Source organism: Neoarius graeffei, chromosome 3, assembly GCF_027579695.1.
Source record: "Neoarius graeffei isolate fNeoGra1 chromosome 3, fNeoGra1.pri, whole genome shotgun sequence".
Classification (NCBI taxonomy): domain Eukaryota; kingdom Metazoa; phylum Chordata; class Actinopteri; order Siluriformes; family Ariidae; genus Neoarius; species Neoarius graeffei.
Genome location: NC_083571.1, coordinates 52,672,495 through 52,790,828, shown reverse-complemented (window position 1 = coordinate 52,790,828; position 118,334 = coordinate 52,672,495). Strand labels below are relative to the sequence as shown.

The following is a 118,334-nucleotide window of genomic DNA, read 5'->3' as shown; positions in this document are numbered from 1 at the left end:
TACCCCGTCCACACTAGGGATTTTGTACCGATACGAAACTACTTTCGTACCGCAACACCTGTCCACACTAGCAACTATACCGGTACTGTAGCGGTATAACTGTATCGGTACGAAACCCACAAATGTATGGGTTTCGTACCGGTACAGTATCGATACTGTAGCGCTTCGCTGTAGTGTGGACAGATGAAGCGGCTCTGTATCGATACAAATATAATGCGCATGTGCAATGAACCATTCCTACGTCTTCCGGGTTATTCATACAATACAATACGCCCGCGCTTTCCAGCTGTAAATAAAACGCCAAAATGGCTCAAAACGACTGTGGAGCTACATGGAGCAAAGAAAGGGAGGGGGAAAGAAGGAGGAAAAGGGAGAGAAAGGGAGGGGAAGAGAAGGAAAAAGTGAGGGAGGAGAAAGGGAGATTCGTTTTCTTTGTTTCTTTCTCAACTGCCTCGCGCGTTTTATCCGATTCGACTGAATAAATGACCACCAGAAATACAGACTGTACATTGACAACAAAAAGCACACACACGTTCTTTCATCCGCCATATTCTCGGAAGGAAGTTACTCGGTAACCACGGAAACATTTCGCGCACGCGCATTTCAACTACCGTGAAAGAAAACCGCAAACATTTCTCGCTAGTGTGGACAGATGCACTAAACTGTACCGGTATACTTTGTATCGATACAGTTATACCACTTTCGTACCGGTATAAGTGTGAACGCAGCATAATAGGGAGTATCAGGTATTTGTCCTCTCATGGATGAAAAGCAATCCTAAGGTGTCGCTGAGGCCCTGTCCACACGGCAACGGATTCAGGTGAATCCGATAAAATTGTTTATCGTTTCGGCCTGGCATCCACACGGCACTGGCGTTTTGGGTGCCCCAAAACGCAATCTTTTGAGAACGGGTTCCAGAGTGGAAAGATCTGGCAACAGCGCCGTTGCGAAGTCGTCTGGATGACTAGAACGGATTTGTTTACGATGACGTCACAACCACATGACTGTGAGTGCTTCATGCCGGGTAGAAGTGTAACGAACTCGATGCGAGTTGTCAACAAATCCTATAACTTGGTTCATGAAACGCGCTTACAAAATATTTTCACTGTGAATATTTATTGTGTAATGGTGCAAAGTGAGAGAGAGAGTTAGGGCAGAGTCAATCCCGCCAGCAAAAATAGGGAAAAAAAAGGAGCGATCTCACCTCTTCAGATGTTGGTTTAAGTCCTACAATACATTCCTCAAAAAGGGCGTAGAAGAGCAAATTAATCCATCAACGTGTAGCATTCAATTTATTCCGGACCATTAAAGACACCACCTTCCGCGTAGAATCGTACGTCATCCTCGCCGCCATATTGGATGGGTCAAAGCGGAGAATAAAGATGCCTCATTCATGTGCTGCGTTTAACTGTACCAACAGGTTTACCGTCCAAACGAGATCACATGGGATTACCTTTCACAGGTGAGACTGGAAAAATACTTTTCATTGTATTTGGTCATTATAATGTAATTTTCCGAACAGATTTTTCTGACTTTGTGGCTAATATGAAGTCTCGCGCATAATAGTTTATGCACATGCGTCCTTACTACTTCTATTGTTCTGGTGTCTCCGAAGGGACCGTCTTACAGCGCCCCTAGAGGTGTGGCATGTGTATTGCATCGTTTTCAGCAAGCGTTGCGTTGCCATATGGACCTGATATTTTACTGATCCGTTGCCCATGTGGATGCGATATTTTTTTAAATAACATCTCGTTGCCGTTGTCGTGTGGATGTAGCCTTAGACCACCACCTCTGTTCAGTGATGGCTGTTCCAGGTTGACAAAAATGGCTTCTTTAACTCCTCGCTCATACCAACGATCCTCTCTGGCTACAATGCGTACGTTGCAATCCTGAACTGAGTGTCCTTTGTTGTTAAGATGAAGGTAGACAGCAGAGTCCTGGCCTGAGGAACTGGCTCTCCTGTGTTTAGCCATGCGCCTGTGAAGCGGTTGTTTTGTTTCCCCAATATATGAGTCCGTGCATTCCTCACTGCACTGAATTGCATACACTGCATTGTCCTGTTTGTGTCTGGCTATTCTGTCCTTAGGGTGGACCAGTTTCTGCTTCAGAGTGTTACTGGGTCTGAAATGTACCGGAATGTTGTGTTTGTAGAAGATCCTCCTGAGTTTCTCAGATAGACCAGAAATGTCGTGAATGACAATGTTCTTGTGTTTGTTCCTGTTATCCTCCTTGTCCGTTCTGTTCCTTTTTCTGCTCTTGAAAACTGGCACACTTCCCAGACAACTGAATGCACACCAGCTGTTTTCAGTCACTACGTTTACATGCACATAGAGAGAATCGAATTTCTGCCGTTGCTCGACTGAAATCGAAGTTCAAAATGCCATGTATACACCTTAATTCGGCTGAAATTGAACCGAACTTGATTTCTCGGAATCGAGCTACACGACCTAGTTTATGCGATTTCTGCCGAGCTACTTTGTGCATGTAAACCCTATTGAGCTAGTTGTCGAGCTACTTCCGGAAGTGACGAGTGACGAGACCACAAGCGGGAAACACAACAGCCTCGGTCGGCATGACAACAGTAGTAGCGAGCAGCAGAAGAGGTCAGGAGGAACAAACGAAGAAGAGAAAATGGCGATGTAGAGCTCTCTGAAGTGTGGGTGGAGCACAGAGGACGGCAGGACAAAGCTTCTGGTACTAATAGGCTTTTTATTTTCAGACTTTTCAGTTTAACAGCCTACTTTTATTCTTGAGAGAGAAAAAAAACACACACGCGCGCGCTGTGTTCTAGTCCCGGGATGAGCTGTCCCCTTTGCTCTCCCTCTGCCTCCTTAAATAGGGCGCGGTTACTGGGAAGACACACAAACACAGGTTAATTACCGTCAGGTGAAGTGATTCTGCCACTCACCTTCCCTGGCTCCGCCCTCCTGTCACAGACCGGCGCTTGACCACGCCCCCACTGCCACAGGCAAGCAGAAACGTGCACTTCTGGAGCAATGAGGAGACAGACTTCATGCTCATTCAGCTTAAGGAGTTGAATATATTAAAATTCATGGACGGGAGAAAAACGCGCAATGGAGAACACGGAACTGATAACTTTGTTTACACTCTTGAATAGCTCTTCTTCATGATGACAACCGGAAGTGTACCAACACGATGGGGCGTGTTGCGCCACCTGTGGCTCGGGTGCACAATGCACCTCACACGATAGCCCGATTTCAGTTGTGTGCATGTACGATTGGATTTCTCTGGCACCCTGCTGGGACCTTCAGCTCGATTTGGATGTGCATGTAAACGTAGTCACTGACTCACAGGAGGACAGACAGAACCAACAATCCATTGATCACCCCAACGACTCTCGATGCCGTTCACACCCAGCCCCCAGTGACCCACACCAACAGGATGACTCAACGACACATGATACTCCCTATTAGTCAGACAGAACTGAAGAAGCCTTTCGGATGAGAGGTGAAACGTCTTCAAGAATCTTCAAGCAAGTCCAGTTGCTCCTTTTACCACCCAGTTTACCATGACCTGGATGACTGAGAATCTTCACAGACAGGTAGCCAAAAATAAAACGTAAATAATATTTGTAAAATCAAGACTAGCAGACAAGAAAATATGACCAAAAAAAGTGTGTAGAGATATAAGAGTAAAACAATGCATTAAAATTGTTACATTAACACATTCCCACCTTTTTTTTTTTCTTTTTTTTGGGGGTGCCTTGGGATACAGGGGGAGTAACATGGAAGGATATGTGACGGATGATGAAATAGAAAGACAGAAGACAGGCATCAGCAGTGGGTTTAACAAAAACTGCTTTACCCCCGTTTCCCCTGTGTATTGCAACATAGGAGATAAGTACAGTGGTGCTTGAAAGTTTGTGAACCCTTTAGAATTTTCTATATTTCTGCATAAATGTGACCTAAAACATCATCAGATTTTCACCCAAGTCCTAAAAGTAGATAAAGAGAACCCAGTTAAACAAATGAGATAAAACTATTATACTTGGTCATTTATTTATTGAGGAAAATGATCCAATATTACATATCTGTGAGTGGCAAAAGTATGTGAACCTTTGCTTTGAGTATCTGGTGTGACCCCCTTGTGCAGCAATAACTGCAACTAAACGTTTGCGGTAACTGTTGATCAGTCCTGCACACCGGCTTGGAGGAATTTTAGCCCATTCCTCCGTACAGAACAGCTTCAACTCTGGGATGTTGGTGTGTCTCCTCACATGAACTGCTCGCTTCAGGTCCTTCCACAACATTTCGATTGGATTAAGGTCAGGACTTTGACTTGGCCATTCCAAAACATTAACTTTATTCTTCTTTAACCATTCTTTGGTAGAACGACTTGTGTGCTTAGGGTCGTTGTCTTGCTGCATGACCCACCTTCTCTTGAGATTCAGTTCATGGACAGATGTCCTGACATTTTCCTTTAGAATTCGCTGGTATCATTCAGAATTCATTGTTCCATCAATGATGGCAAGCCGTCCTGGCCCAGATGCAGCAAAACAGGCCCAAACCATGATACTACCACCACCATGTTTCACAGATGGGATAAGCTTCTTATACTGGTATGCAGTATTTTCCTTTCTCCAAACATAACGCTTCTCATTTAAACCAAAAAGTTCTATTTTGGTCTCATCTGTCCACAAAACATTTTTCCAATAGCCTTCTGGCTTGTCCATGTGATCTTTAGCAAACTGCAGATGAGCAGTAATGTTCTTTTTGGAGAGCAGTGGCTTTCTCCTTGCAACCCTGCCATGCACACCATTGTTGTTCAGTGTTCTCCTGATGGTGGACTCATGAACATTAACATTAGCCAATGTGAGAGAGGCCTTCAGTTGCTTAGAAGTTACCCTGGGGTCCTTTGTGACCTCGCTGACTATCACACACCTTGCTCTTGGAGTGATCTTTGTTGGTGGACCACTCCTGGGGAGGGTAACAATGGTCTTGAATTTCCTCCATTTGTACACAATCTGTCTGACTGTGGATTGGTGGAGTCCAAACTCTTTAGAGATGGTTTTGTAACCTTTTCCAGCCTGATGAGCATCAACAATGCTTTTTCTGAGGTCCTCAGAAATCTCCTTTGTTCGTGCCATGATACACTTCCACAAACATGTGTTGTGAAGATCAGACTTTGATAGATCCCTGTTCTTTAAATAAAACAGGGTGCCCACTCGCACCTGATTGTCATCCCATTGATTGAAAACACCTGACTCTAATTTCACCTTCAAATTAACTGCTAATCCTAGAGGTTCTTTTGCCACTCACAGATATGTAATACTGGATCATTTTCCTCAATAAATAAATGACCAAGTATAATATTTTTGTCTCATTTGTTTAACTGGGTTCTCTTTATCTACTTTTAGGACTTGTGTGAAAATCTGATGATGTTTTAGGTCATATTTATGCAGAAATATAGAAAATTCTAAAGGGTTCACAAACTTTCAAGCACCACTGTACAATGGGTACATGGCGCAAAACAATGTATGGAGTTGTTTCTATCAAGGGATGGAGAACTGAAGTCTAAGCGAGGAAAACCTTAGTACGTTAATAATACACATATTCAGGACAGAACTAGTTTGAAAATATTGTTTAAACCCAAAACTAGCAGCAAAGGTGGACTACGGACAGGACCAAAGAAAAGAAGAAAAAATAATAGCAACCCAACCCAGAATGACAGTAGGTGGCCCTCGCCCCGAACCCAATGTGTCTGTACAGAATCAACCTATTGAGGGAAATGTACAGGTGCGTCCACATAGAGGAGGGTGAGAGCCAGAAACTTGGCAGCTTGAAAACAGCAACAAGTTAACAGCAGCAAAGAGAAGCCGAAACAAACGTACGGTAACCACAGAGCCACGCCCTCTCTGACGTGTCCCAGAGGGCTCCCTCAAAGACCTGCCTCTCATCTGAAAACCACAATTCCCATTCATGGACCAGGGAGCAGCAACTACAGGCCATGCCCCAATGATTGGTCAAATCACCACCGACAGAGAGAGAGAGAGCAAAAAGAAAACAAGTGCCTCTCTGGCACAGACAAAAATCATGCCAGAAATTCAGGCAAATAATATTCATCCAGCCATTACCTGTAGCCGCTTCATCCTGTCCTACAGGGTCGCAGGCAAGCTGGAGCCTATCCCAGCTGACTACGGGCGAAAGGCGGGGTACACCCTGGACAAGTCGCCAGGTCATCACAGGGCTGACACATAGACACAGACAACCATTCACACTCACATTCACACCTACGGTCAATTTAGAGTCACCAGTTAACCTAACCTGCATGTCTTTGGACTGTGGGGGAAACCGGAGCACCCGGAGGAAACCCACGCAGACATGGGGAGAACATGCAAACTCCGCACAGAAAGGCCCTCGCCGGCCACGGGGCTCGAACCCGGACCTTCTTGCTGTGAGGCGACAGCGCTAACCACTACACCACCATGTCGCCCTAGGCAAATAATAAATAATCTTAAAGTGAAAAAATATCATATTTACACAAGCACAGTGAAATTTCTCCTCTGCATTTAACAGGCTTGTAGTCCTCAAGTCCAGGACTCGGACTCAAGTCTGACTCATGCCCTAATTTTAAGGATTGATGACTCGGACTTGGACTCGTGCATTAACTGCATTCGGACTCGTAAATTGGAGACGAGGACTGAGATTTTTTCTTTATTTTTTGTAACATGCCATAATAATTTGGCAAAAGATATTTATATCTACATTAATTTATATACTAATTTTGCGCAAGAGAATGCACATTCACCTGTTCACATGTCATGTTCAGGAACAAACTAACGGTAACGGCGCTAAAATACCTGGAGAGAAGCCCCTAGGATTGTCCTCTTTGCTTCTACAGACTTCTTGTGCAGTGGGAAAAAATGCACTGCTACTGTATGTGTTCCATATGTAGAAGAACTATCGAGGAGACAACGGGGACGACCTCGAACTTCAATCGTTATTTGGCAAGACTCCACCCAGAGAAGGAAGTGACACGCTATGTTCATTGCCCTGTTGATAGCGGGGCTTGCTGACTGATGAACTAGCGAGTGTTAACCCTCTCTCATGTTATTTGCCCTGTTGATAGTGGGCGGGGCTTGCTGAGCGATGAACAAGCTTTTTATCTGTAGCCTATTAACTAAAACGGGGCAGTCAAGCAGGAACGTTAGTCCAACACAGTAGCAGAGACGCTTTCACATAAAGGCAGCAACAGCCACTGTCAAATGGTGCAGTTGGAGTCTTGTTCTCAGGCCAAGTTTACATTAGACCGTATCTGTCTCGTTTTCTTCGCGGATGCACTGTCCGTTTACATTAAAACGCCGGGAAACGGGAATCCGCCAGGGTCCACGTATTCAATCCAGATCGTGTCTGGTCCGGTGCTGTGTAAACATTGAAAATACGCGGATACGCTGTGCTGAGCTCTAGCTGGCGTCGTCATTGGACAACGTCACTATGACATCCGCCTTCCTGATTCGCTGGCGTTGGTCATGTGACGCGACTGCTGAAAAACGGCGCGGACTTCCGCCTTGTATCACCTTTCATTAAAGAGTATAAAAGTATGAAAATACTGCAAATACTGATGCAAATACTGCCCATTGTGTAGTTATGATTGTCTTTAGGCTTGCCATCCTTCCACTTGCAAGTGGTGAGTGACTTGCGCACAGCGGCTCAGTCCCGAATCACTGCTCGTGCGCTTCACTCGCGCGCTCTGTGAGCTGCACAGGCCCGGAGTGCGCACCCTCCAGAGGGCACTCACTGTTCAGGGCGGAGTGATTTGGAGCGCAGCCGCTGAGGAGGAAGCGATGAGCCGCACTGACACATTTCAACTTACGTGCCGAATTAGTCATGTGATTAGCGTATCCGTGTATTGGCGTTGCTGTGTGCACGCAAATCGTTTTTAAAAACGTTAATCTGATGATCTGCTGATACGGTCTAATGTAAACCCCACCTCAGACTCAACTTGAAATTTTCTTTCATGATGTGGACTTGACTTGGACTTGAACACTGGCGACTTGAGCCTGGACTCGGACTTGAGGTTTAGTGACTCGACTACGACACAGACATTTAACCCATCTGAAGCAGTGAACACACGCATGCACACACATACCCAGAGCAGTGGGCAGCTATGTTATAGCGCCTGAGGAGCAGTCGGGGGTTCGGTGCCTTGCTCAAGGGCACTTCAGCCATGATACAGAGGGAGGGGAAAGTGCTGTTCATTTACTCATCTCCCCTCACATTTTTCCTGCTGGTCCCAGGAACTGAACCGACGACCCTTTGGGCCCAAGGCTGCTTCTCTAACCTTCAGGCCATGCCTGCCCCCATTATAAAATAAATAAATCCAAACTTTAGGGGTTTTTTTGAATATATATTTTGTATAATTTGTCTATGCATAAAATATTTAAATTGTATCACCTACTTTCAAAAAATTCCTTTTGTTAATGGTTGGTCAAAATAGACCACGTCCTAGATCCTCACTACATAGTGCATGTTTCACTGGAGTCTACACACTTTATATCCTACATGCATTTGGAATTGACCGGCTGTACTGCCTCCATGATCAAGTGGGAAATAGGAAATTTCCGACCTCCCAGTAGCTTGAATGGTTCTCTAACTCGTAACTCCTACCTGTAAAAGTCAAAGTTTTCTGAGAACTCATCTCTCTCATTATCTCTAGCCGCTTTATCCTGTCCTACAGGGTTGCAGGCGAGCTGGAGCCTATCCCAGCTGACTACGGGCGAAAGGCGGGGTACACCCTGGACAAGTCGCCAGGTCATCACAGGGCTGACACATAGACACAGACAACCATTCACACTCACATTCACACCTACGCTCAATTTAGTCACCAGTTAACCTAACCTGCATGTCTTTGGACTGTGGGGGAAACCGGAGCACCCGGAGGAAACCCACGCGGACACGGGGAGAACATGCAAACTCCACACAGAAAGGCCCTCGCCGGCCACGGGGCTCGAACCCAGAACCTTCTTGCTGTGAGGCAACAGTGCTAACCACTACACCACCGTGCCGCCCCATACAGTGGACAATAATGCACTATTGCCTTACAATGTCTTTCGCGCACACACAAAGTTTACATTTATTTATTCCCATTCATATACTACCTCAATATGCACACTCAACTCTGCACCTTATGTTGCTTGTGTCTGCACTTTGTTGTGTCATTTATTGTCTGTTTATTGTTTGTCTATTGTGTCATTTACTCTCTGCAGTGTTGCACTTTATGTTGTTATATGTAGACTTGTAGTCCTGTGATGTTTAATGTAGCACCATTGTCCTGGAGAAACGTAGTTTTGTTTTAACTGTGTACTGTACCAACTGTATGTGGTTGAAATGTTAAATAAAAAGACCTTGACCATTTCTCATTCATTCTTCTTCTTTTGGCTGCTCCCGGTTAGGGGTCGCCACAGCGGATCTTTCGTCTCCATCGCTCCCTGTCTTCCGCGTCCTTCTCTCCCACACCTGCCACTTTCATGTCCTCTCTCACCACATCCATGTATCTCCTCTTTGGCCTTCCTTGTTTTCGTTTGCCTGGCAGCTCCATCCTCAACATTCTCCTCCCAACATGCTCTGCATCTCTTCTCAGGATGTGCCCAAACCATCTCAGTCTCATCTCTCTTAGCTTAATTCCCAAGCTCTCCACATGTGCTGTCCTTCTGATGTGCTCGTTCCTTATCCTGTCCAACCTCCCATCGCAAACCTTAACATCCTCAACTCCGCCACCTCCAACTTTGCCTCCTGTCTCTTCGTTAAGGGTACGGTCTCCAATCCATACATCACAGCTGGTCTCACTACTGTCTTATTCATCTTGCCTTTCACTTTTGCTGGGACTTTCCTATCACAAACGACTCCCAAAATCCTTCTCCAACTGCTCCATCCTGCCTGCACACTCTTTCTCACCTCACTATCGCAGCCCCCATTTTCCTGCACAGTTGACCCCAGGTACTTGAATTCACCAACTTTCTTTACACCTGCTCCTTGCAGCTTCACTACACTCTCATCCCCGTTCTCATTGATGCACATGCAAATTCATTCTCAGTGTCCATCCATCCATTATCTGTAGCCACTTATCCTGTTCTACAGGGTCAGAGGCAAGCTATGTACGAGAGGCGGGGTACACCCTGAACAAGTCGCCAGGTCATCACAGGGCTGACACATCGAGACAAACAACCATTCACACTCGCATTCACACCTACGCTCAATTTAGAGTCACCAGTTAACCTAACCTGCATGTCTTTGGACTGTGAGAGAAACCGGAGCACCCGGAGGAAACCCACGCGGACACGGGGAGAACATGCAAACTCCACACAGAAAGGCCCTCGCCGGCTGCTGGATTTGAACCCAGAACCTTCTTGCTGAAGAAGAAACCTTTGTCACATGCACACTTCAAGCACAGTGAAATTCATCCTCTGCATTTAACCCATCTGAAGCAGTGAACACACACACACACACACACACCCAGAGCAGTGGGCAGCCACACCAGAGCGCCCGGGGAGCAGTCAGGGGTTCGGTACCTTGCTCAAGGGCACCTCAGCCCAAGGCCACCCCACGTTAACCTAACTGCATGTCTTTGGACTGTGGGGGAAACCGGAGCAGGCAGACACGGGGAGAACATGCAAACTCCACACAGAAAGGCCCTCGCTGGCCGCTGGGTTCGAACCCGTAACCTTCTTGCTAACCACTACACCACCATCATTCTCAGTGTATTCAAGTATATTCCAGTGTGTTTGGGTTGATGTTTTGAACATACTTATTTTCATATTAACATGAGAGAAAATAAGTGGGGCGGCACGGTGGTGTAGTGGTTAGCGCTGTCGCCTCACAGCAAGAAGGTCCTGGGTTCGAGCTCCGGGGCCGGCGAGGGCCTTTCTGTGTGGAGTTTGCATGTTGTCCGCGTGGGTTTCCTCCGGGTGCTCCGGTTTCCCCCACAGTCCAAAGACATGCAGGTTAGGTTAACTGGTGACTCTAAATTGAGCGTAGGTGTGAATGTGAGTGTGAATGGTTGTCTGTGTCTATGTGTCAGCCCTGTGATGACCTGGCGACTTGTCCAGGGTGTACCCCGCCTTTCGCCCGTAGTCAGTTGGGATAGGCTCCAGCTTGCCTGCGACCCTGTAGAAGGATAAAGCGGCTAGAGATAATGAGAATGAGATGAGAAAATAAGTGCAGTCAACAATTTACATTCAGTATCAGCTACACTGCAAAAAATAAAAATCTTAAAGTTTATTTGTCTATTTTCAAGTCAAAACATCTAGCCACCCTTATTATAAGACATAATTGCCCAACAAGCAAAACCTCATTTAGCTAGAAAGGCTAGTTTTTCGACAGTCCGTCTTGAAAATCTTGTATAGAAAAAATGTCTTGAAAAAGTCTTATTTGGAGCACCTTTGAAAATAAAACAAGTTTTTTTTAAAACAAGTAAGTACATTTTGGACATTTGTCAAATGCGGTTCATCTTGTTTCAAGAAAAAAAAAACAAAGTATGCTTGTTTTGGGAATAAATGAACTTTACTGAAATCTTTGAATCTTGCCCCCAAAATGCACTGTTGCTTTGGCGTTGTGTCAGCACTGTAAGTCAAAATGCGTAGACTTTTATTTTTATTTATTTTTATTTTTTGGTGCCTGAGGTCCTGGGGAAGTGGAATCTTAAGAGATGTTTTAATGTTTGAATGTTGAAATGGCAGGGCAGGGCAGCACAGTGGTGTAGTGGTTAGCGCTGTCGCCTCACAGCAAGAAGGTCCGGGTTCGAGCCCCGTGGCCGGCGAGGGCCTTTCTGTGCGGAGTTTGCATGTTCTCCCCGTGTCTGCGTGGGTTTCCTCCGGGTGCTCCGGTTTCCCCCACAGTCCAAAGACATGCAGGTTAGGTTAACTGGTGACTCTAAATTGAGCGTAGGTGTGAATGTGAGTGTGAATGGTTGTCTGTGTCTATGTGTCAGCCCTGTGATGACCTGGCGACTTGTCCAGGGTGTACCCCGCCTTTCGCCTGTAGTCAGCTGGGATAGGCTCCAGCTTGCCTGCGACCCTGTAGAACAGGATAAAGCGGCTAGAGATAATGAGATGAGATGAGATGAGATGTTGAAATGGGAAAAAAAATAAACTTGTTGCAATGTTACACATGTCGTCAACTTGATTCAAGATAGTCTCTGGTCTCATATCTAGAGTATTTTACTAATTACAAGTCACAAAAGGAGAATCTTTTAAGCTAGCAATGCTTAGTTGTAGAATTTAACAAGCCTAATATTAGTATATTTATCTTAAATTCAGTTTTTACTGCTAAGACTTGGTCATGAATTTAAGTGAAATACCCTTAAAATGAAATAAATAAATAAAAATGACTTGAATGGCTAAATGTAAGAAGTACGATCTTGTTATAAGAGCTATTTTGATTACTTTGAGTTAATCAGATCTTGCATAATAAGTTCCCCAATCTTATTTTGGAATTATTTCATCTAAAAACAGGTTAGATTTTTCATCTTACTTTAAGAAATCTTACCAAGTCAAATTTGACTAGTTCCATTGGCAGATTTCTTTTCACCTGATTCAAGCAAATATGCTTTGTTTTAATCTTTTATTTCTTATTTTTGAAAGGCCATTTTTGCAGTGTATGGAGTAGAGTGGGGTAATACGCCCCTGGCCTGATTTACCCAAAATAACCACCAGATGGCGCAAAGTTACATTTCTATTGTTGCTATGGACTGGCTTGACAACGGGGATATACAAATATCCACTGTGGATCGCATATCAGCAACGCAGCGGAGAGAAATCAAATTTCATGGTAAGTGATATAATTTTCAGATATCAGTAAAACTGTATTTAGATAGCTGCTATTTCGTCAGATATCACAGCTGTGTATGTGGTATGAGTAGACAAGTCAGTACGTTAAAAAAAATACATTAGGTATAAAAAGTTGAATCACATTTTGAAAGTAAGACCCTTTTTTGTAAAAGTGTAGTCTGTGGGGTAAAACGCCCCCTTAATGGCGGGGTAAATGGCCCCCAGGGGGCATCGTTTCCTTTTATCATAATTACTGTATTTCATACATTTCTGAATAGCAGATACATCGTTTTTAATAACATCTCGCTTACCTGGTTGAGTAAAGCAAGTAATTTGAACTTAATATTAAAAATAATTGAAATAAAAAAAATTGAAGTTAAAATGCAAAATATAATAAAATAATGCATCTATTCATTAATTCAGGGATATTTTCTTGTTTCTTTCACATTATAGGCTTAAGTAAACACTTTTGCTATCCAAACAGCTTTTTTTGAGTGAGGGCCCTTAAGAAAATCTACCATGGTTTTTATGTAGTAACCATGATTCTACCATGGTATCTCATGGTGATTCTAAGTACTATGAACCAACCATAGTATTACTATGGTTTATCCATGGTAGTAACCATGGTTCTACTATGGTATTTCATGGTGATTCTAAGTACTATGAACCAACCATAGCATTACTGTGGTTTATCCATAGTACTGCAGTAGCTGTGGTAGCATCATAGTTGTATGTGTAATAGGTCATAGTAACTATGAAATTAGTTTAAAAAGGGATAGTATGGTTTTTAAAAGGATGCACTAACTGTAGTATTACCATGCTTTCATCCAACAGTCAATGCTGTAGAGAAGGATCTCGATTAACAGCCCAGATACATTAACATTTACCATAGTGAAACCATGGTTAAATCATGGTTAAACCATAGTCATGAACCATGGTTTTCATGGTTACCCAAAAAACCATGAAAACCATGAAGAACTATAAACCATGGTAAAACCATGGTTAGTTTTCATAGTAAAACCATGGTTAATTTTCGTAAGGGGGGGCCTATTGCCCCACCTCAGGGGGCCTTTTACCCCACTGGGGGGGTAATAGGCCCCCTTGGCACAATGTTTGTTTTTGTTTTAAAAAAAATTAACTTTAGGCAAACTTTAGGTGGCATTATTGTTCATGTCACTGTTGTCAAAAACTATGATTAAAACTATGGTTCATTTCAACTTGGAGAAAAACTGAATTTTCCTTAAGGGGGGCTTTTTCCCCCACTCTACTCTACACTTCCTCAGCAGTGTGTGTGTGTGTGTGTGAGAGACAGAGAGATTCAGTGAATAGAGCTCATGTCATGCTCTTTCATGACATTTTTGGAGCTATAACTAACCAAGCATCACGTTTTTTAAACAGATTAGTCAGTAATTCAGTTGATTTGCAGGCAGTACGGAAAGCAAGAGGTTCCAAGTTGGACAATAACGAGTTCCTAGTTAAAAACGACAGCAAGGCGGCGGTAGCTTACGTCACATCCGCTTTGAACCCGGAAGCCATGTTGTGAGTGTTGTGTTTTTTAAGCTGTTAGAGTCGCTTTGTTTGGAGTTTTGAAGCAGAAACCGTGTCGTTTTCAGGGCGAGTATGGAGGTAAGAGGAGAAGTCCAGAGTTAATCAATGTCAATAGCTCATGTGTCTGCTCCCTCGGCCAACCCTGACATGTTAATTCACACTTTACTCCTCTGAAATCCAGGAGATCAGGAGTTACAAAGCCACCAAGAAGCCCGAACGCACACCATCAACTTACTTCCTTGTTCTTAGCTAGCTTCCTAGCAGCTAGTCACTAACGAATGCTTTATTATATAGCATGCTATCTATCTATCTATCTATCTATCTATCTATCTATCTATCTATCTGCTTACAGAAAACTTTTCCTTTACACTGTTTGGGAAGATTTAACTCACCAGTCTCACTTCAGACCAACACACACTTGATTCTGCTGCTGTGCAAAGCTAATAAATGTGAGTTAAAGACAAAACTAGCTACTGAATCATCACTCACTCAAATCTCACTCTTGTGTTGAGTTTGAAAAGCTTTCCAGCCCTTTCTAGCTCAGAGTTTCCTGAAGCACACTCCATGGGAGAGGTCTGAGCCACTGGAATGGGGTGTAAACACTAATCAGACTTAATATTAAGAAATGCTTACTGGGGCTTTGCTTTGATTGTTGGAAATATATAAAGAGAAACTTTTTTTTTTTGAGTAAGTGAGTGAGAGAACTGCCAGACTGGGGTATTTGCATATAGAGCCTATTTATTTATTTATTGTATTTATTTATTTATATAGACTAATAAATCCATAACTTTCTTTGTTTTCTTGTGATTCAGACGTGATAGGAATCTCTTCTAAAGGACTACTTTTCACCTGTGTGTGTAAAATGGACAATCATTTCTATAGAAGCTGCTCTCAGTGAAAAATATGCGTCCAGTCTCATTTCAGGAAAGAATCGATTCTCAGACTCGACTCTTTGGACCTGAGAGTCGACTCGAAAGCTAGAGAGTCGATTCTAAGCAAGTGATGCAGAGTTAAAGGATATGGGACATGGATTTTTTTCTGGGTATAATTATGTATAAAGGACATAAGAAATGCCATCGAAATCACTGCAGGGCGTCAAAAATGTGAAAATCATCACATTATTCAACTTTTTTATACATCAGCGTAAAACAATGATTCGTTAATTAGCTAAGCGGTCACGTGACCCGTGACGTCACAAAAACTTTCCAAGGAGCCAGCGCTTGGGTATCTAATGTAAACAGGTTACCGAAATGGACACCATCGACAGTGACATTCCCGATGTTTCACAGAGATGTGAAGTTAGACCCTATCAATTCTAACCGATAGCTGGAAATTCACATGAACATGGATCTTGTCTTTACTCTGACGGGTCACATGATTCTGAGAGTGAGAGTTCATTCAATCCCCATGAAACTGAAAGCGGTCGGCTCCATAACACTTCCTGGTAAGTTAAAAACAATTCTGCTCAAAGGCTAATGATCTGTTGAAAGAAGTATTATTTTTGTATCATACATTGAAAGTTCATCATAGATCTAGCTAAAGTCCGTTGCAAGCTAGTTTTTTTTTTTTGCTGATATTTTTCGAGATTGATTGAGATACAATGCTTCCAGAGTCCGAGATGAAAACATTCAAAATGGCGAAACGAGTCAGAATTATGATAATCAATAATTGATACACCCAAAATTATAATACTAATCCTTACCGCATGAGGCCCATGGTAAAACCACACTTCCAGGAGGGGCTGCCGTCTGCCTCCCAAGCCGGCCGAGAGCGCTCCTCGTCGGGCACGGCCAGGTGGGCGAATGCCCTGGTCCGTCTGCCCTGTCTAAAAAATAATGGTACAACTCCGAGTGAAGGTATCAATGCGCTGCCGAAGTGCGCAGAAGGTGTTAGTACGCCTGTCATTATAGTGCGGACTTTCCATAGCATAGAAAATCGCTACGTTTCAATTTGTGTAACTGAACTTTGTTTCATGTCACTGGTCATATAAACCTATGTAAACAGGAAAAACGTGGAAGAGTTTGGTCGCATCTAACTACAGCCCCAAAAAATACCATTGGCCATGCTGAGCCTAGCTACATTGCTAACAGGAGTGACAGCGCGTCTGACTGACTGGGAGGTCGCAATACACCATGATGTTCAATGTACGTTAAACACTCTAAAAACGAAACAATTTTCTTGTCATCCAAGACACAAAAACTATTTTGTCGCATTCGTCATCATCACGATTCACACTTCTCCATATTCATCTACCCGCTTGTGCTGTACCCGGAAGTTTTTGTGACGTATGATCACGTGACAGCGGCTCTTCCGGTTGTAAAATATGCATATCAGAGCTCGAGCAGAAATGCCATATAATCATCACGAATATAACGATTTTGCTGAATTTAATAGATAATTTTGTATTTGTTGATGCAATTATTTCATATTTTTAATGGAAAGAAACTGATATAGCGTGCATTTATGTTTCATGTCCCATATCCTTTAATGGGAGATTCAAGTGTCGCTGTTTTATTGTTCTGCTATTTAATTAGAGATCTGGATTTGTTCTAGTTTGCTGTTGATACATATGGGGTATGGAATAATTTGTTGAATCGAATATTTGTGGTCGAAGTGCTTATAATGGGACTAGTCAAGTCGAATGCTTCATTGACCAAGTCAAAGACTGTCTCGTATTCTGAGCTCATGACTAAACCTTGCTGAATACAAAAAGCGAAATAGCCGATCACTCCTAATTACCCATTAGTAGTCGTGGTGTTGGGTTGTTTTTTTGAGCGACACGGTGGTGTAGTGGTTAGCACGGTCGCCTCACAGCAAGAAGGTTCCGGTTTCGAACCCAGTGGCCGGCCAGGGAATTTGTATGTTCTCTGCGTGGGTTTCCTCCACAGTCCAAAGACATGCAGTTAGGTTAACGTGGGGCAGCCTTGGGCTGAGGTGCCCTTGAGCAAGGTACCGAACCCCTGACTGCTCCCTGGGCGCTCTAGTGTGGCTGCCCACTGCTCTGTGTGCATGTGTGTGTGCACTGCTTCAGATGGATTAAATGCAGAGGATGAATTTCACTGTGTTTGAAGTTTGCATGTGACAAATAAAGGTTTCTTCTTTTTTTTGATTATAAGAAGGAAGTTGTATTTCTGAGGAACAACAGAGGTGGAGAATATCACACACTTGTCGTGTCAAGAGCCTTTTATATTAACACCATCATAGCAGTATTCTATCTTATAGAATAAATAATGAAATATTAAAGGGATAGTTCGGGATTTTTGACATGAATCTGTATGGCATCCCCATCGATAGTGTCGTGCAAACACACTGACTTACCCCCTGACAGCATCCTGTGAGTCCAGTTCTTGTCCAGTTTTGGTCCAGACGAAAGTAGTCCGGCAAGTTTGTTGGGGTCACGAAAGTAAAACGTTTTTCGTCTCAAAACAGTATGTGTTCAAAAGAGTGATATATTTGCATCACAAAACCGTCGTCAAATAAAAAGTCAGACCTCGAAATCGCTTGGCACTATTTTCTCTCCCTTCTTATCACTGCGCGCTGCCGGCTTCATCCAGCTGCGGCTCCAGCTTCAAGGATAAGCTGGAGCCGCATAAGTAGGAGTCCCGGCGGGTGGTTTGTGTTCGATTCGTTTATATCCCGACCTTGTCAGCTGTCAGATTTATGTTCATGGACCCGGTAAGCTGGTAAATAATATATATATATATATTTTTTTTTCTTTACCAAATTCTAACAGAAAACGAGAGCGCCCGAAAGGGAAAACCGAGCCGAGCCGCCTCACGGCTGTAATGCAAATTGCTTTCCTCCTCAGTATACAAGTGCGCTTCCATGGCAGGGAAAAAGAAACTACCCTGACTGTTGCCTATGTAGTGCCCTATTTATACAAATAGGAGTCATTCAGGATTCAGCCATGACACGGAGCAAAAACATGGCTGAATCCTGAATGACTCCTATTTGTATAAATAGGGCACTACATAGGCAGCAGTCAGGGTAGTTTCTTTTTCCCTGCCATGGAAGCGCACTTGTATACTGAGGAGGAAAGCAATTTGCATTACAGCCGTGAGGCGGCTCGGCTCGGTTTTCCCTTTCGGGCGCTCTCGTTTTCTGTTAGAATTTGGTAAAGAAAAAAAATATATATATATATATATATATATATATATATATATATATATATATATATATATATTATTTACCAGCTTACCGGGTCCATGAACATAAATCTGACAGCTGACAAGGTCGGGATATAAACGAATCAAACACAAACCACCCGCCGGGACTCCTACTTATGCGGCTCCAGCTTATCCTTGAAGCTGGAGCCGCAGCTGGATGAAGCCAGCAGCGCGCAGTGATAAGAAGGGAGAGAAAATAGTGCCAAGCGATTTCGAGGTCTGACTTTTTATTTGACGACGGTTTTGTGATGCAAATATATCACTCTTTTGAACACATACTGTTTTGAGACGAAAAACGTTTTACTTTCGTGACCCCAACAAACTTGCCGGACTACTTTCGTCTGGACCAAAACTGGACAAGAACTGGACTCACAGGATGCTGTCAGGGGTAAGGTCAGTGTGTTTGCACGACACTATCAATGGGGATGCCATACAGATTCATGTCAAAAATCCCGAACTATCCCTTCAAGTACAAACTGTTATGATTATCTTGTGTAAGCAAGTAGGTCCGGTTTCCATCAAATCGCGCGCTCTGATTGGCTCACGAGCGGTCCGGAATCCTACGATCCAGACCCCGGTTACGGACCTTTGGCGACTCGTTCGTTCACAACAAACATGGTAGCAATTTTTTGTCAACATTTATTTTCGCATTTCTCAGTATAATAGCATTAATTTTACAGCATGGATAACGATAACGACAGTCTTGACAGCAAAAGCGAGTTTTACTACCCCGAGGAAGACGAAATAAAAGAAAACATTTCAGGGGAAAGCCGAAAACCTGTTCTAAATATTCGGGTGTAGCCATCATTTTAGAAGTGAGGGGGACAAATTGTTCAGAGGTCTACTGAGTGATTTATCATCCTCTCGCATTCAGTTGCACCTCTCCTTAGCAGCTAAAGAACCACATAACCACAAACAGCACAGCAGCAGGGAACCGACTTTAGTTCTTTAAAATGATCTGCTATCAAAATCTAAAACCTAAAGCTGCCAGAGTCTGGTTGAGTTGACATAGAATGACCCTGGAGCATCTACAGCCAGATAATTAAGTGCCAAATGTCAACACTGAACACCAAAAGTTCTGTAAAACACCATTCCTGTTTAAAATGATCAGCGCCAAAATTGCGTGGAAGTGACAAGGTAACAGGCGAACAAGCCACATAATTTATTTTAATGTCAAGAAGTGACAAGTGAAAGTGACACAACAATAAACATATCAACATTAAGATTAATCAATTAAGAAAAATGGTAGGACCTGTGCCTGCTGCCTAATACAGTAGTCAAATAATATCTGCAAATAAATAAATAATAAACAAAAAGTCTCTTTGAAATTACATATAAACTACGTCTTTAAGCATCCGTGTCAGTATTTCCCTTTTGAACCAAGGGAATCGAAGGCTACAGGCTCTCCTGATTAACTATATTACAAAATAATATCATCAGTTCTAGATTTCTTTTAGACCCAAGCAGAAACAATAATATAATCAAAATAAAATAACAGTTGCATTAAGTAAAAAGTGACTGTCTCTTTGTTGATGATCCTCTATAATGTTACTCAAGTAAAAGTAAAACGTATTTTGCAGCAAAACAACTCTTAAAGTGCTGATGACACGTTTTTGACATCTTTGGCGATGTTTTATAACATAAAAAGTAATTTCCGATGATCCATATATTAATTCACGAAGGCACCTATTTTACAAGTTATGATAAAAAACGCGGCTATTTGGGCAAATTTGACAGGGCTGCAGCACCCAGGAGACGAAAGAGGAGGAGGAGCTATATGACGTCAGCGAAAGAACCTTCCTCCTAACTTACCAGTTTGTTGTTGATGCGACAGGTGTTCAGTTTGTCATTATTAGTATTATACATTATTATATATATAGTTATTATGCCTTCGCGTTGTGTTGCCGGCTTTTGCTCCAAAACCCACAAGGATGGGGTAAGTTTATTCAAGTTTCCCAGAGATCCCGAGCTGCATGCGAAGTGGGTGAAGCAAGTCAGGCGCACTCGTGACAAGTGGGAGCCCTCACCAACATCTGTCCTGTGCTCTGAACACTTTGATTTGGATTGTTTTGACACCCTTCCCAGCTTAAAAGAATCTCTTGGGTGTTCAGTTCAGCACAAACGTGCGTTACTACCATCAGCAGTGCTTACACAGTGTTGCCAGATTGGGAGGTTTCCCGCCCAGTTGGGCGGTTTCAAGTGCATTTTGGTGGGTTTTGAACATATTTTGGGCTGGAAAACGTCAGCAGTATCCAACTGGGCGGGATTCCTCCCAATCTGGCAACACTGCCAGTATTCCGGAGGGGGTCTACTAGTAGCTATGCCGGATCCAAAGACAGTCCTCCTGTCAGAACATGTGTTGTGAAACGACATAAGATAAAGGTACGTAGAGCTATAGATTCTACATGATAATCATAAATGTAATCATAAAGTCGGCGTGATATCAGTCATGTATTTGCTTGTGAAAGCTTGCGGCTTTCATGTAACTGCCGCCTAGCAACGAGAGGCAAAGGGTAAAGAGGGTAGGCTATCATAGATTCTATTCGGAAGAGATCAACACAATTCTAGACTCCCAGAAGAGGAAGAGCTACCACTAGAGCAGGGGTGGCCAACCAGTTGGAGACCAAGAGCCACATTTTTTACTGTATTGTCGCAAAGAGCCACATCATACACATGGGCACACGAACATCACCCATCTCTCTCTCTCTCTCTCTCTCTCTCTCTCTCTCACACATACATACACACACACACCCCTCTGCTCAACCAGATTAATAGTAAATGTCACACACCAACATATTTACTCCTACAGTACTAAGACCACAGACTGAGGCCAGTCATTTTTAACAATGAACATTGTGTGCACTTACTATGCATGCTGCTTAGTGGGACTCATGGCATTACCAAAAAAAAGCCACACCATACACATGACCGCACATGAACATCGCCCCCGCTCTCCCTCACAGACGCTCACGCTCAACACGCACCTCTGCTCAGCCTGATTAATAGTAAATGTCACACGCCAACATGTGAGAAATTTACTCCTTCAGTCAGTACTAATACCACAGGCCAGTCATTTACAGCAATCAATATTGTGTGCACTTACTATGCATGTTGCTTAGTGGGACTTCTAACATTCCTTGCCTTGAACAATCCTCTTCAAATCTGGCTTGTATTCCGTCGTTGCCACTCGAAGCAGTTCTTTCACATGGGTTTCAGTCAGAACAGAACGATGCTTTGACTTCACGTGTTTCATGGTAGAGAACACAGACTCGCAGACGTATGTTGACCCAAACATTGACAGTATCTTAAGCGCAGCCCGTTTCACATTCGGGTATTTTTCCAATGGCACACTTTTCCAAAACTCAATGGTGCCTTCCCTCAAAACAGGTTTCAGTTGGTCTTCCTCACGAAGATCGATCATCTCCAACTCAGCCGCAGCCTCATCTGTGACAAGCGGGGCTTTCAAACAGTCCGTCTCCGCATTGAATGGGTCGACGAGGAACGTAACCTGTGGCCTTTTCAGTTGTATATCACGGAACCGGGTTACAAAGCTTTCGTGCAGGTTTTCAATTAGTGTTGCATATCTGGCTCCTTGCTTATTCAGGGAGGCGGGAAGCTTTGAAATGAGCTAATGACGACTGACATATAAGGCAGAATGGCTTGCCATTACGTTCAACAAAAAAGTATAAACTCTCCCACTCTGTTAAAAATGTCCTATGTTCGTCTTCATATTTTCGTTTTGCTGTGCATTTTTTCATTGCCATTTTGAGAGGCTACTTGACACAAGACACACCTTGCCCAAAAACTTAGCGATTATCTCACGCACATGCGCATTTGACATGACCTGAAAATACCGTAATATACCCAAGCAAAGCGAAGATACATTTGACGAAAATACCATACTGAACTCAAGCAAAGCGCACACGCACATAAAAAAACCCCACAAACACAAACTTCGATATGAACGTAAGAGCCGCATGACACCGGGCAAAGAGCCGCATGCGGCTCGTGAGCCGCGGGTTGGCCACCCAAGCACTAGAGAGTTCACCGGCGTTTTCATGCGCCATTTCCATTGAGTAGAACCAGAGTAGAACAGCCAGTGAACCGCAGCGTGTTCTCCCGCTGACATCACAACATGGCCGCGAGCCACGGACCCAGTTTTCTTGCGCTGTGCAATTAAAAGTTGGATATTCGCATAACAGCTTCTTTTCACGTAATTATAACAGAAATCTAACATGTTTGCCATGTTGTATAGTTTATTTAAGAAATTGCATGGAGTCATGTTCGTGTCATCAGCCCTTTAAGAGTATAATTTATCCCAAAAGTTACTCAAGTAAATGTAACGGAGTAAATGTAACTAGTTACTGCCGCCTCTAAGTTAGCTAGCTAGCTTAACTAACTAAATTGACATCTATTTGTCATCTTTTAGCTAAACATTATCTACATTCAACAGCATTATTCAACTTACACGGTTTGTTTGGAAAAAACTGTCTAAAGTCTTTAGCCTCTTGGCTGGTTTGCTGAACATACAGAAGCGCTGCCCAGATCTGAATCACACCAAAGAGACTCGTACAATATTTTCTAAAGCGTCTCTGATCACACACGACAGCGGGGTTTGTTTGCCGCCTTAGCTCCGCCTGCTCATGATGCGTTTAGAGGCGGCTCGGAAAAACGCGTTTCCACATGTTAAAAATGAATTGAGTGGTTGTAATGTCTGTAAAAAGTGCAGGGGACAGAGGGCACAAATACGGGAAGTGCGGGGGACATGTACCCCGCATCCGCTACGCCCATGTAAATATTAGATTAGATTAGATAGAACTTGATTGATCCCTTTGGGAGGGTTCCCTCAGGGAAATTACAATTCCTGTAGCATCATTATGGGATAAACCGAGAATAGAATAGAAAAAAGAGAGAACTTCTAGATAAATTAAGTCTTTAGAAAACTTCTGGATAAATAAATTATTTACATATACAAATGTATTAAAAAGATAGGGGGAAAAAAAAGTCCAGCAGGAGAGATATTGCACATTGTCCGGTATTGCTTTTAGTCAGGCTAGGCTACTGCTCCTTCCCGTCCTCTGTCCTCCTGTTCCCCCCCAGAGAGGAGTTGTACAGTCTGATGGCATGAGGGACAAAGGAGTTTTTGAGTCTGTTCGTCCTGCACTTGGGAAGGAGCATTCTGTCACTGAACAGGCTCCTCTGGTTGCTGATGACGGTGTGCAGAGGGTGACCGGCATCGTCCACGATGTTCAATAGTTTGTCCATAGACCTCTTCTCTGCCACCGTCACCAGAGTGTCCAGCTTCATGCCGACCACAGAGCCGGCCCGCCTGATCAGTTTGTCCAGCCTGGATGTGTCCTTCTTGGATGTGCCCCCCCCCCCAGCACACCACGGTGTAAAACAGGACACTGGCAACCACAGACTGATAGAACATCCACAGGAGTTTCCTGCAGATGTTAAAGGACCGCAGCCTCCTCAGGAAGTATAGCCTGCTCTGTCCCTTCCTGTACAATTGGTTAGTGTTACAAGTCCTGTCCAGCCACAGCCCGACGTACTTGTAGGAATCCACAGCCTCCACCTCGACTCCCTCGATCAGAACTGGTCGTGACCTTGGTCTGGACCTTCCAAAGTCAGTGAACAGCTCCTTGGTCTTCAAGGTGTTGACCTGCAGATGGTTCCTGTTGCACCACATGGCCAAGTCCCTCACCAGGCTCCTATACTCCTCCTCTCTGTCGTCCCTGATACACCCCACGATGGCTGTCTCATCGGTGAACATATGGTTTCCCTTTCGGGCGCTCTCATTTTCTGTGGGAATTTGGTAAAGAAAAAATAAATATATTATTTACCAGCTTAAGGTCGGTCCGTATTGTGAAATACCGTGACCTCGGCCTTGAAAATTGCATGCTACGGACCGACCTTAAGCTGGTAAGTAACAAATATATCTTGCAGAATGATTATCTTGTGCAATATACCTGGGTAATACCAGTAATAATACCTGTGCAATACTTACACGTGCAGTTCCACCTTTGTAATACACTTATGTTAACTATATATCTGCAAACATGTTAATTTATGCAAATTTAAGTGCTTATAATGGGACTAGTCAAGTCGAAGTCAAATGCTGTGTTCACACTTATACCGGTACGAAAGTGGTATAACTGTATCGATACAAAGTATACCGGTACAGTTTAGTGCATCTGTCCACGCTAGCGAGAAATGTTTGCGGTTTTCTTTCACGGTAGTTGAAATGCGCGTGCGCGAAATGTTTCCGTGGTTACCGAGTAACTTCCTTCCGAGAATATGGCGGATGAAACAACGTGTGTGTGCTTTTTGTTGTCAGTGTACAGTCTGTATTTCTGGTGGTCATTTATTCAGTCGAATTGTATAAAACGCGCGAGGCAGTTGAGAAAGAAACAAAGAAAACGCATCTCCATTCTTCACTATTTTATTCAGCGATTTAAGACATCGATTGAGGTGTGTGACTTTCCACATGCGCATTATATTTGTATCGATACAGAACTGCTTCATCTGTCCACACTACAGCGAAGCGCTACAGTACCGATACTGTACCGGTACGAAACCCATACATTTGTGGGTTTCGTACCGATACAGTTATACCGCTACAGTACCGGTATAGTTGCTAGTGTGGACAGGTGTTGCGGTACGAAAGTAGTTTCATATCGGTACAAAATCCCTAGTGTGGACGGGGTAAAAGACTGTCTCGCATTCTAAGCTCATGACTAAACCTAAAAGATAATAATTTGCTGAATTAAAAAAAAGTTAAATAGCCTATCACTCCTAATTAGTAGTAGTAGTAGTGGTGGTGGTGGGTTTTTTGTTTTTTTTTTAATTAAAAGAAGGAAGTTGTTTCTGAGGAACAACAGAAGTGGAGAATATCATAATTTGTCGTGTCAAGATCCTTTTATAACACCATCATAGCAGTTTGTACTTAATATTACATTATTTACTCTCTAAGATTATCTTGGTGTATTTTGGAATCAAGAATCATTTGACAGCCGACTCTTTGAATCAGAGTCGACTCGGATTTGAGACGTGTTGCCGGATCGGACTGTTCCACCGCTCAGGAGTAAGGAGGGGTGGCGTGTTTAGTTCTGAAAACCGTGATTCCTATTTTGTCCTGATGTTGACTGTTTATCGCTGTAGTGACGGCGTGTATCGGGTATTGATGTGGTTTCTTGTCCAGTTTGTCGAGGTTAATGTTTTATTCAACACGCGTGAAATACTCCGAGCATCCTGACTCCCCTTTGCTGCGCCTCCATGCTGAGGTCGGACTCTGACGAATCCGTGTCTCGGGCTCGATTGAGGATCCTGTAGAGAGAGAGAGAGGGGTTGGTGATGTGATTAACGGTATCGGAGAGTTTTTAAATATTTTAACGTGTCGGGAATAGACGTGGTGGCGTGGTTGATATCGGACGCGGTGTGAAACGTGGGATTTTTTTTTTCTGTAAAGTGCGTTTGTTTGTGGGGGTTTTTTCCCCCCTCCATGTGGCTGTCATTCAAATGGAATCTCAGTTAGCATTGAGCTAAGCTAATCTGCTAACTAGCACGCCTTTGCTCGGCTGTGCAGGAGTCCGCGCTGCTGTGAGAGAGAGAGAGAGAGAGATCCACGCTGGAGTTCCGGATTTATTTTTTTATTAAGTAGTCTCGGATTGAATCCCCTCCCGGGGCTCAGAGGCGCCTCAGCGGCGGTGTGCTGTGCTGTGCACCGCAGTCTGCGTCAGCCATGAGGTGCAGTGAGGGAGAGCAGTGAGTGAGGCGGGCGGGTTTAACCCGGGTTATTTGTGGCCCTGGAGGAAAGCTGGGGGCCATCCAGGGCCTCACAGACTCTCAGCGCATCCGCAGCCTCGCTCAGTCCGACCCGGAGGATTTCCGCCACTCGGTCGGCGTCACCACTCTCTGCTTCAGACTTGGTTTTGTTTAATTTGTTTTGTTTTTTTGTGCGCATGCTCACACCGGTCATAAAATGGATCTGAATTTTTACTCGGATCTGACGGACGGAACCGGACAGCCGGGGGACCCCGAGTTCCTGGACGCACAAGCCTTTAACGGGTTTGATACAGTTCAGAAGGTGATCACCGTCATAACACTTCACCAAACATCACAGCTCTGGCTTTACAGGTTCTATAAAGTGTCCTCGGTCGGTCATTCCGCCGGGCTGGAGAGCATTTACCCTGTGGTGCTCCAGAACGGGCACCATGAGCATCCCTGCACCTTCTGGAGCACTGCCAGTAAACTCTACACGTGTTCAGATCCCAGCAGTTAACTAGTCTCATCTCATCTCATTATCTCTAGCCGCTTTATCCTGTTCTACAGGGTCGTGGGCAAGCTGGAGCCTATCCCAGCTGACTACGGGTGAAAGGCGGGGTACACCCTGGACAAGTCGCCAGGTCATCACAGGGCTGACACATAGACACAGACAACCATTCACACTCACATTCACACCTGCGGTCAATTTAGAGTCACCAGTTAACCTAACCTGCATGTCTTTGGACTGTGGGGGAAACCGGAGCACCCGGAGGAAACCCACGCGGACACGGGGAGAACATGCAAACTCCACACAGAAAGGCCCTCGCCGGCCCCGGGGCTCGAACCCAGGACCTTCTTGCTGTGAGGCGACAGCGCTAACCACTACACCACCGTGCCGCCCCCAGCTCTTTGCTGAGGACATTATTAAAAAATGTTCTGTTTCCGGTCCACCGGCCGGGTGAGTGCCGTTTGTGCAGTTGAAAATTTTTTTTTAATGCCGGTTTTTCGACATTTTTTTTTTCAGGTCCGTAAATCTAAAATCGAACTTGACATTCCCAGGGCTTTCCACTAAGGCTCATACTAGCCAGCCATGACAAATAAGTAGCCAGCCGGGAGGAGTAAACACAAAATAAACTCCTGTGCACGCAGTTCCCAGGGTTAACTGTATTTTCCACAGACCATTTATTTATTCACTTTACTCAAATACAAAGTAAAATGGCAGTAAATCATCTTTCTTTTCTTGCGTATTGCATCATGAGGCGTTCCTGGCTTGTAAATCTCTTATTTTCGGTGCATGACACATTCACGCAGCTGAGCATGCTATGAATTAACAACGACAACGGTCTGTAGTGGGGCTACACAATTACACACTCAGCCAACATTTTCTCCATTTGTGTATGAAAATACACTCCAACCACTCAGCTTGGGTTCATTTACAACCAACGGCGTCTTTTGATGCCAGCACGTAACTGAACGAGAGAAGACTGGTTTACCGGAGACAAAATAAGCGTCATCTCTGCTGTTCCCTCCGACGGCCCCGACACACTACTGCCTCCGCCGAGTGCGCGCGCGCACACACCGCATGTCGGGGCCGCGGATGAGTTACTCTCCCTTGATCAACAAAGTCGGCGGGGAGTTTGTGGTTATCGGTACAAACAGCGCGAATCACAACTTAAATGAGTGCGGTTCAGTTTGACATTATTGTCAGTCCGTTAGATAAACATTTAATTTTATTAAAATCGAAAATTAATATTTAGAGCCTGTGGGCTACAAAAATAAGTCATTAAAGTAGCCGGCTGGACTTAATTGTGTAGTCGGCTGTATGACCGGCAGCCGGCGCTTGTGGAAAGCCCTGCATTCCGCGCAGAATATAGAATCGAATCAGCTCTGCGCATGCGCCATGCGGCACAAAAAAATAGCAGCCACCATGAAGGAAGGAGATCCGGAGTTTTCAAACATTCGCTTAAGTGTGAAATGGCAAAATGGTATTCTAGCGAACAACAAAATAGTAAAGATTCAGAAAAACAAATCATTCAGTGATCATTTTAATAGTGTAATTTCATCCGCACTAGGCCTAACGCTCGATTCAGAACTACAAAAAGTCCGTGTGTCAGACATTCTAAGTACCTTTGTAAAAGTTTTGCAAATGTTTCAGTCAGCATTTAAAATGCTAACTTAGTTTTTGTACAAGTTTCAGTTGATTAAACTGTCATTTTATTAAATGTGTCTGCTTTTGTAATAAAGTACTGAAAGAAAAAGCAAACACAGCATTGCGATTTCTTATCCATCCATATATATAAAAAAAAAATCCCTCCCTCCCGACTGAAATTTTTTTTGCTCACCCGGTGGACAGGAAACGGATTTTTTTTTTTTTTTTTAAGGATGGCCTGGGCCAGAGGAAAGAACCGCGTACGTCAGTGGCGGGGGCCGGAGTTGTTCAGACCAACAATAGCAAGACCACGAAAGGTCGCCATTTTTAAGCGACAAGAAGCAGCAGCTGTACAAACGCAAAGTCATCCATTATTATTGTTGCTGCTGCTGCTTCTTCTCCGTGTTGTTGTTGTTGCTTCGATGTTCGTGGCAAGGTTTATGCAAACGCAGCGACGTATACTGACGTATAATGACGTGGCTCCCCTTAGCACCGCGAGCTATGGAAAAGCAAACTGGTTCTCAGCTGGCTCGCAAGTTGAACGAGTTGTGAACCAGCACCAGCACTGGCTCCGAACCAGCCCTGGAACTGATTTGGTGGAAAAGGGGTACATAGACACAGACAACCTTTCACACTCACATTGACACCTACGGTCAATTTAGAGTCACCAGTTAACCTAATGCCTCAAGCTAAACAGTCTGGGTGTATTTCACCTGAAAGGATTCTGACACGTGGATGTGTAACATGTTTAAAACAAGCCCAGCATGTCATAATCAGGAAAAAAAGAAGCTCTTCTTAAATGTCAACCCTCGATTTTATTCGTTTTTTGTTTATTGAACTAGACGGCCTTTCGATTTCGTGAAATTTGGTCATTGTGATTATAATGATGGTGTAGTAGTTAGCACAGTTGCCTCACAGCAAGAAGGTTAGGGGTTCGAACCCAGCAGCCTGTGTGGAGTTTGCATGTTCTCCCCGTGTCTGCGTGGGTTTCCCCCACAGTCCAAAGACATGCAGTTAGGTTAACGTGGGGCGGCCTTGGGCTGAGGTGCCCTTGAGTGGGGTACCTGACCCCTGACTGCTCCCCGGGCGCTCTGGTGTGGCTGCCCACTGCTCTGGGTGTGTGTGCGCGCGTGTGTTCACTGCTTCAGATGGGTTAAAGAAAATTGTGCTTTCTTTCTTAATGTTTATCTCAGAAAATATCAGGCCATTCTGTGGCTGGGAAGTTATTTAAGAGAGAGAAGAAACCTTTCTTTGTAACATGCACACTTCAAGCACATCCTCTGCATTTAATCCATCTGAAGCAGTGAAAACACATGTGCACACGCACCCACAGCAGTGGGCAGCCACACCAGAGCACCCGGGGAGCAGTCAGGGGTTCGGTGCCTCGCTCAAGGGCACCTCAGCCCAAGGCCACCCCACGTTAACCTAACTGCATGTCTTTGGACTGTGGGGGGAAACCCACGCAGACATGGGGAGAACATGCAAACTCCACACAGAAAGGCCCTCACCGGCCACTGGGTTCGAACCCAGAACCTTCTTGCTGTGAGGCAACAGTGCTAACCACTACACCACTGACGGGGTAGTGAGGGGATTCCCGAGCAAATAATGTGCATTGTTTTTTTCGCGGTCCGGTTTCCATCACATTCCTGCGCTCTGATTGGCTGCCGAGCGGGTCCGTACGATACGGACCCCTGTTACGGACCTCTGGCGACTCGCTCGTTCACAACAACAAACATAGTAGCATTTTTTGTCAACATTTATCTTTTTTTTTTTTAATAAGATTTATTTCTAAGATTATCAAAAATCTTAAATTTTTGCCAGCATTTCTCAGGAGAATAGCATTAATTTTACAGCATGGATAGTGATAACGACAGTGTTCACAGCGAAAGCGAGTTTTACTACCCTGAGGAAGAAGAAATAAAACATTTCAGGAGAAAGCTAAAAACCTCTAACTGTTGCTGACGCCGAGCAAAAACATGGCTGAATCCTGAATGACTCAATTTTGTATAATTAGGGGACTACATAGGCGGCAAAATGTAGTTTTTTTTTTTTTTCCTGCCATGGAAGTGCACTTGTATACCGAGGAGGAAGCAATTTGCATTACAGCCGTGAATGAGGATTCAAAATGGCGTCTCGGCTCGGTTTTCCCTTTCGGGCGCTCTCGTTTTCTGTTAGAATTTGGTAAAGAAAAAAATAAATATATTATTTACCAGCTTAAGGTCGGTCCGTATGGTGAAATACTGTGACCTCGGCCCACAGGGGCTCACTCAGTACTTTCAAGACCTCAGTCACAGTATTTCACCATACGGCCCTCCCAGCTGGTAAATAACATATATTTACGTCACTCGCGTCGCGCAGACAGAGGAAGTCCACATGCACAGGTTTACCTTCTTTTGGGTTTTACGGCAGCTGGCATCCACAGTGTCGCATTACTGCCATCTACAGGTTTACCTTGACCGTGCACTGACAGTTCCATCATTCTGTCGCTAAACGAACAGCTGATCACGCCGAGGTGCTCGTTTCCTTTCCTTCGCAACACAACGTCTTTTCTTCTCGCTTTCCGTGACTGTAGTCGGTCTTTCACGTTTCATTGGCACGCTCACGTCCTCTATTTTTCTCTCCTGTTTCAAATTTGTATCCCACAATGCCTTGTGCGAACGGGGAAAGCCCGCCATGTGATGCATGACGTAGTATCGTGTACTGGGTCATGGGGAAGCAGGAAAAAATAGCGGAGAATTTTGGGCCACATGGTTCTAAATTCATTAATTGTTCTGTTAAAAAAAAATAATAATAAATTTGGAAGTCTGTGAATCGCGTTCGGTAGCTTTCGGTCCACTAAACAGAAATAACTGGGTGTCGGGGAAAATTCGCTTTATGACCTACACTTAAAATCTGAAGGCCAGTCTACCTTGAAGCATTGGTTTAGTACTGGTATCAGTAAAACCCAAACGGTACCCAACCCTCAGCTCGTCCTCCGTGATTAAACCCTCACAGCAAAGTCCCAGGAAGCAATAAATTGGCCACACAAGGAACGAGTCTCTAGCAGGTTGTATTTGGCTTCCGAGCAGTCAAAAAGGCCTTGCAGTAGAGACGAGAAGTTGGATCTTAATTCAGTCTGGGGCAAAGCGAAGCTCCGGCAGCAGTTTGAAAATGCAGTTCAATAAAAGTCGCAATAATAATAAAGTAGAACAATAGTAAAGTATATCAGAGCGGGTTTGATACAGTTCAAAAACTGTCAAAACTTCACCAAACAACAACAACTCTGGCTTTTAGAGGTTGTAAAATGTCCTCTGTAGGGTTTAATCAGGGGTTATAACCTGTTCTGTCCTCACTGCTCGAGACTTGAAGGAAACCTCTGCTTTGAAACGTGACATACTAAATGTTTCTGATGTGGCGGCACGGTGGCGTAGTGGTTCGCACCCACAGCAAGAAGGTTCTGGGTTCGAACCCAGCAGCCGGCGAGGGTCTTTCTGATACCCCTTTTCCACCAAATCAGTTCCAGGGCTGGTTCGGGGCTGGTGCTGGTTCACAACTCGTTCAACTTGCGAGCCAGCTGAGAACCAGTTTGCTTTTCCATAGCTCGTGGTGCTAAGGGGAGCCATGTCATTACGTCGCTGTATACGTCAGTTACGTCGCTGTGTTTGCATAAACCTTGGCGGCGCGAATATCGAAGCAACAACACGGAGAAGAAGAAGCAGCAACAACAACAATAATGGATGACTTCGCGTTTGTACAGCTTCTGCTTCTCGTCGCTTAAAAACGGCGACCTTTCATGGTCTTGCAATTGTTCTTGGTCTTAACGACTCTGCCCCGGTTCTTTCCTCTGGCCCAGCAGAGAGTTGGTGCTAGCCTGGAACCGGTTTTTCTGGCCCCAGAGCCAGTTCTTTGTCAGTAGAAACAGAAAACCCGGTTCCAAACTAAGCACTGGCCCCGAACCAGCCCTGGAACTGATTTGGTGGAAAAGGGGCATGTGCGGAGTTTGCATGTTCTCCCCGTGTCCGCGTGGGTTTCCTCCGGGTGCTCCGGTTTCCCCCACAGTCCAAAGACATGCAGGTTAGGTTAACTGGTGACTCTAAATTGACCGTAGGTGTGAATGGTTGTGTGTATCAGCCCTGCAATAACCTGTCGACGTGTCCAGGGTGTACCCCGCCTCTCACCCATAGTCAGCTGGGATAGGCTCCAGCTCACCCGCGACCCTGTAGAACAGGATAAGCGGCTACAGATAATGGATGGATGCGTTTCGTGGTTGTAGTGCTGCCGGGTTTTCATTATTCCTGGTAGAAGTTAGTGGTTGTTTGCTGCTCTGACGACAAAGCAGGACATTAGTCCTGTTCAGATGGGATGAGTTTATCAATAGGGCATCGATTTTATTTTATATAAAATGTGTGTGTGATGTTTCCTCAGTAGGGTTCGGTCCCGAAACCCGATGCAGGGTTTCCCCTGGGTTCTGAAAAAATATTCTCCACTTTCATCCTTGAAAAATCAAGTCGAAGAAGTATTATTCGTCTGCAAACACGTGACCAAACAGTGCGACGTACGCATCCGCCACCACGTTAAATCCAAAATGCCGTCTCGTGCGAACAAGAACTGACGCATCTCTGACTTTCTCGAAATATTCTGATTCTCTGGAGTCATCTGCCAAGTCAAGGTTCAGAGAAAAAGTTGATATTTGTGGCTTTGAAACGTCCAGTTATACAGAGGATTTAGCCTCGTGACCACCGATTGAATACCAAAAAAAAAAGCGTACAAGCAAAATGAAGTTACTGGAACGGCGTCACTGATATCTCACCTGGTAAAGTTGACCCACATTGTTCTCCTTGTGGATCCAAACTCGCTCAGGTTTGCGCTGCTTCTAATCTGGCGTTCTTGGCAGATCTTTCATTTCTCCTGTTGCTTCTTGATACTGCGAGATGAGTTTTCGTCTTGATCTTACGGTGTCCTAATACAGAGTGTTGGTGCCCAGTCTGGATTTGCTTTGTCGCGTAGGTTTGCCAGTGCTCCTGCAAGGTGAGAAGCAGAGTGTTTGCGCTAGAGTTCAGTTTTATCAGCAGAAAACAGAGCTTTAATTAGTCGGGCTGGGTAAAAAAAATCGAATTAATCGATTTTGGATCGATTTCATTTAAATTTCGCACTATCGATTCACAGGGCATGAGATCGAGTTTTTTTTTTTTTTCCCACAACACTATCTTGCGTGTTGTGTGATTTTTTTTTTTTTTCCCCTCCCTCAGCCGTCTCGTGCGTGATGACGCAGCTGCGCAGTCGTACGTCGTGACGTTCAAGCACGCGCACAAAATGGCTGAGGCCAGAGCCACAGCTGAGGCAGCGAAAACACCGCTCGGCAAGCCGTCTCAAATGAAATCTGACGTGTGGAATCATTTCAAATTTAAAACGACGGAGGACGAAGAGCTTGATAAAACCAAGGTAGTTTGCAAGATGTGCCAAGCGGAGCTCAGTTATTGTAGGAATACTGCAAACCTCAGAAACCACCTGACAAGGTACTACACTACGCTAACCTTAGCTTCCGACAACAAGCCGCCCGGAGCAAACCAAAAGAAACTAAAGGACCGGCTAGCATTACTATCAGAGTCTCCGCGGGCCATAAAGATAACCGAGGCCATCGCGACTTTTGTTTGCAGAGGTTTACGCCCATACCCGGTAGTGGAAAATGAAGGATTCAGGTACTCGAACCACACTACGTTATGGTGCAACGTAAACATCTGACTGAAACTGTGATACCCATGATGTATACATCTGTGAAAGACGCGATACGAACGAAAATGCAGTCAGCAAACAGAGTCGCTATCACGTGTGACACCTGGACATCGCTGTCCACGCAGTCCTACTTAAAGGGCTGATGACACGAACATGACTCTATGCAATTTCTTAAATAAACTATACAACATGGCAAACATGTTAGATTTCTGTTATAATTACGTGAAAAGAAGCTGTTACGCGAATATCCAACTTTTAATTGCACAGCGCAAGAAAACTGGGTCCGTGGCTCGCGGCCATGCTGTGACATCAGCGGAAGAACACGCTGCGGTTCACTGGCTGTTCTACTCTGGTTCTACTCAATGGAAATGGCGCATGAAAACGCTGGTGAACTCTCTAGTGCTAGCTCTTCAACAACCAAATACTGGTACTTTAAGCAGTGATCATGATGGCATGATTTTATCTGATTTTAAATAAATGAGATTGATAATAATGTGAATGTTCACAACTAGTACATACAAACTCTGCAGCTTCTGATTCAGCAGCTGCGTCATTCTCCGCAAAAACATCAGCAAGAACCTACAATATAAATGGAAATGCAATACACTAAGCTCAAATGACTTTTGGAAAGTATAATTTCTAAATTTTTTCTACATATTCTTGAAGTCGGTCATCGGGGTACTTGCTACCGTCCCCTAACAACGCATGGCAAAGGGTAAAGTGTAGTGTTGTTACGAGTACTTGCTAAAGCCTCCGGTGGAAGATCCTCGATGTGCTGATAAGACATACAGTTCTATATAACACACAAGTGTCACGATAATCACAAAACAGATGCAAATTGTTAAAATACCTAATTTTTAAGCAATCATGTGTTGATCTCTTCCGAATAGAATCTATGATAGCCTACCCTCTTTACCCTTTGCCTCTCGTTGCTAGGCGGCAGTTACATGAAAGCCGCAAGCTTTCACAAGCAAATACATGACTGATATCACGCTGACTTTATGATTACATTTATGATTATCATGAATGTGTACTCTATGATGTGTACTCTATGAGCGCTCTGGAGTGAGTGACTTCCAAGATGGCCGCGCAGACCGCATGGTTACTATTTTTAGCATCATGTTGGAGCACTCTATAGCTCTGCGTACCTTTATCTTATGTCGTTTCTCAACACATGTTCTGACAGTTGGACTGTCTTTGGAGGAGTCGGCTTGTCCCAGGCGACTGCTGGATCCGGCATAGCTACTAGTAGACCCCCTCCGGAATACTGTAGGCACTGCTGATGGTAGCAACACACGTTTGTGCTGAACTGAACACCCAAGAGATTCTTTTAAGCTGGGAAGGGTGTCAAAACAATCCAAATCGAAGTGTTCAGAGCACAGGACGGATGTTGGTGAGGGCTCCCACTTGTCACGAGTGCGCCTGACTTGCTTCACCCACTTTGCATGCAGCTCGGGATCTCTGGGAAACTTGAATAAACTTACCCCATCCTTGTGGGTTTTGGAGCAAAAGCCGGCAACACAACGTGAAGGCATAATAACTAATATATATAATAATGTCTAATAAAAATACTAATAATGACAAACTGAACACCTGTCGCATCAACAACAAACTGGTAAGTTAGGAGGAAGGTTCTTTCGCTGACGTCATATAGCTCCTCCTCCTCCTCTTTCGTCTCCTGGGTGCTGCAGCCCTGTCAAATTTGCCCAAATAGCCGCGTTTTTTATCATAACTTGTAAAATAGGCGCCTTCATGAATTAATATATGGATCATCGGGAATTACTTTTTATGTTATAAAACATCGCCAAAGATGTCAAAAACGTGTCATCAGCACTTTAACGGTGACAGTTTAAGGGTGTATTCAGACCAGGATAGTTCGATAGTTCACTTGCTTTGGTCCGAACCAAATGTTTTTTTTTATTTTTTCATTTTGGTGCGGTTCGCTTTCACACTGTACATTTTAGTAAGCGGACCAAAATCTGTCAACAAAGCCACGCGCCCTGAGGTCGTTCAGCTATTGGTCAGAGACGACACGCGCACAAAGCGTTCAGTTCAAAAGTCGTCATGGAGGCTTTCCGTGCTGTTATTCTTTTTAATGTCATCAAAGCTATATGTTTTTAACAGTTTTTACTGTTTTCACAATTGTGCGATTACTATGCTGTTGTACAAGTAATTTATCAACAACGACGACAAAGGGCAAGGCGGCTACGGAGGATAGCGCTGATGAGCGCACATCATGTTGTGACAGTTCTGGCTCTTCACGCAATAGATGAATTTCTTTTTTGCGTCGCTAGTACCGCCACTTTTTGAAAGAATGTCCCTGATTTTAATGTAGGTCTGACGGAGTTTCTTCACTTTTAGCCGACATTGTTCTGGGGAGCGCGTGAACCCCTTCTCCTTCATTTTCTCACTGAATACAGCAAACACATCGGCATTTTTGTGTGTTCTCTCCAAAAGCTCAGATATGTGGACATCTGCCCATACAGGGAGTGCAGAATTATTAGGCAAGTTGTATTTTTGAGGATTAGTTTTATTATTGAAAAACAACTATGTTCTTGATGAACCCAAAAGACTCATAAATATCAAAGCTGAGTATTTTTGGAAGTTGGAGTAGGGCTTTCTTAGTTTTAGCTATCTTAGGAGGATATCTGTGTGTGCAGGTGACTATAACTGTGCATAATTATTAGGCAACTTAACAAAAAACAAACATATACCCATTTCACTCATTTATTTTCACCAGGGAAACCAATATAACAACTCAACATTCACTAATATACATTGCTGGCATTCAAAAAAAAACAAATCAGTGACTAATATAGCCGCCTTCCTTTACAAGGACACTCAAAAGCCTGCCATCCATGGATTCGGTCAGTGTTTTGATCTGTTTGCGATCAACATTGCGTGCAGCAGCAACCACAGCCTCCCAGACACTGTTCAGAGATGTGTACTGTTTCCCCTCCTTGTAGATCTCACATTTGATGAGGGACCACAGGTTTTCTATGGGGTTCAGATCAGGTGAACAAGGAGGCCACGTCATTAATCTTTCTTCCTTTAGACCCTTTCTGGCCAGCCATGCTGTGGAGTACTTGGATGCGTGTGATGGAGCATTGTCCTGCATGAAAATCATGTTTTTCTTGAAGGATGCTGACTTCTTCCTGTACCACTGCTTGAAGAAGGTGTCTTCCAAAAACTGACAATAGGACTGGGAGTTGAGCTTGACGCCATCCTCAACCCGAAAAGGTCCCACAAGCTCATCTTTGATGATACCAGCCCATACCGGTACCCCACCTCCACCTTGCTGGCGTCTGAGTCGGACTGGAGCTCTCTGCCCTTTGCTGATCCAGCCACGAGCCCATCCATCTGGCCCATCAAGACTCACTCTCATTTCATCTGTCCATAAGACCTTAGAAAAATCAGTCTTGTGATACTTCTTGGCCCAGTCTTGACGTTTCATCTTGTGTGTCTTGTTCAGTGGTGGTCGTTTTTCAGCCTTTGTTACCTTGGCCGTGTCCCTGAGTATTGCACACCTTGTGCTTTTTGACACTCCAGTGATGTTGCAGCTCTGAACTATGGCAAAACTGGTGGCGAGTGGCATCTTGGCAGCTTCACGCTTGACTTTCCTCAGTTCACGGGCAGTTAGTTTGCGCCTTTTTTTTTCAACGCGCTTCTTGCGACCCTGTTGACTATTTTGAATGAAGCGCTTGATTGTTCGATGGTCACGCTTCAAAAGCTGGGCAATTTTAAGAGTGCTCCATCCCTTTGCAATATATGTCACTATTTTTGACTTTTCTGAGTCCGTCAAATCCCTCTTCTGACCCATTTTGCCAAAGGAAAGGAAGTTGCCTAATAATTTTGCACACCTGATATAGGGTGTTGATGTCATTAGACCACACCCCTTTTCATTACAGAGATGCACATCACCTGGTATGCTTAATTGGTAGGAGGCTTTCAAGCCTATGCAGCTTGGAGTAGGCCAACATGCCTAGAGAGGGTAATGTGTTCAACATACTCATTTGCCTAATAATTCTGCACTCCCTGTATATCCACAAGGGTACGCGTTTCTTCCTCGGCCCACGTTTGCCCCCTACTCATTTTTTGTACTCTGTAGTCTAGCCTACCACTGGTCTGAATGACTGAACGACTGTTGTAAGGTTCCCTTGACAACCGAAACAGTGTTTGCACTTTGCGGTGGAGTGTCAAGACTCTGTTTCCCATAATGCTCGACAAACGACGGAAGCTCCCGAGGTACAAAAAAGCAAAACTGTCGGGTTAGGTCCGGTCTGCTCTCACACCTCCAAAAGATCCGCACCAGGGTTCCTTTGGTCCGGACCGAGTCCGACCTTGCAGCTCGGTCTCGGTCCGCTTGTTTGGTCCGGACCAGAGTTCGGTGGTTTGTATTCAGACCAACCCAAAAGGTCCGGACCAAGGGAAATTTGGTTCGTTTGGTCCGGACCAAACAACGTAGGTGTGAATACGCCATAAGTTTGACAGTTTAAGTTTACTGTCTTCGTTTTGTTAATATTAATACTTTTGTTAATATTTTTTCACTTAAACAGTACAATTTGCTGCAACGCTCATTTGCAGTTTTTACATTTGCACTTTTTAATTACAGGAAGATAAGACAGTTTTTGTTTACAGTTATGTGTGAACTGTCAAATTTACAAAATAAATGCTGTGTTCACACTTATACCGGTATGAAAGTGGTATAACTGTATCGATACAAAGTATACCGGTACAGTTTAGTGCATCTGTCCACACTAGCGAGAAATGTTTGTGGTTTTCTTTCACGGTAGTTGAAATGCGCGTGCGCGAAATGTTTCCACGGTTACCGAGTAACTTCCTCTCGAGAATATGGCGGATGAAACAATGTGTGTGTGCTTTTTGTTGTCAATGTACAGTCTGTATTTCTGGTGGTCATTTATTCAGTCGAATCGTATAAAACGCGCGAGGCAGTTGAGAAAGAAACAAAGAAAACGAATCTCCCTTTCTCCCCCCTCACTTTTTCCTTCTCTTCCCCTCCCTTTTCCCCTCTTCCTCCCTCTTTCCCCCTCCCCCTTTCTCCCCCCTTTCTTTGCTCCATGTAGCTCCACGGTCGTTTTGAGCCATTTTGACGTTTTATTTACAACTGGAAAGCGCGGGCGTATTGTATTGTATGAATAACCGGAAGACGTAGGAATGGTTCATTGCGCTTGCGCATAATAGACCCCTTTCACATGACGTCACCGCGCCGCGAGATTTTGTTAGGCGCCATATTGGAAGACCAAGTACATGCACTCACAATATAAAACAAAGTACGAGCGAGAGTAAAGTGACACGATGGCTGATAATTCTGGTTATGTGAGTACATTACCAGCTGCAGAAAGGGCACGGTATGTGGAGAAACTGGCTGTGATTGATGGGTTTGACCCATATGATAAGACTCGGGGCAAGGGAGAATGGAAACATAAGGAGGACCGGACACCAATTCTGCCATCTGTTTGCTACCTAGACATTGTAAACTATTTGTTGTTTACACCCAGTGCCTACACTCAGTGTTCGAACTATGCCGATATTTTCGGGGGGTCCCTTTTTTTCCCTTGGGACGCTTGCGCTTGTCTCGGAGCGCGGATCTCCAAACACATGAGAAGCCTATCTTACGCACATATCACGCGGACTCCGCACCTCCACACACGCATCGCGTCTGAAGTCATAACTCATCAGGGGAAATCGTGTCCACATTGGCATGTTCAAAAAACAACCTCGCGTCAACAATGATACCACACGCAAGAAAAAAAAAAACAGTCAGGCTACTCAACAACCAACCTGGCAGCGGCGAGCAAGCCCCAAACCATCCTAAATTATTATTATTATTAAATTGTAGAAGTCTGGGAGGCTTGCTGCTCATACAGTTATCAACTTGGGGCCACTTTAGCATGTTTTAAATCTGAATTTCTTGCGTTTGCTTCCCTCAAAGTGTCCGCAGATCATGCACAGACTTATCCATTATATCCACAGTTTTTTGCCAAGTCTCACACAGGTTTCTTTCAAGTCTACTGTTGGGCCAATAAATCATAAATAAAACAGATCAGATTTGTTTGTTTAAGTCGTTTGCCACTCCACTTTATTCTCGTGGGTTCACATACCGCTGCTGTTATTTCCCCCTAATCACGAGTTTGTTGGTCTTCCAAAATGGCGCAGGGTCTGTTTACTTCCGGTTTCGGGTGACGTCAGTGAAAGGGGTCTATATTTGTATCGATACAGAGCCGCTTCATCTGTCCACACTACAGCGAAGCGCTACAGTACCGATACTGTACCGGTACGAAACCCATACATTTGTGGGTTTCGTACCGATACAGTTATACCGCTACAGTACCGGTATAGTTGCAAGTGTGGACAGGTGTTGCGGTACGAAAGTAGTTTCGTATCGGTACAAAATCCCTAGTGTGGACAGGGTAATAGATGTGCATTTTGCAACGTATTGTATGGAGATATTTTCATTATTTAAGAGCAGATTGAATTGATTCAGATTGAATCGAATCGTGATTAATCAATTTGAAACCCTAAGAATCGAAATCGAATCGATCTCGGAAAGCCCTATTAATTAGCAATGATCTCTTACCAGATATAAAGTGGGTGGTCACCACACACACGTGGGTGTAATTAGCATTTTCTTGAATTAAGTCCGATAGATTTGTTTTTGAACCACAGCGTATGCACGGTGCTTTCTGGACAGTTCATCTGCTTTGTCTCCGTTTTTAATTATTTTGGGAATTCTGAAGAACCGTTTCTCTGTCACAAGTAGCGTCATTGCCGCAGTGATATCCCGCACACAAAGTAGACACTGTCTTTCTTCAAAGGCAGTGAAATCAAAAGAAAATCATGGAGTGTTGCGGCGGCTCACACGTGAAGCGCTGGTTCCTGTTGGTGGTTGTTTATCATCCAACACGGGGGACGTCAAGCGTGACGTCACTTGCACACGAGGAGTTCTTCACCTTTTCTGTATTTTTTATTTTTTTTTCTTAGTTACCGATTTATCAAAGTGGACTTAATACAGGTTTATACCGACCAAACTGGCGCAATTCAAATATTTGTACAGGCCGCTCCATTACATATAACATTTTAGGCTCCACTCCAGCCTCGAATAAGAGAGACTTGGTTTGGGCGCCCTGTGCACCATCAAGCTAAAATAAACCTCTTGAGTTTGAGCTTGCTGAAGGTTATTTTAGCAGGGAATTATTCAAAAGCGGTATTAGGACTCCCTTTAGCCTTTACTTCAACACACAACTTGCGCTACGTTCACACTGCAAGGCTTAATGCTCAATTCCGATTTTTTTGTGAAATCCGATTTTTTTGTGAGGTCGTTCACATTAACAAATATATGCGACTTGTATGTGATCCTCAGTATGAACGAAAAGCGACCTAAAAGTGTTCCGCATGCGCATTGCAGGATACGACGACGTCACACGCAGTGAGCATGGCCAGTGTTTACGGAAGTAAAACCGCCCGGTTGTAGGGCTTTGACTTCGAACTTCAATATTCGAATACAATTCGAATGTTGTGAAAAAAAGAGATGTTCGAACGAATATTAGGCAGCTCTAAATATTCGGACCTGTATATGGTATCATTAGGCATAATTCTTTTATTTTTGTGAATGTGGTTGTAAACGTTTTCAGTTCAGGTCGCAGGTTTTTTTTTTTTTTTTTTTAACGTCTGTGGAATTTGTGTGAATCGCGAAGGTCATTGTCTTTTGTCTTATCTGGGCACCTGTAGACGTTAGCGTCAAGCTGGCACGCATTGAACAATGGAGTCAGATGCTAGCACGTTGGAGATTTGCACTCCGGAGAATTTAAAAAGTGATGTGTGGCGCTATTTTCGATTCAAAAAAAAAGATGGAGAATGCGATTAAAAAAAAAAAAGGTTACCTGTAAAATAGGCCTACAATAAATGAAGTGTAATGTAACTGCTGATGTGATTAAATGCAATATAAAATGTGACTTTTTCTTCTGAAAATATCGGTGTTTGTTTTTTTCTGCAGATATTTGGTTGGTTTTTGTACACCTGATGTGTACAACATAAGAAATGAAATTACTAACGTAGACTATGCGACACTGCGCAGTAATGCTTTCATGCGCTGTTATTTTTGTCAACTTGGGATAGTTGCTAAAAAAAAAAAAACTTTTAGCTTACTTGCGCAAGTAGCCTGTAGGCCTAAATTAATTTAGCCTACACATGGTGGAATTTACATACCATGAAGTTCATAAATTAACGAAGTGAGCACGTAAAACTAATGTGAGCTTATAACATATCGTGTCCGTGTTTGTTTGAATTGTGAATCAGAGACGCGAGCAGGAAGCAGTGACACGACAGCTGACACCGGTCTCATTCAAAACAAACATTCTCAAAAGCCAACACGACTGGGCTCGGAACGGCAGTGTTATAAACTCTCAGATTAGGTGTAGGCCTAGCAGTACCTGCTCATTTTGTAAACGTTCCCCTTTGATTGTCAGTGAGGCTACAGTTTAGAGGCTTTCATCAGTACAAGCAACCAGGAAACCGAAGGAACAGCGTTTCACACAAAAAAGGCAACGGACAAACGACGCAGTTTGTGGATTATGTAACGTTAAGTGTCAGCCGGTATAATGCCAATTACTACGACACTGCACGTTTCATTAGTCGTGGTTGTAAAAACACGCCTGAATATTTCATATTTCCTGCACGTAATCTTATTGACATTGACTGAACACTGCCCCCTGGTGGACTGAATATCATATTTAATTTTGATGCCGAGGTGTTAGTGAGGCATTTAAGAATAATATAATTAATAAAAGTTTGAATACTATTCGAATGTCTAGATTAATTTCCAAACGAACTTCAAATATGATTTTTGGGCCAAGGTCAAAGCCCTACCCGGTTGCGGTATGACCCATCCAATCTAGCTTGAATAGCTGCATCCCCCCAAATGGAAATCAGCTCCCTAACCTCTGCGTCCTTCCATTGAGAAGATTCAGAACCTTCACAGCCCGAAGCGTCCCTCGCATTGATGTCATGCACAGGGGCACAGATACGTTTTTTGAACTGGGGGGGGACAAAGCTGCCAGCAAACCAACCCCGATATGCCTGTCAAACTTGTTGTGGGTTACCATAGCAACCAAGCTCGAGCTCGCAACCTGTGCAGTCTGCGCAGCTCAACCAACCGAATATCAGTCTTTTTGTTTTTTTTGTGAATTGTTGCAACTATGTATGTACTGCTGTGCACCTCAATAAACCGAATGGTAATTAGTCTTTTGATTTTTCCGTGAGGTTTGCCTTATGCAAAGAAAGACAGCATAGACAGTTTTTCCTCCCTATAAGTGGGGGGGACCGAGCGAGGTGAATTTAAATCTGGGTGGGATGAATCCCACCCTCTATCTGCTCTCGTGATTATGCGCCATGTTGTTGTAACTTTTTTTGAGAGACCTGCCGCCTACTTCAGCGCAGAATAGTGACGTTTGTGGCTTGTTGATGACGTGTAAGTCGGATGAATGCGACCTGGCGGTTCAGACTGAAGTCGCATATGAAAAGAGCGGATAGGAATCGGAATTAGGATCACATATCCAAACGGCCTGGGTCGGATTTGAAAAAATCGGATCTGTGTCGTTCATATTGTCAATAAAAGATCGGATACAGGTCACATATGGGCGAAAAGATCGGATTTGAGTCACTTCAGCCTGCAGTGTGAACGTAGCCTTGATTTACGATTGAACAGAGTCGAGAAGAATCCGGGAGCAAACAGCAGTGAGGGTAGGGCTGGGCGATATGAGAAAAAATTATATCACGATATATTTTTTCAAAATTTTCGATAACAATATATATCACGATATAAATCAAATCACCATTTTTGTATTTTCTTTAATTTTCTGCTCAAAATATGAACATGACAAATTAGTAGTTCCTTCCTAATTAACAAAAATAGCTTAACAAGCCTTCAAGTTTCACAGAACCAAAACAAACTGGATGCACATTCTTTTGTTCTTTTTATTCAAATGAATAAACTGAAACTGAAAAATAAAAACTATATCCCATTGTTAATCATTTGTGCAAATTCTAGCAGCTTTCAAATAAACAAAGACATATTGACGTGTAAACCTTATGCTGCAAGGAGAAAAAAGTGCAATCCTGTACGTCAGCGTGTTTGTTTTGTGTAACACTTTGTTGTATGTCCGATTTTAAATATCCAAAATACCTCCACACAACCGAAGATCTCTGGCCCTTCTTTTCAACGATGTCCTCCAGGGCAGTGCTCTGACTTTCCTGTTCAGAACTCCGGTCAGTCGGCTTCTCGCTCATTTCTATAATCGCTTTGTTGGAGAAATGCCACGCTCCTGCAAACTTCACCACAGCCATGCTGTGCATTGCTGCTACACGTGTGTGTTTGTGTGTGCACGTAACCTAACTTGACGTGGCTCTCTTCCAACTGATTGGTTACGTGCGGTACTGTTTAGTTATGATTGGCTATTCGCGTGTCTGTCAAAACTTCGGATGAAGTAATTTTATTGAAGGCGTAGGCTTATCGTAGGCATATCGTACGTGTCTAATTTCTAATCGTAGAGATTTTATATCGTGAATAACATCGTAATCGTAAAATCGCCCAGCCCTAAGTGAGGGAATTCGAATTTCCTGTCGATTTATAAACCGAACACAGAACGCGACAGTGTTTTTCATCATACGATTGTCACAGGGACTCAACACGCCACGCCGCCTGAAACATGGCTCCCTTCAGTTGCTTGCCATCTGGGAGCACTTTCACTTTGGCTTTTTTTTTTTTAAATTAAATAACTGACCCCTGTATTACTGACACTGCCCGATGTGCTCGGGGACAGTAGGGGCTCCGAGTGTGCCTCCCCGTGGCTGTTTTTAGCCCTTAAATCAGGTTCAGTGCTTGACAAAGCCCACCCAAAAAACTTGATCAGCTTAGACTGTTCCATTATTTAGTTCACACAGAGATCATTACACCACCGCGCCAGGCCGATTAAGACGCACTGCGATTGGTCAAAAGCTTGCAACTCATTTGGTCCTCACGTGTTGTCGATTTTTATCGGTCACAAGCACGTGCTCATTGTTTGCACTCCGACTTCCTCCGCGATTAGATTTTGGCAAAGGGAGGGATTTGTGGAGGGATTTCTAGAAAAGATGACCCATACATCAGTCACTGTGACGACTGCTAGTAGTTTTCTCTTTATCACTGATGGATTATGTTCCTCGATGACGAGCGTGACGAGTGCCAGCGGGAACCCTGTAGTGCCAGTGTGGCGCCCTTTCCCACACGATCGGTGTGCATCGGACCGAATCGTAACGCAGATTTCAGTGCCTCGTTTCGACTGTCAATTGAAATACAATGCTGTCCGGTGGAATGACGCACCCAAGCTTTCCGTTTCTGGTTGTAATCAAACAGATTGTTTATTCTACCTTGGGTGTGTGTTTTTGTAGCTAGGTCATTTATACCTTCATTCATGAAGGAAGAATGGAGAAAAAGATGCATGAAAAATGATTGAGTAGTAGGTTGTTTTTTTTTTTTTTTTAAAGCAAAGTTAATTTCCGGTGGAACGATGCATGCAACGATCGCTATAGACCCTTTTCAGTCACGTGACCTTCGTAAACGCGACCGCCATTTTGGACATGTAGTGGACTTCGGCTCGAATCAGTTTGAATGCGAGGAAGGCGACAAACGAAAAACATAAAAGAAAAAGGAGCGAGATGCAGAAAACACCTTCACTATCCAGCGACGTAGGGCATTTACAGGGCGAGCAGAGGGAGAGGTATTTGCAAAAATTGAGGTTAGCAGGCTTAGAGAACGACGTTTACCTGCTTCCACCAGGATTGTTCACTGACGTACGGAAGTACATGAAGCCCTCGTCTTTACCTGACTTCGGCCCACATGATCTGTATACCTATGTCGTTAAAAACCCATCGCCATACACATACACGCCAACGTCCGAGGTTCCGGAGCGCGCTCCGGCTTGCTCCAGGAGTGCTCCGGCCGAGGTTCCAGAGCGCGCTTCGGCTTGCTCCAGGAGTGCTCCGGCCGAGGTTACGGAGCGCGCTCCGGCTTGCTCCGGAGCAAGCCGGCGCGCGCTGCTTAATTTGAGGGAGAGCAAGCCGGAGCGAGCTCCGGAACCTCGGACGTTGGCGTGTATGTGTATGGCGATGGGTTTTTAACGACATAGGTATACAGATCATGTGGGCCGAAGTCCGGCAGCTATTTATACTGGATCCGGTGTAAATAGCTGCCGGATCATAATTACAGTAAACTAGTAAATCCAGTAAAGGAAAAACTTGAGACTGAAAGGTTTTAACAGTCATCCAAATGACTGAACGTAAACATTGCTACAGTAACATACCAGCTACTAGTTGACATTAGCTAGTCAACAATAGCTACTACAGAAGAACAAAGAGGTTACAATGGGTTATTTTAGCCTATTTGGTTACACACTCGCCGCCACAGAATGTTAACAGCAATGTAATGCCTTTTCTGGCTAATTTTATTCGTCTTACCTCCAACAAAGTGGTCACTACACAAGCGTTGGTATGCCGAGGGCGGCCAGTCTTTCCTGTTTATGGCCGCTATCCATCTTCTCCGTCGGGATCCGGTAAAATGATAACCCTTGCCTTGTTTGTTGATGGTTACTACATCCAGGTGCACAACAATATAGTGGCATGATGGAAGTCTTGCTGAAAGTAAAAACTTTCTTTGCTGCCGTTCCTCAATGTTGGCTGTGGTAAACTACTGGTAGTACATGTCCAAAATGGCGGCCGCGTTTGTCGTGACGTCACGTGAAAAGGGTCCATAGGAAGAGGTCTGTATGGTCGTTAATAAATGCCAGAACTATTTATAGTTCTTTTAACCCCTTTTTTTTTTTTTAATAAATAGTCAGTTGATGATGCAAGAAGAGCAGAAACTGTTAAACAGATTGAAAACACACATGCTCATTTCAGTTGAAAATTTTATAATTCACAACAACAAACTGGGCAGAGGAGCGAACATTTCAACATATTTAAACTCGACGCTGCGTCATTCCACCGGGCTGGATAGTATTTGCCCTCTGATGCTCCAAAATGGACATGACAGGCAACATGAGCGTCATTGCACCTTCTGGACCACTGCTAGTAAACGTTACACTTGTTCAGATCCCAGCAGTTAAAGGAAAAGGCAACTTTTGTACAAAATCACCACCAATAGATAGATAAATATATAAAGTAATCGATCATGGAATTTATAGAGAAAGAACAGACCGCATAACAGCATCTTTTAACTTTTAATAATATGGGCTTGCGCTGAGCTCAGCGAAGATGCGTTCCGCCATATTGATCTACTGCAGGACATCATGCGGCCCACCACTGAAAAGAACTCTTCAGTGCTTCATGGTGGTAAGGTAAAAAACCAGTACAATCGCTTCTTCAAAGTTTCACCAAATGGTTTTATTTATGCAACTTAAAGCTCATAATACCGTATCTTTGGTCGAGTAAAAACACGGAGCAAAAACATGGCTGAATCCTGAATGACTCCTATTTGGATTTGTCCTACCAAGCCTACTGCGCATGCGTGAAGCGGCTCGGCTCGGTTTTCCCTTTCGGGCGCTCTCGTTTTCTGTTAGAATTTGGTAAATAAATAAATAAATATTATTTACCAGCTTACCGGGTCCATGAACATAAATCTGACAGCTGACAAGGTCGGGATATAAACGAATCGAATACAAGCCACCCGCCGGGACTCCTAATCACAGTGATCTGCTTGTAAACACTGTTTTCATGGGCCCAGTGACGTCACAGATCAGAGGGAGGCGCATTAACGAAAGATTCTGATTGGTTTATAGTTGCCCACAATCTCAAAATGGCTGACTCCTCCAACTTCGGCTCCTCTGTGTCAATTCATGATTTCAAAGTTAAAAATATTTTTTCATGTTCGATATATAATGGAAATAATTAACGGAATTGATTATGTATATGTTTTTCTCCTATTACACACACTGTACAAAAGTTGCCTTATCCTTTAACTAGTGTTTATCTTAAACTAGGGATGTTAACCGATGACCGTTTGACCGGTGGTTGACCGAATCAACATCAGCCGGTTAATTTTTTTTTTTTTTTTGGTTGTCGGTTAAAAAAAATCAATCGTTTTGAAGCTGCTGATTTTGGAGCGGAGAACCTGGAATTCTGTGTTGTAAACGCTTGGGGCACGCCATGTGGTGTAAGGACGACAGCTGACAAATCAGAAACACCCATTCAGGTGGTGTTTACATTAGACCGTATCCGTCTCGTTTTCGTCGCGGATGCACTGTCCGTTCACATTAAAACGCCGGGAAACGACTCCACAGGCGGAACAACTTGAATCCGCCAGGGCCCACGTATTCAACCCAGTTCGTATCTGATCCGGTGCTGTGTAAACATTGAGATACGAGGAAACGCAGTGCTGAGCTCTAGCTGACGTCGTCATTGGACAACGTCACTGTGACGCGACTGCTGAAAAACGGCGCGGACTTCACTTCCTGCTATTGTTTCCGCCTTGTATCACCTTTTTGTTTTTCATTAAAGAGTATAAAAGTATGAATGTAATGCTTTGCTTTGTCATTCTTAATGTTGTTCATGGTAAGATGCAAATACTGCCCATTGTGTAGTTATGATTGTCTTTAGGCTTGCCATCCTTCCACTTGCAAGTGGTGAGTGACTTGCGCATGCCCGACATGCACTGGGATCTCTCACACAGCGGCTCAGTCCGGAATCACTGCTCGTGCGCTTCACTCGCGCGCTCTGTGAGCTGCGCAGGGCCGGAGTGCGCACCCTCCAGAGGGCACTCGCTGTTCAGGGCGGAGTGATTTGGAGCGCAGGAGGAAGCGCTGAGCCGCACTGACACATTTCAACTTGCGTGCCGTCTAATTAGTCATGTGATTAGCGTATCCATGTATTGGCGTTGCTGTGTGCACGCGAATCGTTTTAAAAACGTTAATCTGATGATCCGCTGATACGGTCTAATGTAAACACCACCTCAGTCATGTCCCGCCCTCCCGCCCCAGTTGAAGACAGCTGCCACTCGGCGAAAGAAAAGTCTCAAAAAGTATCAGGCTAGACTTTTTAGCTTACAAATTACTATTTATTTTTTTTTATTATTATTAGAAGGCACATGGAGTTTAGTCCTGCCTTGGCCAGTGCATTCTGAAAGTGTGTTTCGGTCTGTAGCCAACAATGCATGTTATTGCAGATCATCTCTCTCCACACAAACTAAAGGCGCAGATGCCGACTTTTGGAGGGAAGAGGAGAGAATGAAATGACAGCGGTGTCTGGAGAAGGAGTGACGGCTTCAGAGCAACTTCAGTACCATGCAGTAATGGCGTGTTGATATTGGTAACGGCGTTATAACGATTGTAGCTAATTAATTAGATTACCCGGCGTTATAACGGCCTTTATTTTAACGCCGTTATTCCCGTCACTGAATGTTATGTACTACTTCTAGCACTTGACTTGATTTTCAACACCATCATGGCCAACTGAAACTGGCAGATTCTACCGTAACTGGATCCATTAACCACTTGCCCACAAAATAAGAAATGTTTCTTGTCCTTTTTTCAGTGAGGTAATATTTTCAAGATTGAAAATATGGTATTTGGTCTTCTAAAACAGCACGTCATTTAAAAATACACTGAGTATATCAGTAAAAGATTTTGAAAGAATAAAGTTCTATTTCTTTGACATATCTGACAGACATGACTCCCATTTTAAAAATCCCTTTCATTATCCCTGTTGCTATCGTCAGTGAATTTCTGTCAGATGACCTGACGATAGACTCGGCCGTTATGGATCTTTGGTAGTTATCGTGTGGAAGCAGGCTTTATCATTTTTGGGTGTCAACAGATAGAGTTGAAATAGATTAACAGCGAAAAAACTATTTCGTTCACGAGAGAAGCCCACAGTTATTTTTAAAAAAATGCTATCGTCAGTCTGTCAGTCAAACGCACCTGACGATAGCAAAATTCAAGCCCTCACCACGCACATGCTGACTGACGCAAAGAGGAAATTCTACTGCGCATGATTTTTGTGACAGCAGACATTTACTTCCGGGCAGGACTTGGAGTTCTGACAGCTAGATTTCATCAAATAAATCAAGGTAAGATTTTCAGTCAGCTGTCCTGACGATAGACATTTTTGACGATAGAAACACTGAAAATATATTTGTGCATTCATATTTAAATTTTTCTGGAGGAAAACTATCGTAAGTTGAGATAAATCAGAGCCACTTGCGATGCGACCCTTTCAGCCGACAGGCCATTTCAATGTGTTATTTCCCCGCGAAAGTGACACAGTCGTGTCTATCGTCACTGTTCTGACAATTATTGTTATTTCAATTTTGAAAATAAATTTTTTTTTATTTCAATATTTTATATTATTTGGTTCTAGTGATGAGGTACAGTGGTGCTTGAAAGTTTGTGAACCCTTTAGAATGTTCTATATTTCTGCATAAATATGACCTAAAACATCATCAGATTTTCACACAAGTCCTAAAAGTAGATAAAGAGAACCCAGTTAAACAAATGAGACAAAAATATTATACTTGGTCATTTATTTATTGAGGAAAATGATCCAATATTACATATCTGTGAGTGGCAAAAGTATGTGAACCTTTGCTTTCAGTATCTGGTGTGACCCCCTTGTCCAGCAATAACTGCAACTAAACGTTTGCGGTAACTGTTGATCAGTCCTGCACACCGGCTTGGAGGAATTTTAGCCCATTCCTCCATACAGAACAGCTTCAACTCTGGGATGTTGGTGGGTTTCCTCACATGAACTGCTCGCTTCAGGTCCTTCCACAACATTTCGATTGGATTAAGGTCAGGACTTTGACTTGGCCATTCCAAAACATTAACTTTATTCTTCTTTAACCATTCTTTGGTAGAACAACTTGTGTGCTTAGGGTCGTTGTCTTGCTGCATGACCCACCTTCTCTTGAGATTCAGTTCATGGACAGATGTCCTGACATTTTCCTTTAGAATTCACTGGTATAATTCAGAATTCATTGTTCCATCAATGATGGCAAGCCGTCCTGGCCCAGATGCAGCAAAACAGGCCCAAACCATGATACTACCACCACCATGTTTCACAGATGGGATCAGGTTCTTATGCTGGAATGCAGTGTTTTCCTTTCTCCAAACATAACGCTTCTCATTTAAACCAAAAAGTTCTATTTTGTTCTCATCCGTCCACAAAACATTTTTCCAATAGCCTTCTGGCTTGTCCATGTGATCTTTAGCAAACTGCAGATGAGCATCAGTGTTCTTTTTGGAGAGCAGTGGCTTTCTCCTTGCAACCCTGCCATGCACACCATTGTTGTTCAGTGTTCGCCTGATGGTGGACTCATGAACATTAACATTAGCCAATGTGAGAGAGGCCTTCAGTTGCTTAGAAGTTACCCTGGGGTCCTTTGTGACCTCGCCGACTATTACACGCCTTGCTCTTGGAGTGATCTTTGTTGGTCGACCACTCCTGGGGAGGGTAACAATGGTCTTGAATTTCCTCCATTTGTACACAATCTGTCTGACTGTGGATTGGTGGAGTCCAAACTCTTTAGAGATGGTTTTGTAACCTTTTCCAGCCTGATTAGCATCAGCAACGCTTTTTCTGAGGTCCTCAGAAATCTCCTTTGTTCGTGCCATGATACACTTCCACAAACATGTGTTGTGAAGATCAGACTTTGATAGATCCCTGTTCTTTAAATAAAACAGGGTGCCCACTCACACCTGATTGTCATCCCATTGATTGAAAACACCTGACTCTAATTTCACCTTCAAATTAACTGCTAATCCTAGAGGTTCACATACTTTTGCCACTCACAGATGTAATACTGGATCATTTTCCTCAATAAATAAATGACCAAGTATAATATTTTTGTCTCGTTTGTTTAACTGGGTTCTCTTTATCTACTTTTAGGACTTGTGTGAAAATCTGATGATGTTTTAGGTCATATTTATGCAGAAATATAGAAAATTCTAAAGGGTTCACAAACTTTCAAGCACCACTGTATTTAATATTATTACTAAATTTGTCAGATTAATAATGTAAGAAACAGTTTTGTCGCTATTGTCCTCTAGAGTGTCTGTCAGAATATGATGGTAGACGTTAGTTTGTCTGTCAGATTTTGATGATAGAAACCGATGTGTTTCTATTGTCATTTAGCATGTCTGTCATGTCAGGCTTTTATTAATTAGTTACCAGGACTACTGTCCTAAAATTTACTGTGAATGTCCAAGACCCCAAATGCTACTAGAAAAACTTAACCCATTGACGCCTGAAACGCCTGCAAAAAAAGTCTGCAAATGCCTAAGCCAGTTTTTAGAAAAGGTCCCCATCTGCCTGAGGGTTTTCTGAAATAAAAATAATTAACTGAAAACGCCTATGAAAAATTCAATATCTCCGCCTCTGAAGCACATAAAGACATGAAATAAGTTGCATTTAAAAGATAAAATTCTCTGCTTTTATTGGATCATGCTCATTCAGCATTAACACAAACACATTTTTATTAAAAAAAAAACAAAGCTGGCATGCATCTTGAAAATAATGACAAATCAACAATGCTGCGTTATGCAGCAACCAGCATTTGGGGCAATGTTGCGGTATGCAACAACCGGCGCTAGGGGCAATGTTGCGCGACGCAGCATCCGGCGTCAATGGGTTAATAGAATGATCAAAATCAATTCAGCAATTTAAGGAGATGGGACTTAACTGGCCTCTGTTATGGTAGAATCTGCCATCTGTCTCTGAGGTGGTGTTTACATTAGACCATATCCGTCTCGTTTTCGTCGCGGATGCACTGTCCGTGCACATTAAAACGCCGGGAAACGACTCCACAGGCGGAACAACTTGAATCCGCCAGGGCCCACGTATTCAACCCAGTTCGTATCTGATCCGGTGCTGTGTAAACATTGAGGAACGAGGAAACGCTGTGCTGAGCTCTAGCTGACATCGTCATTGGACAACGTCACTGTGACATCCACCTTCCTGATTCGCTGGCGTTGGGATCACACACACAGCGGCTCAGTCCCGAATCACTGCTCGTGCGCTCTGAGAGCTGCGCAGGGCCGGAGTGCGCACCCTCCAGAGGGCACTCGCTGTTCAGGGCGGAGTGATTTGGAGCGCAGGAGGAAGCGCTGAGCCGCACTGAGGTTTATTTACACATTTCAACTTATTTGCCTCCTTCAGGCGCTTAAACTCAGTGAGAACATGACCATCACAGCCAGGTGTGTTTATCTGCTGGACAAGGTGTTCGCTTGCCATCCTTCCACTTGCAAGTGGTGAGTGACTCGCGCATGCCCGATATGCACTGGGATCATGTGACGTGCCGTCTAATTAGTCATGTGATTAGCGTATCCGTGTATTGGCGTTGCTGTGTGCACGCGAATCGTTTTAAAAACGTTAATCTGATGATCCGCCGATACGGTCTAATGTAAACCCCACCTAAGCTGGAGCCATTTGTCCTCCGCTCCAATACAAACCCCTCGACATCAGTGCCGCGTTTGACTAAATGTTTCGCGCTGTAGAAAAGTGAATGTGAGTGGAGGGCAGCGACTGGGACTGAATGTGCGGATGCTCGCGGTTAGATTTAGAATAGATTCTAATAATTCCAATTCTAGAATTTTAAACTCATAGGTTAACCGACTTTAACCGGCTAATGAGGCTTGGTGGTCGGTCAAGATTTTTTTTAGTTTTCGCCATTCCTATCTTAAACATGGTTAAAATGCCTCAAGCTAACCAGTCTGGGTGGATTTCACCTGAAAGGAATCTGATACATGGATGTGTAACATGTTTGAAAACAAGCCAAGCACATCATTAGAAATGGAAAAAAAAGAGAAGCTCTTCTTAAATGTCAACCCTCGATTTTATTCGTTTTTTGTTTATTAAACTAGACGGCCTTTCGATTTCATAAAATCTGTGAAATTTGGTCATTGTGATGTCAAGTTTTTCTTAGAAAATATCAGGCCATTCTGTGGCTGGGAAGTTATTTAATTTGAGGGGAATTCCCGAGCAAATAACGTGCATTACGTCACTCGCTTCGCGCAGACAGAGGAAGTCCACATGCGCAGGTTTACCTTCTTTTTCTTCTTCTTTTGGGTTTTACAGCAGCTGGCATCCACAGTGTCGCATTACTGCCATCTACAGGTTTACCTTGACCGTGCACTGACAGTTACATCATTCTGTCGCTAAACGAACAGCTGATCGCGCCGAGGTGCTCGTTTCCTTTCCTTCGCAACACAGCGTCTTTTCTTCTCGCTTTCCGTTAGGGCTGTGCTCGTTTGCCATCAGTTGCTCACGATATCGTACCATAAACAGGGTTTTTTCTAGAAAAATTTAGTATGAGGGCGCTCACCATGGCGAGGGAGCGAAGGGGGGAGATGGTGCCGGTTGTCCCCAAACCCCCCCCCGCCGTGCAAAGCCTGAAAAATGCTCCAATGGGACATTCTGAGTATCTGAGAGGGAAATTGGAACAAATTGTCAACATTGAAAAAGAAAGAAGTAATCATCATCTGCTCCGGACAGTCTTTGGCTTTCTTCTGCTTCGTGCCGTGGGATGACATCTTTAAATGCCCAAGTGTCAACAAAAACAACTCGCGAACTACTTCTGTCAAAAGCTCCCGCGCCGGTGGGTGAAAGGTCATTCAGTCTCGAGAAATCTCGCTCTACAAGTCAGCTGACCTTGTATGTAACCCATGTCAAATCTCGCGAGAGCAGCCGCGACAAGTAAACAACTAAACAACATGGCGCCTCAGTCTGGAAAACGCCAATTCGGATTGTTTTTGCACCGTCTGGCGGTGTATCTACTATGATTGGAATATTTTTGGAGCAATTATAACGTATTTGATGATCAGACACGTCACGTAGTGTTGCTGGGATGTTTTCACGGAGTCGGTAAGGGGGCGCACGCCGAGAGTAAGAGGGCGCAGCGCCCCTGTTCCCCCGTTTAGACGAAAGCCTGATATATATCGAGTTAAACGATGTCTTTAATGTATTGTAAGCAGAGGGCACGAATACGTTTGGCGCCAAAATTATTCAATCAATGAGTCTCGAGACAAGGCCATGGAGACATGGGGGACGTAATTGGCGGCTTGCAGCGTCTGTAGCAGAGCGCATTGAAACTTAATCTACTGATAACATACCGATTGAGCCACTTCCAGTTGATATTATCCAAGCAAACTTCAGATTTGGGTTACCAAATGTCTAAAGAGGTTATCTACTTCATTTGTTGTGTTTCAATAACAAAAGTCGGACAATAAAGGCACAAATGACAGAGATATTGGATACTAATTAGACAACAAACAGCCATTACGGCATGCTGCTGCCTTAAGACACTGATTCTGATTGGCTGGCTTATAATACACCAGCCAATCAGAATGAGGGTTTCAAAAAGTAGTATGGATGAAAAAAAGGCTCATTTCTAGTGCGCATGCCCTGAGTAACTGGAAGCGCCATTTGTAAATAAAAACGTTTTTGGTTGGAACAGGTTGCAAGCATGAATTTCCGTCGATTTCTGGCATGAAACACGCTTTTAAATCAAGTGAAAATTGATGATAAACTGCTACAGAACCGGGAGATATGCACGAAATATGTCAGATATGGGATTTTCGATTTTCAAGTGAGTAAACGATATCGTATCGTACCCCCGAAAATCGTGCATGATCGAGTGTCGCGAGCTGTGAGCACAGCCCTACTTTCCGTGACTGTAGTCGGTCTTTCACGTTTCGTTGGCACGCTTACGTCCTCCATTTTTCTCTCCTGTTTCAAATTTGTATCCCACAATGCCTTGCGCGAACGGGGAAAGCCCGCCACGTAATGCATGACGTAGTATCTTGTATTGCGTCATGGGGAAGCAGGAAAAAATAGCGGAGAATTTTGGGCCACATGGTTCTAAATTCATTAATTGTTCTGTTAAAAAAAAAAAACCTAATAAATTTGGAAGTCTGTGAATCGAATTCAGTAGCTTTCGGTCCACTAAACAGAAATAACTGGGTGTCGGGGGAAATTCATTTTATGACCTACACTTAAAATCTGAAGGCCAGTCTACCTTGAAGCATTGGTTTAGTACTGGTATCAGTAAAACCCAAACGGTACCCAACCCTCAGCTCGTCCTCCGTGATTAAACCCTCACGGCAAAGTCCCAGGAAGCAATAAATTGGCCACACAAGGAACGAGTCTCTAGCAGGTTGTATTTGGCTTCCGAGCAGTCAAAAAGGCCTTGCAGTAGAGATGAGAAGTTGGATCTTAATTCAGTCTGGGGCAAAGCGAAGGTCCGGCAGCAGTTTGAAAATGCAGTTCAATAAAGTAGAACAATAGTCAAGTATATCAGAAGCTTCAGTTTTTCATTTTGTGACTCAGGAAGCGTTTAATATCCGGAGGAGGGTCACTGATGCATGTGCTACAAGAATAAATACGGCGAGGGGGAAGCCATGGGCTAAGGCCAAATAAAAAAAATATTGTGTTTCAGGTAACCCGACCGATCGAGAATTTCCGCATCGAAATTGCCGACCGTAAAGTTTTTATTACAAATTTCCCTCTATTTCAGTGTAAGCAGCGTTAGTTTGTCATAATTCTTTGTTTCAACGCATTCAAGTTGTGAAAGAAACGATAAAAAGTAAAATGTTTCGCCACTTCTATCAGCCCCCCTGCATAAACATGGGCGCAGCCGTCTCGCGCAGAACATCATAACTCGAACTCTTGTGATATTCACGTCGATCGCGTGAGTCGTCTGATTAAACTAACGTCATGGCGGCCACTGACAGTGGATATCTGCAGGAACTGTGGAAATGGAGACAGAGAAACTGATCCTGACTAGGGATGTTAACCGATGACCGTTTGACCTGTGGTTGACCGAATCAACATCAACCGGTTGGTTAATTTTTTTTTTTGGTTGTCGGTGGGAAAAAAAAAATCAATCGTTTTGAAGCTGCCAATTTTGGAGCGGACAACCTGGAATTCTGTGTTGTAAACGCTTGGGGCACGCCATGCGGTGTAAGGACGACAGCTGACAAATCAGAAACACCCATTCAGTCATGTCCCGCCCCAGTTGAGCACAGCTGCCACTCGGCGAAAGAAAAAAAGTGTAGACACAGGCTTTTTAGCTTACAAATTACTATTTTTTTTTTTTTTAATTATTATTAGAAGACACATGGAGTTTAGTCCTGCCTTGGCCAGTGCATTCTGAAAGTATGTTTCGGTCTGTAGCCAACAATGCATGTTATTGCAGATCATATCTCTCCACACAAACTAAAGGCGCAGATGCCGACTTTTTCACGGCTTTTTCATGGACTGTAACGGCATTTGCTTATGGAGTAATTTTAATACAGAATTTACTCTGATGAAATTATTCAGACACTCCAACGCCCCCCCCCCCCCCCCCCCCGCCCCCCCAAAAAATCGGATCTGCACGAGCCATGAAAAAGGCACGCCGTTTGCATCCCTGTTTAAACTCGTAGGTTAACCGACTTTAACCGGCTAATGAAGCTCGGTGGTCGGTCAAGATTTTTTTTTAGTTTTCGCCATCCCTAATCCTGACCTTACCAAACGTTACAAAACTGTACTACCATTATGTAGGGACTGTAAGGAAATGCGAATCGTGCCCGTTTGCCAGCGACCATTTGGCAAGGTGGCAAAGCGAAAATAATTCTACTTCTATGTTACCAGTTGTATCTTGCGTTGTGCCAAAGCGTTAACAAGTTTAAAGATTTAAAACAGTGATTTTTCTTAGTCACAGTCAGAATATTTTGATAACATCTCATATAATATGACATGATGTGTACTATTGAAAACATTTTGTGCCAAAATGTTCTGTAAAGCCTCGGTCACAACCAGCCGTACGTGCTCCTACGGCCGGTCTACGTGCAAGAAACACACAGAGGGTGCGAGTGTGACGTGCTGATTTTCGAGCCGCAGACCGGCCGCAGAGGTTCTTTGTCATGTCAAACAAACTCTACGTGCGCTTGCGTGTTTTTCAGGTTGCAAGACAAACTTACGGCCAACGTGCGTCTTTCTCCACGAACAAAAAAAACGCAGCGATTTGGGAAACACCAAAAATCGCACGGCCAAAAAATCGTACGTCCGGTTGTGACCTAGGCTTAAGATATTTAATGTTTTTATAGTTAAAAAAGACTTTGAATTAAAAGACTAATTTTTACTATAGTAAAAATACCTTGATTTAAAATGCTGAATGTCTCAGTATATTTTAATTAGTGACTCGTCACAATTTTTCAAGTTTTTTTTATTCGTTTAAAGATTTAAAACACTTTAATTTTATGATATGTGGTATAAAGGATTCTGTGCCAAACTACTATTTTGTAAGATGTTTACTTGTGTTAATTTTTTCGACCAAAATAAAAATTTAAGAAAAAAAAAAACTTTTTCCTACCTACCGACCCTATTTTAGTATTTCATGTTACCTGAAACACACTATCTGGTTTTTTTTTTTTTTTGGCCTAATGTAGGGGTTCTCAACCTTTTCTGTTTGAGGCCCACCTGTTCATACTTGTAACGAGTCGGGGCCCATTAAAAAAGATCCCCAATTATTTTGCCTCATCTATTCTGTTAGAATCTAATGATCTACTGTCAAGTGTATTAATGAGATGCAACATCACTCCCTATTACAGATGGGAGCCCAGGAATTAAATAAGTGCAATGAAAACAAACTGTTTAATTGTAGGTATTGTATTTAAAACTGTATGGATGTGCCAGAAGGCAACATCAAACCATGCATACAGGGCGTTCTCAGCCAAAAGGGATTAATGATCCAAAAGTGGAGTCTGGTCCATTAACACAAGAACTTATTGCCATTAAAAGAAGTGGATATAGAAACCACTCAATGGGATAGATCCTTACACGCTAACAAAGAAGGATTTTTCTACGAGTTGAAAATTATCCATCCGTTGAGTTCACCGACATCTCAGATTACCTGGTGCTGCAGACATCATTCTACACGGACAAACACGTGGAAACCTGGAAGAGCATGGACGAGTACAACATTTTATATCTGGCTGGGTTAAAAATCTGGGGATCAGGACACTACAGGATAGACAGCATTCAACGGATCTACAGTTGTGGTCAGAAGTTTACATACAGTGACATGAATGTCGTCTTGGATATGAATGTCATGGCAATATTTGGGCTTTCAGTAATTTCCTTGAACTGCTCTTTTTCTGTGGCAGAATGATTGTCCAGCATACATCTTTAAAAAAAAAAACTAGAATTTGGTGCACAAGTTTTAATCTTCTTTGGGTTTTCTGAAATCATCACAGGGTCAAAATTATACATACAGGGTCAAAAATTTACATACACTCACTTGATTATTAATTCAGAGGTGCTGAGACTTCCAAAATGTCTTTTATCTTGCCAAGGCCGAGGTCTCTTAACTTCCTGTTAGCGATCATGACTGACTACGGCTGGTAGCTTCTCTGTGCCATCATAAAAAGGGCTTGTTTTCAGCACTCATTGGATTGACCAACACACAGTAAAATAGGAAAGTCCAAGGAGCTCAGTGCAGATCTGAGAAAGAGGATCGCGGATATACACAACTCCGGAATGTCTCTTGGAGCCATTTCTAAACAACTGCAAATTCCAAGGTCAGTTCAAACAATTGTATGCAAGTTATTATGAGGTGTAGTCACTTTGCCAAGCCACTTTGCTTCAAGAAAACCCAAACTGTCACCCTCAGCTGAAAGGAAGTTGGTTTGGATGGTCAGGAACAACCTGGGAACCACCATGGCACAGTCCTGCCATGAACTGGAAGCTGATGGATCACTGTCTACAGTTCAGATCACCATGGACTAAGAGGCTGCTATCCAAGGAATAGCCCCCGGCTCCAAAAGTAACACCTTCAAGCTTAACTAAATTTTGAAGCTGACCACACGGACAAAGAAAAATCCTTCTGGAGGAAACCTATATGGTCAGATGAGACAAAGATTGAGTTGTTTGGCCACAATGACCACCATGTACAGAGGGACACTGCACCAGCTGGTGGTGGTGGTGGTAGGATCATCATGCTCTGAGGCTGTTTTGCTGCAAGTGGAACTGGTTCATTGCACAAAGTGGATGGAATAATGAAGAAGGAGGACTACCTCAGAATTCTTAAGCATAAACCACCAGAAACTTGAACACGACTTGGGAGTTACAGCAAGACAATGAACCCAAACATGCATCAGAGCTGGTTGTGAAGGACAAAGCAGGCTAACATTAAGCTTGAAACAAGCCCTGACTTTAACCCTACTGAAAATATGTGGACCGTGCTTATAAGTCGAGTCCATGCCAAGAAAAACAAACAAAAAAAACCAAATTGAATTGAACTCTACCAGTTCTACCATCCATACATAAATATCCAGCCAGAATTCTACCAGAAGCTTGTTTATGGCAAACAAAAATGTTTGGTCAAGGTGAATCTTACGAAGAGACATTTTACCCAAATAAACTCAACAAAAATAAAAACTTTACACTCGTTTCAAAGTCAATAATTTGAACATTTTGGAAAATAGGTTTGAAATAATGATTGTATTCAATTATCTTGTCATTTAAAGATGCTATAGCATACAGATCATGTTTGTCATGGAATCGGTTCCACCGGAAATGCGACGACAATGTCCATGATCAAAAACTGTGAGTCACAACTTAATGCAGAGCAGAGCGCAGGCGATTTCGAATGGTTTGGGCAGTCACTCGACCTCCAGACAATTCATTCCCAGTGGACGTGGCAGTGACAAACCGATTGCGCAAATGACGTAAGACAATCTGTCGGTCTTCTGCGTGTGACGTCACACGTGGTCGACCAGGACGGGGGCGGTCGGCTGTGGTGCCAGTTTGATGGAGACGTGTCTGGAGATTATGGATGGCCTGTCGACTGCATCCCATAACCCTCGCAACGTCAGTGACGGATGTTCCCGTATTCAGCATGCCAATGGCACGTTCACGCTGAATGTTTGACAGTCGTGGCATTGCAAATTAACGCATAATTAACCATAAAACCTTGTTTTTCTGAGATGACACTCTACTCTGCTACCGTGAGATCAATTGCACATATATCAATAGGTCACGTCACGTGGAAACGCGATTTTAGCGTGCAGTGCTCTCGCACGTGCTACGTAGGCCCGGCCAGTAGAATGAATGTGTGACGTAATGCCCTTGACAATGCATTTAACCATAATCACAACAAGAACTTTCAAGTAGGCTTGGGCGGTATCCATTTTTTCATACCCCGGTATATTCCTGACTAAATACCCCGGTATGCCGGTATTTACGGGGTTTTTGTGTGTGTGTGTGTGTTTTTATATAGACTATTGTAGGCTTTATTTCATATCTTCACATTCTATAGTAATTGTTTCTTTGTTATTCTATTTTTTATCTATTCTGTTTTAGATATTCTGTATTTGATATTCTAAAACAGGATAAAGCGGCTAAAGATAATGAGATGAGAAACAGTTGAAATGTTTAAAGACATTTATTTAAACTGCCAGGATGACATGTTTTTGAACTCAGTGCCAAGCAATCAAGTAGGCCTATATTAATGTTGGAAATAAAAACACATTAATAAAAATAAGAAGTGCAAACGCCAACAAAGCCAGCAGAAAACAAAACATTGCATGTGAGTTCAAATCACATCTTTTGTAAATCAAAAGAAAATGATTTGCCTAATTCAAGCAATAACAGGTAGCTTTTTCCACTCAAACAGGCAAATAGGCTATACAAGTAATGAAATCAAGCTATTTCGGGCTGCTAGTAGGCTGTGCCCATTTAGAAGAAAATTAGGAATGCACTAAAAGCCTCTTTATGCAAAGCAAACGGGTTAGCATCCTTAGCTGAGTGATTGGAGAGAACTCGAAACATAATGCAATTCAGTGCAATAGCCAATCCAAGGCAGAAACAACAAACATGAACAGAAACCATACACGGGGCCCCATGCTCCCAGTAGCCTAAATGAAAATAATTCGCTAACTTAAATTTACATTTCTGGTAGTGGTAGGCCACAAGCAATTCTTAATTTCTATCAAACATTCTTTGCCAAGAACACCAGCATGTTTACTTTATCTGGCTTCAGTTGGCAACGCTGTGGTGTGACCGTATTTCCTGCTGTACTGAATACGCGCTCAGATGCAGCGCTTGTCGCGCATATGCAGAGGAATTTGCGGGCAACTTTTGACATCATTGGCAAACGTGTTTCATTCAGTTTCCACCATTCAAGCGGGTTTTCTTCAGCATGGATTGTGTCCTCTTGCGCATATACTGACAGTTGTGCCTGTGCACGCGCCGCTCGGCTCACCTTTATCATTCGGCAGAAAACCAAAATGCTCCCAGACAACGGCTGAGGCATTGGCCTTTTTGACTAATTCTGCACCGCCATCATTTGCAGTCGCCATCCTCACGCACTGACTGGGCCAACTGTCGCTGCTGCCTGTTAACCAAAGATTCTAGAATCTTTGCTATTGACCCGCAAACTGCCATCTAGTGGCGTGCGCACGCTGTACCAGAGACGGTTGTACTATAATAAAAGGACATTACAGTCGTTTCAAGTAAGTTGGATAAAAATACAAATATATTTATTTTTGACGGTATTAAAAATATATCGGCGGTATTTTTTCGTACCGCGGTACACGATATTTTCACCATACCGCCCAAGCCTACTTTCAAGAAAAGTTTCTAAACACTATTTGAAAAATAATGAGTGTCAAGTTTTTATTTTTGCTGAGTATATTAGGTGTGCTGTATGTATATTTTTGACCGGGTATGTAGAATTCTGACCCTGTGTTGATTTCAGAAAACCCAAAAGAAAATTAACTTGTGCACCAAATTCTAGTGTGTTTTTTTTTTTTTTTTAAGCTGTATGCTGGACAATCATTCTGCCACAGAAAAAGAGCAGTTCAAGGAAATTCCTGAAAGCCCAAATATTGCCAGGACATTCATATCCAAGATGACATTCATGTCACTGTATGTAAACTTCTGACCACAACTGTAAATGCAGGAAGAGTGTTTATTAGCAGGCGTGACATTTACAAAAACAGAAAGCAGGATCATAAAGCAGAGTATTTAAACAGCATTAGAAACAAACGTGACCGTGATTATAATACTTGGCAAAATCTCTGTGAAGGTTCCGTATCTGTGTGTGCTGATCAGAATCACGTGTTTCCCATAATGACTGGGTCCCAAGCTCACGTGCAACGCACTCCATGAGCGAGCGTGGCCGCTTGAGCTGCGCCAGACTCGAGTGCGCAGAGGCGTGACCCCGACTTTTAGCTCACATGTATATCGCTAAGCATCGCCACCAAAATGCCTCATTTTCATCGATAACCCATCACAAAGCACTGCAAGCTGCTGTGTGACCGTCGCTTCATGAGGCGGATGTGACGTCAGATGCAGCCTCGCAGTTGTACCCTGCTACGAGTAAAAATTGGCTTCAACTTGAAAAACATTTGTGGCCCAGTGGTTGAGAAACACTGTCCTAATGGTTAGAGAAGCAGCTTTGGGACCAAAAGGTCGCCGGTTCGATTCTCTGGACCAGCAGGAATGGCTGAAGTGCCCTTAAGCAAGGCACCGAACCCTCAACTGCTCCCCAGGCTGCTCTGGGTATGCTGTACATCACTTTGGATAAGAGCGTCTGCTAAATGCCATTAAAGTGCATATCCTGGACCAATTTCATTTTTTATATATATGAAAGTATGTCCCTTTACACACTCATCCAGAAGGGTAATTGTGCACAAGGCCATCTGTCTACTAGGGCTGTAACGATATGCATATCGAAATCGCGATACAAGAAGGCAGAATCGCGGTACACCCTTTCAAACTTCTCCTCAGCCCAAAAACAGAGGCGCTTCCAAACTTCAATTTATGAATACTTTACTTTTTATTTAAATTACATTTTAAACTTACTTACCGTAAAATACCAAATAATAGCCCGGGCGATTATTTGTCTCAATCACGTAAGAGACCCGGCGCGTATTAGAGACTAGGCGGCTATTTGGAACAGGCGATTAATTCCTTCTTCACAAACACCTTCCCCAAAATCTACCTCAAAACGGGGAAAAAAATCATTCTCAGATAGGCCTACTTTTAACCAGTATAACTTACAGTTTGTTTAGAGTTAGATTACAGATAGCACGGTGCCGACTTCGGGGAATTTTGAAGACGCAGAATGCATCTTCGCATGGCACAGTCGGGGTGGATAAAGGATAAATCACACACCTTTTCCTGTTAATGACTAGTTAAGCGCATGCTTTACAAAATAATCAAGAAACCACACCATTGTCTGTGCGCAGCACTGTGATTTAATTACTCTGCAAAGTTATGGTCACTTGCTATCACCCTCACCCATGCAGCCTCCACCCTTTGCGCTTCACGATGTCTGTCAATCTGAAATTGCATGGAGGGCGCGACGTTGAAGCAACATAATTAGGGTGCGAAGTGTCAAACCAAAGGGTTTTTTCTTATGCTGAAAAATAAGTGACCTGCAGTGGCTACATACTGTCATCTTGCATCACGTTTCTCTCCAAGACGTCTCCCTATTTGGCCGATATGAGCCTATTCCCCGAGTGAGTTGGTACGGTGGCTCGACCCCGTAGAAAACTTAAAGTTCGGATGAAAGTTAGTTGAATAGGTTACTGACTTGTAGGCCTACATGTTGCCTGCCTGACGCGTGCTTCTGCCCAACTTGCACGACAGATTACTTGTTGAAAAGGCCCCTTGGATTAGATTGGCCGCGAGCAGACTGAAATGCATGTTAGAACGCTCTCACCTTTTTTGTAAAGCGTCTTCCAGATCCGAATGGGTAAGGGCAAGTGAAATGGTATCAGGTCTTTAATAAAACTCAGTGTGTGCTTTGACGCATGCATTCGGCAATTTAGGTCGTTTAACAGAAGCAGCAGTCCAACCTTGGAAACCCGCAGTCCTCAATAGCCCTGTTCACACGGCACATATTTGCATCGATGCTGCACCGATGTATTTTGTTGCGATATATCTTACACCGGTGTAAATTTTGTGGAGCGTTCACACGTCACAACCCTGCTTACTAGAGAGAAGCGTGTTAGCACCGGTGCAGCCCCACTTGCGGTCACACGGCAGTTTCTGCGACCGTGTTATAGTAGCAAAAACTTTATTACTATCATTTCCTTTGATAGTAATAAAGTTTTGATATCATTTCCTTTTATTATTATCATCATTTCCTATCATTATTACTATCATTTCCGATAGTAATAATGCGGAAATGAAATATGCGCATGCGTGAAAATGTACTTCCTTTTCCCGGTTGTCATGGCATCATCAAGCGCCGGGAAAACAACGTGGATGAAGACACCAGTGTTGCCAGATATTGCTGACTTTTTCCATCCCAAAATATGTTCAAATCCACCAAAATGCACTTAAAACTGACAATCTGGCAACACTGGAAGACACGCAGTTCTGTTGTTGTTGATATTCGCCATTTTGGAAGCGCAAAATACCAGGATGCAAAATTATGCAATGCCCGTATGTAATCAACTCTCCTCACGCGTAGCGAGTCTACCCCTGTAGCGTTCAGACGTCCCATTTTATATCGGTGCTGCCCTGCAAACTAGCATTTACTCCGGAGTAAATTTCTTAAACCACCTCCCGAGCAGGGTTAGATTTGCACCGGTTTAAGCAGCTTTCAGGGGCTACACCGGTATAACTTTGTACCGTGTGAACGCTCTACCGGGGCAGCCCCGGTGCTACACCGGAGTAAAAGTTGCCGTGTGAACACCCCTAATGTCACCACACACGCTGGCTTTCATTGGGTATACCCAAAGGGGTGGCTAAGACATCTGTCAAAAGTTACGGAGTTGCATTCCTCAAGAAATATTACGGTAGACCAAGATTATAACATTGAAATGGCATGTTTATTATCACGTAACAAAATGTTGTAAACAGTATTATAGAAATAATTTCTTTCATTCATTCATTCATTCATATTGTTTCGGTAGAAAACTATGCAATGCAAAATCGTTTAAACACCAGAAAACCAGAAAAGTGCTGGGCCTCAAGATTCTAGATAGAACGTTCGGACGCTTTTTTTTTTTTTTTTTTTTTTTTTTTTTTAGACCCCGGCGAGTATTCGGAACCGGCCTTTATTTGTCACAACACACGCGTACACCCGGCCGTTAAAGGGAACTCGGCGGTTAATTGGAACTCGGCTATTATTTGGTATTTTACGGTAAATTTACTTTTATTTTTTTATATCTATTAGTAAGTCGTTTTTTCGCCGACCTGCGACAATCTTCTGCGAGTCACGCAACGTCCACACTCGCCACTGGCAGAGCATTCATTTCTTTTAAGCGGTCGCCATTCTGGTTGCGACGCGGGGAGCGAATCTGTAAACAAGCAGCTCATTGGCTGGCTAGGTGTGCCACAAGCCAATCACAATCACTTGACCGGAAAGGCATGCAGTGTTGCCAGATTGGGCAGGTTTAGGTGCTTTTTGGCTGGTTTTGAACATATTTTGGGGTGGAAAACGTTAGCAATATCTGGCAACACTGAAGGCATGTCTGCTTGGGCGGAAGCCTTCTGCGGCAGTTACATTTTGACACGCGAGCAATGTTTCACCATAAAAATTCTGTAATTTCCATCTGTTATCCGCGATCACAGAAAATCATTGGCCCTATGAGAGTGAGACAGTGAGAGAGCCACCCCCCCAAAAAAAATCTTAACGGATTTACACGATTTGGAAAAATGACTTTTTCAGAACCGAAAAAAAACAGAGCTTCCGGCTCAACAGTATTATTTTGAGAAATAAAACAGTCTTTGGATATACATTTGTTCATTTTTGCATACATATTACTCATTCTCTGCAGTGGTATGAATTATTTGTTATTAAATAGTTAATGTAAGTAAGTAAATGTTAATAAGTCAAATTTACTACTTTAAAAAATTTTTTTTTAAATCGTGGGCGTATCGAATCGTGGGTCAAAAATCGCGATACGAATCGAATCGTGAGTTGGGTGTATCGTTACAACCCTACTGTCTACAGCAGAAAAAAATAAAATAACAAAACGCGTCTGGAAAAATCCCAAGGGAGTCTGGAGCCAGATTCGTGACGTCACCTGCGGAAGCGCCAGCAGGCTGTGCGAGCTTTGCACGGTTTCAGTGCACAGCCTGTGTAGACCAAGCGCTCCCATTTCTCTCTCATTGTCCGGTCTTTTGGGAAACGATGAGTACTAATCCCATCAAGATTGGTGTTGCTACACCCTCCTACGATACATCTGTTAACCATTTTAATAATTACCTGATAACGGTGAAGAAATTTGCAGAAAACCACCAGGGACGGCATTACAGATAGTTCCTATCTTAAGTCAAAAGTTAAGATGGGACAGCTGTGAGAGAGGATTCTTTTCAGTTTGGTATTACAGAAGCAAATCCTAACTTCATTTAGGATTCTTATCTTATCTCGAGTTAGGATTCCTAAATAACCGATCGAAACATCTATGATCGCCTTTAATGTCTGTTACCTAGCAACGAAAGCTACACTGTGTCTCGTGAAGTAACGTCCAGTGATCTCTGGCTAGCTGCTACAACAGAAACAATACCCTGCTACAAGTGACGACTTGACACGAGACAGCAAGAGACGTAAACAGTATGGACAAAGAACGACGGGCTTTAAATTTTAAACCGGATGAAATTGAAACGTTAGTAGCGTTAGTGGAGGGGTCCAAGGATATATTGTTCAGGAGATTTAGTTCTTCGTTAACTAAAGAATCTAAGGAAAGGGAATGGCAAAGGATAGCCAGTGCCGTGTCTGGTGTGCACCGGGACGCCGAGGCAGTTAAAAAAAAAAAAGTCAGCACCCTAACTAGCCAAACCAAAAAAAAGGCTGTCATGGTTGGGAAGGAGCAAAGGAAAACGGGAGGTGGTTCGGCCTCAGCAACTCCGTTAACGCCCGCGGAGACGCGTGTCTTGGGTCTTGTCAGCCCCGTAAACTATGAAGGTAAGAACTGTCTCTTTTCGGTAGTCCCAGCGACTTCATTGATTGCTCGAGGACTGTCAGTATCGGATGATAAATAAATATAAACAATATTATTGTAATTGTATGAAATAGAAAATATAATAGCCAATATATAGCCTAATATAATATAATGTAGGCTAATATGCTCAGAGTGAACACAGTTAATCAAATTCCGGTTACATTGTTGTTGTCGCCTCAAAAGCAAAATACCTGCCATTCTGTCTAATAGTAGACTACTAGCTGATTTATACAGTAAAAATGACAGTTAGGACAGCGGTGGGGATATCCTAAAGTTAGGACGGGTATTTAAGAATTTTTTAGTTTTTTTTAGAAGTTAGGATGCTTCTGTAATACACTTTTCTTAACTTGAGATAGGATAGGACAACAGAGTTAGGAACGGCTGTTCTGTAATAGCCTTTTCCTAAATATGATCCTAAAGTGCCGTTGCCACGGGAACTAGACAGATAAGATGAGATTCTCAAGTTAGGAACTTTCTGTAATGCGGCCCCAGGTCGTTTTCTCATAAACAAACCAGCGCTGACGTAGGATTCAGAGGGAGGCGTCCCGCACGCGACGTCACGAAAATCAGTCAGTGCGTTTACATGCACATAGAGAAAATCGAATTTCTGCCGTAGCTCGTCTGAAATCGAAGCTCTAAATGGCATGTAAACACCTTAGCTAGGCTGAAATTGAATCGAACTTGATTTCTCGCAATCGAGCTACACGACCTAGATTCTGCGATTTTTGCCGAGCTACTTAGTGCATGTACTATACCCTATCGAGCCACGCAGTCCAGCTACTTACTTCAGCACTGCCCCTTCCGGAAGTGACGAGACCACAAGCGGGAAACACGACAGCCTCGGTCGGCATGACACTTCACCTTAGCTGCGCACTTTATTAGGAACACTTCTGTTCGTACATACAAACTACAAACACTCTTCTGAGAGTTTAGAGTTTATTTTATTTTTAAAAGGGACAGTGCACAAATTAAACATTATCCTTGTGGTAAGGACAGATGTCTGTACCAGGTTATAGCAGTACATGCTAATTTCCGCCCGTAGTCCCTTTGTTTATACTCTTGAATAGCTCTTCTTCATGACGACAACCGGAAGTGTACCAACACGATGGGGCGTGTAGCGCCACCTGTGGCTCGGGTGCACAATGCACCTCATAACACTAGCTCGATTTAAACACTGTGCATGTAGGATTGGATTTCTCTGGCACCCCTGCTGGGACCCTTTGCTCGATTACTGACTAGCTCGATTTGGATGTGCATGTAAACGTACTGAGTGTTTGCCAGGAAATCCAAATGCAAAGTTTTTTCAGAGGCGGACCAATTCGCCTCAAACGGCTTGATTTCAACTGAATTTTTCTGGTATTGCGCAAGGTAAAAAAAAATTGCAGAGAATGCAGAATGTTACAGATATTTGACCAAAGTTTAATATCAAATAGGAGAACTACATTGATCTCACTCCTGAATTTACCCGTGATATGCACATCTGTTGTTTTTTTTTTTTTTGCCCCCCCTCCCAACTTGAGGCAACATCTGCATCAAAAATCAGCGACATGTATCCAGACTAAAATTATCAGATGAGCGCTCGGTTTGGTGCCAAAAAAATAAAAAGGAAAGAATTTTGCCGTGATTTTTCTCACATGACGATGGAGGGAAAATGCCGATCTGGCCAATCCGGACTGAAATAGCGTCTCAGAGGAGCACCTGTAAAGAAGGAAATGACCCCATGTCAATGGTCTCTTCCCATTATTATTGTTAATGCAGCTACATGGCGCTCAACATGAGGGGAAAAAATTGGAACCGTTTTCGTAACAGTCATGTTTTTTGCCGTAGATTCTTAAAAACGAATGTGCAAGCGCTCTCGCTCACCGTTTTTCAGCGACATTCAACATGGCGCAAATGAGAAATCCAAAGTAGAAATAGCGAAGATTTTGAGTCCAGTAAACGTTTGGCAAGTGAGCAGTTTTTGAAATGATGAGCGTGATGGCATTCGATGGTTGTGTTGGAAGAAAAGTTGAAGCTTTGGACCTGTGAGGAGGTGTGAAAGCTGGAGCGACTAAAGAATAAAAGTGCTTCAGCTTCACTGTATTTACGCAGCGGTGAAGCAAGTGCTAAATTCACCTGGCGCCACGACAAGAAGGTGGTCGAATGGCACTGTGGGAAACCGTTACCGACGTGAGAACATGTCAAGGAAATAGTTTAAAGTTAAAGAAAAGTCAAATCGGAATTGAATTACTAATTAGTAACCCTTTGATGCTATTAAAGGGCTGATGACACGAACATGACTCTATGCAATTTCTTAAATAAACTATACAACATGGCAAACATGTTAGATTTCTGTTATAATTACGTGAAAAGAAGCTGTTACGCAAATATCCAACTTTTAATTGCACAGCGCAAGAAAACTGGGTCCGTGGCTCGCGGCCATGTTGTGACGTCAGCGGAAGAACACGCTGCGGTTCACTGGCTGTTCTACTCTGGTTCTACTCAATGGAAATGGCGCATGAAAACGCCGGTGAACTCTCTAGTGCTAGCTCTTCCTCTTCTGGGAGTCTAGAATTGTGTTGATCTCTTCCGAATAGAATCTATGATAGCCTACCCTCTTTACCCTTTGCCTCTCGTTGCTAGGCGGCAGTTACATGAAAGCCGCAAGCTTTCACAAGCAAATACATGACTGATATCACGCCGACTTTATGATTACATTTATGATTATCATGTAGAATCTATAGCTCTACGTACCTTTATCTTATGTCGTTTCACAACACATGTTCTGACAGGAGGACTGTCTTTGGATCCGGCATAGCTACTAGTAGACCCCCTCCGGAATACTGGCAGTGTTGCCAGATTGGGAGGTTTCCCGCCCAGTTGGGCGGTTTCAAGTGCATTTTGGTGGGTTTTGAACATATTTTGGGCTGGAAAACTTCAGCAGTATCTGGCAACAGAATGCGAAGGCATAATAACTAATATATATATATATATATATATATATATATATATATATATATATATATATATATATATATAGAGAGAGAGAGAGAGAGAGAGAGAGAGAGAGAGAGAGAGTGATTCCACGCTTATGGGTACTGAAATGGGGACATGAACTTATTCACCTAAAACCATTTCTTTTTTTACCATCAGGTCACAAAACATGTAATCTTTAATGAATGATATGTTAAAAGATAACTTTAATTTTCTGAGATGTAATAAAAACATATTTATATGCCAAAGTCAAGCCTATGAGTTCCAAAATGATGTCTGTTACATTACTTCTGTTACGATTGTCCATCTCGCGTCTGTTACAAATTAATTACAATCTAGCTCTATACCATGTTAATCTTATTGAAAGAATGTGTATGTTTATTCTACTACACATGTTTATTAATTATATTTGCTAAAACATCACCTTCCTATGTTTCAAAAAGTAATTCTACATTGTTAAAATTGAGAATATATATGTCCACAACACTTCTGTTACGCTCTGACTTTGGCATATAAATATGTTTTTATTACATCTCAGAAAATTAAAGTTATCTTTTAACATATCATTCATTAAAGATTACATGTTTTGTGACCTGATGGTAAAAAAAGAAATGGTTTTAGGTGAATTTTTAAAAATAAGTTCATGTCCCCATTTCAGTACCCATAAGCGTGGAATCACTCATATATATATATATATATATATATATAAAAATAATGTATAATAATACTAATAATGACAAACTGAACACCTGTCGCATCAACAACAAACTGGTAAGTGAGGAGGAAGGTTCTTTCGCTGACGTCATATAGCTCCTCCTCCTCTTGCGTCTCCTGGGTGCTGCAGCCCTGTCAAATTTGCCCAAATAGCCGCGTTTTTTATCATAACTTGTAAAATAGGCACCTTCGTGAATTAATATATGGATCATCGGGAATTACTTTTTATGTTATAAAACCTCGCCAAAGATGTCAAAAACGTGTCATCAGCACTTTAAAGATATTAACGTCTGAAAAATGAAAATGCAAGTCATTCCCAGTGGATATTTTTTTTTTTTTCCTTTCATGACCTTTTTCTCAATTTTGAATAATTTGCTTTGGGTTCTTTTTCAGTTTGCTGGAGGAAGCGACAACTTTTTGCCCATCAGTGGAGAGGGCCATCCTTTCCTGTCGTCCTCCGAGGTACCGCTCCACTCCACATACTCCCTTCAAATCCAGGATGCTGAGGTGCTTTTGCGTACAGAGCGTTTTCTTTCTTTCTCTCTATGTCATTGTTCACATTGTCCACACTTTAGACCTGATCCTCAAGCTGTAATTATTCAGGGTTTGTTGAAATCGTTTCAGTGTCAAAAACGTCACGCCCCTGTCCCGCTGTGCCGGCTTTCCCTTTTACACACACGTCGATTGATTCCAGCTCCGAAGCAGAACAATTCAGGCCCCTGTTCCGCATTCGGACACTTATACAGAACGCGAGGCAGGATAAAGACGCGAGATTCCCACCTTGAGCAGGCTGTGTGAGAGAGAGAGAGACTTTATTTACAATGAGGGTAACACTAAATAGCAATGCTAATAAACTTGTGGCCCTCCCTAAAATAAATGTATACAATATAAACTATAAAAACTATTTACACTAAATTACAATAGAAACAATACGATAATCATATTAATAGATATAAATAAGAAACAAACTATATTACAAAATGATATAAAAGGCGCTGCTCAGAAAACGCCCGCTCTCTGAGAGATTCCTTAAAGGGCATAAGCTGTTCGATTCGCCTTGTAGAGAGAGGGAGAGTATTCCAAAGGCGGGTAGCAGAAACAGAAAAAGTGCGCCCGCCTTCTGTCTCCCTTCTGTGTTTTGGGCAGCGTAGATTAAGATCAGCATAGCGCGTGCGTCTTTTGTTGGCGTAGCTATTTAGAACAAGTTGCTCTCTTAAAAAGTTAGGAACGTTACCATAAATCCGCTTATGAACGAGAGCACATTTGTTTATCTTAAACTGTTCGTGTACTGGAATCCATCCAAGTCTATTAAACAGTTCCACAGATGATGCTCGCGGTCCTGCGAAAAGAATAACTCTGGCAGCGCGCTTCTGTAATTTAAGAATCCGATTTAGACATTCTTTATCGCACTCAGACCATACTGCACTACCATAATTAATGATTGGTTGAATTAAGGCATTATAGTATTGTTTACGTTGTGCTAACGGCAAAAACGATCTTATTTTCCTTAGAATTGCAATACGGGAGGCCACTTTTTTACATATTTTTTCTACGTGTTCGTGAAACGAAAGTTCACTATCTATATCAAGTCCAAGTAATGTTGCACTTGAGATTATCTAGTGCTGTGGCGCTATTGCCCGCCTTAAAGGAACAGTCCACCGTACTTCCATAATGAAATATGCTCTTATCTGAATTGAGACGAGCTGCTCCGTACCTCTCCGAGCTTTGCGCGACCTCCCAGTCAGTCAGACGCGCTGTCACGCCTGTTAGCAATGTAGCTAGGCTCAGCATGGCCAATGGTATTTTTTGGGGCTGTAGTTAGATGCGACCAAACTGTTCCACGTTTTTCCTGTTTACATAGGTTTATATGACCAGTGACATGAAACAAGTTCAGTTACACAAACTGAAACGTAGCGATTTTCTATGCTATGGAAAGTGCGCACTATAATGACAGGCGTACTAACACCTTCTGCGCACTTCGGCAGCGCATTGATGTCTGAGCTCCGTATCAATGCGCTGCCGAAGCGCGCAGAAGGTGTTAGTACGCCTGTCATTATAGTGCGGACTTTCCATAGCATAGAAAATCGCCACGTTTCAATTTGTGTAACTGAACTTGTTTCGTATCACTGGTCATATAAACCTATGTAAACAGGTAAAACGCGGAAGAGTTTGGTCGCATCTAACTACAGCCCCAAAAAATACCATTGGCCATACTGAGCCTAGCTACATTGCTAACAGGCGTGACAGCGCGTCTGACTGACTGGGAGGTCGCGCAAAGCTCGGAGAGGTACGGAGCAGCTCGTCTCAATTCAGATAAGAGCATATTTCATTATGGAAGTACGGTGGACTGTTCCTTAAACGCACAGTTCTACACTTGTCTTCGAAGCAAGGCGCTTGCCCGTGATCGTCAGGACCTTTTGTCGTCTTCTCATTTAGGAAGAGCTTATTGTCATTAGCCCATGACTTGATCTCTCTTAATGACGTATTGTGTAGAAGGGGCGGGTGATATACAGTATGACGGCGAGTTCTGAGATGTGGTTCTTTGTTAAAGGGGAACTGAAGGCAAATTTTTTTTTTAATCAAAATTCTCTCTCATTTTATTAAATATCGGAACGCATTTCTGACAGCTATTTTGTCGCTGCTATAGCAAGTTCTGAGTGTTTGAAATACACGATGTAATATATCAGTCCGTATGTCAAAGCAACGGCCGTAAACGAGATTCGCTGAGACCTGCGCGAGACTTCGTAGGACGGAAATAAAACGTACAGCGCAAATCAAAGCGACCAACGTCGTCAAAAGTCGCGCGCGCCCTCTTTCGAATGTGATCAAGCCGGAAGTTTTCCCTGCATCCGAAATCGCTCCCTGCTCACTATATAGCGTGGACGCCATTTTGTAGCGCTGTCCGAAACCTTAGTGAGGATTATGTGGGAAATGCGCTCTGTATTTATCACAAAAATACATGCATGTGTTTATCATTTTGAAAACCCACCAGCCGCCTGATCTGGCACGTTTTAATTGCGCGACAGTAATGACGTAAATACCAACGCGACGGACTCGTCCTTATCCTGTCGTCTTTCCAGCTCTTCTCGACTCCACGTTGGTTCGAAGTCGTGTGGAATAATCTCCATGTCACGTACGCGAGGGAGGCAGATGTACACTGCTGAGCGTAAATGAGTGCACCCCCTTTGAAAAGGACCATTTTAAACGATATCTCAATGAACACAATTTCCAAAATGTTAAGGCAAAGTTGAATATAACATCTGTTTAACTTATAACGTGAAAGTAAGGTTAATAATATAAACTTGGATTACACATTTTTTTCAGTTTTCCTCAAATTAGGGTGGTGCAAAAATGAGTACACCCCACAACAAAAACTACTACATCTAGTACTTTGTATGGCCTCCATGATTTTTAATGACAGCACCAAGTCTTCTAGGCATGGAATGAACAAGTTGGCGACATTTTGCAACATCAATCTTTTTCCATTCTTCAACAACGACCTCTTTTAGTGACTGGGTACTGGATGGAGAGTGATGCTCAACTTGTCTCTTCAGAATTCCCCATAGGTGTTCGATTGGGTTCAGATCAGGAGACGTACTCGGCCACTGAATCACTTTCACCCTGTTCTTCTTCAGAAATCCAACAGTGGCCTTAGATGTGTGTTTAGTCATGTTGGAAAAGTGCACGACGACCAAGGGCACGGAGTGATGGTAGCATCTTCTCTTTCAGTATAGAGCGATACATCTGTGAATTGATGATGCCATCAATGAAATGCAGCTCCCCGACACCAGCAGCACTCATGCAGCCCCACATAAGGACACTGCCACCACCATGTTTCACTGTAGGCACCATGCATTTTTCTTTGTATTCCTCACCTTTGCGACGCCATACAGTTTTGAAGCCATCAGTTCCAAAAACATTTATCTTGGTCTCATCACTCCAGAGTATAGAGTCCCAGTAGTCTTCATCTTTGTCAGCATGGACCCTGGCAAACTCTCGGCGGGCTTTTTTGTGCCTGGGCTTTAGGAGAGGCTTCTTTCGTGGACGGCATCCATGCATGCCATTCCTCTGCAGTGTACGCCGTATTGTGTCACGGGAAATAGTCACCCCAGTTTGGCTTTCTACTTCTTTAGATAACTGCAGTGAACTTGCACGCCGATTTTCTTCAACCCTTCTCATCAGAAGACGCTCCTGTCGAGGTGTTAACTTCCGTGGACGACCTGGACGTCTTTGTGAGACGGTTGCAGTTCCATCTTTCTTAAATTTTTGTACCACTTTTGAGACAGCATTGTGAGGGAGAAGTAAAGCTTTGCTGATCTTCTTGTAGCCTTCACCTTTGTGGTGGAAAGAAATTGTTTTCTTTGGGGAATTCTGAAGAGACCAGTTGAGCATCACTCTCCATCCAGCATCCAGTCACTAAAAGAGGTCATTGTTGAAGAACGGAAAAAGATTGATGTTGCAAAATGTCGCCAACTTGTTCATTCCATGCCTAGAAGACTTGGTGCCGTCATTAAAAATCATGGAGGCCATACAAAGTACTAGATGTAGGAGTTTTTGTTGTGGGGTGTACTCATTTTTGCACCACCCTAATTTGAGTAAAACTGAAAAATGTGTAATCTAAGTTTATATTATTAACCTTACTGTCACGTTATAAGTTAAACAGATGTTATATTAAACTTTGTCTTTTCAACATTTTGGAAATTGTTTGTGTTCATTGAGATATTGTTTAAAATGTTACTTTTCAAAGGGGGTGCACTCATTTACGCTCAGCACTGTATGTACAGTTTAATAAAGTGCAGAATATATACACAGGCGAACAATCAAATGGCAGGCTCGATCAAAAACAAGAATACAGGCAAAAGGGTCGGTCAGGGTGCAAACTACATCAAAGGCTAAGCGAGGACAAGATCGTGAAACAGGAAATCAAGACAGCGGGTAGAAAGGCTCGGTAATGCGTACATGCGTATTGTAATACTGGGCGATGCAAATGCATCAGCACAGTCCTTAAGTAGGCAAACACACAGTTCCTTAATTGAGCTCAGGTGCGCCTTATTCACGGCGCGTTTGCTGGAGTCCACTCGGCATGCGCGCAGCCCGAGGCGCACCCTCAGGTGCACGCGCCACAGCGCGCAGGACTGACACTCCATCACTGATGAAGCTGGCAAATTTCGAAATTAATCTAAATTGGAACGATATGGCGATCCGGCCGCTGCGTAAACAGTTTTCAAAATGGCGGCGCTGACACGTCATGTTCGAAGTCTTACACAAGTCTCATGAAGATCGCGCGGATCAAACGAACTACGTTCAGCATGGCTAAAAACCGAAAGGCCGATAAGTGTAATATAATATGTGGCAGATTACAGAATCCAGGGACACATGTCGGCCCGGGGGCATTTTGAGTTATTGACAGATTCAGAAAGTACAGTTTCTAAGCTTTCCAGTGATGCCTTCCATGTGGAGATCTGACAATATTTGAAGAATGTGTGGCCTTTTGAAAGTGTATACTTCTTAAAACGGGAAAGAGAGAAAATCGCCCTCAAAGTTTTCCATCTCAGCTACTCTGGGTGCAGGGCGGGCACATAATGCTGCTCATTTGCATGACATTAAGGAAAGCCCTACCCCCAGCTAGCACGATGCTACTTTCATGTAAACAAAGATCACCACGTCAATTTTCCTTCCATGCAAAGTATGCCCAACACAATTATGAAGTACAAAAATAAGTCCTAAAGTATACTTTAACGTTTTGTGGTTGAAAAATTACTCACACCGTAAGAAAGATAGATAGCACGATGATGACACAACTAACACAACGCTAGTTTCATGTAAAGCCTCGGTCACAACCGGCTGTATGTGCTCCTATAGCCGGTCTACATGCAAAAAACGCACGAGAGCGCGCACATGAAAAGCACGAGAGCGCGCGTGTGATGTGCTGATTTTCGAGCCGCAGACCGGCCGCAGAGTTTCTTTGTCATGTCAAACAAACTCTACGGGCGCATACGTTTTTTTCAGGTTGCAAGACAAACTTGCGGCCAACGCGCGTCTTTCTCCATGAACAAAAAAAAAAAACTGCAGCAATTTGGGAAACGGCAAAAATCGCACGGCCAAAAAATCGTACGTCCGGTTGTGACCTAGGCTTAACCAAACCACAACACTCTCCGTTAGATGCAAAAATAACCACACAGCCTTAGATTAATAAACTTACCCCATCAGAAAGAGAAACGGCGCCTTGCACACACCAATGCCTCCGATGGAATGTAATCCTAGAACGGTCCGTGTATAATCCGATCATTCAAGTATTCCATTCAATCTGGAAAACGAGGTTGTGGTTTTTTTTGCTAGAAATGGTTATCTCCGATGTAAATACCGTGTGTCTGTTTGCTTCGCGGTGTTTGCTCCTCTGCGCTCTGTTTAGTAACTCATTCCATAGTGAAATCACACGCCTGTATGCAGTTAAGTAGCCATGCGCTCAGCCCGGATCATACAGCTGATTTGCGGGAAAAAAAAAACAAAAGACTTAAATCATCATGTGAATGGCCCATATGGTAATTTACCCACACCCCCCAGCAGGCTACAGTCCTGACAAAAACAAGACAATTTGCAACAAAAAAAATGTATGCTTTTCCAACAAAACAATCTATTATCTGGGGGTGTCGTGGCTAAGGTGCCATACTATAAATCCGGGGACCCAGGTTCGATTCTGGCCTGAGGTCATTTCCTGATCCCTCCCCGTCTCTCTCTCCCGCTCATTTCCTGTCTCTACACTGTCCTATCCAATAATAAAGGTGAAAAAAGCCCCAAAAAAATAAAAAATAAAAAAAACAATCTATTATCTGAAATACTGATTGCATTCTTCAAGATCTCAACTTGCACATGATGGGAAAAAAAACAAAAATCACAAATTTCGAAAAAAAATGCTTCTTTTGCGATTATCTCGGATTCGTTTCGGCCGACATGTGTCCCTGGATTCGGTGAGGGGTCACATATGCCAATACGAGTCACGATATAAGGTTAATAAAGCGGAAAACGTAATTGAATAACATGTTAATTAAGAAATAAAGCACATTTTAAAATGACTTCCCCTTTAAGGTCTTAAATAGGCTTGCACGGTATACCGGTACCAGTATAGTATCGCGGTACTGAGGCATTTAAAACGGTACTATACTGCATTTGTAAAGTATCGGTACTTGCAAAAGCGCGGCAAACTCACCACGTGACGTCGCGTTGTAACTAGGCTACAGCTGAGTGGAGCAGGAGAGGAGAATGGCTGCTGCACCTGTCAACCCCCTAGTTGACAAACCAGGAGCGCGAAGTGCAATATGGAAGTATTTTGGCTTTACTCCAGATGCAGAAGGCCAACCAATAAACTCAGATGCACCCGTTTGCAAACAGTGTTTAAAAACATGTCTGGCGAAGGGCGGCAACACCTCCAACCTTGCGAAACACTTAAAAGACAACCACCCAGACCTGCATGCAGAGCTCAGGGAACGACAGGTAACTCATGAACTGTAATGTTTTTTTTCTTAAAATTCCAGGGAGCCATTAAGCTTAAAATATTTTTGGGAAGTGAGCAACTCACGTCAGGCCAAAAAAGTCACAACTTTGCATGTATAACGGCATACGCCTTCAATAGTGGGGAATGCAACATGCAGGCTACCCTTTTCAAACGCAATAGCTCAGTAGCCTAGTTAATAGTTCAATGTGCACTCACAGCGACCAACCACGTTTCACATTTTCCAATATTGTACACCTAAAAAGTTTGATTCAGTTCGTAACACCCTCGCTCAAAGACGATCAGTAGTCTTTCACAAAACAAATGTAGTGATGTGTCGGAGAACCGGCTCTCTGAAATGACAACGGGAGCAGCGGTCGCAGGCTGCTTGTTAGGAGCCGTAGGTGCTGCACTGTCTCTCGCTCCCTCATGCCGTGCGCTGCTGCACGGAGACCAGTAAGGTTCCCCCCCCCCCTCGGTGCCTCATCTCGTCACACTCTCCCATGCGAGAACTCTGCAGATACAACATTGACCAATCGAGTGTAGCTTTCATTTAAAAAGAAGCGGAGGGGAAAATTAGAGAGGGGGAATTTTCTCACACACACTAAGGTTGACTGTATTTGGAAAATCAAGCCATAAATGATACACATTTCATGCCATGTATGCCTATTTTACATTAGAAATTCAGGTTGCATACATTGCATTGTTTGGAGAGAAACTGGGCTAATGAATTAGGATCTGGTTTTTACCTGCTGAATGAATGTTATAGGCTACTCGAGAGGACAACGCCGTCAATAATAATAAAAATGAAACAATTGAAAAAGTTGTGACATACTTTTCTGACATATGGCCCTTTTCCACTACCCTTTTTCAGCTCACTTCAGCCCGACACGGCTCGCGTTTCGACTATCTAAAAACAGCACGACTCGGCTCGCTTCAGCCCTGCTCAGCCCCCAAAACTCGCACGGTTTTGGAGTGGGGCTGAAGCGAGCCAAACCGAGCCGAGTGGGGCTAGGGGTGTGAGCAGACACTCCCCTGTGCACTGATTGGTGAGGAGGAGTGTCCTCACATGCCCACACACGCCCCGCGAGCACGCTGGGATCTGTAAACACCGCAAACCCGGAAGAAGGAGAATTACGAGAATTTCTGAAGCCTTATGCGCCTCGCCTCATCTATACGCTCTTGCCAGTATCTGTTGGCGTTGTCGGTGACAACAAGCCACAGCACCAAGACCAGCAACACTAACGACTCCATGTCCTCCATGTTTATTGTTTACTATTCGGGTTGTGAGACTACCGCTTAAAAGATCACTGATGTCACTGTTTGCGCCGCCGAACGACATCACGTGACGTACACCCACTTTCGCTAACTCCACCCAATGTGTCCACCCACTTCCAGCCAGCACGGTTCAGCGCGGTTGTAGTCGAAATGCAACTCCAACAGCCCCGCTCACCTCGACTCAGCCCGACTCAGCACCGCACGGCTCAGCCGCGTTGGTAGTGGAAAAGCGGCATTAGTCTACATATAGGCCCAATCCCAATTCTCATTTCTTCCCCTACCCCTCCCCCTTCCCCTTGGCCCTTCCCCTTGAAACTGAGCTACAAGGGATAGGGCTTGAAATTCAACCCTTACGTATTGGGATAGCCCTTCAACGATCGCATACGTCATCGCGTACCTCCGTCAGCGTTTACGTTAGCAAAACGCGACCAAATGCGTCATTGGCTGCGACCAGCCGCTACAGTCAGAGCCAGAAATCTCTGCTGGCAGGGTGTGATTTGTTAACTAACACCACTGAATGGGATATCTTTGGCGCTTTGTGCACCACATCCGACAGAATGAGGTGTCAGAACACTCATGTAAACAATAAAAGCGAGAATAACAGAACAAAACGTACGCAGTCAAGCAACCGAAAACAATACTCACTCCCAAAGCTTTTTAGCAGCAGCTTGGATTTCAGAAATCGCTGCTCATTCTCAGCTCGAAAGCGAATCAAGCGGCGTGTTTCCTCTGGATAACAACTTAAAACACGTAAATAATGGAGAAAATACATTTATGACAATCTTTCGCCGCGGGAACCGCCATCTTTCTGAAATCCGCATGAAATCTCGCTGAAATCCGCATGGCATTGTGGGAAATCACTCAAACCCCTTCGTTCGGAGTCAGCTCCAGGAAAATCTCCGTTTGGAGGGGTACAGAAGCCCTACCCCTTCCCCTACCCCTCCGCGTTAACTGGGATTGGGATACCCCTACCCCTTCACGTGAACGCGCAAAATGGAGGGGAAGGGCTAAGGGGTTGGTCCAAGGGGTGAAATGGGATTCGGCCATAGTCTTCATGCCGCCACTAACTTTCGATCTGAGCTGACGTTTCGGCAATCTTGATGGTCAAGTGCATGTATTATACAGCATAACAGCCCTGAGAGCGCGAGGCTATTTTCCCCCATCGCGCGCTTCTGCCCGCGCTTTGAATTTTTAACCACAGTCTGAGATGCATTCATGTTTTCACTCCTCCTTTACCAGAAAACACACAATTTGTGCCATTAATAAAAAGAGATGCAGGTTGTTTCCCTGCCTGCTCTTTTCACGCAATGGCAATAGGGCACATTTCGTTTTCATTTAGGAAGAACACGCGAGCTTGAATATCTGCTAAACTATCTGCTAAACTATTTTCACTGCAGAGCTCTGGTGCTTTTGGTCCAGGGACAGTGCCCCCACCCAGTGCCCCTAATTAGCAAGAGAGGGAGAAGGGTGAGGTTTAAAGGCCTCTGCATGCTCTTGCGACAAGGCTTTCGCAGATAGCTTTTCGCAGACAGTTGTAATTTATCGTTGAGCGGGGAGTAAAGGCGTGCGCGATGTTATTCACCGCCACAACGCAAGGGGGCGCGAAGTCGCTAGGAGTAGTTGGTGGGTGTGGTTAGTGGAGTGTTTATCCTCCGGTTACTTATAATGACTAGAACTTTTTTTTTTTATAATGACTAGAACTGGAGTCGTATAGATGTACGTACTTCCTCACTTCCTCGATCAACCGCTCTTCGTGCTGCTCCATCTTCGCTCATGTTTTTAAAAATGCCGGTTGTGAAAACAAACCAAACCGGGAAAGCAGGGAAGCGGAAGTGCGTGTACAGCGGATGTAGAGTGGACCAATCAGATCCCTCTTGTCTGCGGCGCTGTCTGCGAGGCTTCTGCGGTGGTCACAATTTTTGGGAGGTGCGCGCAGAGCGTCTGCGAAGGTGGGGGGGCTACGCAAACGCAGTCTGCGACGCTATCTGCGAGGACTGGGTTGTCAGCATAAATTGGCCTTAAGTTGACAGATGTTGGTGTAAACTGTTTATTGGTTCTCGTTACTCTAGTTTGATTCCTTTTATTTAACTGTTCTAAAATTGCTGTTACGATTTTTTATTAATAAAGTCAGTAATGACATTTTCTGCGTTCTCTTTTTTTATTTGAAAAAGTATCGAAATACATTTTTGGTACCGGTACCAAGATATTGGTATCGTGACAACACTAGTCTTAAAAGATTACAGCCGTACACATGCTCCGACAGCGTAACTGTTCTCAGCCTCTGAGGGGCAAGTTGGCTCTTCGTGTTCCATTAGGTGATTTGTAATCAAGTTGAAGTTCGAATTGGGTCCGTTTTTGGAAAATTGTAATTATTAAACTATTCTGTATTCAGGATTTTATATTATTTAAAAAAAACCAGTTGAAATCTTGTAACCATTTGTGCTTCATTTCTTTGAGGGATGTAATGAATGCTGTCATAGTTCTGACCATTCGTGAGCTGTTCAGCTCCTTTACCGTGCTTTTTGCTGTCATCACCGTTCACCCTGATACAACCGGTGCGTTTCTGATTAATTACAAAAGCACAAAGTTCTTCATAGCTCTAACCTCCTTAATTTTGCTCTCAAAGTGCACGTTTAACTTGAAAGTAGGCAACGTTTTCTTCCAAGGGCCCCTCTAAAGGTCAGAGTGAGATCCACCCACCATGGTCTCAGAAAATCCCGTGGGAAATGCCGATTATGGGATCGTGTAGTGTCGCACAGCGTGGTATGTTTGTATGCTACGGCTGTAGTAGATCATGCAGGTGGTGTTCGACGACTACTGAATGCATAACGTACTGCATTTTGTGTACTAATAGTATGGACGTATGTGTATTCAGATGGAGTGTCTCTAAACAGTCTGTGTTTATAAACAGGTTTCATGTCATCTAACCCAAAGTTAGGTGCGTATCTAGTGGTGATTAGTTTGTGTTTCCATAACAAAAAAACATCCATGCCGTGTTGGGTGATTTTTTTTTTTTTCCCTTTTTTTTTTTCTTCCCCCAGACACACCCACAAGACACACACTAAGTGACACTCTTGGCTTGTGTGAACGCAGAAACCCTTTGACTTTTCATACTATTCAGGTAGCTGAAAGTTAAAATGTGCTTAAAAAATGTTTTAATTATAACGGTGACTGAGGTATGCAGTGTCTTGCAAAAGTATTCATACCCCTTGAACTTTTTCACATTTTTCCACCTTACAACCACGATCTTAAGTTTTTTTTTTTTTTTTATTGAGATTTTATGTGATAGACCAACACAGAGTAGCACATACTTGTGAAGTGAAACGAAAATGATAAATGGTCTTCAAAATCTCATCTCCTTATCTCATCTCATTATCTGTAGCCGCTTTATCCTGTCCTACAGGGTCGCAGGCAAGCTGGAGCCTATCCCATTTGACTACGGGCGAAAGGCGGGGTACACCCTGGACAAGTCGCCAGGTCATCACAGGGCTGACACACAGACACACACAACCATTCACACTCACATTCACACCTACGGTCAATTTAGAGTCACCAGTTAACCTAACCTGCATGTCTTTGGACTGTGGGGGAAACCGGAGCACCCGGAGGAAACCCACGCGGACACGGGGAGAACATGCAAACTCCACACAGAAAGGCCCTCGCCGGCCACGGGGCTCAAACCCGGACCTTCTTGCTGTGAGGCGACAGCGCTAACCACTACACCACCGTGCTGCCCGGTCTTCAAATTTTTAAACAAAAAAAAAAATCTGAAAAATGTGGTGTGCATTAGTATTCAGCCCCCCTGTACTCTGATACCTCTAAATACAATCCAGTGCAATCAATTGCCTTCAGAAGTCATCTAATTAGTTAGAGTCCTACTGTGTGTAATTTACTCTCAGCATAAATACACTTGTTCCGTGAAGGCCTCAGTGGTTTGTTAGAGAACACTCAGGGCTGTGAAAAATCCGCGGAATTCCGCGAATTTGGCCGCCAAAATTATAATTTTAGTAAATCATCTAATTTTGCAATAACAAATTGGGGGGGGTAGGGTAGGGGTTGTTGTCTACCGACTGCTAGTAGTCTCGTACAGTGAGCGTCACCGAGCCGGCGAGTCTGGGAAAGAGCCTACCGCAAATTGTTCTTTCTGTAACGACCAGTGGTTGCGTTAGACTTTTTCATTGTCCGTCATTTTGACAGACAGGGTCGTAAAAATTCTGTCATTGTCCATTATTATCTGTAATTTTATTTTAACCTTTAAATGACAATGTATATAGGCTATAAATGCTATATATTTAATAACTTGTGTTTTCATGGACTCATTTTCATTTAAAAATTAATTCACAGAACAAGCTTGTATTATTTAATCATTTATGTATTTATTTATTTTTTTTAATCTCAAGTCTTTTTTATTTTTGTGTTAAGTACAGAACAAACATTAACATTCAACCCTCCCAACCCCGTCGCACCCCAATTCAAAGTAATTAACAACAACAAGAAGAAAAAACAATGACATAAATAATAATAATAGATAAAATTAAAAAATAATAATAATAAAATAAAATAATAACAATAATGAAAAATAAATAAATAAATAAATAAAATTAATAAATGAATAAAATACACAAATAAAGAAGGAAGGAGGAGGAGGACTTCCATAGAATTTACTACATAACAATGTCATTAGAATCAAGCTTTCCCACTAAAGTGAGGACAGGCTGCCAAATATAGCAGAATTTGAGACTGTTACCCTGGATATGAAATCGGATATCTTCAAGTGTCAGATATTGCATTACATCATTAATCCAATGCTTAAATGTAGGGGGCGATTTGTCTTTCCACTTCATTAATATAATACGTCTGGCAATTAGTGTTGTAAATGCTATAACAATTTTACCATAGTCGCCTATGCCGCTTAGTTCTTCAGGTGCTACTCCAAAAATACTAACCAATGGAGAGGGTTCAATATCCACATTCAGAGCTTTAGACAAAAACACAAAGATTGAATTCCAAAACTCAAATAATTTTGGACAACTCCAGAACATGTGTACGAGTGTAGCAGGTTCAACTTTACATCTGTCACATGTTGGATCAATATTAGGCATAATCCTAGCCAACCTTGTCTTGGACCAATGTAACCGGTGGAAGACTTTAAATTGAATAACAGCATGCTTGAGGCAAATTGACGATGAATGTATATTTTTGAGAGCGGATTGCCATTGTGTGTCAGATATATTTGTATCCAGTTCCTCCTCCCATTTGCTTTTTAACACTGTTAATTGTTCTAAGTTGCTTGTATTAAGTACACCATAAACTGTTCCTATTGTTTCTTTAAATTGAGGAAGGATTTTGATTAATGTATCTAAAAGAGAATCTGTCTGTGGTGATGGGAAAGATGGAAAGTGTGTAGAAACAAAGCTACGGAGCTGCAGATACCTATAGAAGTGTGTGCTAGGAATGCGGTTTTGTGTTTGGAAATATTCAAAGGATCCAAACACCCCACCAACATAGAGATCTTTGATTGTCTTCAGTCCCCTCTCAGACCAGACCTTAAAGGCATTATCATTTATAGATGGGGTAAACATATTGTTTCCAACCAAAGGGGCATTCTTAGACATGTCAAATAAAGAGAAGGCCCGTCTAAATTGTGCCCATATTTTAGAGTGTTTCACAATGGGATTGCTGCAGAATTTGGACATGGGCTCTGCAAAGGGAATTTTGGAGCAGGCTATTGCATGTAATGAGACCTGTTTGCAAGATGCTATTTCTAGCTGCAACCAGCTGGGGCAGTTTTCATAAGTAGCAGAGTGGATCCAAAAAAGTATGTTTTTAATATTAGTTGCCCAATAGTAATATTGAAAGTTGGGCAAGGAGAACCCACCATGTTGTTTGTGTCGTTGCAGTACTTCTTTACGTATACGTGGATTTTTCCCATTCCAAATAAAGCCAGATATAAGTTTGTTTATATTTCCAAAAAAAGATTTAGTTAAGAAAATGGGGAGGCATTGGAAGACACACAAAAAACGAGGCATGATATTCATTTTGACAACGTTGATTCTTCCCCCTAGGGATAGCGGGAGGAGGTTCCAGCGGCTTAAGTCTGTCTTTAGACTTTTTAAAAGTGGGGCAAAATTAGCTTCATATAAATCTTTAAACCTACGTGTTATCCAAATTCCTAAATACCTAAATTTATGTGTGCATATCTTGATAGAAAATGATTGGTTTGTAGTAAGCTGATAGGAGGGGTCAATAGGCATAAGTTCACTTTTTTGCATGTTAACCTTGTATCCTGAAATCCTACCAAATGAATGTAGCACCTCCAGCATCTTAGGTAGACTTTCCTCAGGATCTGACATATATATGAGCATATCATCGGCATATAGTGAAACCTTGTGCTCTAATCCGCCTCTCAACACTCCTTTGATGTCAGTATTGCTACGCAGTGCAATTGCCAGTGGCTCAATAGTTAAAGCAAATAGTAGGGGCGACAAGGGGCAGCCTTGTCTAGTGCCACGTTGTAAATTGAAGAAAGGTGAGAGGTTATTATTAGTTCGAACAGCTGCCATAGGTAGGAAATACAATACCTTAATTCACTGTATAAATTGTGGTCCAAACCCGAAACGTTCTAAAATAAAGAAAAGATAGTCCATCTCTACTCGATCAAAGGCCTTTTCGGCGTCTAGTGATATCAAAACTTCTTTGCTTTTGGATGGTGAGGAGTTGTAAAGAATATTAAGCAATCTACGTACATTAGATGATAATTGTCTATTTTTAATGAATCCTGTCTGATCCTCTGATATCAGTGATGGAAGTATTCTTTCCAATCGCAAGGCTAACATTTTGGCAAGTATTTTATTGTCAACATTTAAAAGAGAAATTGGGCGGTAAGAGCCACATATTAAGGGATCTTTGTCCTTCTTAGGAATAAGTGATATAACAGCTTGACGCATTGTTGGGGGCAGTGACCCAGCTGTGAATGACTCTTCAAACACAGAGAGTAGAAGAGGTGCTAGCTCTTTAGAAAACTTCTTAAAAAATTCACTAGGAAATCCATCTGGCCCCGGGCATTTGCTATTTTGCATAGTTTTCACAGCAAAGCAAAATTCTTCTTCAGTGAATGGCTCATCAAGTTCAGAGGCAACTTGCTTCTGTACTGAAGGAATATCTAAATTGTGAAAAAAGGATTGAAACAGATTTTTATCCTGATGTGATTCAGAACTGTACAGCCTAGAATAGAACCTATGGAAAGTCTGGTTAATTTCAAGGTGGTTGATATGCTTATTGCCTGTCTCATCACTTATTTCAGTTATACTTTGGGCTGCAGACCTTTGGCGCAGCTGGTGTGCAAGAATTGTACCTATTTTTTCACCGTGTTCATAAATTTTATGATGTGATTTATTGAGAAGGTTGGTAATATATTTAGATGATAAAAGATTGAATTCTGTCTGTAACATGAGCCTGTGTTTATATAAGTCTGGGGATGGCGCCTGAGCAAGTAACCTATCGACATGCAAAATATCCTCAGTTAATTTCTTAAGATATGCTGTTTCACCCTTTTTCTTTTGGGCACAATAAGATATAATTTGTCCCCTTAGATATGCCTTCATAGACTCCCATATTGTTGATGATGACATACCTGGTGTTTTATTATTTTCCATAAATGATATTTCAGATGAGATAAAGTCAACAAAGCATTGATCACTGAGCCATAAATTATTTAATCGCCATGGTCTATAAACATCTTGTGAGGTTGGTATATCCAATGTCATCAATAATGGGGCATGATCAGATATAATAATTGCTTGATATTCACACTTACTCACTATGGGGAGAAGGCGGTTGTCCATTAGGAAATAATCTATGCGGGAAAAGGTTTTATGAACATGGGAGAAAAAAGAGTAACATCTAGAGTTAGGATTCTGAAAGTGCCATACATCTGTAATCCCATAAGTCTGAAGAAATAAATCAATGGTTTGGCTTGCTCTAGTTTGAGGGACCATTCTAGTTGAGCTACGGTCTAAATGGGAGAAGGCACAGTTCAGATCACCTGCCAAAATAAGGTAGTGAGAGTTTATATCTGGCAAGCGAGAAAAAAAGGATGAAAAAAATGACTCGTCATCCCAGTTGGGGGCGTATATATTAGCTAGGACAACTGGGGTTTCATATAATCTTCCTGTAACTATAACATACCTTCCATAGTTATCTGCCTCCACTTTTGACATTACAAATGGAACATTCTTATTTATCAAAATAGCTGTGCCTCTTGACTTACTGTTGAAATTGGAATGATAGAGTTGACCTATCCAGGTGCCTCTTAGTTTACTATGATCACATTGACGTAAATGTGTTTCTTGGAGAAAGGCCAGTCCAGCATTAAGCTGGCTGAGATGCGACAGAACTTTCTTGCGTTTAACAGGGTGATTTAAAGATTTCACATTCCAGGAAACAAAGTTAACTGGGCATCCTGTATTACCTCTCAACAGTGTGTTAGCCATTTCTCATTATATAAAAGCATATTAATGTATCCAGATATTGGTGCAAAAAAAAAAAAAAGGTCCTCCTCCAAAAAAAAAAATAAAAAATAAAGGTGAGAAAAATAAGCATTAAAACCATACAAAAAAGGATTATCAGGTGCGATTAAGTCCCTCCCCTTGTCACCTAGAACGAGGTGAACACTAAACCCTTTACAATGGAATCCACACATAGACTATGTGCTTGTGATGGGGGAACTCAAACTCGAGCAGGGGGCTCTGCCAATTAAGCAGTAATGAAAAGCGCTTCCAATACGTTAAGTCGACTGTCCATTGTATCAAGCCAGTCCAAACATCAGTGGTTCTATTGATTACAGTAATTCTCTCTCACTCGCGATCACTTTCAATTTCTAAATAGATTTTAGCCTACCTTTCGGACATGTCATCATGATTACAACATTTACTCTGACGATACAGGCCTGTCTTCCACAAGTATTGTCGATTTCACATACGACATCGCTTTTCTCGGGTCCAAAAATTCTTTCTTGGTGCCTTTGAAAGTGATGCATAACTTGGCAGGGAACTTCACTCCGTAGCGGGCATCCTCGCGGCCTCTCAGCAGCTGTTTTACCTCGTTGAACGCAGATCTTGCTCGCGCGACGGCTGGAGGATAATCCGGAAAGATGGAAATAGACACTCCTCCATAGCGCAAGCCATCACCTGTTTCCTTTGCTCGGCGAAGTATGTCCACACAATCCTGATAATAATGGAGCTTTGCGATTATGGCCCGGGGCTTCTCCTGGCTTGCAGTAGGGCTATTCTCTCGCGTAGGTTTAGATTTCTTTGATGACGAAGCCCTTCCGAGTCGATGCGATCTGTCAACCAACACGTCTTTATCCAAATCGAATGCCTCCTTCAGTAGCTGTGTGACGAATGACGGGTCGCCCGTTCCAGCCTCCTCTGGGACGTTTAGTATTCGGATGTTTGATCTCCTCATTCTGCCTTCCATGTCCATGCATTTTTGTTGCAAGTCCAACACATTTGCCTGAAGTTGTTCGACTGTAGCTTGTAGAGCTGTAACATCGTCTGAGCACGTTGTCAGACTGTGCTCCATGTCAGCCATTTTGGTAGTCACCGTTTCTAGGTTGGTGCGCAGTCGAGAAACACTGTTCACGACCTCAGTCTTAACAGCCTGAATTTCACTTTTTACCGCGCTGAATTCGCCAGTAAGAATGTCCTTTAGTTCTGACCTGATTAGTGTTGAGATGTCATCTTTAAGAGAGGCAAGAACTTCGGTCTTGAGATCTTCCATGCTAGCTTGTTTGCTATTAGCCGTTTTCCGCCCAGGAGTGTAAGAATATTGTCGTAGGTTCCTCGCCATTGACATAAAATACAGATCAGCTCACTGGCCACATGTACGTGACTTCAGTCGACCAATATGAGAAGTATAAAGCGCTTCAAATACAATTTTAAACTTAGATTTTGGCAGAGCTTCCCAAAGCGTGTCTTACTCCATATCCTGCTCAACAGCGCCCCATCATTTATGTATTTATGATGCAAAAAGATGAACAGAGATTCTGACGTTCGGTCACTTGTGAACCCGTTTTCCCTCCGCTAAAGACATTGCGGCTGTTGTGCCTTAACGGGCATATGAACAATGTTATTTTACAACGTAGCAAGACAATTGCAGTTACAACGGTTTAAGTGACGATCTAATTTGACCTGTTTGCGTGAGCTCAAACCTTCCTTCTGGCCTGCATGGATTTAAATTGGGAGCTCGCTTGTGCATAATCAAAGTCGTCAACGGAGACTGCTGCCGAGGCAATTGTCATTAAATTTTGCGTCTTTGCCTCGGACAGACGACTTCTCATTGACGTTTTAATTTTATTCTGAAGGCTGAACCCGTGCTCTGCTGCGACACTGGAGACTGGAATAACCAGCGCCACTTCAGCCAAAGTTCTGAAGTCGGGAAACATTTCTCCCAGGGAAGTGATCAGAAGCCGGCAAGAGCCTCTGAAAGTTGGATTTCCCGACCCTGCTGGTACTCTCTTCATAGGGAGGAGATCCTGCAGCATGCGGTCTTTCTGCACCAGTGGTGCAGCTGCACCCCGCGGTGACCAGGTTAGGCGCGTGAACTACCGGCTACTTAAATTGATCATCATCTGTCAAAATCACGCACAGCCTTCAGATTCTTCCGTAGGCTACTTAAATTTGTCATAGTGGGGGTCGGCTCGGCTCGGCGGAGCCTGGAACCTGACACGGAAGGTCTTAAATAAAACGAAGTTATGTTTAAATGTTAGTTTGTCTACCCGTGCTCTCATTAAAATGATAGTTTAGGCCAAGAAAAAATAATTGTTTGTTTCCGGTTACCCGACCGACCGTTTAAAAAATGCCCCGACCCTAGACTTTTTTGTTAGATGTTTAAAAAAAATTTATTTTCGCCGACCAACAATAAATTTTGGAAAAAAAAATATCTGCATTACGATTTGCATAATATTGTCGATCTGACAAGTGACTAATTCTAAAACGCATATATCGGACAAGAAACACTCATTGATTTCTCACGGCCTCAATCTGACGTCATGACCTCTTTCCGGGAAACTCCGGCTTGTGTTGTACACAACGCTAGGCATCATGGCGGCCAACGAAGTGTTCTCAATTACCGTGATCGGTTGTGACCACACGGAAGATTGTAAGACAATAAGTTCATTTTATAAGTTTTCAACTGTAAAAGAACTCTACGAACATTATCATCCTCCGCTGGACGAGTCATGCAAACAGTATACACACAGCGCCCAGGCTAACGGCGGTATCGATATCACGATGTTCTTTGTATTCATATTAAACATACAAGTTCACAACAATAAAGTTAAGGTTCAACATTTGTAGTTATGTTTATAGTTCCTTTAAGCGTCCGAGCCCTCCATATTTTATCCATGGGCTCCGAATCCTGTATTCCACAAGCTTCACTGGTTTTCTTAGGCCTGGTTCTGGATGGTTGAGTCACAGAATGACACTTCCCCACTATGTGCCACTGTTTGTCCCACACCTAAAATTTATAAAAAAAAAAAAAAACTACCTACCCGGTATTTTGTATGATTAAAAAAAAATAAAATAAAAAGACCTACCTACCCTATTTTTTTTCAAGATGTAACAGGAAACAAACAATTATTTTTTCTTGGCCTTAGCAGATATCCGAGCAGTGATGTTCCTAAGCTTGCTGGGGAAGAATACAATAAATCGACATTTGTTTCATTTTAAAAACAAGAAAACAACTAGCCTAAACGAGCGCTATTGCTTTGAGATGTACAGGCAGGGAAACGACACAAACAACCCAATGCATCTCTTTTTTTAATAGCAAAAATGACGTGTCTTCGGCAGAGAAGGGAAACATTAATACATCTCACTGTGCTAGTGGTTAGAAAAGTCCTAGCGCGGTCGGTGGAACAGCCTTGCGCAGTGGCTACAGTGTATACATGAGTAGCCTATGCACTGAACATCAAGACTGCCGCAACGTCGGCTCAGATTGAAAGTGACGGCAGTGAAGACTATGTATACTGTATGTAAGAAAACTCTGCCACAACTTGCCAATCATTTCAATTGTGTGTTTCATTATGTTTTATTATTGTTATTATTAGGCTATTATTGTTATTGGTAATGGTAACGGTAAACATCCGTCAAAATGACCGACGGCCTTCAGATTTTTCCGTCATAGCTAAAAAAAAAAAATCCGTCAATGACGGACAATTGTCGGTTAACGCGACCTATGGTAACGACATGGTATCTTTGGTATCTTTTTTTCTTTTGCGACAATGACAGACCAGTTTACGGCATTTGTGCCATGCTTACAAACCATGGCGCGACTCTTGTGTTCTTTTCGTTTTACCATTGTGCTCTTTAAACACGCTTTCGATATCAGCGGTTTTGAAAAGGAGAATTTCGCGGTATGTCCGCGTCACGGAGGGACATCGTTCAGAGGGAGGACGGTGAGACCGACGATGTCAAAAACATTGACAAGGAAAACGGCATCAAAAATCCATGGAATTGGCGATGGCTGGAGTTTAAAGCCGGTAGTGAATATCTCCATGAGCACATACGGAAGATAAAAGAACCGGGGAAAGCTTACCGCATCTTGTGCCATCAGGATGTGAAGTACGGTTCTGGTGGAAGAACACGTTTAGTTGACCATGTTAAAGGAAAAAAACATGCGGAATTGGTGAAATCGAAGCTGTCGAACTATAGATTACCAGGTAGACCAATATTGTTCACATTTATTATTTATGTAGTTTTAACTTATTGTTCATAATGTTCATTGTTATCATGAATATGTAATGAAAGAGAGACCAAAAGAGCAAGGAAAAGCCATATAGAAAGTCAGAAAGAAAAGAGTAGGCTTTCTAAGCTGAAGAAACTGCTAACAAAGAAAAGGAAATAAATATAAATATTGACTTGTAAATAGTTGTATATAGTTTTTGATTAGAATCTGTCTAACATGAACAAGAAAGACATTTTGGTGTTGAATCAGTTCAAAAACAAGAACATTAGTGACTATTATTTAATAGTCAGTCTAGAATTTCCCCCCTGGAAAAGACATTATGGTACCCAATGAATTGATTCAAATCGGCACAAGAATATGAGTGAATTTACACTATGAGGTATGTTATTGATATATTTTCATTCTTCAAGTGAACCCTTATCAGTTAAAAGGTAAATCAGTTCAAATTGTATTATTTCAACACCATAACAGTTCAAATTAAATGGCATGGTTGAGAAAATATTTGCTTTCAAGAGATGCTTCAAATCTATCAATATACACAAAATCTGTTCAGCTTTTGGGGCCCTGCGCCCCCCAGACCCCCTGCTAAAATTGTTTCCTCGGATTTTGTCATTTCTATTTCACATTTCACTGAGAACACTGAAGAGCAAACAGCATCATGAAGACCAAAGAACTCACCAGACAGGTCAGGGATAAAGTTCTGGAGAAGTTTAAAGCAGGGTTAGGTTCTAAAAAAATATCCCAAGCTCTGAACATCTCAAGAAGCACTGTTCAATCCATCATTCAAAAATGGAAAAAGTATGGCACAACTGTAAACCTACCAAGACATGGCCGTCCACCTAAACTGACAGAGCGAGTAAGGAGAGCACTGGTCAGAGAAGCAGCCAAGAGGCCCATGATCACTCTGGAGGAGCTGCAGAAATCCACAGCTCAGGTGGGAGAATCTGTGCACAGGACAAGTACAAGTCGTAGGCCGAATCCCATTTCACCCCTTGGACCAACCCCTTGGCCCTTCCCCTCCATTTTGCGCGTTCACGTGCAGGGGTAGGGGTATCCCAATCCCAGTTAACGCGGAGGGGTAGGGGAAGGGGTAGGGCTTCTGTACCCCTCCAAACAGAGATTTTCCTGGAGCTGACCTCCGAACGAAGGGGTTTGAGTGATTTCCCACAATGCCATGCGGATTTCAGCGAGATTTCATGCGGATTTCAGAAAGATGGCGGTTCCCGCGGCGAAAGATTGTCATAAATGTATTTTCTCCATTATTTACGTGTTTTAAGTTGTTATCCAGAGGAAACACGCTGCTTGATTCGCTTTCGAGCTGAGAATGAGCAGCGATTTCTGAAATCCAAGCTGCTGCTAAAAAGCTTTGGGAGTGAGTATTGTTTTCGGTTGCTTGACTGGGTACGTTTTGTTCTGTTATTCTCGCTTTTATTGTTTACATGAGTGTTCTGACACCTCATTCTGTCGGATGTGGTGCACGAAGCGCCAAAGATATCCCATTCAGTGGTGTTAGTTAACAAATCACACCCTGCCAGCAGAGATTTCTGGTTCTGGCTCTGACTGTAGCGGCTGGTCGCAGCCAATGACGCATTTGGTCGCGTTTTGCTAACGTAAACGCTGACGGAGGTACGCGATGACGTATGCGATCGTTGAAGGGCTATCCCAATACGTAAGGGTTGAATTTCAAGCCCTATCCCTTGTAGCTCAGTTTCAAGGGGAAGGGCCAAGGGGAAGGCGGAGGGGAAGGGGGAGGGGTAGGGGTAGAAATTAGAATTGGGATTGGGCCGTACACTCCACAAATCTGGCCTTTTTGGAAGAGTGGCAAGAAGAAAGTCATTGTTGAAAGACAGGCATAAGAAGCCATGTAGGGGACACAGCAAACATGTGGAAGAAGGTGCTTTGGTCAGATGAGACCAAAGTTGAACTTTTTGGCCTAAATGCAAAGCGCTATGTGTGGCGGAAAACTAACACTGCTCATCACCCTGCACACCATCCCCACTGTGAAACATGGTGGTGGCAGCATCATGCTATAGGGATGCTTTTCTTCAGCAGGGACAGGGAAGCTGGTCAGAGTTGATGGGAAGATGGATGGAGCTAAATACAGGGCAATCCTGGAAGAAAACCTGTTGGAGGCTGTAAAAGACTTGAGACCGGGAAGGAGATTCACCTTCCAGCAAGACAATGACCCTAAACATACAGCCAGAGCTACAATGGAATGGTTTAGATCAAAGAATATTCATGTGTTAGAATGGCCCAGTCAAAGTCCAGACCTAAATCCCATTGAGCATCTGTGGCAAGACTTGAAAATTGCTGTTCACAGACGCTCTCCATCCAATCTGGCCGAGCTTGAGCTATTTTCCAAAGAAGAATGGGCAAAAATTTCAGTGTCTAGATGTGCAAAGCTGGTAGAGACATACCACAAAAGACTTGCAGCTGTAATTGCAGCAAAAGGTGGCTCTACAAAGTATTGACGCAGGGGGGCTGAATACTAATGCACATCACATTTTTCAGATTTTTGTTTAAAATTTTGAAGACCATTTATCATTTTTGTTTCACTTCACAATTGTGCTACTCTGTGTTGGTCTATCACATAAAATCTCAATAAAAAACTTTTAAGTTCGTGGTTGTAAGGTGGAAAAATGTGAGAAAGTTCAAGGGGTATGAATACTTTTGCAAGGCACTGTATATGACCGCATATTAGGGCCATTGAGATTAAAAAGTCATAAAGGTACGAGGGGGGAAAAAAAACCTTAGAAAAAGTTTTTTTTTTGTTTTTTTGTCAAGGAACCAGATTGCTTCACTGTGCAAAGTTGGATCGATGTTTTCACGCCATGGCTGGAACAGGACTTGTTAATAATAAGGCCAAAAAAAAAAGTAAGTGTGTTTCCGGTTATGTAGATTTCAAAACTAGGGTCGGTAGGCAGGTTTTTTTTTTTTTTTTAAATTTTTTTTTCAAGATGGCTGCCTTAACCTATATTTAGACAGGAATAATTTCAAAAAATATAATGAATTTCTTTGCAGGTCACCTGAGTTACCACCTTCTGATGAATCTGATGCAGCATGAGACACCTTTTAACATGAATTTTTCTGTAAATATAACAGCTCAATACACCATGAGAGAGAGAGAGAGCAGCCCCGCCCCTCTCTGCTCCCTGAGTGCAGCTCGTCGCCTTGGTAACGGTGCAGGGAAAAGACACAATATAACAAGCAAAGAGCGCTTTTTCTCAGAGTTCCCTCTCCTCGAACAACGCTGATTTACACAGAAACGAAAGGAGCTATTCACAAAATTCTTTCACATTGAGTGCTACAAGGCTCCCATGAACACGTAAATGTATTTTTATTTATTTTTTGTCCCTAGTGTAAAAAATGTGGACACTAGAGCGAGTTAAAAACAAGTGACTTTTCTGATTTTGCAGTAAAAGCGCTGCCACGTTTATAATGTGAGTCTATGGGAGAGCGCGGCTGTCCTCTCCTTACTTTCAGGCTTCTCATTCAAAAACTGTAAATCCTGTCGCTCAGGGAGACACTTGTCTTGATTCACACAATGTGTGACTACAACTTTTGAGAAAGTTGTGTGTGTAGAGTGAAAATTGTGGCTGAGAAAACAGTTTAATTGAGAAAGAGCTTTTTTTTTTTTCAAGCTGCCTACACTCTAAACTCCTGAGCCACACTGGTGTGTAACGCCATAGACACCCATTATAAAGTCTGAATTTCTCCAGATTTGCTCATGGTGTTTGATCTGTGACTGATCAAGAAGTATAGAACCTAGCAAAAAAGTTGAATGCCAGATCCACACAGGAGAATTTTGTCTCCGTTTTAAAGTTTGAATCATGTCTCTAGGTGAAAGACAAAATAAGCGTTATCTCTGCTTCTGTTCCCTCCGACGGCCCCGACACACTACTGCCTCCGCCGAGTGCGCGCGCACCGCATGTAGGGGCCGCGGATGAGTTACTCTCCCCTGATCAACGAAGTCTGCGGGGAATTTGTGGTTATTATCGGTACAAACAGCGCGAATCACAACTTAAATGAGTGTGGTTCAGTTTGACATTATTGTCAGTCCGTTAGATAAACATTTAATTTTATTAAAATCGAAAATTTATATTTAGAGCCTGTGGGCTACAAAAATAAGGTCATTAAAGTAGCCGGCTGGACTTAATTGTGTAGTCGGCTGTATGGCCGGCAGCCGGCGCTTGTGGAAAGCCCTGATTTTCCCAGTGAGTGACACAAACTTCCGGTTCACGCGGTTGGGTTATATGTAAAAGTCACGACTGGGAAAAAAACGAAAAAAAAGTTTAGGGTCGGTCGGGTAACCGGAAACACACTTCTTTTTTTTTTTTTTTTGCCTAATAATATGTTCAATTTATGTAGCGCCTTTCTCAAAACCCAAGGTTGCTTTACAATAATGGGCAGAAAAAAGAAAAGGAAAAAAAAGTCCACCAAATAGAGGTCAGGATATCATTCCAGTGGTGTCGCAGCCACAGTCCCACCAAAAGACGCACGAAAACAAGTCCTACATCTCCAGCACAGCCGCCGTGACGCCGTCAGCAACATCGCTCGAACACCACGCCATGGATCCACAAAGCGAGCACAGAAGCACCGTCACGCAGAGCGCTGGTGTGTCCCAAACCGCCTGCACAGCTGCCGCGACGCCACCAAGCAACATCGCTCGGAACATCACGCCAAGCACTAAAGCACAGACCGCTGGACAGCCACGATGTTAAAATGAGCAACAAGCTCACTGCAGTCCATAGCTGGGAGCGCAGGCATCAGCCACAGCGAACCAAGGCCTGCAGGGAACCGACGCCCAAAAGTGGGTCCGGAGCTACACCACAACCACAACTAAAACAGTCAAACACAGAAAAAAGAAAAAAGTTAAAATAAAAAAGCTCATTATAGAAAATGTAGCGTTTCTGCCAAGATCATACAATACTTAATTATTTGCAACAGGCGAGGTGAATATCGGTGAATGATAAGAGACGCAGTCGAGGTTATTCATCAATGTTCTCCGAGTTTGAGGCAGGTCATTGTTTTAGTATACATACACTGGTGATTATTTCAAAAAATTGTCTTAAAAATAATTTATTTCAGTCTTCAAAAGCAGCATGCGAATGTAATACGCACAAGCTTGGCACTTATCTGTGCCGAGTCACATAAAATACTTTTTTTTTTTAAATGTATTTTTTTTAATAAATCACAATTCCACCTGACCTTTGAATGGTTTTAGACCACACTTCGTAGCATCTTTAGTGCTTTTAGCAACAGCATTTTCTTTCCTAATTTGTGATTCTTCCTCACTTAGGGTGACGAAGCAGTTGGCTACGATTTTGCCGAGCCGGTCGAGGTGATTGGTTGAGAAATGATTGGGATTTTTTTTCTTGATCAGCACACGCAATTTCCTATAATCATCTGCGTATTTATACTAAAAATAAAGTGCCAAGGGATTTTGGACTGCGTTTCTCAATGCCCTGCAGCCGGAAAGCACATGACTGGTTTGATTGTTGAGCTTCCTGAATGCAATGGGAGATGAATGTATAAACCAAAGATGCTTGTTTATCTGCATGGATGCAAACGGCGCGCCTTTTGGTGGATGCCGCCTTTTCCACGGCTATCTGGGGGACTTGTGTGAATCGTGCAGATCCAATGAGTTTTTTTTGGGGGGGGGGGGCGTTGGAGTGTCTGATTATAATTTCATCAAAGTAAATTCTGTATTAAAATGACTAAATAAGCAAATGCCGTTACAGTCCATGAAACATAGGAAGTGTAAGTATGAGAAGAAAACAGTAAATCAGAAAGCTGCGCACGTAAAGCCAGTTGGCTGCGCGCCATTATCTGCTGCTGGCTGCACTTCACTGCACGCGCGAGGATTTCCATCAGTCCAACGCAAGTTGCGTAATTGGCTTTACGTGCGCAGCTTTCTGATTTACTGTTTTCTTCTCATACTTATACTTCCTATGTTTCATGGACTGTAACGGCATTTGCTTATTTAGTCATTTTAATAGAGAATTTACTTTGATGAAATTATAATCAGACACTCCAACGTCCCCCCCCCCCCCCAAAAAAAAAAAAAAACTCATCGGATCTGCACGATTCACACAAGTCCCCCAGACAGCTGTGAAAAAGGCAGCATCCGCCAAAAGGTGCGCCGTTTGCATCCATGTATCTGGTTGTTGGTTTTTTTTTTTTTTTGGTCATCGTCTTGGGCTACATCCACACGACAACGGCAACGAGATGTTATTTAAAAATATATCGCGTCCAAATGGGCAACAATCAGTAAAATATCAGGTCCATATGGCAACGCAACGCTTGCTGAAAACGATGCAATACACATGCCACACCTCTAGGGGCGCTGTAAGACGGTCCCTTCGGAGACACCAGAACAACCCATACGAAAAAGAACAGTAAAGAACTTATAAGAGTTTACCACTGTCTTAGTAGTAAATCCTTATAAGGATTTATAAATAAATATATATGCCATGTATGATTTACTCCTCAGTCTCATTATTATTATTATTATTATTATTATAATAAAAATACTGATGATGCCTGCGACAGGATTTGGATGTCGTTTCTTTTTACGGAGTTGAGCGGTTCTTGACATAATCTGGATTGCTACAGTTGTGGAATAGGGCTATTTACTTAATTTCTATTATTTACTGTTTGATCTCAAACACATTAAGAAGGCAATGAGCTTAATCACTAACTTTTGACGAGGCACATCTGTTAATTGAAAAGCATTCCAGGGACGACCTCATGAAGCTGGTTAAGATAATGCCACTAGTGTACAACGCCTCAAGGTAAACGGTAGCTACTTTGAAGGATCTAAAATATGAAATGTATTTTGTTTTTTAACACTTTTTTTTGTTTACCACGTAATTCCATCTATGTTCCAGCTGTTATTTCATGGTTTTGATGTCTTCAGTAGTGTTCTCCAATGTAGAAAATAGTCAAAATACAGAAAAACCTCTGAATGAGTAGGGGTGTCCAAACTTTTGACTGGTACTCTGTGTGTGTATATAAATAAATTGTTTGTTTGCCTGCTGTAAACAGTTGTTTTTTGGATAATTTGGTATCACATGCAGTTTGGCAAGTACTTGAACTTGAGTGACTGAATTAGCTTATAGACAAAGCCCCGAACGAATTTGTAGTATTGTTTAAAGTGCCGTCCAGACTGTGTGTGAGAGGTGTACATTACGACTTTATAATCTAAATTTATTTTATTTTAATATAGGATTTTATAATCCAAAATCGTATAATGATTTTAGACTTGGCCATGGCGTGTGCATATCTCAACCCGATCATCTTTCTGCAGACTTTCCATACTCCCAGTTTGGGCGATGAGGAATTTGAGATCCCGCCCATCTCCCTGGACCCTGACTCTGCTCTCAGCGTTTCGGATGTGGTGTCGCACTTCGGAGAGCTGGGCGATGGTGGTCCAGCCCCTGTCGTCCCCGGCAACGCTGTGGTGCAGGGTGACGACCCTTCCTTTGCCTCCACCTTTGTAAACCCAACGACACAAGGGCTTGAGCATTTGAGCCTGATGACTCAGCAGGGAGGGGGACCGATGCTGGGATCAACTCTGGGAATGGTGAGGAGAAAATATGGCTGTCCGTGCGGAGAGTTTGCTAAATGTTGTAACACTTTGTACGTAAACGGTTTCCTGGTAATTATAGTAAAATGGGTCTGTTTGAGATTTCTCCAACTGGAGCTGTGTGATGGTGTGTTTAAACACCACGGGTGTAAAGGGTATTATTAAAATCAGGAACAGTGAGTGAAGACTACACGTGTAGCTCTTATCCCGGATGCGAGAACCAGTTTTAAGCTCGAGCCTAAATTACCTGACCTTTTCAGGATCTTGGACATCCCATTGGCTCTCAGTTCAGCAGCTCCTCCTCCATGACCATCGATGTGCCACTCCCGGACATGAACCACGGCCTGCTGGGGCACAATCCGCTGACCACCATTGACCAGTCAGAGCTCAGCGCACAGCTGGGGCTCAGTCTCGGGGGCGGGGCCATTCTGACACCCGCACGCTCACCTGACCAGCCGCTGTCAGCCACCGGCTCGCCTTCAGAGTCTCTGCAGGATGACGACATGGATGACTTCAGAAGAGTGAGTGCTTTAGTTTAGATTATAACTGACTAAATTTAAATGTAATGAAACATAAACCGTCGTAGTATAATCAAACATCTTAAAAATTGAAATGTAACGGAAACTGATCTGCATATCCGACTATCTTTTTTTTCCTTTCTTCTTTTTCCTTCTGTCCTCCTCCCTCTGGCCCAGAAGAGCGTGCTGGTGGAGTCCCCTGTCTCTCTCTCCGTCTCTCCCAGGGTCATCTCTCTCTCCCCTGCTCTCTCAGAGCAGTCTGCTACATCTGTGCCATCCGCTCCGCCCACCCTGGCCCGTAAAGCTGTTGGTGGTGGAGGAGGAGCCAGAAAAACCAGGAAGAAAAAAGATCCCAACGAGCCCCAGAAGCCAGTTTCGGCTTATGCATTGTTCTTCCGTGATACACAGGCAGCTATCAAGGGCCAGAACCCCAACGCCACGTTTGGAGAGGTGTCAAAGATTGTCGCCTCCATGTGGGACAGTCTGGGAGAGGAACAGAAGCAGGTATTACGGAATATTTCATGTGCAATCACATACAAAATCATATATCTCGTATGTAGTCACGTACGTGTGTGTGTGTGTGTGTATGTTATTTACCAGCTGGGAGGTCCGTACGGTGAAATACCGTGACCGAGGTCTTGAAAGTACTGAGCGAGGCCCGTATTCAAGGCCAAGAGGGAAAACAAAGCCAAGATGAGCCGCCATTTTGAATCCTCATTCACGGCTGTAATGCAAATTGTTTCCTCCTCGGTATACAAGTGCACTTCCATGGCAGGAAAAAAACTACATTTTGCTGCCTTTGTAGTCCCCTATTTATACAAAATTGAGTCATTCAGGATTCAGCCATGTTTTTGCTCAGCGTTAGCAACAGTTACAGGTTTTCGGCTTTCTCCTGAAATGTTTTTTCTTTTATTTCGTCTTCGTCAGGGTAGTAAAACTCGCTTTCACTGTGAACACTGTCGTTATCGCTATCCATGATGTAAAATTAATGCTATTATACTGAAATGCGAAAATAAATGTTGACAAAAAATTGCTACTATGTTTGTTGTTGTGAACGAGCGAGTCGCCAAAGGTCCGTAACTGGGGTCCGTATCGTAGGATTCCGGACGGCTCGCGAGCCAATCAGAGTGGACGATTTGATGGAAACCGGACTGCGAAAAAAATTTTTTTTTAAATCATATTTTGTATCGGCCTGCTGATAAACTGAAGTTGAGGTTGATGTCAAGGTTGTTTTCTGCTCAAACCATTCTTATGTGTTTTCTTCTGAATTATTGTAACTTCTCTGCGCCTGCACTCCTAACGTGTCATAAGGGGTGTTCACAAGGCACATATTTGCATCGATGCTGCACCGATGTATTTTGTTGTGATATATCTTACAGCGGTGTAAATTTTGTGGAGCGCTCACATGTCACAACCCTGCTTACTAGAGAGAAGCGTGTTAGCACCGGTGCAGCCCCACTTGCGTTCACACGGCAGTTTTTGCGACCGTGCTATACAACAGTAATAATGCGGAAATGAAATATGCGCATGCGTGAAAATGTACTTCCTTTTCCCGGTTGTCATGGCATCAGCAAGCACCGGGAAAACAACGTGGATGAAGACACCAGTGTTGCCAGATACTGCTGACGTTTTCCAGCCCAAAATATGTTCAAATCCACCAAAATGCACTTAAAACCGCCCAATCTGGCAACACTGGAAGACACGCAGTTCTGTTGTTGTTGATATTCGCCATTTTGGAAGCGCAAAATACCAGGATGCAAATTATGCAATGCCCGTATGTAATCAACTCTCCTGACGCGTAGCGAGTCTACCCCTGTAGCGTTCAGACGTCCCATTTTATATTGGCGCTGCCCCGCAAACTAGCATTTACTCCGGAGTAAATTTCTTAAAGGAAAAGGCAACTTTTGGACAAAACCAGGTGTGTAATAGGAGAAAAACATATACGTAATCAATTCCGTTAAATATTTCCATTATATATCGAACATGAAAAAATATTTTTAACTTTGAAATCATGAATTGACACAGAGGAGTCGAAGTTGGAGGAGTCAGCCATTTTGAGATTGTGGGCAACTATAAACCAATCAGAATCTTTGGTTAATGCGCCGCCCTCTGATCTGTGACGTCACTGGGCCCATGAAAACAGTGTTTACAAGCAGATCACTGTGATTAGGAGTCCCGGCGGGTGGCTTGTATTCGATTCGTTTATATCCCGACCTTGTCAGCTGTCAGATTTATGTTCATGGACCCGGTAAGCTGGTAAATAATATTTTTTTTTTCTTTACCAAATTCTAACAGAAAACGAGAGCGCCCGAAAGGGAAAACCGAGCCGAGCCGCTTCACGCATGCGCAGTAGGCTTGGTAGGACAAATCCAAATAGGAGTCATTCAGGATTCAGCCATGTTTTTGCTCCGTGTTTTTACTCAACCAAAGTTATGCAGTATTATGAGCTTTAAGTTGCATAAATAAAACCATTTGGTGAAACTTTGAAGAAGCGATTGTACTGGTTTTTTACCTTATTACCATGAAGCACTGAAGAGTTCTTTTCAGTGGTGGGCCGCATGACGTCCCGCAGTAGATCAATATGGCGGAACGCATCTTCGCTGAGCTCAGCGCAAGCCCATATTATTAAAAGTTAAAAGATGCTGTTATGCGGTCTGTTCTTTCTCTATAAATTCCATGATCGATTACTTTATATATTTATCTGTCTATTTGTGGTGATTTTGTACAAAAGTTGCCTTTTCCTTTAAACCACCTCCCGAGCAGGGTTAGATTTGCACCGGTTTAAGCAGCTTTCAGGGGCTACACCGGTATAACTTTGTACCGTGTGAACGCTCTACCGGGGCAGACCCGGTGCTACACCGGAGTAAAAGTTGCCGTGTGAACACCCCTATAATGATACGGCTTCAGCTCTGCACCTGCACTCTTAATTTGGCGGTTATCTACGCTGCACCGTCTTATCAGAAAGTACTCAAGGCCATACGATCATGTGCAGGAGTGTTGGGTCAGAAATTGAGAGAATGAAACATGATGGATAAGGAGAGCTGTACTGGCCAATAGGAAATAATGGTGGAAATCTGGCGAGGGTTGATGTGACATGCCAGCCAGTAAGATTATTGGCGATTATCATAATGGGTGTAAACTACGCTTTAGAAATTCTGTCATTATAGGGAGATGGCTCTCCAGCCGGACTCGGCTTTTGTTGTTTTGACCCGATCAAAGTCTGTTCTCTGCACCTCTTTGAGACGAGCAAGTTTCCACGACGGTGCGAGTCTGTTGGGTGTGTGGTTTTAGGTTTGCATGCCGTAATTGGCTGACTTTCCTGAGCTGCAAATTGGCTTCGACGCATCATTTCTTTGCAGCAAGTCTTCTGTGTGTTACTGGGTAAGCCAAATATGGACAAAAGATTTACGGACACCTGATAACCTGGTTTGGTCGTCTTGTTTGTGCTTCAGGTTTACAAGAGGAAGACTGAAGCTGCTAAGAAAGAGTATCTTAAAGCACTGGCAGCTTACAGAGCCAGTCAGCTGTCACAGGTAACATGCAGTCACGTTGCTCAAGTGCCTTTTTGAACGAATACTCATGAAACTGTACGAAGAAGTACATTTCTAGAGACGTGACTTGTCACTGACCTTTACAGCCCACTATTGAGGTGCTGGACACGGCACCTTCTCCACCCGTCGCTCCTGTTGTGACTGCCGCCCCTGAGACTCCACCCCCTCAGCCGACGCCCACACGCTCCAGCCGCATCCCAGTGCACGCGCCCGACAACAACACCATCACCAACATCTGCACGTCAAACATCATCATCGACCTGCCACAGGTGACCACGCGCTCTCGCACGTTTGCCCACAAGCCGCCCGCTTCCTCGGCTCCACCCACCGCACCGACCCCGACTCTGTCCACGGTCACCAAGATCATCATCCCTAAGCTGCCTTCAGCCCGCCAGCCGCCGCCCCTGCAGCAGATGCAGAACACGCCGCCGCCGCCACGCCTCCAGCAGATGGTGCATTCTGTTGCCCCGCCACCGCTCCAGGCCAAACCTCGTGGAGGGGGTGCGGTCGGCCAGGCCATCGCCCCTGTTGCTGCAACACCACCTCCACCTCTGCAGATCAAGATAGTCCCTGCTCCTGCCCAGGCAGATGTGGCTACACCCATTATTGTGACCAGCGCCACAGAGGCACCCACAGACACCGCCACCATGGAGGTGGACGTGGCGCAGCCTGCCACTATAGTCACCACAGAAGCAGAAGAAGGGGTATGGTAAAGAATAATTACACCAGAGATTGTTGCTCTCATGTTCTGTTCATTGTATGCATTGAGCGTTTAAGGCAGCATAACATAGAAAAAACAGACACTGTTCTCAACTCCAAATGAGAAGTCTTTATCTTTTACAAAAACGTTGAAAGCGGGCGGCACGGTGGTGTAGCGGTTAGCGCTGTCGCCTCACAGCAAGAAGGTCCGGGTGCTCCGGTTTCCCCCACAGTCCAAAGACATGCAGGTTAGGTTAATTGGTGACTCTAAATTGACCGTAGGTGTGAATGCGAGTGTGAATGGTTGTCTGTGTCAGCCCTGTGATCATAGACATATAAACATAGACGCTGCATTGAGCTGGTGGCCCGTTGCTGGGATACGTCAGAGCGTCCGCCATATTGGATGTGGCAAATCTTCCCCGTAAACCAATGCAAGTAAATGGACTGAACTTCATAAAGCCCCTTTCTACAATAATATTAAACTTGATGCCTTTTATTCACCCATTAAGACACACACGTATATATTTGGGAAACAAACAGGCATCAAAACAACACGTGTAACTTTTAATGTGATGGTTATAAACAGTGTGCGAAATACCCTGTACACTGCAAACTAGCGACAGATACGCGATAGATAGCTCAGGTAAGCTAATCAGTCAGCATACCGTAGCAAGCTACCGAAACCTGAGGCCACAATAACCAACCTACAAGACTGAATATGATAAATGATGGAAATAGTGGAAAAACTGGAAATAGTGAATGAAAATAAAAATGTACTGTTTTATTTATCGAGTCACCACACAGGCCTACTCTCGTTGAATAAAGTGAGCTGAATGACCGCCAAACTGAGTTCGGCCAGGTTCTAACGTCATACCAAAACAAAATACATCACTGATTCCTTCACATTCACAGGGATGGCAATTTTCCGCCGAACGGCGGAAATCCGCCGTTTTGAATTTCAATTTTATCATTTTGTGGAACGTCTAAATCCGTAGAGAAAAGTTTTGGGGGGGGGGTTAGGTACCTAACTTTTATTGCTGCTACCGAGATTAGTGTCAAATCGTATCGAAACCACATGTCTCGCGAACAGCGGAAGCTTCTATATCGAGTGTAACAATGAACAAGAGGGCTCTGATTGGTCCACTCTACATCCGCTGTACACGCACTTCCGCTTCCCTACTTTCCCGGTTTGGTTTGTTTTCACGACCGGCATTTTTAAAAACACGAGCGAAGATGGAGCAGCATGAAGAGCGGTTGATTGAGGAAGTACGGACATCTATACGACTCCAGTTCTGGTCATTATAAAAAAAAAAAAAAGTTCTAGTCATTATAAGTAACCGGAGGATAAACACTCCACTAACCACACCCACCAACTACTCCTAGCGACTTCGCGCCCCCTTGCGTTGTGCCGGTGAATAACTTTAGATACTTACTTATTTTTATCATGTATTTTTCACACAATATACATGTAAAATGGCTAGAAAATAAGTAGAAGAGGCTAAAAAGGCTAAAGCTTCAGGGGGGCTCCGCCCCCCTGAACCCCCCGTTCGGAGTTTCAGCTGAAATAAAATTTTCCTGTTGCCATCCCTGCATTCAGAAAGGTTAAAAACATTCATCATACGTTCAAAAACGTTCATCATAGTGTGGCACTGTATTCTCTAATTCTCACTGCTTATAACTCTACACCTACCCGGTGGAGATGAGCTGGGAAACTGAAGACTGAAGGAACAGTATTGAAAAGTGTTTTTCCAGTCTCACCTGTGAAAGGTAATCCCATGTGATCTCGTTTGGACGGTAAACCTGTTGGTACAGTTAAACGCAGCACATGAACGAGGCATCTTTATTCTCGGCTACTGTCTAGACGCTATACCAGAGACGGTTGAAGAATCTCCACTTTGCCCCATCCAATATGGCGGTGAGGATGATGTATGAGTCTACGCAGAATGTGGCGTCTATGTTTATATGTCTATGCCTGTGATGACCTGGCGACTTGTCCAGGGTGTACCCCGCCTTTCGCCCGTAGTCAGCTGGGATAGGCTCCAGCTCGCCTGCGACCCTGTAGAACAGGATAAAGCGGCTAGAGATAATGAGATGAGATGAAAAACGTTGAAAGTCAGGGGTTTTGAACTGAACATGAGAATTAGAATCATAAAATTCCTGCAGTCTGTTTTTTCCACAGTACTGATTTTTAATATTACCATTTTAATTCTCTCTGTCTCTCAGATGGAGGTCGAGCTGAACAGCTCTCCAGCACATGAGGTCACTCCCCCTGCAGGTCCTGCTGTGTGCGTGCGCGCCGGCTGCAACAACCCGCCAGTGGAAAGCAAAGACTGGGACAGGGAATACTGTAGCAACGAGTGTGTAGCCACACATTGCAGGTACAGAAACATATATATTAAAAACAAAAAAAGAGAATATCGTGAAAAAAAATTTAATATTTTCTGTCAGTTATTTAAGAGTGTGAGAACATTTAATATATTCTGGACTAATGACACGTAAACTAAAATGTTTTAAGCATGTCTCTTTTTTTAATTTTGACAGTTCTGGCCTACAGCGCGCTCACAAAAAAAAAAGTGTCACGTTATTAGAATATTTCATTTTGAGTTTGAGCAAATTATGTTCAAACAGTCTAAGTATCTCGGTTTTCCTGAATCAGCGTCTTCATTCTTTATTCCGTTGCATCCGAGATTCACTTTTTTCCAAGTATACTATTACTTACTTATTAGTTATGACTTATTACTAATCTGTGCTTGGTTGAAGAGAGCAACTGGACTTGCTTGAAGATTCTTGAAGACGTTTCACCTCTCATCTGAAAGGCATCCTCAGTTCTGTCTGACTAATAGGGAGTATCAGGTATTTATCCGCTCATGGATCATCATAGAATCCGAATCAGAATGCTGATGGCTGCATTGTAGGTGGCTGATAGATGTCATAGACACCCACCTCTGTTCAGCGATGGTCGTTCCAGGTTGACAAAATGAACGATCCTCTCTGGCTAAGATGTCTGCCAGCTCTCTGGAAGTCCTCTCATACTCCCGCACCAGTCGAAGGGAACTCATCCCAAAGTGCGTAGAGACATATCTGTGAAGATACTCAGTCATCCAGGTACATAGTAATCTGTGGTTGGTAAAAGAGAGCAACTGGACTTGCTTGAAGATCCCTTCGACTGGTGCAGGAGTATGGGAGGACTTCCAGAGAGCTGGCGGACATCTTGGCCAGAGTGGATCGTTCTTTTTGTCAACCTGGAACGACCGTCGCTGAACAGAGGTGGGTGTCTAAGACATCTTTTATCAGCCGCCTACAATGCAGCCATCAGCATTCTGATTCGGATTCTATGATGATCCATGAGAGGATAAATACCTGATACTCCCTATTAGTCAGACAGAACTGAGGAAGCCTTTCAGATGAGAGGTAAAACGTCTTCAAGCAAGTCCAGTTGCTCTCTTCTACCAACCGCAGATTACTATGTACCTGGATGACTGAGTATCTTCACAGATATGACTTATTGAGGTTTTTCACCCACGTGACCAAGTCATGTGATGCTGCCATTTTGGACGTCACGGCTCGAATCAGCTTGAATGCGAGGAAGGCGACAAACGAAAAACATAAAAGAAAAAGGAGCGAGATGCAGAAAACACCTTCACTATCCAGCGACGTAGGGCATTTACAGGGCGAGCAGAGGGAGAGGTATTTGCAAAAATTGAGGTTAGCAGGCTTAGAGAACGACGTTTACCTGCTTCCACCAGGATTGTTCACTGACGTACGGAAGTACACGAAGCCCTCGTCTTTACCTGACTTCGGCCCACAGTGGTGCTTGAAAGTTTGTGAACCCTTGAGAATTTTCTATATTTCTGCATAAATATGGCCTAAAACATCATCAGATTTTCACACAAGTCCTAAAAGTAGATAAAGAGAACCCAGTTAAACAAATGAGGCAAAAATATTACACTTGGTCATTTATTTATTGAGGAAAATGATCTGATATTACATATCTGTGAGTGGCAAAAGTATGTGAACCTTTGCTTTCAGTATCTGGTGTGACCCCCTTGTGCAGCAATAACTGCAACTAAACGTTTCCGGTAACTGTTGATCAGTCCTGCACACCGGCTTGGAGGAATTTTAGCCCATTCCTCTGTACAGAACAGCTTCAACTCTGGGATGTTGGTGGGTTTCTTCACATGAACTGCTCGCTTCAGGTCCTTCCACAACATTTCCATTGGATTAAGGTCAGGACTTTGACTTGGCCATTCCAAAACATTAACTTTATTCTTCTTTAACCATTCTTTGGTAGAACGACTTGTGTGCTTAGGGTCGTTGTCTTGCTGCATGACCCACCTTCTCTTGAGATTCAGTTCATGGACAGATGTCCTGACATTTTCCTTTAGAATTCGCTGGTATAATTCAGAATTCATTGTTCCATCAATGATGGCAAGCCGTCCTGGCCCAGATGCAGCAAAACGGACCCAAACCATGATACTACCACCACCATGTTTCACAGATGGGATAAGGTTCTTATGCTGGAATGCAGTGTTTTCCTTTCTCCAAACATAACGCTTCTCATTTAAACCAAAAAGTTCTATTTTGGTCTCATCCATACACAAAACATTTTTCCAATAGCCTTCTGGCTTGTCCACGTGATCTTTAGCAAACTGCAGATGAGCAGCAATGTTCTTTTTGGAGAGCAATGGCTTTCTCCTTGCAACCCTGCCATGCACACCATTGTTGTTCAGTGTTCTCCTGATGGTGGACTCTTGAACATTAACATTAGCCAATGTGAGAGAGGCCTTCAGTTGCTTAGAAGTTACCCTGGGGTCCTTTGTGACCTCGCCGACTATTATGCACCTTGCTCTTGGAGTGATCTTTGTTGGTCAAGCACTCCTGGGGAGGGTAACAATGGTCTTGAATTTCCTCCATTTGTACACAATCTGTCTGACTGTGGATTGGTGGAGTCCAAACTCTTTAGAGATGGTTTTGTAACCTTTTCCAGCCTGATGAGCATCAACAACGCTTTTTCTGAGGTCCTCAGAAATCTCCTTTGTTCGTGCCATGATACACTTCCACAAACATGTGTTGTGAAGATCAGACTTTGATAGATCCCTGTTCTTTAAATAAAACAGGGTGCCCACTCACACCTGATTGTCATCCCATTGATTGAAAACACCTGACTCTAATTTCACCTTCAAATTAACTGCTAATCCTAGAGGTTCACATACTTTTGCCACTCACAGATATGTAATACTGGATCATTTTCCTCAATAAATAAATGACCAAGTATAATATTTTTGTCTCATTTGTTTAACTGGGTTCTCTTTATCTACTTTTAGGACTTGTGTGAAAATCTGATGATGTTTTAGGTCATATTTATGCAGAAATGTAGAAAATTCTAAAGGGTTCACAAACTTTCAAGCACCACTGTATGTCGTTAAAAACCCATCGCCATACACAGGTATTGATCTGAAAGCGTATAAGAGTTTGGATGCCTACAAATATTTTGTGTCAGGCTGGGTAACATGCCTACATCAGCGGGTCGTCCCTGGAGCCGGTGGTCGCCATCTTATTACAGCTAAGGTTTGTTCACATTTTCATTTACTTTCGGTCCTCAGGATAAAATGTTATTAAATGTCATTGAAATAACTTCTTAGTCTGTTGAGACATGGCCCGTTATAAATTTGCTGTTACCAGGCAATGACCAAGAACTGTATTATTAGGGTCGGTGTAGTTGTAGCAGTGCACTAGCAGCTAGCTGTTAGCACTAGCTAATGTCAACAACATCATAGCTGGTATGTTACTGTAGCAATGTTTACGTTCAGTCATTTGGATGACTGTTAAAACCTTTCAGTCTCAAGTTTTTCCTTTACTGTATTTACTAGTTTACTGTAATTATGATCTGGCAGCTATTTACACCGGATCCAGTGTAAATAGCTGCCGGAGCGCGCTCCGGCTTGCTCCCCCTCAAATTAAGCAGCGCGCTCCGGGAGCAAGCCGGAGCACGCTGCTTAATTTGAGGGGGAGCAAGCCGGAGCGCACTCCGGAACCTCGGCCGGAGCACTCCGGTAGCAGGCCGGAGCACTTCGGTAGCAAGCCAGAGTGTGCTGCTTAATTTGAGGGGGAGCAAGCCGGAGCGCGTTCCGGCAGCTATTTACACTGGATCCGGTGTAAATAGCTGCCGGATCATAATTACAGTAAACTAGTAAATCCAGTAAAGGAAAAACTTGAGACTGAAAGGTTTTAACAGTCATCCAAATGACTGAACGTAAACATTGCTACAGTAACATACCAGCTATGATGTTGTTGACATTAGCTAGCTTGACCTTCAAAATGGCGGACACCGGGGCATCACATGACCCTGTGACATCAGGTGAAAAACCTCAATTACTAAGTCAGATGTATCGTGCTGATTTATCACATCTGGATATACAATATGTTCAAGTTTTTTTTTTTTTTTCTTTTACCAATGACTGTCAGACTGTTTTTGGGGTTTTTTTTTTTTAAATCTTTGCCTCAGCAGTGTTTTCTTTGTCGTTCTCCCAAAGGGATGTGTTCATGGCCTGGTGTGCGATCAGAGGACAGAACTCCACCACCGTCACTTAAAAGCCAGCGCACCGGTCATCGAGCGAGGCAGGGATGAAAGCAGGAAGAGAGAGAAAAGTGGCATGTGTATTTATAGATGGGAAAAACTTGTAAGGGAATATTTTTTGATTCGGTTCTTGTTCACGACTTGCATCTCAAGCCAACAGTGAATGTGATTGATTTTTAAAGGGATAAGTCGACCAGTCAGCATCAGTATGGCTAATTGTGCATCCAGCGTAGTATTTATTAGCGGTACTGATTAGCTACGTGGTTGAGCTATCCATTTAAGCACAAAAGTGAAGACGGAGTCCACATTTCATTCCTTTGGAGTTTAGGAAAAACTCTCATGAAAAATCCTTAAATTTGTAAACTTGAGAAGAGAATTACAAGCCCTGAAAGGTTTGGAAAGCAAGCATGAAATGAAGCATTTGAAAAACGTGACTTGGTAGTTTTGTCTAATTAATTCCATCTTCTTCCAAAATGTGCGCATCCAATATGTTTAGTTTAAAAAGGGGGGGGGGGGAGAGAGATGTATAATTTTCACATCGCTCACCAAAAAGGCACTACATTTTTGATCCGCCAGTGAGTGAAATATGGATGGAAGCTGACCTTATAAAATGGCCATGACAGACTTTTTAAAGTTAAACTTAATTTCAGTCTTTCTAAAATGTGCCGTTATGCGGACTGAGTTTGTGTCTCACTTGTGAGTTCATGGAGGAAGAAGAAGAAAAGGCTCAAATGTCAGGTGTGAAGGACTAGCTCTGTTAAGTACAGTCGTAATTTGCTGTACTGTAATTTCTCAACCACATAAGGCAGGGGTGATAGCGTTCCGGCGCGCCGCGGCTGGGGAGAAAAAAAAAAATCTAGTTCGCCCATTGTCCTGTGTCATTCTGAGATGCGCTGATAGACAGTAAAGGGAATTCGGAATTCCCTTTACTGTCTATCTGCGCATCTCAGAATGACACAGGACAATGGGCGAACTAGTTTTTTTTTTTTTTTTCCCCCAGCCACGGCGCGCCGGAACGCTATCACCCCTGCATAAGGACATTTAGATTTTAAAGATTTCCAAACTCTGATCATGATGTACACACGCTTCAGATTGTTGAACATTTACTCTAGTGGAAACATTAACATGGGTGAGTTACAATCTTTTGAACAATGAGACACTAGAGTTTTTAAATAACGATGTACTACTACATGAACAAGATTAGTGTTTTATATTCCTAATTTTGCAACCAGCAGGAGACGATGTTACTGGAGACAAATTACAGAATTTCGATATTCTATTCTGTTCCAAAAAAATTTCCTTTTTAGCGACTTGCATCTGTGGAATAGACATTTTTCATGTTAAATAAACATCAAGCACGAGTCACTTGTGTTTTGTGTGATGCTTCTCGATGAAAATGTTTGAAAGATAATGTACATGTACACTCGGGTCGATAAAATCAGTGTTTGAGATGTATGTATTTATGTACAGTATATAAAATATGCATGCGCATTTGCTAGAATTGCTGTTTTTGTGAAGAACGGATCCATTAAAGCAATGCAGTGGTTGTTTGGACTGCTCAGCAAAGTCATCTGTGTGTATTTTAAATGTAGTAAACCAGCCAAGGTGACCATATGTAATCAGTACTTTTACCTTGAGTTTGGAGCAAAGTATAGCTTGTAGAACTGGATAACATTAGACAGTTCAAAGATGGGTTCAGGGCAAATGAAAAGTAAGGGTCCGGGTATTTTGGAGAGAGAGCTTCTCGGTAGGCTGAGGTGGCCAAAAGGTTTTGAACACCTGACCAATGACTCCCGAATGAGCTTGTTTTTGGATTTACTGTCCTTTTACCGTTATAACAACCTGCACTCTTACTTCGAGGAAGGCTGTCAACGAGATTTTGGAGTGTGGCTGTACGGATTTGCTGATTCAGCCACAAGTAAAAGTGATGATGGGTGAGAAGACTTGGGGTGCAGTTGGCTTTCCAGTTCATTTAATCTCATCTCATCTCAGTTTATCTTAGGGAAGCCATGGCCTAATGGTTAGAGAAGCAGCTCTGGGACATAAACATCACCGGTTCAATTCCCTGAACCAGCAAGAATGGCTGAAGTGCCCTTGAACAAGGCACCTAACCTCCAACTGCTCCCCAGGCTGCTCTGGGTATGTTGTACGTTGCTCTGGATAAGAGCGTCTCTGCTAAATGTCATTAATGTAATCTCTGAGGTGTTCGGTGAGCTTGAGGTCAGGGCTCTGTGCAGAACACTCGAGTTCTTCCAAAACACGTCTTCCTGGACCTCACTGCACAGGGACATTGTCCTGCTGGAACAAGTTTGAACCTCTGATGGCCTTTTTTGACCAGCATGTTCTAATTGATGCACCAAATTTTGAACCATTCAGAGCCATTTTGAACAAAAAAATAAATTGGTTTGGTTCCAAACCAAGCTGGAATCAGAATATAGTGTTTTTTTCCAGTGTGAACCGTGACATCAGTGGGCATGTCATTCATTTGGGGGGGGGCCATCTTCAGAAAAAAAAAAAAAAATGGACTAAAACCAAATATCTGCAATGACAGAACAAAAGTTTGCAGGTAATCAATGTACATCACCATCTTGCTACGACATTACATTACAGGCGTTCAGTAGATGCTCTTATCCAGAGCAACATACAAGTAGTGCAAAAGTCGTGCGACTACTGTTTTATAATTGTACAATATTATTGTACAACCCCGATTCCAAAAAAGTTGGGACAAAGTACAAATTGTAAATAAAAACGGAATGCAATAATTTACAAATCTCAAAAACTGATATTGTATTCACAATAGAACATAGACAACATATCAAATGTCGAAAGTGAGACATTTTGAAATTTCATGCCAAATATTGGCTCATTTGAAATTTCATGACAGCAACACATCTCAAAAAAGTTGGGACAGGGGCAATAAGAGGCTGGAAAAGTTAAAGGTACAAAAAAGGAACAGCTGGAGGACCAAATTGCAACTCATTAGGCCAATTGGCAATAGGTCATTAACATGACTGGGTATAAAAAGAGCATCTTGGAGTGGCAGCGGCTCTCAGAAGTAAAGATGGGAAGAGGATCACCAATCCCCCTAATTCTGCACCGACAAATAGTGGAGCAATATCAGAAAGGAGTTCGACAGTGTAAAATTGCAAAGAGTTTGAACATATCATAATCTACAGTGCATAATATCATCAAAAGATTCAGAGAATCTGGAAGAATCTTTGTGCGTAAGGGTCAAGGCCAGAAAACCATACTGGGTGCCCGTGATCTTCGGGCCCTTAGACAGCACTGCATCACATACAGGCATGCTTCTGTATTGGAAATCACAAAATGGGCTCAGGAATATTTCCAGAGAACATTATCTGTGAACACAATTCACCGTGCCATCCGCTGTTGCCAGCTAAAACTCTATAGTTCAAAGAAGAAGCCGTATCTAAACACGATCCAGAAGCACAGACGTCTTCTCTGGGCCAAGGCTCATTTAAAATGGACTGTGGCGAAGTGGAAAACTGTTCTGTGGTCAGACGAATCAAAATTTGAAGTTCTTTATGGAAATCAGGGACGCCGTGTCATTCGGACTAAAGAGGAGAAGGACGACCCAAGTTGTTATCAGCGCTCAGTTCAGAAGCCTGCATCTCTGATGGTATGGGGTTGCATTAGTGCGTGTGGCATGGGCAGCTTACACATCTGGAAAGACACCATCAATGCTGAAAGGTATATCCAGGTTCTAGAGCAACATATGCTCCCATCCCGACGACGTCTCTTTCAGGGAAGACCTTGCATTTTCCAACATGACAATGCCAAACCACATACTGCATCAATTACAGCATCATGGCTGCGTAGAAGAAGGGTCCGGGTACTGAACATTTGGCGCATCATAAAACGAAAGATACGACAAAAAAGACCTAAGACAGTTGAGCAACTAGAATCCTACATTAGACAAGAATGGGTTAACATTCCTATCCCTAAACTTGAGCAACTTGTCTCCTCAGTCCCCAGACGTTTACAGACTGTTGTAAAGAGAAAAGGGGATGTCTCACAGTGGGAAACATGGCCTTGTCCCAACTTTTTTGTGATGTGGTGTTGTCATGAAATTTAAAATCACCTAATTTTTATCTTTAAATGATACATTTTCTCAGTTTAAACATTTGATATGTCATCTATGTTCTATTCTGAATAAAATATGGAATTTTGAAACTTCCACATCATTGCATTCCGTTTTTATTTACAATTTGTACTTTGTCCCAACTTTTTTGGAATCGGGGTTGTATTTTTAGGAGTACACAGACTTGTCACTGGGGTAGTACCTTCCAGGCTTGTAGTACTTGAGTCCAGGACTCGGACTTGAGTTCGACTTGTGCCCTAATTTTAAGGACTCGTTACTCGACTTGAACATTAACTGCATTAGGACTCGGAAAATGGAGACGAGGACTCTGATTTTTTTTTTTTCTTTTTTTTGGTAACGGCATCATAATTTGGCATAAGATATTTATATTTACATTAATTTTGTACTAATTTTGTGTAAGAGTGTCACACCTGTGCACCTTGGTGCATGCATCAGACTCGCGGGTGCGCTCCGGACAGCGCACATACCAAGCGGACTCTTGCACACGCCGTAACTGACTCTCACCTGCACAGGATTAAGGCGCAAACAGTGCACCTATATAAAACCTGAAAACGCACTTACTTTGCGACGTATTGAGTTGTGTTGCTGACACATTACTGAGCCTTATTTCCTTGTTTGGTTTCCTGATCCCCGATTTCCTGTTTCTCATCTTTGATTCTGCCGAGTCTACGATACCCTGTTTGTGCCTCGCTCAACGTGTTTTACGGTTTTGCCTGCCATTCTGGATTGTTTACCTGTCCTCGCTTGTATTAATAAACACACCACCTGCACTTGCATCCGTCTCCCAACCATCTCTGACAGAATACTTCACACTCCCTGACAAAGAGGATGCACATTCACCTGTTCATACGTCATGTTCAGGAACAAACTAATGTTCATGGGGCTAAAACAGCCACTGTCAAATGGTGCGGTTGGAGTGTTGGACTCGACTCAAATTTTTTTTTTTAATGACTTGGACTTGAACGCTGGGGACTCAAGACTGGACTCGGACTCGACGTTTAGTGACTCGACTACAGTACTGGTACCCTCTAAGGTATTTATCTGTACCCTTTATATACCGCTTAGGACTATATATGTACCTTTTTGGTCCTAAAAAGATACACGTAGTTATCTTGAGGTCCAATAATGAGCCTTCAGGGGGTACATTAGTTTAAATTGTACCTTGGGGTACAAAAATGGACTCCTACTGTAACTCTATTTCTGACAGCATTGATTACAATGGTTCTTTTTAAAACTAGTGAAAATGTAGGCTGGTTCACTAGCTGGCACCAAGGTTCAAAGAACCCTGAATGGAATCATTCAAGAACCCATTTCCTGTTGGTTGAAAAGGGGCATTATAACCTTTTTCCACCAACCTGGTGCCTAATTTAGTACCAGTTCCATGTATTTTGATGGAGAAAGAGTGGTGCCGGTATCAAAAAGCGCATTAGCACGGCACCACAAGTTTACTGGTCCCAATGTTGGAAACACTGACGTCAGTGGCTATGGGAGAGGCTACCACAAGATATTCATTTTGGTAAAACATGAGCAACCTTCTAATGCAAGATGCAATGACTTTTTTTTTTTTAAGTAAATTTATTTATTACAAACAACCAAAGCAGATGCATTCTGTCTGCCATGATTTTCTCCAGCAAATGTTACCCCGGTAACATTTTAATTGTGGAGGACGGCCCCATGAGGACAGTTGAAATTCACACTTGGAAGACGCTCTGGACTCTTACAGTAATGCTTTTATGGCTGAGGACTACAGTTGACTTGCTAACTTTAGGACTGCAGTTGTCATGAACAGTTTTGCACTCAAGTTTCCATCAATGAAGAGTTTATAACATCAACGAAACTGTCTTCATGTTAAAACTGTTAATGTTATAGTCATGCTGTCTGTTGTTGCCCAAATGAGGATGGGTTCCCTTTTGAGTCTGGTTCCTCTTGAGGTTTCTTCATGTCGTCTGAGGGAGTTTTTCCTTGCCA

At 43.1% G+C, this 118,334-nt stretch overlaps 1 protein-coding gene across 6 annotated transcripts; it reads left to right on the top strand.

The window, feature by feature from the left end:
* Positions 1–14,316: 14,316 nt before the first annotated feature.
* On the top strand, positions 14,317–113,076 carry tox4b (TOX high mobility group box family member 4 b). Of its 6 annotated transcripts, none has more exons than XM_060916989.1 (9): positions 14,317–14,410; positions 72,193–72,261; positions 100,620–100,895; positions 101,159–101,419; positions 101,594–101,920; positions 104,869–104,949; positions 105,054–105,671; positions 107,890–108,044; positions 112,200–113,076. In XM_060916989.1, the coding sequence occupies exons 1-9, from the start codon at positions 14,405–14,407 to the stop codon at positions 112,255–112,257; spliced, it is 1,851 nt and encodes a 616-aa protein (XP_060772972.1). In that variant the 5' UTR covers positions 14,317–14,404; the 3' UTR covers positions 112,258–113,076. The 6 variants fall into 6 exon arrangements, with proteins under 6 accessions (XP_060772972.1, XP_060772971.1, XP_060772969.1 ...); XM_060916988.1 differs by having other exon boundaries at positions 72,193–72,306; XM_060916986.1 differs by lacking the exon at positions 14,317–14,410 and adding an exon at positions 25,800–26,587.
* The last annotated feature ends 5,258 nt before the right edge of the window (positions 113,077–118,334 follow it).

What these genes read in the sequence shown, in the direction of transcription:
- tox4b (XM_060916983.1), top strand. Translation starts at nt 26,483, where the DNA reads ATGGATCTGAATTTTTACTCGGATCTGACGGACGGAACCGGACAGCCG. An exon ending in TGGGATCAACTCTGGGAATG is followed by an intron (nt 100,896 to 101,158) that starts GTGAGGAGAAAA and finishes TGACCTTTTCAG; the next exon opens with GATCTTGGACATCCCATTGG. An exon ending in TGGGAGAGGAACAGAAGCAG is followed by an intron (nt 101,921 to 104,868) that starts GTATTACGGAAT and finishes TTTGTGCTTCAG; the next exon opens with GTTTACAAGAGGAAGACTGA.